The sequence below is a fragment of the Hyperolius riggenbachi genome, chromosome 9 (genome assembly GCF_040937935.1).
Source record: "Hyperolius riggenbachi isolate aHypRig1 chromosome 9, aHypRig1.pri, whole genome shotgun sequence".
In the NCBI taxonomy this organism is placed as follows: domain Eukaryota; kingdom Metazoa; phylum Chordata; class Amphibia; order Anura; family Hyperoliidae; genus Hyperolius; species Hyperolius riggenbachi.
Window position 1 is genome coordinate 256,677,274 of NC_090654.1, and position 125,327 is coordinate 256,802,600.

The following is a 125,327-nucleotide window of genomic DNA, read 5'->3' on the forward strand; positions in this document are numbered from 1 at the left end:
TGCATTTCGCATTAGTGTCCAGATCGGGGGCCAGAACATCCCGATCTCCCCAGATTGTGTCCTTCTACTGAAATTGTAGAGGTACTGGGTGACGGCTTTCTCCTGTTCTAGCAGGCGAGAGAACATGACCAGGGTCGAATTCCAGCGAGTTGGGCTATCACATATCAAGCGTCTCACAGGCAAGTTGTTTCTCAGATGAATGTCCGCGAAGCGTGCCATGGCCGTGTAAGACCGCCTGAAATGCCTACACAACTTCCTGGCCTGCTTCAGGACGTCCTCTAAGCCTGGGTACTTTGACACAAATCTTTGAATGACTAGATTCAGCACATGTGCCATGCAGGGTTAGTGTTGGGCGAACAGTGTTCGCCACTGTTCGGGTTCTGCAGAACATCACCCTGTTCGGGTGATGTCCGAGTTCGGCCGAACACCTGATGGTGTTCGGCCAAACCGTTCGGCCACATGGCCGAACTAAGAGCGCATGGCCGAACGTTCCCCCGAACGTTCGGCTAGTGCTGTGATTGGCCGAACGGGTCACGTGGTTCGGACCCGAACACGCTCTGATTGGCCGAACTGTCACGTGGTTCGGGTAAATAAATACCCGAACCACGTCATATTTCCGCCATTTGTCTGTGGGTTTAGCTTTGGGTAGGCAGGCAGGGTAGTTCGCGCTCCAGCCACGCTAGCCAGGGTCCCCCCAGTCATTGTGTCGCTGCTGGGAATAGTAGTACACCGCTCGCTCAGCATTCTGTTTACTGCCACTCTGTGTACCTCGCTCAGCCACACTATATAGCATTCTGTTTACTGTTCTGTGTCTGCTGGGAATAGTAGTACACCGCTCGCTCAGCCACACTATCTAGCATTCTGTTTACTGCCACTCTGTGTACCTCGCTCAGCCACACTATATAGCATTCTGTTTACTGTTCTGTGTCTGCTGGGAATAGTAGTACACTGCTCGCTCAGCCACACTATATAGCATTCTGTTTACTGCCACTCTGTGTACCTCGCTCAGCCACACTATATAGCATTCTGTTTACTGTTCTGTGTCTGCTGGGAATAGTAGTACACCGCTCGCTCAGCCACACTATATAGCATTCTGTTTACTGCCACTCTGTGTACCTCGCTCAGCCACACTATATAGCATTCTGTTTACTGTTCTGTGTCTGCTGGGAATAGTAGTACACCGCTCGCTCAGCCACACTATATAGCATTCTGTTTACTGCCACTCTGTGTACCTCGCTCAGCCACACTATATAGCATTCTGTTTACTGCCACTCTGTGTCTGCTGGTAATAGTAGTACACCGCTCACCCGCCACTGTATAGCATTGTGCTCTGTGTCGCTGCTGGGAATAGTGGTACACCGCTCACCCGCCACTGTATAGCATTGTGCTCTGTGTTGCTGCTGGGAATAGTGGTACACCGCTCACCTGCCACTGTATAGCATTGTGCTCTGTGTCGCTGCTGGGAATAGTGGTACACCGCTCACCCGCCACTGTATAGCATTGTGCTCTGTGTCGCTGCTGGGAATAGTGGTACACCGCTCAGCCACACTATATAGCATTCTGTTTACTGTTCTGTGTCTGCTGGGAATAGTAGTACACCGCTCGCTCAGCCACACTATATAGCATTCTGTTTACTGCCACTCTGTGTACCTCGCTCTGCCACACTATATAGCATTCTGTTTACTGCCACTCTGTGTCTGCTGGGAATAGTAGTACACCGCTCACCCGCCACTGTATAGCATTGTGCTCTGTGTCGCTGCTGGGAATAGTGGTACACCGCTCACCCGCCACTGTATAGCATTGTGCTCTGTGTCGCTGCTGGGAATAGTGGTACACCGCTCACCCGCCACTGTATAGCATTGTGCTCTGTGTCGCTGCTGGGAATAGTGGTACACTGCTCACCCGCCACTGTATAGCATTGTGCTCTGTGTCGCTGCTGGGAATAGTGGTACACCGCTCACCCGCCACTGTATAGCATTGTGCTCTGTGTCGCTGCTGGGAATAGTGGTACACCGCTCAGCCACACTATATAGCATTCTGTTTACTGTTCTGTGTCTGCTGGGAATAGTAGTACACCGCTCGCTCAGCCACACTATATAGCATTCTGTTTACTGCCACTCTGTGTACCTCGCTCAGCCACACTATATAGCATTCTGTTTACTGCCACTCTGTGTCTGCTGGGAATAGTAGTACACCGCTCACCCGCCACTGTATAGCATTGTGCTCTGTGTCGCTGCTGGGAATAGTGGTACACCGCTCACCCGCCACTGTATAGCATTGTGCTCTGTGTCGCTGCTGGGAATAGTGGTACACCGCTCACCCGCCACTGTATAGCATTGTGCTCTGTGTCGCTGCTGGGAATAGTGGTACTGTATAGCATTTCTGTACTGCCACTGTACTGCTGCCAGTCAGCGTGTACTTTAAGGATAAGTGAAATGAGGAAGAAATCCGGTGAAAGAGGGAGGGGCAAGGGAAGAGGTGTTTCCCCTGATGGTTCACGTACAGGCCACAGGGGAGCACCCAAGAAAACCCACTCAATACCGCCATGTTGTCCAGGACAACAACCCTCACAAATCCAAAAGAACAGGACCAGATAATTACTTGGATGACCTCTCAAGCGTCCAGCAGTGGGTTAAGCAGCACCAGCACATCACGCACGAGGTCCGAGTCCTCAGCCAGTTACAAGGAGCTAGTGGGCACAAAGCTGACACAACCGGCAGCGACACCACGCACACAACTGCCAGATAACCAGTCCGATGAATTACCTCAGGACACAATGGGGTATTCGCAGGAGCTATTCCCAGCCCAACAAACTTCCACCTTTCAAAGGTCAATGGAGGAACAGCCAGAAATGTTGTGCCCGGATTCACAACCATTAACTGTGGGAAATGCACCGCGCACTGAAATACAAGGCGAGTCCGAGGAGGACTTGGAAACCCAAATCCCAGAGCAAGTTGGGCAGGAGGGGTTGCAATTGCAGGAGGTCGGCCGACAAGATCTGGAAGACGATGTTGGAGTGAGCTGCGCAGAGGTTGTTCTGGGGAGCTCTACTCCACGGCGGCGGCCCCCCACAATGACATATGACGAGTTTCAGGAGATGGAAGAGGAGGGTATGGACAATGTGGACAGAGACCCAGATTTTGTTTGTGAACATCGCCGTCGTAGCAGCAGCACAGATGAGTCTGTTGAAGAACCCACTGCTGCACGAGTTCGCCTTGTGCCACAAGGTAGGCGGCGCGCAATTTCAGGCACCACAAGCGTGGAAGTTCAAGTGAGAGGCAAAAGAGGAGCAAACAGAAATCGCCAGCAAGGCAGGTGCTCCAAAGTCTGGGCTTTCTTTGAAGACTGCACTGAGGCTGTTACCATGGCGATTTGCAAGGTGTGCAAGACCCGCCTGAGCAGGGGGAAAAGTATTAACAACCTCTCTACCACCAGCATGAGCCGCCACATGCTATCCAAACATCCCACTCTGTGGGCAAACGCGGCAGGACAGGGTACCAGCAACACTGCCTCCCTTGGGGTCACCAGACTCACCACCAGACCCGCCTCAGCAGCAGCAGTAGCCCAGCCATTGCGTGGTTCACAACATTCACAAACATCAGACGACACTGACACTGTCACTTTCCGGAGTAGTGCTCTTGAGGTCTCCCAGTGTTCATCAAACACAACAACCAACAGCCCTTCCGTGTGCAGCGCTACGGTTCAGTTGTCTGTGTCGGAGATGTTTGAGCGCAAGAGGAAATTGCCAGCAAATGACCCCCGGGCCGTGGCAGTAACAGCCAGCATAGCCAAGCTTCTGGCCTGCGAAATGCTGCCATATCGAGTGGTGGAGACAAACAGCTTCAAGGGCATGATGTCAGTGGCCATCCCACGTTACGTGGTTCCCAGCCGCTACCACTTTGCGCGCTCTGCAGTGCCTGAGTTGCATGAGCACGTGGTCAGCAAAATAACCCGAAGCTTGAAGAATGCCGTTGCCTGCAAGGTTCACCTCACCACTGACACCTGGACGAGTGCGTTCGGCCAGGGTCGATACATCTCCCTTACCGCGCACTGGGTGAACCTTGTGGAGCCTGGCAGCGATTCCTCACCTGCTACGGCGCGGGTGTTGCCCACGCCGCAAACAGCTGCACCGCCGTCCCTCCCACTGGATAACAACAGCAGCACCTACCTCTCTGACTCCTTCTCCTCCAACGCATCTCAAAGCTGTACCTCATCCGGAAACGCTAACCCATTAGCAGTAGGATCGTGGAAGCAGTGCAGCACAGCTGTTGGCATGGGTCAGCAAGCGTTGCTGAAGCTGATCTGCCTTGGGGATAAGCAGCACACAGGGGAGGAAATTTGGAGGGGAATAAAGGAACAGACGGATTTGTGGCTGGCACCGCTGGACCTGAAACCGGGCATGGTTGTGTGTGATAATGGGAGTAATCTCATTCGCGCTTTAAAGTTGGCTAAGCTGACATACATCCCTTGCCTGGCGCACGTGATGAACCTAGTAGTTCAGCGGTTCCTGAGGACATACCCAGGCGTGGCCGATCTTCTGTTGAAGGTGCGACGAGTGGCCAAACATTGCAGAAATTCCAGTACTGCTTCGGGGGCACTCGCCAAGATGCAGGAGCGCTTCAATCTCCCCCACCATCGCTTGCTGTGTGATGTCCCTACGCGCTGGAATTCTACGCTGCACATGCTAGCCCGCATTTGCGAGCAGAAGAGTGCAGTGGTCCAGTACATGACGGCGCAGTACCGAGGCGCATCCGGACAGCTGCCAAGCTTCTGTGGATCCGATTGGGCCAACATGTTGGACCTCTGCCAAGTCCTCCAAAATTTTGAGCAATCCACGTTGCTTGTGAGCAGTGACAACTCTTCAGTCAGCATTACCATACCACTGCTGTGTTTACTGAAGAGGTCGATGTTGAAAATCAAGGAAACAGCTGTCATGATGCAACTGGGGGAATCTGAGGGAGAAAACGATCAGCGTGATGGTACCAACATCAGGCCATCCGCCTCAGGAAACGCTGGCCCCAGCAGTTATGACGAAGAAGAGGAGGAGGAACAGCTGGAGTTGGAGCAGGAATTTCCTGCCACCACTGACGAGGGCCAGAGCGGTGCACGTTGGACTTCCACAATTCAGCGCGAATGGTCAGCAGAAGCAGACCAGGAAGAAGGTGACGACTATGATGCATCACAACAACTATCACAACGCTCACAAGAGGATGATGAGGATTCTGGCAGGACTCTGGCACACATGGCTCAATTCATGCTAGACTGCATTGAACGCGACCCACGCATTGTGCGCATTCTGGACAACACCAATTACTGGGTTTATACCCTTCTGGATCCACGGTACAAACACAATGTTCCAAAACTGCTTGAAGAAAGAGTCAGACAGGTCAAAATGGAAGAATACCAGCAGGCCCTTGTGGAGACTTTAGAGAGGAGATTGACATCCTCCCCCTCCTCTAGCCAGTTGTACGCCGACAGACTGACTTCCGCAAACCCAGGACGACCAGGAGGGCAGCAAACAAGACAAGCCGCAGCTAGTGCCCAAAAGGGAATGTTATCGGCAGTGTCCTTGGAGTGGGAAAATTTTATGACACCCATGCAGCAGCAGCCCACAGAACAGCAAGCGTGCAGATCCACCTCCAACACCGATCGCCTGGAGAAGATGGTCAAGGACTACATGTCAGATGGCGTAGCTGTGTTGAACAATCCATCTGCACCCTTCAACTATTGGGTATCGAAGCTAGACACCTGGCACGAACTGGCAATGTACGCAATAGAGGTGCTGGCTTGCCCGGCAGCCAGCGTTATGTCGGAACGCTGTTTCAGTGCTGCCGGAGGCATCGTCACAGATCGGCGTATCCGCCTCTCCACAGAAAATGCAGACCGTCTGACTCAAATTAAAATGAATCAATCCTGGATTGGAAACGACTACGCAACACTCCTGGACCCCAACCAAGTAACATGAACAATTACCATTTGTGATGGGTTAGCGTTTCCGGTCCCTGTTTATTGAACCTCTCATCTTTATTACATTTATGACTGCATGGCGGCAAAAAGCATTGCTATATCCGCACGCTATTTGTCCTCATGCAAGGCTTGGGATGTTGTGTCTCAAAAAGCGTGGCCTTCTCCTCCTGCGGCTCCTCCTGTTCCCTCACGTGTGCTGCTGCTACTGCTGGGTTAGCGTTTCCGGTCCCTTTTCCTGGAACCTCTTCTCTGTATTACATTTATGACTGCATGGCGACAAAAAGCATGTTACCTGTGCAAAGAAACATGACATTTTCCACATTTAAAAGACAGTTTTTCCTTTGAAACTTTACAATCAATTTTCTCAAAAACTATAAGCTTTTTTTCAAATATTTTTTTTCCTCTTGTACCCACTCCCAAGGTGCACATACCCTGCAAATTTGGGGTATGTAGCATGTAAGGAAGCTTTACAAAGCACGAAAGTTTGGGTCCCCATTGACTTCCATTATGTTCGGAGTTCGGCGCGAACACCCGAACATCGCGGCGATGTTCGGCGAACGTTCGCGAACCCGAACATCTAGGTGTTCGCCCAACACTATGCAGGGTACATGTGTCAGCTTTCCCAAATTCAAAGTGCAAAGGAGATTGCTGCCGTTGTCACACACCACGATACAATGTGTTTAGGAGGGATAGAACAGGGAAAAAAGGTGGAGGGGTTTGTCTCTTTGTTAAGAATTCTTTTACAGCTGTCCTCAACGATGAGATGGAGGAAGATTGCGAAGATGTGGAGTCCGTTTGGGTAAATATTCATGGTGGAAATAAAAGTTGCCAATTGCTTATTGGGGTATGCTACAGACCACCTCTTATTAATGAAGCTGCAGAACTGCGATTACTACAGCAGATTGAAAAAGCTGCAAGTAAAAACGAGGTCATAATTATGGGCGACTTCAACTTTCCAGACATTGACTGGGGTATTGAGGCTACCCATTCTGGTAAAAGCAGCAGATTTCTGACAGCACTACAGGACAATTACTTGACTCAAATGGTAACGGAACCAACTAGGGGGAATGCGTTACTGGATCTGATCATTTCTAATAGACCAGATAATGTATCAAATGTGCAGGTTCAAGAACATTTGGGAAATAGTGATCACAACATGATAACGTTTGATCTGGTGACTGATAGGCCACGGGGCAGCGGGACCACTAAAACTATGAATTTTAGAAAAGCAAAGTTCAATCAAATTAGGCAGGCACTAAGTTTGGTGAACTGGGATAATGTACTACAAGGGGACGACACTGAAGGGAAATGGCAAGCTTTTAAACGTATTCTCAATCAATATTGTAGTATGTATATCCCATATGGAAACAAAATGTCTAGGAATAAAAAAAGGCCTCTATGGATGAATAGAAAGGTTAGGGATAAAATGAAGAGGAAAAAGAATGCCTATAAGGTCCTAAAACAGGAGGGGACTGAGGCTGCACTAAGCAATTATAAGGAGTGCAATAAAAATTGTAAAAAAGAAATTAGGCTGGCAAAGATCGAAGCTGAAAATCAAATCGCTAGGGATATCAAATCTAACCCAAAAAAGTTTTACAAGTACATCAACTCTAAAAAAAGAAAGGTTGACTGTATAGGAATCCTAAAGGATGAGGGTGGGAACTCGATGGTGGACGACCAAGGTAAGGCAGAGTTATTAAATGCTTTCTTTGCTTCAGTCTTCACAAAGGAAACAGCACTGTTGCAAATTACAGAGGCAGAAGAGTCTCAATCTTCTAACTGTAATATTAAATACTTAACGCAGGAAGAAGTAAAGGCAAGACTAAATAAATTAAAAATAGACAAGGCACCTGGCCCGGATGGCATGCATCCTCGGGTCCTAAGAGAATTAAGTTCAGTTATAGCTAAGCCCCTTTATCTTATCTTTTGTGACTCTCTTGCAACTAGCAGAGTCCCAATGGATTGGCGTACAGCCCACGTTTTCCCATTATTTAAGAAGGGCAAAAAATCTGATCCAGGAAATTATAGACCTGTAAGCTTAACATCAGTTGTATGCAAACTATTTGAGGGGTTACTAAGAGATACTATACATGACTTCATAGTAGAAAATAATCTTATTTCTCAGCATCAACATGGGTTTACTAAAGACAGGTCCTGTTTGACTAACATGCTCAGCTTTTATGAGGTAGTAAATGCTAATATGGATATTGGGAATGCTGTAGATGTGATATACTTGGACTTTGCAAAGGCCTTCGACACTGTTCCCCACAGAAGTCTGGTGCAAAAGTTGAGGATGCAAGGACTGGGGAAGAGTTTGTGTGCATGGATAGGGAACTGGCTAATGGACAGAAAACAAAGAGTTGTGGTCAATGGATCGTACTCAAAATGGGAGACTGTTAGCAGTGGGGTCCCACAGGGGTCTGTACTGGGTCCAGTGCTCTTCAATTTATTTATTAATGACCTAGTAGATGCAGTAGTGAGCAATGTTGCTATTTTTGCAGATGATACAAAATTGTGCAGAATCATCAACTCTCAGGAAGATAGTGTCATATTGCAACAGGATCTGGATAGGATGGCTATATGGGCACATACATGGCAGATGAAATTCAATGTTGACAAATGTAAAGTCATGCATTTTGGTCGTACCAATGGTCTAGCACCATACAAAATAAATGGGATACAGTTGGGAACATCAAACTTGGAGAAGGACTTAGGAGTACTCATCGACAACAAGTTAAATAATCGTACTCAATGCCAAGCCGCTGCAGCTAAAGCGAACAAAATTTTGGGATGCATTAAAAGGGAAATAAAAACTCGAGATGCTAGCATAATATTGCCCCTGTTTAACTCTCTAGTAAGGCCACATCTGGAATATGGAATTCAGTTCTGGGCACCACATTACAAAAAAGATATTGCAGTTTTAGAGCAGGTGCAGAGACGAGCTACAAAATTGATACGTGGGATGGAAGGTCTCGCTTACCAAGAAAGGTTAGATAAACTGGGTTTATTTAGTCTAGAGAAAAGACGCCTTAGAGGAGATCTAATTAACATGTATAAATACATTAGAGGGCAATATAATAGCTTGGCGGATGAGCTTTTTGTCCCTAGGCCTTCTCAAAGGACTAGAGGACATGAGCTGCGCATGGAGGAAAAACGTTTTAGCCATTTATTTAGGAAAGGGTTCTTTACAGTAAGAGTGGTTAAGATGTGGAATGCATTGCCACAGGAAGTCGTTATGGCAAACTCTATACCTGCATTTAAAGGGGGCTTAGATGCTTTCCTTGCGTTGAAAGACATCCATGGCTACAATTACTAGGTTATGCCTAATGATGTTGATCCAGGGATTTTATCTGATTGCCATCTGGAGTCGGGAAGGAATTTTTCCCATTTGGGGCTAATTGGACCATGCCTGGTGGGGTTTTTTTCGCCTTCCTCTGGATCAACAGGGGTATGTGGGGGACGGGCTGGAGTTGTACTTTGTACTGGTTGAACTCGATGGACGTATGTCTTTTTTCAGCCAAAATAACTATGTAACTATGTTGCCGATCTCCAGCTGGTGCGGGGTCAGCCACTGATCCACCTATTTGTTAAGAGCAGCCAGGAGAGCTGGTTCAGTGAGACTCTCGGCTTTGAGGCAAGACATGTCTAAGATGGCGTGACACCGTTGTACCTGGCATGCAGCATAGGCCCTGCGGAGCTGGGTCTGTGTAGCTGGAGAGGAGATCGCTGCACCAGTAGAGTTGAACTGCCACTCAGCCAAGGAGGAGGACGACAGCGAAGAGAATGTAGCAGGAGGAGAGGAGGTGGCAGGAGGCCTGCCTGCAAGCCGTGGAGGTGTCACAAGTCGGTCCGCTGCACAGCCACGTACTCCCTGCTTGCCATCAGTCACCAGGTTGACCTAATGGGCTGCGTAAGTAATGTAGCGGCCCTGACCGTGCTTGGCAGACCAGGCATCCGTGGTCAGGTGGACCCTTGACCCAATGCTGTGTGCCAGAGATGACACCACTTGCCTCTCAACTTCACGGTACAGTTTGGGTATCGCCTTTTTAGAGAAATAATTGCGGCCTGGTATCTTCCACTGTGGTGTCCCAATGGCCACAAATTTACGGAAGGCCTCAGAGTCCACCAGCTTGTATGGTAACAGCTGGCGAGCTAACAGTTCTGCCACGCCAGCTGTCAGACGCCGGGCAGGGGGTGACTGGCAGAAATATGCTTCTTCCGCTCAAAGATTTCCTTCACGGACACCTGGCTGCTGTGAGCAGAGGAGTAGGAACCGCTCAAGGGCAGAGGTGGAGTGGAGGAGGGTGGCTGTGAAGGTGCAAGGGAGAAAACGGTTGAAGATGCTGTACCTGAAGGAGGAAGAGGAAAAGGAGGGTGGCTTTTCTTTTGTGTGCTGCTTTTGCTCAGGTGCTATTCCCATTGCAGTTTGTGCCTTTTCTCCATGTGCCTTCGTAAGGCACTTGTCCCTACGTGAGTGTTCGCCTTTCCACGGCTCAATTTTTGGAGGCAGAGACAACAGATGGTATTGCTCTGGTCTGAGGCAGACACATTAAAAAATTTCCAAACCGCTGAGCCCCCCTGGGGTGATGGCACACTATGGTGGCATCAGCAGCTGACGTTGAAGGGCATGTTGGCTGGCTGTACATAGGTGGCGATACATGGCGCCGGACACTGCCACCAGCTGTTTCTGATGACGAGCTCCCCCTGCTTCTTTCAGCAGCTCGTCTCCTCCTACTCCTCTCTGACTCCCCCTCTGAACTGTCCCCCTGTTCATCTCCTCTATTGGGAACATACGTGGGATCCGTATCATCGTCATCATCATAATCATCCTGCCCAGCTTCGCTTGCCTCAGACACCTCCAAAACTGCACCAACAGCAGGTACTTCATCATCTTCACACGTTACTTCCATAGTGTCGCCGCCTAACTCAGACACATGAGGTGATGTAACTTGCTTAGCGCTTTCATCTGGTTGAAACAATAATGGCTGTGAATCAGTTAATTCCCAACCAATTAACTCCTGCGAAGTGTCAAATGCAACAGATGTGGTGCTTGTAGTAGCGCTGGTGGCTGCGGAAGATGAGGTGTTCTGTGTTAAATAGTCAACCTCGTCCCGACAATCTTGGGAGTTGATGGGATGAACCTTCTTCTGAGCACTGTACTTTGGTCGAGGGCTGCATGAAATCACATCAACACGACCTCGCACAGATCTGCGGGGTGGCCTTTCTCTGTGTCTGCCTCTACCTCTGCCTGTTTTGTCTGTTGTGTCCATATCGGGGGGGATGAAGTGAAAGGTATGCACTGACTTGACTAATACAATGTGCAGTTACACAGGTGCAGTTAACAGGTATGCATGGAGTGGTATATCACACTGCGTGCACTCATGTAGGTAGGTGGGTGCACTGAACACAACAGGTAGGTATATGCAGTGATGATGTGGGTGCACTGAACACAACAGGTAGGTATATGCAGTGATGGGTATTACAATGTGCACCTGTCACACACAGACAGGTAGCGGACAGGCACAATGACACTGCATGCACTCAACTCACAAGGGTGGGTGCACTGTGAACAACAGGTAGGTAGGTATATGCAGTAATGGGTATTACAATGTGCACCTGTCACACACAGACAGGTAGCGGACAGGAAGAGTGACACTGCGTGCGCTAACATAGGTTGGTGGGTGCACTGTGAACAACAGGTAGGTAGGTATATGCAGTGATGGGTATTACAATGTGCACTTGTCACACACAGACAGGTAGCGGACAGGCACAGTGACATTGCATGCGCTCAACTCACGTAGGTAGGTGGGTGCACTGTGAACAACAGGTAGGTAGGTATATGCAGTGATGGGTATTACAATGTGCACCTGTCACACAGACAGGTAGCAGACAGGCACAGTGACACTGCGTGCGCTCAACTCACGTAGGTAGGTGGGTGCACTGTGAACAACAGGTAGGTAGCTATATGCAGTACTGGGTATTACAATGTGCACCTGTTACACACAGACAGGTAGCGGACAGGCACAGTGACACTGCCTGCGCTCATCTCAAGTAGGTAGGTTGGTGCACTGTGAACAACAGGTAGGTAGGTATATGCAGTAATGGGTATTACAATGTGCACCTGTCACACACAGACAGATAGCGGACAGGCACAGTGACACTGCGTGCGCTAACGTAGGTTGGTGGGTGCACTGTGGACAACAGGTAGCTAGGTAGGCATATGCAGTACTAGGTATTACAATGTGCACCTGTCACACACAGACAGGTAGTGGACAAGCACAGTACACTACGTGCGCTCAACTCACGTAGGTAGGTGGGTGCACTGTGAACAACAGGTAGGTAGGTATATGCACTGATGGGTATTACAATGTGCACCTGTCACACACAGACAGGTAGTGGACAGGCACAGTGACACTGCGTGCGCTCAACTCATGTAGGTAGGTGGGTGCACTGTGAACAACAGGTAGGTAGGTATATGTAGTACTGGGTATTGCAATGTGCACCTGTCACACACAGACAGGTAGTGGACAGGCACAGTGACACTGCGTGCGCTCAACTCATGTAGGTAGGTGGGTGCACTGTGAACAACAGGTAGGTAGGTATATGTAGTACTGGGTATTGCAATGTGCACCTGTCACACACAGACAGGTAGTGGACAGGCACAGTGACACTGCCTGCGCTCACCTCATGTAGGTAGGTGGGTGCACTGTGAACAACAGGTAGGTAGGTATATTCAGTAATGGGTATTACAATGTGCACTTGTCACACACACAGGTAGTCACTGAATGTGCTGGGCCTGGCATTGGCACACACACAGTATGAATTATCAAGGGTGTCTATGCAACACAAGTGTCAGTGGGACACACAGAAAAAAAAATCACAAGAACAAGATTAGCTCTCAAAAGAGCTGTTGTGGGGTGTTATTTTAGCAATAAGAATCAGCAAGGAGCAAGCTAAGAAGCCTACAAGAACCTAACTAATCTTTCCCTATGAGAGTCTGCAGCAGCAGCAGCAGCTGTCCCTTCTCTATTTACTGCAGGCACACAAGTGAGTATAATGGCTGGTGGTGCCTGCCTTTTATAAGGGGGGAGTGGCTCCAGGAGGGAGTGTAGCCTGATTGGCTACAATGTGCCTGCTGACTGTGATGTAGAGGATCAAAATTGACCCTAATTTATTTTATTTATTTATTTATTGTATTTATAAAGCGCCAGCATATTACGCAGCGCTGCACATTAGTTTAGGTTACAGACAATATTTAGGGGTGACATACAGCAAATGACAATACATGAATACAAGAAAGACCACAGTATGAGTACAAGGTAATGCTTAGTCACTGGAGGGGAGCATGGAGATTAGGCAAGTTAGGTTCACTCAGATGCATAGCATGGGTTCACAGTAATGGAGGTGCATGATCAGGTAGGACACAAAAGGAGGAGGACCCTGCCCAAAGGCTTACAATCTAGAGGGAGAGGTAAGGACATGAAAGGTAGGGGACCAGAGTTCAGCTGCGCGTTTAGAGCACTTGTGAGGGGTAGTAGGCCAGAGTGAAAAGGTGAGTTTTGAGGGCTTTCTTGAAGATGTTGAAGGAGGAGGCTGCCCTAATGGGTGGAGGTAGGGAGTTCCATAGTGTTGGAGCAGCTCTTGAGAAGTCCTGGAGGCGTGCATGGGACTGGGTGATGCGGGGGGGGGGCGGTTAGGCGAAGTTCATTGGAAGAGCTGAGTGAGCGGCTAGGTGTGTACATCTGAGTAAGATCGGAAATGTAGGTTGGACAGGTTTTGTGGACAGATTTGTAGGTCAGACACAGTATCTTGAATCTGATTCTGGACTGGATAGGAAGCCAGTGGAGGGATTCTAGGAGGGGATCTGCCGTGGCGGAGCGATGGGAGCAGTGGATAATTCTGGCTGCTGCATTCATGATGGACTGCAGTGGGGCTGTTTGGGTCATAGGGAGACCAGACAGCAGGGCATTGCAGTAGTCAAGGCGGGAAATTATAAGGGCATGGATGAGGAGTTTGGTGGTGGCAGAGGTCAGGAAAGGGCGAATCTTACAGATGTTACGAAGGTGGAAGTTGCAGGACTTTGTGAGGTTTTGGATGTGGGAAGTGAAGGAGAGTGCGGAGTCCAGGGTGACAACCAGACAGCGGGCTTGAGAGGTAGGGCGAATGGTAGTGTGGTTAACAGGGACATGCACATCTAGGAGGTTCGTCGATGGTCGGGGTGGGAAGATCATAAATTCCGTTTTGTCTAGATTTAGTTTTAGGAACCTAGCGGACATCCAGGAGGAGATGGCTGATAGGCAGGAGGAGACCTTGTCCATGGTAGTGGTGGATATGTCAGGGTGTGGAGGTAGATCTGGGTGTCCTCTGCATACAGATGATAATTAAAACACATGGAGGAGATAACCTTGCCAATGGAGGATGTGTATAGGGTGAACAGTAGGGGGCCAAGGACCGAACCTAGGGGGACTCCCACCGAGAGGTGGTTGGGGGTGGACGAGGACTCATTGAAGGCGGTCGTGAAGGAGCGGTTGGAGAGATAGGATGAAAGCCAGGACAGGGTGAGATCGTGAAGGCCCAAGGACTGGAGGGACTGGAGGAGTAGGGGATGATCTACTATGTCAAAAGCTGCTGAAGGGTCAAGGAGGAGGAGAATGGAGTATTTACCTTCAGCTTTAGCTAAGGCAAGGTCGTTGACCACTTTGGTGAGAGCAGTTTCGGTTGAGGGGGCAGGCCCGAAATCCAGATTGCAGTGGGTCTAGCAGTGAGTTGGCATTGAGGTACTGGGTCAGGCATTTGTGAACCAGACGCTCAAGGAGTTTTGAGGCAAAGGGGAGGAGGGAGATAGGACGGTAGCGAGGGGTCGAGGGAGGGTTTTTTGAGCAGGGGTAGTACAGTGGCCTGCTTGAAGTCTGAGGGGAAGGTGCCTGTGGATAGGGAGAGGTTGAACAGGGTAGTGAGGACTGGGGCCAATTCCGTGAAGTGAGGCTGGAGTAAATCAGAAGGGATGGGGTCAAGGGGGTAGTAGTGGTATGGGAAGTCTGCAGTAGGTGGTTGACTTCCTCGGTGGTAGATGGAGTGAAGGATGTGAGGGGAGGATAGGATGGAGGAGGAGGAGCTGGTTGGGAGGGGGTGGGAGGTGAAGATTGGAGATTGGATATTTCCTGGTGGATGGAGACAATTTTGTTGGTGAAGTGGGTGGCTAAATCTGTGGCAGAGAGGGAGGAAACGGAAGGTGGGGGGGGCGGGTTTAAGCAGGGAGTTGAAAGTGGCAAAAAGACACCTGGGATTGGAAGCTTGTGCTCCGATGAGCTTGGTAAAGTATTTCTGCTTCACATGAGCAAGGGCAGTGTGGAACTGCAGCAGGTTGGTCTTGTACTGTAGGAAATCCTGGTTAAGTCTAGTTTTCCTCCATTTCCGTTCAGTGGCGCATGTTTCCCTCTGGAGGTTGCGAGTATGGGTAGTGCACCAGGGCTGGGGGTTAGGGTGTCGGTTACATAGTTACATAGTTGCATAGTTATTTTGGTTGAAAAAAGACATACGTCCATCGAGTTCAACCAGTATAGTATATTGCGGCGAAATATTGGTGGAGCAGCTTTCTCTAGGGCTGATGAGAGAGTTTGGCGATACTGAGCTGCAGCAAGATTAGGACAGGTTAGGGGGGGGGGGGGGGGGAGAGTGGAGGAGGTCAGCAAGGACACTAGGGTTGAGTTTGCGTCGGTCTCGCTGCCATCGACCAGGTGGGTGGGCGGGTAATTTGGAAGTGCCTTCCGTGAGGAGGTTGAAGGTGATGGTCTGAGGGTGGAAAGGGTGTGATATCAAGGTCTGCAATGGTGGTGGATTTAGTGAATATAAGGTCGAGAGTGTGACCTGCAGTGTGAGTGGGGGTGTTGGCGTGTTGTACTAAACCAAGTGAGTTGGCAATGGTGAGTAGCCGGGTCACAGCGGAGTTCTGGGCTTTATCGATGGGAATATTGAAATCCCCAAGGATGATGGTGGGGAGGTCAGAGGAGAGGATGTGAGGGAGCCAGGAGGCAAGGTCATCGAGAAATTGTGGGGTGGAGCCCGGAGGGCGGTATAAGACCGCAACAATGGCAGAGAGGGGGTGGTAGAGGCGGATGGTGTGGGCCTCGAATGATGTGAATTGTAGAGAGGTAGGTGGGGTGAGGACACGGAAGGTGCAAGATGGGGAGAGGAGCAGACCCACCCCTCCCCCGGTCCTGTTGTCTGGTCTGGGGGTGTGACTGAGGTGAAGCCCCCCGTAGGAGAGGGCAGCCTCTTCTGGAGAGTCAGAGGGGTGAGCCATGTCTCAGTGAGTGCGAGGATGGTGAGGGATTTGGAGAGGAAGAGGTTGTGGACTGCTGTAAGTTTATTGTGGATGGATTTGGCATTCCAGAGACTGCAGGGTAGAGGCAGCATGTGTTTGTGGGTGGGATGGATGGAAATAAGGTTGGAGCGAGGATGGATGTTTAGGTTATTTGTGGACAGAGGGCTGTAAAAGTGTGTGAAGCAGGTCAGCAGGGGATGCTTGTCTGGCAGCAGGCTGTGGCCCAGGATTGGGTAATATATCACCAGCTGCAAGTAAGAGTAGGAGGGAGAGAGTAAGCAAATGTGAATGGGATTTAAATGTTTGTGAGGTTTTTGAGCTGCTGGGGGGAGAGAGAGATTTCAGGAGAGCTAACAGTTCATGAGAAGCTGAGTAAGGTGAGAAAAGCAGAGCAGGTGAAATGAATATGGACAGGGCCGGATTTCTGGAAAGGCCACAAAGGCCATGGCCTAGGGCGATAAAATCAGATAAGATAAGGGCGGCATGACTTGGAGAGAGAAGAGGTCATATGTCAAAATTAATCACCTCTTCTGGTCCCGCAGCGCAGCCAGCCAGCGCCCTGCTCTGCACTAATAGCTGAATTCCAGAGTTCCCCAATTCCAGCAAGTCTCTCTCTCAATCAACATCTGCTGTCACCTCATCTTATGATCAATTCTTCTTATCATGATCATACAAGTTGATGTGAGAAATACCAGGGATTTACATTACAAAGCAGATAGAACTAAGTTCCGCTGAGTTTTAATGCAGGCATTCAAAGACATCAGTGAACCCTGCTAATTTCTTCACTTTCTCCTTTACAGTTGTGACACTCACCCCAGCAGCTGTAAATTACACTTTCTTATCTCTAGTCTACTTAAATTTATGGCTTTAGGGTTTTTTTTTCTTCCTAGCCAGCAGTGGTCTCAGTTAACTCTTTCCTGACTCATTTTCTGTTCCTACCATCTATGAGAGGAATAAAAATGCTGTTTGCTTTACTTTCATTGCTAAACTGTCACTGTCACCTGAGCTGTTACTACCTCTATGCTAGTCTGTATAGTTTGGCATCCTTCTCCTTTCCTGTAGCAGTAAAGCATTGTACCATTTTAGCCACAGCGAAAGCAGAGAGTTTTGAATGAGGATGATACCATTTATTGGCTTAAAAGAAAAAAAGTAATCTTTCTGTGAATAAGCCTTCTTAAGACTTTGTTCCTGTATACTGTCAATATGTTAGAGCTAACCACCATATGTACTTTCAACATTCAAAAGAGATACATAGATTTTTCAAATATAAATAAATATCATTCAGATGCTTTAAAGTGGAGCTGAACTCTTGCACAGGACAGAAGGAAAACATAGAAAACCTACTTTGTATTTTTTAGAGAGCCTGTGTAATTCCCCCTCATCTGTGTCTAATCTGATGTTGTAATTTGATCTCTCCTGTGTCCCCTGACTGCCACAACATCTAAGCTAATTTGAAAGCACAGGATGTTAACAATATGTCTGCTTCCATGAAAGCAGGAAGTAGACACTGCCGATTTATTGCAGGATTTGTATCAGCTGTAACAAAGAAATGTTTTTTTTAAAGGTTATTATGTTATTGTGTATCTTTTGAAGCAGAGAGGAAGTTCTGAGTTCAGGTCCGCTCTAATTACAACCAAACATCCAAAGTGGGTATTGACAGGATGTTTGCTACTTACCTGTTCTCTGTTTCTCTCCATTGAGCTGTCCTGCCACCTGTTTGTGGCTATGACTGCAGCCAGTCGCACAGAGGACAAAGAAGCAGCGCATGCTCTGGCCACTCACGCTCCCTGTCACCTGTTTGTGGCTCTGACTGCAGCCAGTCTCACAGAGGACAAAGAAGCAGCGCATGCTCTGGCCACTCACGCTCCCTGTCACCTGTTTGTGGCGCTGACTGCAGCCAGTCTCACAGAGGACAAAGAAGCAGCGCATGCTCTGGCCACTCGCGCTCCCTGCCACCTGTCTGTAGCTCTGACTGCAGCCAGTCTCACAGAGGACAAAGAAGCAGCACATGCTCTGGCCACTCGCGCTCCCTGCCACCTGTCTGTAGCTCTGACTGCAGCCAGTCTCACAGAGGACAAAGAAGCAGCGCATGCTCTGGCCACTCACGCTCCCTGTCACCTGTTTGTGGCTCTGACTGCAGCCAGTCTCACAGAGGACAAAGAAGCAGCGCATGCTCTGGCCACTTGCGACTTGCGCAAGTTTTCTGCTCCTGCCCAGATGTGCACAGCAACCAACGCCAGTATAGTGTTATGCATTCTTGACAAGAACATATATCAGCGTCATTTCTCAAGTATGCATTCCCAGAACACTATTGGCTGCTTTGCACATTTGGGCAGGAGAACAAATTGCAGGAATTATTGAGCAGACAGAGCATCCTCTGATTCTTGGCTGAATGGGAGGCAGAGCAGCACAACTGAAATGAGCCCATTCAAACCAATGATCGATAGTCAGTGTTGGTCAGAATGTTTTTTGGTAGTGGTTGTGGTGGCGGGGGGGGGGGGGGGCGGTAGATGACAGCAGGCCTAGGGCACTGGAAAGTACAAATCCGGCCCTGAATATGGAGTGTGGTACACTGGGAGGATGCATATTGCAATCAGGGCTGTTTCTTGGGCAGGGCGACTGCCCTGAGCGCAGACCGGCAAGTAGAAGAAGGGGGGCGCAGGCAGAAGGACATACCATAACCGCTAGGGAGCTTGTAACGCGTGGTGCAGCCAAATGGAAGAAGAAAGAAGATTACCAGTGCAATCACCTTCGTTGACCCCTCCTGGGCTGTCTGCGTCAGACGTCAAGTCATCATCACATCACCACTGCGTGATGACACCTGATGTCCTGTAGCGGTACTGCAGGCTGTTGTTGCGCGGCGCCCATAGAGGAGTCGACTTTCCGGGCTCTCTTCGCCTGTGTGATTTCCTGGTCCCTGATTCCTTCTGGCTGAGTGGCTGGTCACTAGTAAGTAGGCAGATCTACTTGTGACCTGTGGCTGTGCAACTGTCCCTAAAGAGTAAGGGTTTGTGAGTCCACGGGGGTGGGGTGTTGGGCGCAATTTTTACACCCTCGCATTGGGTGCAATTTAGCCTATAAACTGCCCTGATTGCAATGCAACTTGTAGATGTTTGCAGACAGGCAGAACATAAGAAAAAGTGCAGTAAATATGGTAATGGTCTCAGATTATAACCAGGAAGTTTCCAACCACTAAACAGTTTATATGAGTATGCAGTTATATGAGTTTATATGAGTATGCAATTAATCTGAGACACAACTATGCGCTTTGAGTCCTATGGGAGAAAAGCGCTTTACAAATGTTATTGTATTGTATTGTATATCATTTGTGCCACTGTTCATAGACTTCTGCAACACATACTGAGATAAAAACACATTGATCCAATGTATTCTGGCTGTGCATTAACAGAAATACGATAAGTACAACTTCAGCAATAGATTTAGATAGGGACAGGGGCGTAACAATAGATCCTGCAAGGGATGCAGCTGCAGGGGGGCCCAGAAGCCATAGGGGGCCCTGTCCTGAGAGACTGACAACTAAGAAAAAGGAGAGAAACAACTTTCTGCTCTCTGCACAATTGTTCTAATGACTGCATCTGCTCAGCCACTGATATCGAATCATACAAATGTTTGTAGACAAAGATTAGTAGACAGTCCCTATTCAGTGTGCAGAGGGGGGGGGGGGGGCATCATCCAAAGTTTTGCAGGGGGGCCCAGTGATTTCTAGTTACGCCCCTGGATAAGGAGATCGCTGTCTGCCGGCATTCAGGATGATCTGATATGAACTGCAGGTGTGAAACGTCTCTGGGAAGCACTGATAAGATGTAGCACACCTGCCATATATCCACAGATATACAGATACAAGCATTGCAGTGCTTGCTGCCATGTGTACTGTACTGTCTATGCATTTACCTGCAATATTTAGACAAAAAGGAAATGAGCAGACATAATTATGCAATAAGTATTTGCAAATAACTACACAAGTGTGTCAAAAAAAAGGGGGGCAAGGTCATCGACCTGACTGCAAGGCTACAAAATTGAAAAGACAAAGAGGCACCCCCTATGGATAATGATTTATCTACCAAATAACTGGTACAAACACCAAGAGTAAATACCAAATCTCTCTTTATTAGGCTAATAAACCTATACCTATGAATATTGACAATTTTTCTTTTCTTTTTTGATTCCTAAATAGGATTATATCAAGTGATCTGCTCTGTAGGATCAACGGCCATAAAGGGCTTGGACCCGTACGACTGACTCACCTCAACAACTTATCTACAGAATATCATTATAATAAGAATTGATAATATAATATTTAAATGTTTTGCTTGTTATCAATTGGCTTTTTATATCCTAATATATTTTAAATTTAGAAATATTCATTAACCCATTCAGGTTCCGTCGTTTTCACGTGAGAAATGTTCACCTCCCATTCATTAGCCTATAACTGTATCACTACTTATCACAATGCACTGATCTATATCTTGTTTTTTCCGCCACCAATTAGGCTTTCTTTGGGGGGTACATTTTGCTAAGAGCCACTTTACTATAAATGCATTTAAACAGGAAGAATAAGAAATAAATGGAAAAATTCATTATTTCTCAGTTTTCAGCCATTATAGTTTTAAAATAATACATGCCCCCATAATTAAAACTCACGTATTGTATTTACCCATATGTCCCGGTTATTACACCGTTAAAATTATGTCCCTATCACAATGTATGGCGACAATATTTTATTTGGAAATAAAGGTGCATTTTTTCCATTTTGCATCTGTCACTATTTACAAGTTTAAAATAAAAAAAATATAGAAATATTTCATCTTTACATTGATATTTAAAAAGTTTAGACCCTTAGGTAAATATTTACATGGTTTTTTTTTTTTATTGTGATGGATTTTTTTTTATAGTAAACATTTTATTTGAGTACTTTTGGGAGGGTGGGAGGTAAACAATAGATTTATAATGTAAATGTGTGTTAATTCTTTTTTTTCTTTTTTTCTTCAGGTGTAGTATTACTTTTTGGCCACAAGATGGCGGCCATGAGTTTGTTTACATGACATCACTCTAAGCGTAGCACGTGCTTAGAGTGACACATCGGGAAGGGAACGGCCAGAAAAGGTGCAGCTTCCGAGAGAAGCTGTCGCTTTTTCAGCGGGGGAGAGGAATCAGTGATCGGGCTCCATAGCCCGATACATTGATTCCTTGGCTACCGAATCCGCGGCCAGGAGTGCGCGTGCACGCGCACGATCGGCCGCGGGAGCGCGCGGTAGCGCGCATGGTTCCTGGACGTAGAAACTACGTCCAGGAACCAAAATAGGTTAATGTGCACCTTGTACATGTTGTGGTTGTAAAACCTAATCTTGTTCCTCCTAGATTCTTCTTTTTGTATTTATTAATTTCTCCTTTGTAATCTTGCATCTGCAAGTATATCTTTGTCCACAAGATGGCGGCATTTTCACTTTTTAGTTTTCTATATCCTGCTATATCTTTTTAGCCACAAGATGGCAATCACACTTTCTTATACTACACACGTACTAAAATACATCATACGCATGGCTGACCCTGACGTGCTGACATCAGACGGCACGCGGGGTCAAGCCTATGATGCGGCCGCGTCTCGGACATCGTATATAATGCGCCAATTTACACGGATAGTTGTCCCTCAGCAGCTTCGGTGGAACTAGTCGGACGGGTGCAGGAGCGCCCACGCAGCCGTCCCCAGCCCTCTATACTCATTTATTTAGGTATGCCCTGCCGACATCTCCTGTTCTTTGCTGATCCTCTTGTTTTCTCTTTTCTCACCAGGCAGTCACTCATTTCACGTTTTCCATTATATACATGTTATCTGTATGCATTTTTTTCACTTACTGTTTGTATCAAACGTGCACGTTATTCTCCTCTATGAGGTCATATTACCACACATTATTGTGTTGCACCTGTTTTATGGACACCTAGCTCAGGAGATTGTATTGAATATTGACCTTCTTGCATATTGATTCATGTGTGCTCTATTCCTACTAGTTTGCAGTGGTGCAGTGTCACTTGTTACTCCGTTGATTGATTTATTATTGTGACGCAGCAATATTGTTACCACTGCATCTTAGGAATTGTACTCATAATTTTTACTCTTGGTACACATATTATATAGAATTTTATGCTATATCTTAGATTGTGCTTAGGGCTTATTGTTATTATCATTTATTATATATGGGGCTCATTTGGGCTGGGCATGGTGTTGCCTTGTATGCATTTACCTGCATCAGTGTTACCTGCCTGTCCCTCCCTAAAAAGCTATTTTACTCGCAGTACGTCAAGTATTGTATACATGGTTGCATTACCCCCGGCCTAGATTGAAGTAATCATTTACCTGAGTAAATACAGAGATTTGGGGTAAAGTGAGTGCATGAGCCGTTTACAAAGATATTGTAACATCAAACCTTTTGTATCAAGACCTACCGGATACAGGGCCGGTTGTAGACTTTTTGCTGCCTGAGGAATACTTGTGAGGATTGGCTGCGAGTGTGTGACAAACAAACTGCTCACCCTCAGCCAGTCGGCCGTGTTCCATTCCCCCTCGGTCAGGACAGCAGTGTGACCTCCTCCCTTCTGCTGTGCATATCAAGAGAAACACTGCTGCTGTCCTGCCTCCAACCTCCTCACTCACTGTCAGAATCCTCACACAGCACAACAAGCTGCTTTTCCCCAATGATGACCTCTTCACTCCGCTCGCTCTTCTCTCACTTTTCCTCCTACTCTGACTGCATGCTGTAAGTGTAAACACACAATAAAAACATGCTGCCTCTGTAATCTCTGCGCCTGATGCACCTTGCTTCATGAGAGAACCGGTTCTGAGTATATATCAATGTTACTAATAAGGATTCCTGTCTAAAGCTACATAGACACCTCTAATTATTGTCGCCTGCCGAGAACAGGACTCGATCCCTCAGGAGAGTCTTCAGTCTGAGTTCTTCACAGACCTATCGCTAGCCTATAGGCTACTGCCATGTTCTGGTGCTATGGAAGGGGTGGAGACAGAGATGGTGCATGGAGTGGGAGTGGAAAGCAGGGAGAACTATAGTATCAGCCTGTGCTTGGATGAGATGGCTGAATCTCTCGCTGGTGCATAGGGGCCACTGTACACACGCTAGATTGCAAGCTGAAGAGTCAAGATGCCATTTAAGGTGCATACAAGGCTTAACCCTTTCCAATCCTATGTTGGACTATGTCGGAGATTGTCCTTTTCCTGTCCTTTTCCAGCATAGGCTCAAAGTCCGACATAGAAAAATATGGCTGCTGCTAGGGGTGCTGTTACCTGCACTTTGATAGCTGCTAGCTCCATCCTTCACTGTTGCACCATGTAATTTAAATATTACATGGGCGCATATGAGCTTGCCACTAGGGGCACCATAGCTGGATGTAGTCCGGCAAGGCGACACCCTATGTGCATCAAAGTGTCTGATAAAGTGTGACACTTTGACACCCTCCGACACCACGCTGCACTGCATAATTACGGAATTATGCTGGCGCGCCTGCAATGGAGGTGGAACTACAGAGCACAAGTTGGCACCGCCTCCCCCCCCCCCTATCCTCCCTGCCCAGATTACCTCATGGTAGCGCTTGACTGCACATGTACAGAAAGCTCCCAGCCATAGGAGCGGGATTCAGGAGACACACAGTCGGGACAGAGAATTCACCATAGCTCCTTCCCAGCTAGGTCAGAGCCCAATGGAAGTGATCCAGAGACACTGAGGGGCCTCAAAGACTGGAAGAAGCCCCAGGTAAGTAAAGATCAACTTTTTTGGATTGGCTCAGGTGTGCTTTCAATTAATATAAATCTTTATTTAAAATGTAAATATAAAAACTAGAGATAATAGAAAGAACCAGTGTGGTGTGTTTTGCTTGTGAATTCTTTGTGATATGTGTGACTAGGGGTGTGGTGGGGACGTAATTAGGGGTGTGGCAGGGGCGTGTCTAAAAGGTATCCCTCTTTGTTATCTGAATAGTTGGGAGGGATGATAATAGACTCGCAGTATGTGTTTACTAAGCGGCAAGGAAAGGAAGCTAGATAGATAAATTGGCCTTTTTAAAGTGGACCTGAACTCTTGCACAGGACAGAAGGAAACATAGAGAAATGCACCCTGTATGTATTTAGAGAGTTTAGCCTGTCTAATTCCCCCTCATCTGAGAATAATCACAAATTGTAATTTAATTCCTCAGCTCTGTCAGCTGTCTGCCACAGCTGAGAGCTAATTGGTAAACACAGGATTTCAACAACATGTCTGCTTCCATGAAAGCAGGAAGAAGACACACTGCAGATTTATTGCAGGATTTGTATCAGCTGTAACAAAGAAATGTTTTTCTTTAAAGGTTGTTACACTGTTGTGTATCTTTCAGAGAGGAGAGGAAGTTCTGAGTTCAGGTTTAAATCAGCTGATGCAGCTTCAACAAAAAAGAGGAAGAAAAATGATGGTTGCAACATTTTATATAGCCATGACTAAAATAAAAATCCACAGAATACCCAGAGAGCTTATGGTGACCCAAAACCTCTAGGAGAGTAATAGGGGCTAAAAGAGCCCGAAAAGCCCTATTACTAAAAAAGCTGGCTAAAAATACCTTCTGTTTTTATCAAGGCAAATTATATCTAAATCTATTCTAATTGTGAAGCTTAAAGAGCAGTGGCTCACCTGCCATAAGGCTGCAGGTGCTCACAGCCCCGGGTGTAGCCATGGCAAGGGGTGCCGCTGTGGTGCTCAGTCACTGTGTTCTTCCACCTTGGACCTTTTCTCGTAGTTTGAGCAACATTCTGGAGAATAGCAGCAGGCAGTGCAGGGGATTGTACTACTTCCTGCACTAGGTTTAGAACCCCTCCCCCTTCCTGTTCTGTGGGCAATGTGTCTCCTTGCTCTCTACACACAGCCTGCAGTGAGTGAATGTGCAGCACAGCAGGGTGAGTAGACATAACGATTGCTGTGCTGCTGGACATTAGCAGGGAGAGGTGGCAGGATGTGTTTAGTGCTTCAGAAGTTGCCTGTCATTTGAGTAAAGTAAAGTTTGAGGACCGTTTACAGTGCAAGAATGGCATCAATTTCATTATCACCCTTGAAAAACCATAGGTGAAAATTGTTTGGCAGTTGTAAGCTCCTCACACATTTTCTTAATTTTAACCTCAGTCACGCAGTGTCGGGCTATGCCAAATTTGGGGACTCTGGCTTTAATACTATGAGAATAACAGCATTTTTGAAGTCAATGAGTGACATCTGATTAGCAGCAGTTTGTGGCTCCACCCACTTGCAGTGATTAGAAAATAGCTATATCTTGATTGGCTGTTCTTAGCTCTGTATGAGTGGCAGTGATTTGAAAATAGCTAAAATTTTATTAGGTTCACATTTTAATTCGGATTATTATCAGGAATAGTTGGCCCAGGTTTGGTGACGGTAGCTTAAACACTGTACATGTGGCAGCAATAAAAAATAGCAACATTTAGATTGGCTCTTTTTTTTTAGCTCCACCCACTTTTGGGCATCCCCCAAAAACTCACATTGTAATTTGGGTTGTCATCAAGAATATTTGGTCCAAGTTTAGTGACTGTACGGTAGCTTTCAAAACTGTACAAGTAGCAGCAACTAGAAAATGTTTCCTGTGAAAGTCAATGGCTAAAAAGGGGTCTGCGGTGGTCTGCCCCAGAGGCAGAGAGGGTGGGATCGCTTATTAAAGCATAAGCAATGCAATTTGCTAAAAGGGAAAGAAATGTGCAAAGTTTGCTGCAGGGGCGTAACTAACAACAACAGCCCATAAGCTAGTAGAAACGAGAAAAAAGACACAGACACCGGGAGCCCAATATCATGTGATACCGTCAATGTAAAGGGAATGTTATATTCAGAGTACAAATATACTCACAAAGGTTGGTTGCAGAGGATGCAACCACTTGTACAAGCATGTGGGGAAATACCGTCCCCACTCAGCCTTTGGGCCATATCCTATTCAAGGTGATAGGTAGCTTGCAGATGCGAGCTACTTATCACCTTGCCATCGCGCAAGGATTACCGGCAAATCCCATTGCCCATATCCTTTGTGCGATGGCCGATCGTTAGGGAGCATTACTCAGGCGAAAGCCTGAGCGATGCTCCCTTTTACCCAGCGATGAGGAGTGAGGTTTACGCTGTGGTGCTGTCCATTCAGCACCACGGCCTCACTCCCCACACATGCGCACTCGCCCGCCGAACATCGCCGCCATCTTCCGCCTCAGCATCTGGGGGTCTCCTTTAATAAGGAGACCCCCAGAGCTCCCCGTCGGGTTGCAGCCCAGTTTAGAAGCCCCCACGCAGCTCTGTTAAGAGCTGCGTGGGGGCTTCTAAACTGTGCGGCGACCCGACGGGGAGCTCTGGGGGTCTCCTTATTAAAGGAGACCACTAGATGCTGCGGCGGCGACGTGCGTTAGCTAGTTTAGACCTGCTTTTTGCAGGTGTAAGCTAACGCTCATGTCTGCCGGGAAGCATCGCTTCCTGGAGACATGATAAGGATAATTGGATTCCGTGTTAAGAACTCGCTGGGCGATTATATCGCCCAAGCGAGTTCTTTTCTGCCTGGGGGGGTCTAAAGTTTAGTAGGATTAGGCGATGCCCCCATCGACTATGTTAAGAACTCGCCAGTGCTTAGCGCTGGCGAGTTCAGCAATAGAATATGGCCCCTTGTGAGAAGATGATGATGTGGTCACAACTCCAAAAAAGAGGTCTCTACCTCACAGAATATGTGGCCAAGAGCTCAGTAATCTCCTACTCAGGAGTTTATTGTATACACTGGGAAAGATGTAGGAGGCCCCCAAGGCGTAACCAATTAGTAGACAATGGTAAGAAAATCTTACTTTAAAGCTGTCACATTCAGTGACTGCAAACGTTTTCAGTGAAAGTATAACTTTTTATTATGCACATCAGACAACGCATTTCATGGCAACACACCGCTTCATCAGGTCAAATTCAAGTGCCTGTAGCAGATTCCTCGGACGATCAGCCCTGTCACTGACAGGCACTCAGGGCTGATCGTCCGAGGAATCTGCTACAGGCATTTGAATTTGACCTGATGAAGCGGTGTGTTGCCCCGAAACGCGTTGTCTGATGTGCATAATAAAAAATTATACTTTAACTGAAAACGTTTGCAGTCACTGAATGTGACAGCTTTAAGGTAAGATTTTCTTACCATTGTCTACTAATTGGTTACACCTTGGGCGGCTCCTACATCTTTCCCAGTGTATACAGTAAACGCCTGAGTAGTAAACTCCTTCCCAACAGCCCATAAGGCCCCCCTGCTAAACTGTCATGGGTCCCTCTGGAATCCAAACTTCTCCCCACTATACCAGATCTCCCTCCGCACACACCTTGCCTGATACACATGCAGAATAGCACAGGGACCACCAGAGGAATATCTACCTGCTCCAGTGATGCTGGTCTCCTCTGTGCATCACAGCTGCACACTTTCGGCTGCCATTCGCTGGCTCACGATCATGTGATTTGCATTGGTCATGTGATCGGGAGCCAGCAAATGGCAGCAGAAAGTGTGTGGCTGTGATGCATGGATACAGTGCCCAGATTTTTCTGGGTCCAACCTGGGAAAAATGGGCGTGGCCATGACATTGTATGGGCGGAGCGTAACCGTAACCCCAAAGCAGCAAATATAGGCAACTATGACCATTAAATAATAAATGCAGCAACAGTTACCCCAGACACCAGAAAATATACGCAATGTGGGCAACATCTCAGCAGAAAATAACGCAATGTGGGCAACATTTCAGCAGAAAATAACGCAATGTGGGCAACATTTCAGCAGAAAATAACGCAATGTGGCCAACATTTCAGCAGAAAATAACGCAATGTGGCCAACATTTCAGCAGTTCAAAAGTTGCTGCTGCGCTCTCCAGACCTGCAAAAGATAAATCTCCACATAGGGCAATATCGTTCAGTTTATATGGATCCCCACTCCATTTATTCCACGTGACTCTCGTGAAGTGCTCTCCCAATGAATACCTTATCCCCCCTTGCTAGGATGCTCACCAGATTCTGACCACCCCAGCGTTCAGGTGGATCTTGCACAGTATATTTAAATTCACTTCACTGGTTTCTGTAAAGAGGAAAGATCTCCACATAGGGTAATACAGTTCATTCACAGTAAATTCCAAACACTGATTCCACCATGTGTTACTCAAAATCACCCTGTGATTGTGTCAATCCAACGTGCTGCAAATCACACTGCTCACCAGATGCAGCCCACCTCTGATCCTAGGTGGAAGTCACGCTTTATGTTATTGCCAGAAAAGCTTCACACTCCTAAATCCGATATTGCCCTATGTGGAGATTTATCTTTTGCAGGTCTGGAGAGCGCAGCAGCAACTTTTGAACTTAATACCCAGTGATTGGACTATCTGCAGCGAGCCCAGGAACTGTTATTTTGGTGATACAATTTGCGGGGAACTGTGGCGCAGTGTTAATTAATTGAACATTTCAGCAGAAAATAACGCAATGTGGGCAACATTTCACCAGAAAACGAGCACAATTTGGGCAACATTTTAGCAGAAAATAACGCAATGTGAGCGACATTTCAGCAGAAAATAACGCAATGTGGGCAACATTTTAGCAGAAAATAACGCAATGTGGCCAACATTTCAGCAGAAAATAACGCAATGTGGGCAACATTTCAGCAGAAAATAACGCAATGTTGCCAACATTTCAGCAGAAAATAACGCAATGTGGCCAACATTTCAGCAGAAAATATTGTAATGTGGGCAACATTTCAGCAGAAAATAACACAATGTGGGCAACATTTCAGCAGAAAATAATGCAGTGGGCAACATTTTAGCAGAAAATAACGCAGTGGGCAACATTTCAGCAGAAAATAACGCAGTGCGCAACATTTCAGCAGAAAATAATGTAATGTGGGCAACATTTCAGCAGAAAATAACACAATGTGGGCAACATTTCAGCAGAAAATAATGCATTGGGCAACATTTTAGCAGAAAATAAAGCAGTGCGCAACATTTTAGCAGAACATAACGCAATGTGGGCAACATTTCAGCAGAAAATAACGCAACGTGGGCAACATTTCAGCAGAAAATAACGCAATGTGGGCAACATTTCAGCAGAAAATAACACAATGTGGGCAACATTTCAGCAGAAAATACCGCAATGTTGGCAACATTTTAGTAGAAAATAACACAATTTGGGCAACATTTCACCTGCAAAAAAAGGAATTTACTCACCTGACAGAAGTCCCCTCTTCCGGCCTCTGGCGCGCAGCTCCCCGTACGATCTTCCTCCTGCAGTCTCCCGCGCTGAATTGAATAGCAGGTGTCACAGGAGCCCTGGTGGTCTGACCGCAAATGGCCTTCCAAACGGTACCAGCGCACGGATCGTGCGAACTCTGGTCGCAGTCAATGCGCAGGAACCGTTGGGACAAACCGCAGCCAAACCAGAAGGGAGCCTGTGAGATATGGGTAATTACAACCTTCACACTATTCCAGGGTATCTGCCACCACCACTGGTAGGGGCCAGTGGACCCGATTTACTGACTGACTGGTCCTGCGAATAAAAACGGTTAAAACACGCTGTATTCTGTCTAGCCAACAACAACAATAGTAGCGTCTCTCCAGAGATCTGAGTTCAGTTTCTGTGCATGCTGAATAGTAGGGTAGCTAGAACAACAACTGACGATAGCGTCGGTTTATTGAAAGCAATATAAATAATTAATATATACAGACAATTATTAAAATCAACAATTATTAAAACAGTAATAGCCAGTATGAAAAATAAAAGGGAGAAAATACTTAGGGTTTGTGGAAATATGTCCTTTTGTGGGAAAATCATCAAGTCCAAGCAAAACGGTTTCAAGTTCGCAAAGTTCTTTGTTCCAGAGATGAACTCCAAGTTCAGCAAGATTTAAAATCCAAACAAAATGGAGGATGTCCTTTGTTTCAATTCAGACAAGATGGCCGCTAGCCTTGTGTCCTCTGGCTAGCACCAGACAGCTCTGTACAGATGGAATGTGGAGGACTGCCTGAGGAGTTACTTCCAAAGACTTTTGAACAATGCCCACCTTTGGGTGGAGCCTCAAGTACAGCCCAGGGGTTGGACAGGGGCGGTGAGCCCCCTGGCTGGGTGCTCTCTGCCCACCAAATATGACATTTGTCATATCTCGGCTTACGCTTTCCTTACACACATGACCATCATATTTTCATATTTCTCAGACTAGGCCAGATCATATGATACCAACCTTGGGCATGTTTGCATGCCCGGTTAAAAAACAGTGGAATCCCCCGAATTCTGGTTATGCCAGTGGCCCCAATTTAATATCAAAATACTCACAAGATCCGGACCAGCAGAATGATATAACTTTCACATTCCTCACCTGAACGGTATTCCTTAAAGGAATACTTAAAGAGAAACTCCAACCAAGAATTGAACTTTTTCCCAATCAGTAGCTGATACCCCATTTTACATGAGAAAGACAATGATTTTCACAAACAGACCATCAGGGGGCGCTGTGTGACTGATTTTGTGCTGAAACCCCTCCCACAAGAGGCTCTGAATACCGCGGTACTGCTGGCAAACTGCCACAATGTAACAATGTTCAGAGACAGGAAATAGCTGTTATTAGCTGTCTGTAACAGACAGAGCAGCTAGAAACAGCTAAATAACCTGCCCACAGTAACAATGTCACCATGTAATAAATGTCAGAATGTGAATCTGGGAGAGGAAAGATTTTACAATGAGCAAACACTGACTAAATCATTTATACATAATTATGGTAAAAAATGAAGCACTTTTTTTACTACATTATTTTCACTGGAGTTCCTCTTTAAGGGAAACAAAAAAAATGACATTTACTCACCCGGGGCATCCCTCAGCCCCCTGAAGCTGGATGGTGCCCTCGCAGCCCCGCTCCGATCGTCCTGTCCCCGCCGGCGGCTACTTCCGGGTTCGGCGACAGCCGCCGACAGGCTGGGAACGTGGCTGATTTTCCGCGTTCCCACTCACTATATGCTGCTATAGCGTAGCTATATACGCTATAGCAGCATATAGCGAGTGGGAATGCGGAAAATCAGCCGCGCTCCCAGCCTGTCGGCGGCTGTCGCCGAACCCGGAAGTAGCCGCCGGCGGGGACAGGACGATCGGAGCGGGGCTGCGAGGGCACCATCCAGCTTAAGGGGGCTGAGGGATGCCCCGGGTGAGTAAATGTCATTTTTTTTGTTTCCCTTAAGTATTCCTTTAAATATGCACAGAACCATATACAACATTCATTTCTTCCTGCTTTTGGCTGCAGCCAGGATGCCCTGTATGAAAGGAACCCTATGGTTCCTGTAATTAGCATCTGAATGTGAAATCAGCTGGGACAAGCTTTCTGAACTCAAGAGTTTGTCCCTGCTCATTAGCATATCAAAAGAGCCATCCTGCAGTTAAGGTGATGCTATCTCTCTGCTGAGAAAAGACTGCAGACTCTCCTACACAATAAATCCCGATTCTATTGATCTGAAGCGCAATCGATTCAGAGAATCGAGTGCGATCGCTTTTTCTTCACGGGCGGTTCCAGGACGCGTCTGCGGCCCCGCAACCATCCGTGACAGCAGGGCTACGGGAAGATGGCGCCCGAAGCCCTGTACTGGAGACACAAATAGTCTCCAGTACAGGGCTTCAGATGCCATCTTCCCGTAGGCCTGCTCTGCCTGCCGGAAGACTATGCAGGCTGGAGTGGGGCTGCGGGCTATGAACTGGTGCGGCATCTATTAGACGCCGCGGCCAGTTCATGCAATAGTACGGTGGCCAGAGTCCCGAGGCCGGGACATCCCACTGCTAAAATCGGGACGTTTCCCAGGACCTCATGCAACCTGGGACAGGGGACCCCGAATCCGGGACCTGTCCCGGGTAAAGCGGGACGTATAGTCACCGTATGCATGGAGGAGACCCAGAGTGCTGGAGCAGGTAAACATTACTCCACTACCTGTCCTACTCTGCATGTGGGTAAGGAGATGGGGAAGGAGTGGCCCCCCACAGCCCATGGGCCCCCCAGCAGTTGCAGGAGCTATTGTTACGCTCCTGCTTGTACCCCTAAAATTGCAGGAGGCGTTGCATGTAGAAAATGGGGAGGGGGGGTTGAAGGAATTACAGACATACATGGGCCTTTTTGGAAATTATTATTACAGATAAAAAATTTGCAATTTTATTTGTTACTCTATTTTCACTACAGTCACACTTTAAAGGGAACCAGAGACGAAGCACCCTTGTGTATTTTACCATATATATCAGTAAGAACATTAGAGAAAACACTTACCATGCTCTCTGTTTAATCCTCACTGCTAAAAGTGTCTGTTATCAGCTGTAATAAGAATCCATTATAGCAGAGCCACAAGGGGGCAGGCTTGGGCTTGAAAAGACAACAGAGAAGACAGACTCAGCTATAATCTTTCCGTAGCAAAGCTAGACTGAGTGCTCAGTCGGGGATTCTTATCAGAGGTGATAACAGTCAGATTAAACAGAGAGGAATGAAACAAAGAGCAGATTAGGTGTTTACTGTCATGTTCCCACTGATTTATAAGGTAAAATACAAGAGGGTGCTTCATCTCTGGTTCTCTTTAAAGTGCACCTATACTGAGAGGGATATCGATGTTATGGTAAAAAAATACCAGTTGCTTGGCAGCCCTGCTGATCTCTTTAGCCACAGTAGTGGCTGATCACACACCTGAAACAAGCATGCAGCTAATCCAGTCTGACTTCAGTCAGAGCACCTGATCTGCATGCTTGTTCAGGGGCTGTGGCTATTAGAGACACAGGATCAGCAGGAGAGTCAGGCAACTGGTATTATTTTAAAAGGAAAAAGCCATACCCTTCTCAGTTTAGGTTCCCTTTAAAGAGACTCTGAAGCGAGTGTAAATTCACATTTTTAACTTTTATTAATGTTAAGCACTATAGCTAGTGCTAAACCGCCGCATCCCCGCGGCAAAACAAGGGGTTTATACCCCCCAAATCCCCTCTGCTAAATCCGGGGAGCGCTTCCTGCTTCAGGCAGAGCTTAGGGCGGTAGCTCTGCCTCTTAGCGCATCAATCCCCGCTGATCGCCGCCTCTCCCCGCCCTTCTCAATCTTCCTTCACTGAGAGGGGCGGGGAGAGGCGGAGATCCGCAGGCAGATTGACGCGCTAAGAGGCAGAGCTGCAGCTCAAAGCTCTGCCTCCCCGAGGAGCAAAATCCAGGACCAAGAAAGTCGTGGTTATTGTACAGGGGATTGGGGGGTATAAACCCCTCGTTTTGCTGCAGGGATGCAGAGTTTTAGCACTATCTATATTGCTTAACATTAATAAAAGTTAAAAACGTGAATTTAGACTCGCTTAAGAGTCTCTTTAAGAAATGAATAATAGAAGAATAAAACATTACCAAACAAAACTAGCAAACTGTAGAAGAGTTAAAGCTTGATCCTGCTAATAGAAATATGATGTGAGAATGCAGCACAACACTACAGTCTTATTCTTCCCTGCCCTGTATTCTCAGAGAGGCCCTAGCGTGACAGAGGCTGTGCTGGGAATGCAAGTTGAGTCGAGTTTCTTCCGGTCTGCCTATAGACGGCCCCTTGTTCTGCTCTAAACAGTCTGGCTGCTGTATTGTTACTGCACTGCAAAACTAATGTCAGTGTGAGCACATAGGTAGCTGCGCTCTCCCCAGTAACCATGACATTGTGGGCCTTCCTCCCCTGGATCATTGCTCTGCTGCTGGGCCTGGCTGTGGTCTGTTTCATCCTATACTGCGGATATATCCACTACCAGCACAAGAAGTATGATCACATTCCTGGACCCCCCAGAGAAAGGTGAGGCTAATGTTTACATGAATAGGATGCTGCTTACGGGTCTGTCACATGTTGTATTTGTTTTGTTCACCTCGTATTAGCATTCTCTCACCCATTCACTGCGACAATTTAGGCCTAGTTCACATGAAAAATCCCTAAGCGTAATCGCAGATGCTTATCGATTTTTGACGCGATCTTCAGTAGCGATGCCCAGCATGTGCCTAGCGATTTTCTATCCCACTTCACAACTGAGGAGTTTTACCCCTTGTGCACCAGAGCAATTTTCACCTTTTTGCTCTCCTTCAATTCATTTATCACTTTATCTCTACTTATCACAATGAAATGAACTATATCTTGTTTTTTTCCATCACCAATTAGGCTTTTTTTGGGTGGTACATTATGCCAAGAATTATTTCATTCTATGTTTTTAATGGGAAAATAAGAAAAAATTGGAAAAAAAATCCCTATTTTTCAGTTTTTGGCCATGATAGTTTTTAAATAATGCATGCTTCCGTAGTTAAAATCCACGTAATTTATTAGCCCATTTGTACTGGTTATTACACCATTTAAATTACCGTATAACCCTATCACAATGTCTGGCGCCAATATTGTATTTGGAAACAAAGGTGCATATTTTCAGTTTTGCATCCATCCCTAATAACAAGCCCATCATTTATAAAGTAACAGTAATATAAAGTAACAGTAATATACCCTCTTGACATACATATTAAAAAAAGTTCAGTCCCTAAGAAAACTATGTATTTTTTCTAATTGTATTTTATTATATTTATTTTTTTTTACAAAAAAAATATGTTGGTAACTATTGGGGAGTGTGGGAGGTAAGGGGTTAATTTAAAATGTAAAAATAGGTCTTTGCATTTAAAAAAATGCTTTTAGATGTAGTTTTACTATTTGGCCACAAGATGGCCTCAGTCATTTTTTTAATGCATCCTGTAAGCAAAATATGTACGCTTACAGGAAGTGTACTGAGGATGGCAAACTTTTATTTTTTAGAATGATCGCGCAGCTTCTTATAGAAGCCACCGATCATTGCTACGGGGACTTAGATCAATGAATGGGAATTGTTTTCCCATTCACTGATCTGTGGGCGAACGGGCAGCGGCATGAACGAGCGCACAAATGAGCGGGAGCGTGCACAGCGGTGGTGGCAGTGGGGGTACGTATATTTACTCCCCTGGGCAATTAAATTAAGTTTAAAGGGGAGTAGATATACTGAACAGAAGCTGTGAAGTGGTCATAGCTCCCAACTGTCCCTCTTTTGGAGGGACAGTGCCTCTTTGGGGACCCTGTCCCTCTGTCTTTCTTTCCTCCTAATTTGTCCTTTATTCAGGACTTTGTCCCTCTTTCTATGTAAATATATATATTTCTCTACTAAAAAATGTGTTTGATTGACTCTAAACTTTATTCCTATCTTTCAACCTCCCTGGCGGTAAGCCCGACCTCAGGTCCCGATCGCCACCGCTCCGCGCCAATTCGCCGCTACCCGCCGCGCCGCCGCCCCCCCAACCCCTTGCGCAGCTTGGCCTATCAGCGCCAGGCAGCGCTGAGGGGTGAATCGGGACTCCCGGTGACGTCACGACGTCGATGACTTCGATAACGATCGTCGCCATGGCGACGGGGGAAACCAACAGGAACTGTTCTGAACGGGATTTCCTGTTTGTGCCGATCGGAGGGGATATGCCACTGCACAGCGGCTATCATGTAGCTAGCGCTGCCCCCTGGCGGTTTTAATAGACTATTACTAATTTTTAAATGTTAATATGAAGGAAAATGAACCTGGATAGAGAGGACCAGTGTGGTTTGAATTATAAAACAACATATTTTTCTTATGAAATCTTTATGGTATGTGTGATTAGGGGTGTGAAAGGGGTGTGATCAGGGCTGTGGCAGGGGCATGGCTTAAGGCCCCGTTTACACTTAACCACTTGCCGACCAGGGCTGTATTGGCTGATCTGTGCTGCGTGGGCTCTCCAGCCCGCAGCACAGATCAGTATTATGCCAGGGCGATCAGACTTCCCCCCCCCCTTTTTTCCCCACTAGGGGGATGTCCTGCCGGGGGGTCGCATCGCCGCCGGCCATCTGCGTTTTGCGGGGGGGTGCTCCTCAAAGCCCCCCTCCGCAGCCATTTCCGCCCTCTGTCTCCTTACCTCCCTCCCTCCCTCTCTCCGTAATGCGCAGGACGGAGTTCCGTCCTGCGCATTGAAGGATAGGCTTCCGCCTATCAGATGCCGGTGATCCCCGGCCAATCAGAGGCCGGGGATCGCCGATCTGCCTTACGGCACTGCTGCGCAGCAGCGCCGTATGATGTAAACAGCGGGGATTTCTTCCCCGCATGTTTACATTTTGCCGGCGAGCCACGATCGGCGGCTCTCCGGCTGTTCACGGAGACACCCTCCGTGAACTGACATGGAAAGGCCGCTCGATCGAGCGGCCGTTTCCATTGTAACCCGCAGACGACCAGTTTACGCCGATCGGCGTTAGCTGGTCGTCAAGAGGTTAATCAGTTGCTCTCAGGGACAACTGATTTTCAAAGTATTGCCCATGATTTCCTATGGCCCCGTTCACACTTTAACTGAAATCTTTTTCACAATGCACTACTATGGAGAAGAAAAAAAAATGTGTACCAACTGATTAAGTGTAAGCCCCGGTTCACATTAGCGTTCCCTGTCCGGATTTTCCTGATCTGATCCGGACCGTATACTGTACAAATGGAACGTACGTTCCGCATAGCAATGCAAAGTCTATGCGGACGTTCACACGTGTCCGTTCCGTACAGTACGGAGCCGAACCGGATCCGGACACTTTTCCAACATGCGCTATTTTTTGGGTCCGGATCTCCGGCCCACACACCCGGACCGGAGCCGGACCTGAGCCTGACAGCACCATCCGGAACACAGAAACCAATGGGAAATGGAAGGCACAGAACACACTGCCTACAAAAACCTGACGTTGTACCCCACTTCCTATGCGTATCCAAGCGGCCATTTCGGATGGGGACACATGGGCCAAGCATGTCTGGAGTGGAGCAGCAGTGACAGACGTGCTGGAGCTGTTTGGCAGAATGTCGGAGGTGGAGGTGAGGCCTACAGCGGAGGAACCTGATTCTACAGGTGCACCAGGTGCACCTTCTGCTGACCCCAACATTTTTTTATTTAAATTTCACTATTTTTTGCCCACGGATCCGGATGGCAGCCTGATGCATGCCTGATACAAACGGACCGGATCTGGATCGGATCCGGATCGGAACCATACAGTTATGATCAGGATCAGGTCCTGATCCGATCAGGATCTGGTCCGTTTACTTGCCAAAACGCAAGTGTGAACAAGGCCTAAACGGGGCCATAGTGACCCTCTTTCTCATCTTAAAAAGTTGGGAAATTAATGTCTAGTGAGTTTGGAGTGTTTGTGTTTAGCAATTTTGTAATTCTTGTGGCTAAACAGGAAGTACTCTTTGACCTGGAAGTGAACAGCTTTTTGGCCAGTGAAAATCACTCTGTTCAACTCCAAAAGGCTGCAGGACTTGCCTATCTGTTTGGGAAAAAAATCCCATGGCTCTGGTGTGAACTAGCACATAGAAAGACATTAGCTAAGCGATTTTCAAAACTCGAGTGTTTTTGAAAGCGCTCAGAAATTATCATGGTGTGAACTAGACTTTATTAGACTATTTTCATACTGTTGTGTTGCACTGGACAATAAATTAGCAAATGTAATGCAATTGTATTATGATGATACGTTCACAACGGCTTGTTAGCAGTACATTGCGGCAGAGTCCGGCAGAAAAACGCAAAACATACTTTTCATGTACTATATGCTTCGCTGTCTGTACCACATTGCCCATGCAATGCATGATGCAACTTTTTCCCTCTGTGGCATTCCAATACTGTTTTTACAGTATATACAATGCAATGCCCCAGTCAGGGCCGTAACTAGACTTGAAGCAACACATTGTAACGCCTCCTTTATATTTGTGTGTAAAGACGGACCAGAGAGGAGAGACACATTCGGCTGTGCATTGTAGGCACTGGCACTACGCTTACCTCCCTCTGCTTCTTCCAAGACAGCATCCTCCCTGCTGGCCTGCAGCATCTGATCCCCAGGATGCCGGGTATGTGCTGCACCGGCGTCCCCTTCACTCACCCGCTCTCAGCAGATTAGTGATGGGATCACCAGCCACATGTGAAGTCCTGCTTCCTCTATGATTACAGCGGCGCCTCATCTGTCTCAGCAGCATGTAACAGGTCACATGAGCAACATTTCTTTCTACTGCATCTACTAGATCATTAATAAATAAATTGAAGCGCACTGGATCCAGTACCGGCCCCCTGTGGGACCCCACTGCTAACAGTCACCCATTTTGAATAAGATCCATTGACCACAACTCTTTGTTTTCTGTCCATTAGCCAGTTCCCTATCCATGAACACAGACTCTTCCCGAGTCCTTGCATCCTCAATGTTTGCACCAGACTTCTGTGGGGAACAGTATTGAAGACCTTAGCAAAGTCCAAGTATATCACATCTACAGCATTCCCAATATCCACATTAGCATTCACTACCTCATAAAAGCTGAGCATGTTAGTCAAACAGGACCTGTCTATAGTAAACCCATGCTGATGCTGAGAAATAAGATTATTTTCTACTATGAAGTCTTGTATAGTATCTCTTAGTAACCCCTCAAATAGTTTGCACACAACTGATGTTAAGCTTACAGGTGTATAATTTCCCGGATCTGATTTTTTACCCATCTTAAATAATGGGCTGTACGTGTTGCACATATGCTGAAAGTATAGTTAATAATTCCAATGTGCGAAGGGAGCGGGCTGGGTGAAATCAGAAGTGCGTTTATTGAACATTTTCTGTAATGAACAAGCACATGTCTTTATCAGTCTGGATTTACAGGATTGTGACAGTATTTAGGGATGAGCGTAATGACCTAATTACGATTTCGCGAAATTTCGCGTAATTAGTGTAATTACGATTATGGCCGTAAGTACATAATCGTAATGAAGAAGGATTTCGCGAAATTTCACGTAAGCGTAATTTTCGCGTAATTTTCGCATTACAATGGTTATTTGTTTATGCCGTAATTTCGCATTAAACGCTACCATAATTTCGCGTTAAACCGTAACGCTCCGTATAATATAAAAAAGCCGCCGACTTTAAGGGTTAATAGCAAAGCCCCCTTAAATGCTAAGAGCCTCAAATTTGGAGAATATATTAAGGAGATCAGGAGGAATAAGAGGAAAAATTTTTTTTTCAAAAAGAGCTTATAGTTTTTGAGAAAATCGATGTTAAAGTTTCAAAGTAAAAATGTATACATTTAAAAACCCGCCGACTTTAACGGTTAATAGCAAAGCCTGCTTAAAGTTTAGGAACACCAAATTCCTAGGGTATATTAAGGGGATCAGTGGGAATAAGAGGAAAATTTTTTTTTTCAAAAAGACCTTATAGTTTTTGAGAAAATCGATTTTTAAGTTTCAAGGTCAAAAATGTCTTTTAAATGCGGAAAATGTCAGTTTTTTTTGCACAGGTAACAATATTGTATTATTTTCATAGATTCCCCCAAGTGGGAAGAGTTTTACTTACTTCGTTCTGAGTGTGGGAAATATAAAAAAAAAAACGACGTGGGGTCCCAGACCTCTTTAACCCCTTGTCCCCCATGCAGGCTGGGATAGCCAGAATGCGGAGCACCGGCCGCGTGGGGCTCCGCACCCTGACTATACCAGCCCGCATGGTCCATGGATTGGGGGGTCTCGGAAGGGGAGGGGCAGCCAAGCTTTCCCCTCCCCCTCCGAGCCCTTGTCCAATCCAAGGACAAGGGGCTCTTCTCCACCTCCGATGGGCGGTGGAGGTGGAGGCCGCGATTTCCTGGGTGGGGGGTTCATGGTGGAATCTGGGAGTCCCCTTTAAAAAGGGGTCCCCCAGATGCCCACCCCCCCTCCCAGGAGAAATGAGTATAGAGGTACTTGTACCTCTTACTCATTTCCTTTAAGAGTTAAAAGTAAATAAACACACAAACACATAGAAAAAGTATTTTAATTGAACAAAAAACATAACCACGAAAAAAGTCCTTTAATATTCTTAATTAACCATTAATACTTACCTGTCCCTTTAAATAAATGATCCCACGCAATATCCTCGGAAATGTTCTATCAGTTACAATGTAACAAAGTTATTACAATGTAACAACTTTGTTACATTGTAACTACGCCGCACCCGACGTCACTCGCCGCCGCCGCCGCGTCTGTGCTGCAGGACCCGAGAGAGCTCTGAGCTATATAGCTCAGAGCTCTGAGAAGCATCTTTGTATTTGGGCTCCATGGAGCCCCATTGGTCCTTAGCAGACTTCTGATTTGAAGGAACCCCATTGGTCATAGAACATTTCCGAGGATATTGCGTGGGATCATTTATTTAAAGGGACAGGTAAGTATTAATGGTTAATTAAGAATATTAAAGGACTTTTTTCGTGGTTATGTTTTTTGTTCAATTAAAATACTTTTTCTATGTGTTTGTGTGTTTATTTACTTTTAACTCTTAATGGAAATGAGTAAGAGGTACAAGTACCTCTATACTCATTTCTCCTGAGAGGGGGGGTGGGCATCTGGGGGACCCTTTTTTAAAGGGGACTCCCAGATTCCACCATGAACCCCCCACCCAGGAAATTGCGGCCTCCACCTCCACCGCCCATCGGAGGTGGAGAAGAGCCCCTTGTCCTTGGATTGGACAAGGGCTCGGAGGGGGAGGGGAAAGCTTGGCTGCCCCTCCCCTTCCGAGACCCCCCAATCCATGGACCATGCGGGCTGGTATAGTCAGGGTGCGGAGCCCCACGCGGCCGGTGCTCCGCATTCTGGCTATCCCAGCCTGCATGGGGGACAAGGGGTTAAAGAGGTCTGGGAGGGGGGACCCCACGTCGTTTTTTTTTTATATTTCCCACACTCAGAACGAAGTAAGTAAAACTCTTCCCACTTGGGGGAATCTATGAAAATAATACAATATTGTTACCTGTGCAAAAAAAACGGACATTTTCCGCATTTAAAAGACATTTTTGACCTTGAAACTTAAAAATCGATTTTCTCAAAAACTATAAGGTCTTTTTGAAAAAAAAATTTTTCCTCTTATTCCCACTGATCCCCTTAATATACCCTAGGAATTTGGTGTTCCTAAACTTTAAGCAGGCTTTGCTATTAACCGTTAAAGTCGGCGGGTTTTTAAATGTATACATTTTTACTTTGAAACTTTAACATCGATTTTCTCAAAAACTATAAGCTCTTTTTGAAAAAAAAATTTTCCTCTTATTCCTCCTGATCTCCTTAATATATTCTCCAAATTTGAGGCTCTTAGCATTTAAGGGGGCTTTGCTATTAACCCTTAAAGTCGGCGGCTTTTTTATATTATACGGAGCGTTACGGTTTAACGCGAAATTACGGTAGCGTTTAATGCGAAATTACGGCATGAACGAAACGCGAAATTTCGCGTTGAAAATTACGCTTACGGTATTTTCAATTACGATTTTAATGGCAATTTCGCTACGCTAATTTCGCATCGTAATCGCAAATTTCGCATGCGTAATTATAGTAATGCGAAATTACGAAAATTTCAGCTCAACTCTAATCCTATTATTACATATGAATACACATCTATATTCATCAATACATTCTCAATAACAAGTATAACTTTCCTATAAGAGACATTAACCATATAACATGTGCAACCGCTCTATGATTACTTAATCGGCATCACAGTAAGCAAACAGTGCATTATAACTCATACAGACACATCAGCTCCCTATAGCAATCACATCCACTATACAGTAGCACCAAGTGACCCATCAGTATATTTCACTCACAAGTGTGTGGGGTTTATGTACACCCACTGCATCACCAGCAGCCTTGGCTGATTACAGGAATGTCATCTGAATCATTTTACCCTGTTTAGAGCCCTTAATATGTGTTTTCTTACCTGTAATGAACAAGCACATGTCTTTATCAGTCTGGAGTTACAGGATTGTGACAGTATATCCTGTCCTCCCAGGAACTAAAGATCGGTGTGTTATGTTCCTCCCTTGCAGTGCTTTGTCATAAGGTCTTAACACTCTGCTGCCATCTAATGGTGATTTACTAAAGGGTCATGAATTGTTTCCTGATATAGCTGGCATTATCTTGGATTGCTGAGACTGGCAATGCTATATATATTAGTTTATTTTTATGGGGTGCCTATTTTTGACATATTTTACATACGCCAATCTACCGGAACACTGCCAGTTGAAAGAGAGTCACTTCTATGTTTTGAAAAGTTACTGACCAGTTTATATTTTCATTTTGTTATTATACATTTTATTAAAAAGAACTCGAAGGAGATTAAAATCCTCCTGGAGACCACTGCCACTGCCCGGGGCCTTCTTTAACCTCCTCAGTGGTATGCCCGACACTGTGTCAGGCTTACCGCTTGCTGGCCTCAGGAGTCCCCCATGCATAATTAATGTGATCCAATGGCTGCAAGACCTTTAGCTAGCACTAGGCTAGCTAGTACAAGTGTCCAGCTTCCCCCCGATTGCCTGTGATCCCCCCCCCCCCCCGATCCCTCTGTTGATACATTACCTGGCCTCAGAGGCGGGACAAGGTCCTTCAGCACCCAAGGCTGAGACAGCAAAGTGCGCCCCTCCATCCCTTCCACCCCAGCCATCACACACTGATTGCTATTAGACTAATAGGTGCCCCAGGGCTCCTAACCTCCCCAACACCTTAATCTCTAGTTATCTGGCTTGCAGTCACTGTCATGTATCCCCTTTTCTTATTTCTTTCTGCTTCAAACACAATTGTGAATGACAGCTGAATGGATTGTGCGCCCCCTCCTACACTGCGCCCTGAGGCTGGAGCCTCTCCAGCCTCTGCCTCGGCCCGGCCCTGCCTGGCCTGGATCCAGCAATCGGCACAGCCTCCACGCACAGCTCCGGTCTCTTTATGGCAAGGATCGGGTTTGCGCATGACGTCATGACGTTGGCGGGGAGACTGCGCCGATTGTTGGAGCCAGGCTGGGTAATGTATAAACGGGGGATCGGCGAGTGTCGGACACCTGTACTAGCTAGCCTAGTGCTAGCTAAAGCTTTTACAGCCATTTGATTAATTAATTAACCGTGTGACACAAACTGGCAAAACCTCCTGAGCGGTGTAACGCTCAGGAGGTTAAGATTACAACCAAACTCCATTTTAGAATGGTCGTGCCTGCGCAGTAGCAAGGAGCCTCTCATGTGCAAGCAGGTTAAGGTTACTGTTCAGACATGGGCATACTTATGCAGGAGCAAACACAGCGGGATGAGCGGCCATGCGAACATATCCAATAAGCTCTTGTTGAATATGTCCCGGGGGTCTCCGCATAGCAAAGATGGGGGCCAGGAGGATGTAGGAAGCCTCTGAAGGATCCAGAGGCTTCTGCCTTCTTAGGTAAGTATATAATTTTTTACTTGAATCCACTTTAAATCAGACCAGTGAGGAGCAGACCTACCATGAAGCCACCTGAAGCACATGATTCAAGCAGCAAAATCGAAGGGGTGGCCAGTTTGGGCCACCTGGCACCTGCCTCCTCTCCACTCTCCCTCCCACTTTCCTGGCACACACACTACCCTCCTCATCCACGCATCCCCGATTCCCCATCCTCAATTGACTGGTGGCACCTGCCGCAACCAATCACGTGGGGGTGCTGGCACCAGATCAGTCAATCACAGCTGCCCGCTGCTCCTTTTGCCAACTGGTCTTGTGGGCGGGACCACGGCACCACCATTGGGCCAATCACTGCAGTCAATCAATAGCAGTGACATCTGAAAGGTCACTACTAGAGATGGCCCGAACCTCTGATTTTCGGTTCGCCAACCGGGTTCGCGAACTTCAGCGAAAGGTTCGGTTCACACGTGTCCCCCAGAGTCGTTTGTCGCAGCAGGAAAGCAGAGCAGGGAGGCTGCAGATATTGCTTCTGCCAGCACCCGCTCTGCAAGAACGGCAGAATTCCCTGCCGCAACGAACGACTCTGGGGGACACGCGTGTCCCACGCCAGCTGCCCATAAGAGAAAGAGAGAGAGGCGGGGGGAGGAGAGAGAGGCAGAGAAAAAGCCGGCGGCTTCATCTGCTACATTGCCGCCGGCTTCATTTCCTGAAATTAGCTAAGTTGTGATAAATTTGCCCGCTGCGCTGCGGCCAGAAGATACATTAATGTTACAGGAATCATTCCATTTCTCACATTGGCCGCAGCGCAGCGGCCACTTCGCACATTGGCCGGCCAGAACCCGAAGTGGCAGGCCAGAACTAGAAGTGGCCAAACTTCGGGTTCTGGCCGTAACATATACATCAATCAGGGAGTGTAATTAGAGTACTGCTTTACACTGACAGACCAAACTCACTGTGTAACGCACCACACACAGCTGTTTGTGTAGTGACGGCCGTGCTGGACTGATGCGCACCATGGCGAGAGTGCAGGCCATGGCGGTTTTCAAGCCCATATGGTCAGGCTGAGGTAGCTGAATGACAGAACAACAGTGACTGAGTGTCCAGCTGATCGAATTTGGTCTGTCCACAATGCAGGGGCCCCAACCGTCCCGTTTTCGCCGGGACCGTCACGGGTTGGGGGAGGGGTCCCGCTGTCCCGGGATAGCCCCCCTTGTGTCCCGGCAGGCAGCAGAGGAGGCAGCGGAGGAAAGAAAAGGATTGAGGCGCCAGCCGTGGCTGTGGTGTGCTGGATGCGGTTCAAGCTTGTCCCCCCTCCCTCCGAATGTGCCCCCCAGTGTCCCCCTGTATGGCGAGATACGAGCGCAGCAGAGCGGCAGTCTTACCATCTTCCTCGCGTACTGGCATCTCTTGCTTCCAACTACTTCCTGTGACATCACAGGAAGCGGAGAAGACGAGATGCCCATATGCGACGAGGAATGGTAAGACTGCCGCTCTGCTGCGCTCGTATCTCGCCATACAGGGGGACACTGGGGGGCACATTCGGAGGGAGGGGGGACAAGCTTGACCCGCATCCCGCACACCACAGCCGCGGCCGGCGCCTCGATCCTTCTTTTTACCTCCACACCCATGGGCACCCTCACCCTTCTCCCCACCATTCAGATAATTGGCTACAATGTGCCTGCTGACTGTGATGTAGAGGGTCAAAGTTGACCCTAATGGTGCACTATGGGGGCGAACCGAACTCCTGGAAAAGTTCGCCTTAATTGGCGAACACAAACCACCGGAAGTTCGCCTGGAACCATTCGCCAGCGAAGCGTTCGGGCTATCTCTAGTCACTACTACTGATTGAAGGCAGTGATTGGCCCAATGACGTTGCAGTGGCGGCGCATCCTCCAAAGTTTGATTCAAGAAGCAGAAAGCCAAGAACTGGCCCTGAGACCAGTTACAGCATTGTACTTAAAATATTTTAAAGCAAACTTGAAGTGAAAATAAACTCAAGAGATCATTAACTGTATGTGTAGTCGCAACAGTATCCAAAGCTTTCAATGTGTCTCATCTATCTATATATCTATATATGTAATAAAGTAAGTGCCTCAACCTTTGAGCAAGAAGAAGAAGTACTTTGCATGAGAAAATTTATGCGTGCTCAAACACCAAGTTTAAGGCCTCTTTTCCACGGACTGTTGAGCTGTGTGCTCAGCAAGCAGTTACCAGGCAGCAGTGAGCAGTTACCAGGCAGCAGTAAGCAGTTACCAGGCAGCAGCAAGCTGTTACCAGGCAGCAGCAAGCTGTTACCAGGCAGTAGTGAGCAGTTGTAAGAGTTTGAGAGGCATTTTACTGCCTATCAACTGTCCGTGGAAAAGAGGCCTACCCTAGCAAGTCTGGCTTTGCAAATCTAGCCTAATTGGCTAATCATGAGGCAATGCTCATGCAAATTTGCTTTTGCATGCCAAACTATGCAGGGTCAAAAAACCAATACCGCAAAGCGGTCGCCCTGCTACATGCCAGTGATGAGCGAAAATGCAAAAATTTGTTTCGACAAATTTTTACCGAATTTTCGCCTAATTTCGTTTTGACCGGCAAATTTTCCATCTAATTTTTTTGCGTTAGTTTTCGCCTAATGCCAGTCATTTTCGCGTTACTTTCGCGTATTATTGCGGACATTTTCCGCATAAGGGCATTAGAGTCCGCATTCAGAGAAGTTTCTTGCGCATTATTGCGGACATTTTTCCGTATAAACATCCGCATAGGCTGAATTTCCATGCGGATTATTGTGGACATTTTTCCGCATAAGGGCATAAGCATCCTGCAATTTGCAGGAACGGATCTTTTGCAGGAACAGATCTTTTGCAGATACTGATCTGTTGCATGTGTACAGCATCTTTGTGTGCAGCATCTTGCAAAGATTTCTATCTGATGGGGAGTTCAGCTCCATAGAATAGACTGTGTAGAGTATGGCTCTCATACTACATGGAAGGGGGCAAAATTGGTCTGTGATCTTTGATTTTCCAAAGACTTTTATCTGATGTGTGTACCCACCTTTATTCTTCTTGCTTCAAGGTTGAGGCACGTACTCTATTACATAGATAGAAGATGCGGCGTATGCTACGACGCGGGTCGGCTAGTATACTTAATATTCTCAATTTAAAGAGAAACTGTAACCAAGAATTGAACTTCATCTCAATCAGTAGCTGATACCCCCTTTCCCATGAGAAATCTTTTCCTTTTCACAAACGGATCATCAGGGGGCTCTGTATGGCTGATATTGTGGTGAAACCCCTCCCACAGTGTGATGTCAGCACCATGGTTTTTTGGCATCACAATGTGGGAACCTTGTGCATTGTGGAAAATAACTGCTGTTTACAGCTGTTTCCAACTGCCAAAAAAAAGCAAGCATCATCTCCTTCCACTGACATCACCTGCCAGCAGTAAAAATGTCACCATGTGATTAATGGCAGAATGTAAATCAGGGAGAGGGAAGATTTTACAATGGGCAAACTCTGACTAATTCATTAATACTGTAACGATCGGTGTAACACAGAGAGAATCTGATTATTGGTGATCTGCAGTATCACCAAAAATACAGATATATACCTGATTATTGATGATCTGCAGAATCACTGATAATACAGATATATCACTAACCTCTGGACACCTGAGTGATATGAGTGTTTGGTACAACAGTAATACTTTGAGGAAAGTCCCTGGAGAGCAGGTACAAAGGCAGTAAGGAATACTGCACTAGAGAACCAAGACCTTCCAGTAGCCTGAGAATCTCCAAGGGGTGGAGTCAGGCTGGGAGTAGGAAGGAGGACCAGAGAGTGAGTGACACCAATGGGTGGATGTCACTGACTGATCTGGGAACTATCTCTAAACTGGGGAGATAGCTCTCGAGGTCGGGCAAGCCAGGTCGGCAACACACAGTCAGATAAAGTACAAAGACAGGAGGCTGATTCGGTAATCCTAAAGCACGCAGGGTTTGGCAACAGAGTATCAGATTAGCGAAGTACCAAATCAGTGATCAGAAGATTGGTCAGGAAAGCAGAAGGTCATAACAGATAATATACAATGCCTAGTCTTGGGTGTGAGCTCCGTGATCATCAACACCCTGGAACTAGTCTGACATATAACAGGATGGTAACAAAAATCCCTAGTCTTGGGTGTGAGCTCCATGATCATCAACACCCTGGAACTAGTCTGAAGTATAACAGAATGGTAAATACAGATTCTGACAAAAGGTCTGAGTGCTTTCACGTAGTGATCGCAACGGCAGACAACCAGAGACTGACCAGCACCCAGTATATATAGCACAGCGCTCTCCAGCGCCTCCCCTAAGTGCTGGACCAATGGGAACTGGTACAAGCGTCAGCTGACCGGCCTGGTCAGCTGATTCCCTTCTGGTTGTCATAAAAGTTCTGCCTCTCAGCGCGCGCGCGCATCCTTCTGAACCTGTGTGGACTATCAGTCCCAGCCACGCCAGACATATGTTGTATACCACCCACCGCGCTGGACGCGGAACCAGCCGCACCGCTATAAGGGCATGCGGCGGTTTCTCCCCGCGTTCGGCCATACTAACAGATGTAGGCCTACGCGTGCAAACCGCTGCGTTGGACGCGGAATCAGCCGCCTTGTTCTGAGCACATGCGGCGGCTTTTCCGCGTTTTCTCACAAATACATAATTATTGTAAAAATGAAGTACTTTTTTATTACATTATTTTCACTGGAGTTCCACTGGAGTTACATTTTTACTCTGGAGTATAGTATAAACAGTGTCCATGTCAGTGTGACAAAAAAATCTGACCCATTCGGCTCTTAACAAAAAGAAATGATTAGGATTTAGGCTTTTCAGTACCCTCTTGTTGTTAAGATTGTTTGCTTAGGTAAATGAAAGCGTTCTTTTTCAAATTACATTTCTGTGGCTTTATTATATATGGTGGATTTTGCCTAGTTACAGTATATAATTTGGGATGGTATACACACAGTGTGCATTAGGTAGCCACAGATATGCTTGTTTCTGGTTTTATTCAGACAATACTGCAGCCAAATAAATCAGCAGGGGCTGCCAGGCAACTAGTATTGTTTAAAGAGAACCCGAGGCGGGTATTTTGAATCTTAAGAGAACACAGAGGCATGTCCTGTGCATAATCACATGCTTCTGGGTCTCACTATATCCACCTCTAGTCCCCCCCCCCTCCCCCGGGGTCTGCTGTGCCCCCTGAAAAAAGCACTAGGCTAGCGACAGTCTCCTTGTCGCTAGCCTTTTATTTACCTGCAGCCTGTCATTCAGTCAGCACTCCCCTGCCTTTGTCCCCACCTCTGTCCCCGCCTCCGTGAGCTTCCTCTAATCGGAAGCTAAGCCGCAACCCAGGAGGTTCCTCCCAGATCGTGGCTTAGCTTCCGATTGGAGGAAGCTCACGGAGGCGGGTAGCGGTGGGGACAGAGGCGAGGGAGCGCTGATTGAATGACAGTCAGCAGGTAAATAGAAGGCTAGTGACAAGGAGATTGTCGCTAGCTGGGCACTTTTTACAGGGGGAACAGCAGACAGACCGGGGGGGGGGGGGGGGGGGGGACTAGAGGCGGCAATAGCAAGACACAGAGGCATGTGATTATGCACAGGACATGCCTCTGTGTCCTCTTAAGATTCAAAATACCTGCCTCAAGTTCTCCTTAAAGAGAAATAAATATGGCAGCCTCCATATTCTTCTCACTGCGGTTGTCCTTTAAAGAACAACTATCAAAGAAACAGTTTTTCTGTAAACCCCAGATATCTATAGAGCTTTTAGCCAGAAATATTAAAATGCTTTTCTGACGTTTCTCAGCTCAGCCTGTGTGAAAAAATAGTTACATTCAGTTGACATAAACAAAGTTAATTTTGTCGGCAACAGGGTGAGGGATAGGCAAAGCTGAACTGTAAACAGGCTGAAAACTGTTTACTGTACACTGCGTAGCTATATTTCTGCTTAATATAATTCTGAACACATTTTACTCACAGTATTTAGAGCCAGTGAATATTGTTTCTGTATGCTGGATACAGTCCTCCATAGACTATAGTAATGCCCACAGTGAACACTGTTCTGTCTAAATGTCATATTTTCTTCTCATAAGATATGAAAATACGAAGAAAAGCCTTTGTATTGCTATTTGCTAGTAAATACTGGGAATATATGTGGCATTCAGAAATTTAGTTAACTTTGATAGTTGTCCTTTAAGTGCAAAAAAAAAGCAAAGCTTTCCCATATTTATGTCTTCACTGGTACCTTTAGGTAATTGTAAACATTCTTTGTAGCCTCCTAAACCTGTCCAGCTGTTTTTTTCCTTTGGTACTGAGTAATTTATATCACTGGTTAGCTTAGCTTGGAGAAAATGTAATAGGTGTTTTTCCCCGGGATAATGTCAGCCAGTACTGTATATGTATGAATGAGGGTGTATTTGAGTCAGGCATGCATGATTTTTAAACCTCAGCGGACTAGGCAGATTTCAGCAACTTCCCACGATGATGAGCGCTCCCTGATCCAACTTTCTGGTGGCAAGTATCACGTGACGGCACACAACAGACGCGATGAGAGTTCAAGAGATTGCGGGAGTCATCAAAGATCTCAAAGATCCGATCCACCATGACGGTCATTATTGCATACAAGTGTTGTAAGCATAATCGCGTGCCTGTATCCACGTCGCAAAAATTACATAGTGTGTATGGGCCTTTACATGCCTAGGACTAGTGCATGACTTCCTGCTATCTATAAAACTGTGATGCATAAATAATCAAATTTTGAATGCGCTTTTTTTGTTTGTTGTTGTCTCAAAGGCTAGGGAGAAAAGGGGGTGGGGGGTTTAGCCTTTTCACAGAAGGAGCCTTTGGTACTGATTGTGGAAGCGAGTTCCATAGACTAGGGGCTGGGCTGTATGGGAGAATGGCACCCAGGCATGTTGTTAGGGGGTGAGACCCGGGGCTTTAGTCCTGAAACTCCGCCCACTGTACCCCGTATGTCAAGGCACAAAGTGCCCATCACAGTGCCCTGGTCCATTACCATGGCGCTGGCAGTGCTCTCTGGAGCTGGCACCCCTTTAATAGGCTTCCAGGAACCGGGCCTTGTCTCTCGCCGTGGCAGATGGCACCAAATGTTTTTAAGTGGATTCTGGGAGTGATTTGTCTTATTTGCAGGGCAGAGGATGCGTGGAGCGGCATATAGTTCCAGTAGATTTACCAACTTTTACAAACTCATATATGAGGAACCATGGTTGGCCATCTTATTTACATAACATAAAATCTGTTCTCCCTTTCAGCTTCATCTTTGGACATTCCCGCATACTGATGAAGCATATGAAGAACAATGGTCTTGTCTATGACTTATTTTTAGATTGGTAAGTTGTGAATTGATCATCTTCCTTCATAGTGGAAATATATGCAGGAAATCAAGGAATCAAGGACTGCATTTAGTGCGAACTGCTCAGATGCATTGTGGACTTTGGAACTGGCGCTTGGATTGCACACACACCACATGGATCTACCAGTTGTTTAAAGGTTTAAAAGATACCTTAACATGACCCGCGCACTACAAAGTAGTGACTTCGCATGCATGCGCACAGCGATCCCGTCTACGGGTGCGTGTTACCAGGCAGCGCATGTACACTGATCACGACCTTCTCTACTCAGAAGTAGCTTCAGGGGGCTATTAAAACTTAACAGAGGATGAGAGAAGAGAACGGTGGAAGCAGTGGGCATGAGGACAGTACGGTACACATGCCTGCTCCCCATTTTTAATTTTTATCCAGCACTAAGGTATCCTTTAAGCATCTCAAAATCTTGAACCACAATTAAAAATGTCATTTGGCCTAATGCAGTAACGTGCAGGAATATTGCCATGCACAGACAGTGCACGTCAATATCTCCCTTACTTTCGCCGCAAGTTACGCTATTGGCACGACACGCGGTACTTTAGCAACGCAAGCATTGCTACAGTAATGAGCATTACTAACGGTAACGCACATCAACAACATGCGTTACCGTAGCAGTGGTCACGCAACCCGAATACCACGGCTTACGCTAAAAGCGAATTCATGGTACTTGCTGCGGAAATAAGGGTAATATTGCACTGTCTGTGCACAGGAATATTACCACGCGTTACTGAACAAGGACGTTGTATACATGGGGCCCCAACAAGAAATTCTTGGGTAAGATTAAGATCAATGGGCAACGCATGCTATAATGAAATGTCCTCCTCATCTGCAGCTGCTTCTCTCTGTCAAGCTCCTCATTGGCTGGCAACTAACCAGAGGATCAATTTCAAACTCTTAACCCTAACCTACAAAGCTCTCCACAATGTCTTTCCCCCGTATATCTCCTCACTAGTATCCAGACCAACCCAATGTTAATAAACGGGCGCTAGGCCAGGACCGTGACCCCCCTCCCCCCGACCCCCTGGAATGCTTGCCCATACTCCAGCGCTTTCCAAAGTACATGCACACAGGGAGATGTTGCCTGGTTGGCAGTTGGAAAAAGCTGTTATTTCCCACAATGCAATGAGGTTCACAGACAGCAAACTGTCCAGTCTGGAAGCAAATACACAGGGACAGGATGCAGAGACACAGGGGTTTTATTATATACAATGTTACATTTGTCAGCGTAATTACTATGTCTACCAATTCTGTATTTTGTACCAGTGCCTATAATTGGTGTATACCATTGTCTGTATTATTATGTACCCCATGTTTGTTTCTTACTCTGTACAGCACCATAGAATATGTCGGTGCTTTTATAAATGAATAATATTAATTGTAATAAATACAAAACCAAGAAAATACTTTTCTTTTCCATTTCTTCCCAGGGCCCAGAAATATGGCCCCGTTATACGGTTTAATTTTCTTCATAGGGCAGCGATTCTAGTTGTCAGTCCAGAAGCAGTAAAGGTAAGACATATTGACTTACAGGAATGTATATATACAGTAGTGTGCAAACATTTTAGGCAGATGTGAAAAATGCTGTAAACAAAAATGCTTTCAAAAATGGAAATGTTTATCATTTATTTTTATCAATTAACAATGCAGTGAATGAATAACCCAGAAATCTACCGTAAGTCAAATCAATATGTGGTTCGACCACCCTTTGTCTTCAAAACAGCATCAATTCTTCTAGATACGCTTCCACACAGTTTTTTTTAAGTAATTTGCCTGCCTGGTAGGTTGTTACAATAATCTTGGAGAATTAACCACAGATCTTCTGTGGCTGTAGGCTTCCACACATCCTTCTGTCTCTTCATGTTGAGATCAGGGCTCTGTGCCATCACTTCCAGGACTTTTTCTTCTTCTACATTACGCTTAGTTCTTAATGACTTTGGCTGTATGTTTCGGGCTGTCCTGCTACAGAATACATTTGAGGACAATCATACCCCTCCCCGATGGTATTGCATGATGGATAAGTATCTGCCTGTAGTTCTCAGCATTGAGAGCACCGTTAATTCTGACCAAATCTCCAACTCCATTTGCAGAAATGCAGCCTCAAACATTCAAGGAACCTCCACCATGTCCTACTGTTGCCTGCAGACACTCATTATTGTACTGCTCTCCAACCCTTCAACGCACAAGCTGCCTTCTGCTACAGCCAAATATTTCAAATTTTGACTCATCCGTCCTGAGCACCTGCTGTCATTTTTCTTCACCCCAGTTCCTATGTTTTTGTGCATACTTGAGTCTCTTAGCTTTCTTTCCATGTTGGAGGTATGGCTTTTTGAGTGCAACTCTTCCATGAAGACCACTTCTGGACAGACTTCTCTGGACAATAGATGGGTATACCTGGACCCCACTGGTTTCTGACATTTTGGGGCTTATGGCACTGTTGGACATTTTCTGATTTTGAAGGGTAATAAGCTTGAGGTGTCTTTCATCTGCTGCTCTAAGTTTCCTTGGCTGACCACCGCGTCTATGATCCTCAACATTGCCTGTTTCTTTGTGCATCTTCAAAAGAGTTCGAACAGCACATCTTGAAACCCCAGTCTGATTTGAAATCTTTGTTTGGGAGAGACCTTGCTGATGCAGCAGTATAACTACCTTTTGTCTTGTTGCTGTGCTCAATCTTGCCATGACATGAACCTGTCTTCCATAACCTCACCTTGGTAGTAGAGTTTGGCTGTTCCTCACCCAGTTATATAAGCCTCCTACACCTCTGTTTCTGTTAGTGACTGTGTTTCAACCTACGTGTGATATTGATGATGATCGTTAGCACCTGTTTGGTATAATTGGTTTGTCATATGCCTGGCTATAATCCTACAACATCCCTGAGTGTGCAAGTGTACCTATAAGAGTTGATGCTGGTTTAAAGGCTGGAAGCAACCAAATATTGATTTGATTTTAATTTCAATCTTGTTCGTTTACTTTGCATTTTGTAAATTGATAACCATAAACAATCATTAGAAATCAGAATCCTTTTATTTCAGCAAGCATGACTGGGTCGTGCCTGGAATTGGACTTGGCACATACAGGGCTTAAATACAGGATGGGACACACAATGTACAGTGGAGACATAATTTCACATATAGAAGTAGCAGTATTACATAGTGTACAAATACAGCAGTTACTGGCAAAAAAAGTTATCCAACCAGGTTCAAAGTTCAAAAGTACGGAATATAAAAAAGCAGAAAGGGAACCTTCGGGGGAGGTAGGGGGCGCGCTGGGGGGATAGGGATAGAGAGATCAGAAATTTGACACCGAGAGGAAGAAGCAGTTCCTGTGACTTGTGGTCCTGGTGGAGCTGGACCGAAACCTCCAACGTAACGGAATCTGACAGAAGAGGCGTGATGGATCGTTGGTGATCGTCAGTGCTCTGGAACGCAGCCTGGAGTTGTAGAGGAGGTCCAGAGGGGGAAGTGATTTCCTGACGGACCTCGGTCTCCACTGATCTTATGACTCTCTGTACTGGCGGAGGACCCAGCATACCAGACTAGGATGAAGGAGCAGAAGACTTAATTGTGGTGGAACAGAAGCTCAACAAAAACTACTGGGCCATACCGAACTTCTTCAGTTGACAGAGTAAGAATAGTCACTGCTAGGCTTTCCTCTGGGTGGAGGCAGTGTTGGCCTTCCAACTCAGGTCATTGGAGATGGTTGTGCCCAGGAGGTGGACACAGGGTACTCTTTTAACTTCCTGCCGTCAGTAGAAGTTATTAATAATTATGAATATTTCTGAAAGCATTCTTTATTTACAACATTTTTTCACACCTGCCTTTAGCGCAGTACTGTATATTGTATGTAAATGATTGTAAACGTATATTCTTTCAAAATTGTACAGTTCTGTGTAATACAGTATGTTAGCACTATAAAATAAAGTTCAAAAATAATAACTTACAAGGACGAGATAGGGTGCTTGGCTAGTCCGCATTCACCTGTAATAACTGCTATCCAGGCTGCCAGAATATTCACAAAAATATATTTGTATATTCAAATATATTAGTATAATAATATAAAGTTATTGTGAGCCATATTTATCTGTAACCATTTATGATAAAAAAAAAACTGGAATTCCAGGTCGTCTTAAGTTTTAGTTAAAGTGAACCAGAGACGAAGCACCCTCATGTATTTTACCATATATATCAGAGGGAACATTAGAGAAAACGCCTACCCTGCTCTCTGTTTCATCTTTCACTGCTCACCCTGCTTGTTATCAGCCCTGATAAAATCCCAGACTGAGCATTCAGTCTGGCTTTGCTCAGGAATCATCATAGCTGAGTCTGTCTTCTCTGATGTCTTTTCAAACCCAAGCATGCCCCCTTCTGGCTCTGCTTTCCTGTTCTGTTTTGTCGCAGCATCACACAGAGCTGTTATGAGATGGGAGGAGCTGCTAATGTACTAAATAATATGCTTTTCTGATGAACTGTGTTTTGCGTGGAGTTTTAGTAAAAATAAAAAACAAAAAAAAAGTCACACCAGAGCGGCGAAAATACCAGGTATAGTATTTATTTTGTAAAATCTATAGGGGGATATGTTAATTTTGTGCCAAAGCGTTTATCTCTGATTTCCTTTAAAAACGACCAGCTAACGCCGATAGGCGTCGGCGGGTCGTTAGTGGTATAGCATGGAAACGGCCGCTCGATTGAGTGGCCTTTCCATGCCAGTTCACGGAGGCTGCCTCCGTGAACAGTGTGCGAGCCGCCGATCGCGGCTCACACGCATAATGTAAACACGCGGGGAAGAAATCCCCGCTGTTTACATCAATACGGCGCTGCTGTGCAGCAGCGCCGTGACGTAGATTGGCATTCCCCGGCCTCTGATTGGCCGGGGATCGCCGGCATCTGATAGGCAGAAGCCTATCCTATCAGGCGCAGGACGGATATCCGTCCTGCGCCACTCAGAGGGGAAGGGAGAGGGAGGTAACGGGCGAGAGGGCGGAGAACGCTGCGGAGGGGGGCTTTGAAGAGCCCCCCCCCCCGCTAAGCAAATGCAGCCGGCGGCGATCAGACCCCCCCCCCAGCAGGACATCCCCCTAGTGGGGAAAAAAGGGGGGTAGTCTGATCGCCCTGCTGCACTCCTGATCGGTGCTGCGGGCTGTAGAGCCCACGCAGCCCACGCAGCACCAATCACTATAGTGAGTATAAAAGTATAAAAGAGTTAGAATCACTTTGAGTCCAACAGGAGAAAAGCGCTACACAAATATAGGAAATATTCTATTGCTGTCTGTTCCTCCTTGGAGAAATATTTACTTGCAGCTGCTACAAACAGCTCTATAACCATTATCAGGGGTGGAGGAGCAGCCCCTGTGACTGTAGGTGGGGGGCTTAAAGGTGTGGGGGGCTCCAACTACTACCCTTCCCTTTCTCTGCTACTTTAGATCAGGTGTTTTTTCGGGGGCTACATGTGTGAAGATCCTGATAGCCTTGCAAGATGGGTTCTTAAAGGGAACCTTAACTCTAAACAAAAAATGAGTTTCACTTTCCTGGGGCATCTACCAGCCCCCTGCAGCCATCCTGTGCCCTCACAGTAACTCACGGGTCCTCCGGCCCCCCCCCCCGCCAGCTAGTTTCGTTTTTGCTGACTGGGAGTCAGCGGGCCGTCATGCGTACCTTTGCACGCATTCAGGCTGGTGCAGGAAACTATCGCAGACATTAACACATACATTTTTACGCATTTCAGCTACAATGCAAAATTTGCGATGTATGTCTTAATGTTGGCGATAGCTTTCTGCACCAGCGGGAATGCGTGCAAAGGTACGCGTGGCAGCTCGCCGACTGCGAGTCGTCAAAAACAAAACTAGCTGGGACCAGAGGAGCCATGAGTCACTGTGAGGGCACAGAACGGCTGCAGGGGGCTGGTAGATGCCCCAGGTAAGTGAAACTCACTTTTTTTTTTTTTTAGAGTTAAGGTTCTTTTTAATGGAAGGGTCCTGAACATGAAGAAGCCCCATCAAAGTTTTGCTGGGGGCCCCATGATTTGTAGTAAAGCTCCTGCACTATATGCAACAAAAATAGTAAAAACAAGAGACCCATGTAGACAAGACAAACATTTATATTGTCCTTTTCTCATGGTGGGCTCAAAGCGCTTGAGCTGCGGCCAATAGGCACACTCAGTAGGCAGTAGCGGTGTTACTTAATAGGTGCTGGCTTACTGAATGAGAAGAGCCAAGTTTGAACCCTGGTCTCCTGTGTTAGAGGCAGAGCCCTTAACCAGTACACTATCCAGCCACACAGGAGTGCAATGGGGGCATGCATGTGGTCGAGGGTTCTAACCCTTCTAAGGTCTATCCAAGACAAAAAGTTTTGAATAGAGTTAAATTTTACATTTTGTTAAAGGACAACTATCATTAATTTTTTTTACATTTTAACAGTAGGCAGTGAAAATCTAACAGATTATCAGGTGTTGGACTAGTGCATCTCAAATGAATATTTACGGACCATTCGCAAACTTTTACGCAAAAGTTTGCAAACGTCCGTGGTGGACCCCATTGACTTTAATGGCAGGCAAATTTCAAAAACATTTAGGGCATATTTGCAGCCACATTTTCTTTTCAAAAGGTGTGAAAACTGTCCAAAAACACAGACAGTGGAATAGCAGAGGGGGCTCAATGGGACAACCCCCCCCCCCAAACCCCCCCCCCCCTCCCAAAACAAATATATTTTACGCAGAGTAAAGGGCAGTCACTCCATTCGTTTTTTTAACACAGTGACACAGCCACACACTACACTATGCTAATCAGGTGGTATGATGTACTATAAGCTAGCTACACACCACAAACAACAACAACAAAATAACAGCAAGATTAGTTCACAAAAGGACTTTTGGGGTCCCTAGTTGGTGAACTACAAGGATCAGAACAACTATGGAAGCAATTACACAGCACTGAATCACACAGAGCTGCAGCTACCGCAAGCGATCTACCTGTTCCTTAAAGTGTACCAGACATGAGTACACTTAAAAGTTTTATACATACCTGGGGCTTCCTCCAGTCCCATCTGCATGGACCGCTCCCACGCTGCCATCCTCAGTCTTCTCCCTCTTTGGTACCAGGTCCCGTAACTTCGGCCAGTCACGGCCAATCATTGAAGCGATGCACAGGCACAGTACTATTCTCTGCTGGAGAGATTGAGGGAGCGCACTGCGCATACGTAAAACTGGCCCGGTACCGAAGATGGAGAAGACTGTGGATGGCGGCGTGGGAGCGATCCGTGCGGATGGGGCTGGAGGAAGTCCCAAGTATGTGTAAAACATTTAATCTATCTCGTCTCTGGTTTCTTCTAATCAGCAGTACAGCTCTCCCTATACTGACTCCAGGCAGAGTGTAAAATGGCTGTCAGGTTTGTTTCTTTTATGGGGGTGGTATGGCCCATGTGGTAAAAATGCTTAATTGGCTGCCCTGTCCCTCCTGACTTAAAGCGGATCCGAGATGAAAAACTAACTATAACAAGTAACTTGTCCATATATCTTATCTAAAGTTTAGATCATTTACACAGCAAATCTAGCTGAAAACAGCTTCAACAGTATATGATTATTTCTTTCCGTGATACACTGAGAGCGGCCATGTTCTGTTTGTCACATTACACACAGGCAAGCTGCTCTGCATCTCCAGCCCTCAGCCTGTGAAAACGCCACTACCCCTTCTCCTCCCCTCTGCCTCTGAAATCTCTGGCTAGTAACACCTCCTCCTCCTACTGCCCAGACTGAGCTCCCATAAACCCTTGCTACATCTGTCTCAAAGTGCCGAGGCACTGGAGAAGCTGTCAGCGAGGCTTGTTTAGTTTATAGGGAATTATAGTATTAAAAAAAAAAGTATTTGGCTTGAGGAATGCCCTATAAACTATATGAAAGTAACACAATTATGCAATGAGTAAAAGTTTATCTCGGATCCACTTTAAGGGCGAAGGTTTGAAATATGGCTCATTGTTAAAGTATGGGGTGAACACGAACTTCGCATGAAGTTTGCGTTAAATACAAACAACTAATGGCGAATGTTTGCTGCGAACTGTCCTCTGACGCTTCTCATAGAAGCCAGCGATTATTCTAACGGGGACTTATATCAATGAATGGGAACGCATTGATCTCCGGGCTGACGGCGGCGGCGAGTGGCGGCAGGGGCAGCCTTTTGGATGCAGCAGCTACGTCCAAAAGGCTTAAAAGGTTAATCATGTTCGTATTTTTTTTTTAGGAATTTCTGATGTCTCCAAAATACACAAAGGATTGGTTTTACGACCGACTCTCTCATATGTTTGGCTCTAGGTACGTACATCTTCAAGAACACTACACAAAAAATGTATATAAAGAAAAATTCCATAAAACAAGACCAGGGGCTATATGCAATTCACTTTTTCTCCTAAGTGATATGCTGACACCTTGTCAATAAAACACATTTTAAAGGGGAACTTAAAAAGCGGAATATAACCCTGCATTTCAACTTTGCTCTAAAACATTATTTACAGTATATTATATGCAACCAGCATTTTTTTTTTTACTAGACCAGCATTGGAAGGGTTACACAGGGCTTTAAAGTCCCTAGAGGTTTCTGCAGACGCATCGGAACTTCAGTTAGATACTTTTGGTTTACAAATATGTATCTTTTAAGTGTTTATTGTGACTCATCTCTCTCACTGAGAAGGAGCTTGGAGGACAGCCAAAGAGTAACTGTTTATCAATAGATACATCTAACTAAATAGAATGTAACTATCTGAACGTCTGCACGGAACTTAAAACCTCTGTGTTTAACCCTTCCAATGCTGGTCTAGTAAAAAAAAAATGCTTTTTGCATATAATATGCTGTAAATAATGTTTTAGAGCAAAGTTGAAATGCAGGGTTATATTCCGCTTTATTAAGTCAGATCAAAAAAGCCAGCTTTAATAGGTAATTAAAGCTGGCTTTTTTGATCTGACTTAAGTCAGGACTTAAGTCTTAAGGCTGGGGCTTCTACTGGATCCCTGCAGCTGCCCTGTGCTAGCGCCAATACTCTAGGATCCTCAAGTTCCCCGCTGCAGCTCAGTTTCGTTTTCACCGACTGAGCCTCTCGCCAGCCACTGCGCCTGCACGGCCCTGGCCGCGCGCATCCTGGTTTGCGCTCCTTTTTCCGGGAGCATCCTGTGCAGGCGCAGTACGAGTAAATCTCTACTGTGCCTGCGCAGGATGCTTCGGGTGATGGGAGCGTGAACAAGGAGTGGCCGGCGCCGGGCGCAATTGAAACTGAGCAGTGGTGGGGGACCAAAGGATCCTCGAGTACCGGCGCAGGCACAGGTACTCTTACTTAAGTTTCCCTTTAAACCAACAACAAGCAAAGGAATACTCAGAATAATTTTGATAGTACTTTTTTTTTAACCTACCTATAGTACGTTTTTCATTTGTAGAGTGCTGAAATCTTATTTTAGTTTCAAAAAATTTTATTTGACAGGAAAGTAATTTGCAAGGAATTAAGTTTCCCCAGTGGGACAAGATAAGGAATGAACAGCTTAGTTAAGAGAAGCATGCAAATATAAAAAATAAAACCATAGGTCACTTGGCATCTACGTTCACAGGATCATATGGAGAGTAAAGACAGTAGGCATGTGTGGATGTGGATCTTAGCAGCTACTAGTCTCAAATAGCTGAAAGGGCTGCCATGCATGATGCTTGAGAAGTTAACTCTTCCTGCTCCCTTTTCACTGCCATTATCCAGGCTAGGTGTGAAATTCATCAGGTGAGACTAATGTTATCTGATTGAACATAGCAGGGAAGGCTCATCCTCCTCCCTGCTGGGAATACACAATACAATTTGATTTACCTGCCAGATCGAGCGCGGTATCGATCCGCCGGGTTGATCGGACAGGTTGGATATTATCAATCGAGCCATCAGAGGCTCGATTGATAAGAACTATCGCGCCGTGTATGACCAGCATAACAGAAGAATCTAATGCTGGGCATAGATGGTTCATATTTCTTTATTAATCGAGCCGCTGATGGCTCGATTGATAATTTCCGACAGGTACGATCACCTCGCGGATCGATTCCCCACTCGAAACCAGCGGGCGGACGCCGGACAGTAGTGGAAATCGAGCGGAAGATAAGAAAGTGCCCGCGGGGACGTGGCGGGAGTCAATCCGGCGGCTAATCGAGCCGCAGAAACGAACCATCTATGCCCAGCATAACAGAAAATTGTATGGTGTATTCCCAGTATTAAGCTTTATGGGTTTGTTTGCTCTAAGCTTGTGGGTAATTAGGTGAGTTCTTATCTGCTTTTTATCTTCTGTTGCTTGCAACCTGTGGATGGAGGGAGGAAATACAGGAAATAGAAGGATTCTGCCTGTAATTAACCCTTAAATGTAAAAAAAAATGAGGTAACATAAAAAGTTTTTTTTTAAATAATAAACCACATTTTTAGTATTCCTTTTTTTTATTTGCCATTGAGATGCCCTCTGAGTTAAAATGATGGTTCCCTTTAAACACAAAGAACACAGGCCCTAAGACCAACACTGTCAGTGCAGGAGAGCCAAGGCTGTCATGTTTTGGTAAATACTTCCATAGTGTCATTGACAATTGCTGATCATTTTTCAGATATGAGTATATCAGTGACTATAGTTTTAGTGAGTTCTAATGATAAAGGGGTTTAAAGGCATTGTCTGGCAATATGCAACTTGGCAGCCTTGGCAACAAGTTGTGGTGGGTATTTCCACCCCATTGGTTTGTCTACCAGAAACAACATAAAGTGGGGGATTTATCTAAAATTGTATAAATGACTGTGGCCTCCAGGCGAAGACTATGTTGCGTGGGAGGTCAGAGTTGCGTTTGGTTTAGGAAGTAGGAATAGAAAGGCCTCACTGGACCTCCACTTGTGCTCTGTCCACCGTTTTGCTGCTTATGAGGGGAGCTTTCAGTGTAAAAGTCTAGACAGCTGGATAAGTTTGAGGGCTGAATGTACACTTAAAAATAGTCTTTTAAGGGAATTTGCGCAGCCCGAGCACAGAGCAATAAAGGATGCTCAGATCAGCGCTTTTCACCCTGAAAAGGTATTTTAAAGTGAAGATGGAAAATTATCTCCCAGGAGAAAAAGTTAATTGCATATGGGCACTGATGTCTGTTGTGTTTGTCATTGTCTCTGTGAAACTACTGTACAGTATATCTGCTTAAAGGGGAACTCCAGCCTAAACAAACATACTGTCATTAAGTTACATTAGTTATGTTAATTAAAATAGATAGGTAATATAATCTCTTACCCACCCTGTTTTAAAAGAACAGGCAAATGTTTGTGATTTCATGGGGGCAGCCATCTTTTTCATGGGGGCAGCCATCTTTTTGGTTGAAAGGAAGTGACAGGGAGCAGTTCCAGCTGTCCTGTGTCCTGATCACCCCTCCCAGCTGCGCACGCTAGGCTTCAAATCTCAAATTTAAAATTTAAAAAAACTAATTTGCACCAAAACAGCAGAACGAGAACAACATCAGAAATCCCATCAGCTGAAAAATGCCCGGGCTGATTTCTTCCGTGCAGCTAAAAACAAGGCTTGGGTAAGAAAAACAAAGTTCTGATGCTGTGAAACTGTTAAAGAAACAGCAAGCCTTTTCAGTGCTGCTGAGTAGTTTTTTAGTCTGGAGGTTCATGGTTCTTCATTCACTATTGTCTCATGTATCTTGGAGTTCTCCAGCAAGTTTCCCAACCTGAAATAATTCAATGGGGATTGCTTACTTTCTTTAAACTTTTAATCATGTCCTAGGTTTATGGGAAAAGGATTGGTGACGGATCGGGATTATGACCATTGGCACAAACAAAGGAGAATAATGGATCCAGCATTTAGCAGAACGTAAGTTTGCCCATCCATTGGGGGTTGAAACTCAATTGAAGATTAACTACTTTGTCCACTGCTACAGTATATCTACGTCATCTGTGGCACCCTCCAAGCCACTATGACGTAGATATACTGATTTAGCTTGCAGCCCTGCTGTGCACGATCGGGTGCGCTTCAGAGCTCACCCCCGGCACTTTCAGCTGCATTACTAATTGATTTCTAGTTGGTAAAAGGGAACATGTTCCCTTGTAGCCAATTAGTCCACCCCCCTCCCATGAACGATCGCTGCAGTAGTGAACTGCAGCGATCCTTCATCTGTCCCTCTCCGTGCAGAAATCATTAAAAAAAAACTCCAGCAAGCAGCCTCACTCACATTACCTCGTTCCTGCGACTATCCTGAAGCCCGAGCCTCCGTTCCCCGCTCTGCCTTCAGCCGCGTATTGCCGACTACCCGGGTCCCGGCTTGATGACGTCAGTATTTAGCCAATAACGACAATGCGCAAAAATTCATAATTTTGTAAAAACCCAATACGTTTTCACATTTTGAAGATTCCATTACCAATGGTACCGATACCGCGATAACAGAAATTGACATTTGCGGGAATCGGAATTTCTGCGGAAACGGAAATCAGCATTTCTGACCATTCCTGCTCTCTGGTGTAATATTGGAGGTAATAGTTTGTGGCCTCCTTTTAGATTTTGTGTGCTTGGGTAGCAATTACACTTACTGTGGACCTGCTGCTTCCTGCTTGAAGTAGAAGTATCTTTTACCAGTACTGACAGTCATGCTGGGTACACACGGTACGATTTTCCATGCGATAGATGGATCCGATTGATAAAATCGCTCATGTCCGATATTACTCCCAATCAATTCTGCCCTCAATTTCTCATAGAAGTGAATGGAAAATATAAGAAAAACGAGCCAACATAAGAGAATCGAGCACAGAATCGAGCGGAAAAAACGATAGGGTCGGAAAATCGCACAGAAAATCGTACCGTGTGTACCCAACATCAGAGGCGTAACTACTGTACAGAGTATATATTGTCTTGTCACTATCTGTCCTTCACAGTGGCTCACAATCTAATACCTACTATAGTCTTATGTCTATGTATGTATTGTGTGGTTTATGTATCGTAGTCTAAGGCCAATTTTATGGGGAAGCCAATTAACCTATCAGTATATTTTTGGGATGTGAGAGGAAACCAGAATGCCCGGAGGAAACCCATGCAGACACAGGGAGAACGTACAAACTCCGTGCAGATAGTACAAGACAAGAAAGGAAGGAGCGTTCGTGTGGTGCGTTACCCTTTTAATAAATCAATTCACACATTAAGATGCACTTACCTTAGTATGTAGTTTAAAAGCGTGTGTCAATCCGCCAGCAGATCATCTCTCAGCTCCTGAGCTTGGCCAGAGTAATAGGAGTGGCGTTCGCCTGGAGGTGCAAGTGGTGGGTGGAGCCTGGTCACGTGCGAGCCATCTGACGTCACTATGCGTTTCGGCGTTTACCACGCCTTCATCAGGTGACATGACGATTGGGTTTTTATAGTTTCCTGCAGACAGATTATCTGATCATTATTGAATAGTTTAGAATGATGTTGGACATGTTTAAACTTTAATTGAAAACTTTGAATAAAGCTTTAAGTTGAAGCTAGTCCAATTAGTTTGAAACTCCATGGGCTGCTTAAAAAAAAAATGAAAACCGGTTTAAACTTTTTTTTTTTTTTTAAGCAACCCAAGGAATTTCAAACTAATTGAACTAGCTTCAACTTTAAACTTTAATTGAAAACTTTGATTAAAAGCTTTAACATGTCCAACTTCATTCAAAACTATCCAATAGTGAATAAGTGGAGTTTTACATTTACTAATTAATCAAGGTAACCGCCCACTCAATCTGTCTGCAGAAAACTATAAAAACTCAGCCGTCATCTCACCCGATGCATGCATGGTAAACGGCGAAACGCGTAATCACGGCAGACGGCTCGCACGTGACCAGGCTCCACCTACCTCTCCTCCCTCCAGGCGAACGCCACTCCTGTTGCTCTGGCCAAGCTCAGGAGCCGAGAGCGAGAGATGATCTGCTGGAGGCTTGACACGCACTTTTAATCTACATACTGATGTAAGTGCATCTTAATGTGTGAATTCATTTATTAAAAGGGTAACACACCATTGGAGCGCGCCTTCCTTTCTTGCCTTTTACACAGTCTACCTGTTTTTGGAGCAGCGCCAAGGAGCAGAAACCAATCTTCTGGCCAGTATAGTGTACCACAACACAGGATATAAGAGTGTGTTTCCATGCAGATAGTACCCTGGCTGGGATTCGAACAGGGGACCCAGCGCTGCAAGGCGAAAGTGCGAACCACTATGCTAACGTGCTGTGCCATAACATATCTCCAAACTGTTACAAGCCACAAGTTCACAGGTTTCTTCTTGTCAGGTCTGCATGTGATGCTGTAATGAAGGTACTTTGAGGAGGTGAAAGCATTGTGTACTGTAGCATAGAGCAGTCAGGGTGTTTCTTAAAGTGCAACTGTCGGGCATAAAATCAAAAATCAATTCTTTATTTTTATCTGGTAAACAAGTAATAAAGATGCTAACCACTTAATCCAAAAGTTAAAATCACTCTTACTTTTCTTGCTGATAAATGATCATTCCCCAGTTTACCTGACTCTTATTTGGTACACACAAAATTTGGTACACAAAAAGGAAGTTGAAGGGCGTGCTGGGTTTTCCTTTTTTGCTTCTCTATTTCCCCTCAGACTTAACTAATGTAGCCTGATTGGCTGAAGTCCCTTTCCCTTCTGTTTTTCCCTCCCACACCTCTGTTCCTCTCTGATTGGCTAATATTTCTCATGCTGAGACAATGCACTTTCTATAGTGAATGGTGGGCAAATCAGGCAGAGGAGAGTAGGGCAGGAAATGACATCAGAGTTGGCTTCAAAATAAACACAGATAAAATGGGAAATGCTAAGAAGGATTTTCTCTTTTTTTACTGTAGGAAAATCACTAAAATCAAAACGTGGTTATGTAAATAGAGCAAGTATTTATCTACTTATATGTGTGTTGTTTTTTTTCTGATATAGTATGGCTGACTGCGTGTTAAACTGTGTTAACCTTACAGCTACCTGATTGGAATGATGGGCACCTTCAATGAGAAGGCCGAGGAGCTGGTGGAGAGACTTGCAGAGAAGGCAGATGGCAAAACTCAAGTTGGAATGCATGACATGCTCAGCAGGGTCACCCTGGACGTCATCTCCAAGGTAATTTGAAGAAATTAATCTAATTTTTCCATCAGGTTGTCAGGAAAGGTCTTCCATTATCAAATGCATCGTCCCAAGTTTAACTTATTGTGTGTGGAGTATTTAACATACAGCAAAGTCCCCGTTATCTGGAACTCGGGCAACTGGAAGTGTCAACTAACCGACATGCCTGAGGTGGACAACGGGGACAATACTTTTTGCCATTTGAAGAGATTTGGGAACAGGAATAGGGAGCCTGGGCACCAAGGCTCCCTATTCCTGTACCTAAGCACCCTAATTTGACCTGAGGAAGCGGTCTGTGCCGCGAAACGCGTTGTCTGAAGTGCTATAGTTAATAAAACCACTTGTTTACTTTATCGAGTGAAGTCTCCTTTCTCAAGGTAGGCTAAATCTCATATATATTGTTAAACGTTTAATGCATATAATACACACTACAAGGGCGCCTCCTACCATCCTCGTGACCAAAGCTAACCGATCCTCCATCCTACACTCGCATTGCTCACATGACACGCTGGCACTTGTACACAGAGGATTGTCAGAAACCCTCTGGGAGCTACTGGAGGTATAGAAGACAGCGCTCGGAGAATCAGTAAGTAGTTTCTAATACAAGGGCGGTGTAAGTTAGTACTATTTTCGGCCAAGCACACATATCCGGCACCAGGCAATCTCCGACCGGAGCACTTTATGTAACACTGTAAATATGTACAAACGTTGCACTCCTTATGCCTGTTAGCACTTTGTACCCCACTCCTTGCTATTTGGAGGTGTCTTGCTTGTGTGTATGTATGGGGCTTGCATATAGAGCAAGTGAGTGGGCTGGCCTGTCATAACCTGGCTGACAAGGGATGAGGCATCCCTAAACACACTGCTACACGCATTTACTGCCACATACACATAGACAAGTGTTCCTGATAGAAATAATTGTGTACTGTGTTAGCTGTGTAGGGCTGGCTATACCTCTGAGTGGCGACACGTATCTGACATCCACCAGAGTTGGATCAGCATATATATTGATGTACACAGTAATTGCCATTTTTGTTCTGCCCTTTGCTTTATTTTAAATAATTTAATTTAATAAACCTTATAGTTTTATATACGTGGCAAATAATACCACGCTACTGGTACATAAAAGGGCAATTTGAGCCAGCATTGACTCACGTGTTGCACGTTGATATTCCCTGTACATTTGTCGGCTTCTGTTGCAATCTCCACATGTGCCAGATATTGGGGACTTTGCTGTATATGGATGCGCCTTTGGAAGATCCAAGTGTTTCGAGCCTGAGCTCAACTTCCACACTGCATATAGGAAACTGAAAATGCCTTGACTAGACTTATGTCCAATATAAGAGGCCTATTTTAAAAACAAAAAACAAATAGGTACTCTGACGGGTGCAACATGTCTCATCTATGAATATTGTACTGTTTGTGCCTCAGGTTGCTTTTGGGATGGAGCTGAACACCATCGATGATGACCAGACTCCCTTTCCTCGGGCCATCTCCTTGGTTATGAGATCTTTAGTGGAAATGAGGAACCCATTTATCAGGGTGAAGTATTTTATAGTTAACTTTTCCAAACTCATGTACCCATATTAGATACTTTCATGCCCCGAGATCAATCTCTGCTTGCAATGTCATAATTTGTTCAAAATTTGAAAACCATGCAGAGGTCTTCAGAGATCTAGAATAACCGAAGAACAAGTATTTCACGGTGGCATGACCTCAAATCCAGGCCTACAGTTGTGTACACAGTAGGACACCTACCATGTCTACAAGCCAACAGTAGACAACTGTGAGGCCCGGTTCACATTAGCGGTGGCCGTCCGGAATCGCCGTGCCGGAGCCGGACCGCTTGCAGAACGGACGGAACGGACGCACGGCAATAGCAATGAAAGCCTATGCGTCCGTTCACATGCGTCCGTTCTGCCGGACCGGAGCCGGACCGGATCCGGACCGGATCCGGACTCCGGCGTCCGTTCCAACATGCGCTATTTTTTGGTCCGGCTCCTCCGGCAGCCGTATCCGGGGCGGAGCCGGACTGCACCATCCGGCCAATACAAAGTAATGAGAACCGGAGAGCGCACAACACACTAGCTACAAAAACCGGACGTTCTACCCCACTTCCTATGCATTTTGGATGGGGACCACATGGAGTTCACAGAGTGGGGCAGCAGCGATTTCATGCTGGAGCTCTAGGCAGCAACATGTCTGATATAAGTCTGATAACGAGGAGGCGAACAACAGAGAATTCAGAGGTATACGAAAAATGCCTGGATCCATGGTCCCAACTGCAGTCTCTGTATCCACGGATGGTCTCCACACGTCCACCTGTCTCCAACAATGACCCCAGACCCTTCTGCTGACCTCCCAGACCCCAGGTATTTACAGGTTGTTATCTCCTTAAGAAACCGGATCCGGACTGCAACCGTGTTCACACCGCACGGAAACCGGATGCAAACGGACCGGATCCGGACTGGATCCGGATAGGAACCGTACGGATCAGGTCCGGTCCGGATACGGTGCGGTCCGGACATCCGGTGCGGATTTGACAAAACCGCAAGTGTGAACGGGGCCTTATAGAGCAAGGTTTTTGTGTCATAGTTTCTGCTCGTTCATATGTACTTTGAATGCATTATAGGTTTTGCTTGTGTATGTATTATTATTATTGATTTATAAAGTACTCTGTGGCGCTGTACTGTTTAACAAAATGTATGTGCCATTTATTGCAGAAATGAGGTAACAGGAAACATCAGTTGGTTGTTTATTTTGTACAACAAACAGCGAGATGAGGTGTTACTTAGCTACCGTAATTGTGAAGTCTTGTATGGATCAAAGTCCACTCACCTTACATATCAAGCCATTCAATACACCCAGGCATTTTATGACCAAGCAAACAATATTCGTCCTGCATATCTGTGACAAGGGGCCCCTGTGTAAGGCAGTGGCTGGCGTAACTAAGGATTGAACATCAATCCAATCAGTAGCTGATACCCCCTTTCCCCATGAGAAATCTTCATCTTTTCTCGAATAGATCATCAGGAGGGTCTGTATGGCTGATATTGTGGTGAACCCCCTGCCACAGTATGATGTCATGGCCAAGGTCCTGACAGTTTCCTGTCTGTGAAGCTCATTGCATCTTGGGAACTAAATAACGGCTTTTTCCAAATGCCAAACAGTAATATCTCAGTCTGTGCATAACACTCACAGTGATGAACATTCCGTACACATCACCTGGCAGAACTAAAGATGTCACCACCAGTGTTACATTTCAGAATGTAAATCAGGGAGAGGAAAGATATTACAATGGGTAACACTGACAAAAAAAATCTATACATTAATATTGTAAAAAATAAGCAATTTTATTCATTATGCTATTTTCACTACAGTAAGCTTATGCTAGGTACACACCACACAATTTTATGGCAGATTTACCTGCCATATCAAATGTAAAAAATGTATCAAAGCACTATAGCTGATCACCAAAGTTTATGCGGAGTGCGCTACCACAAGGTCAGGCAAACCTATCAAAGTCAATGTATATTCGTTTAAGCGCACATCCTATTAGTGTTAACAGTGCTCCGTTCTGCACCGCCGCCTCCCACCACTTCCTGGTTCGTCCAACCTCCGCCCTATCGATTTCGTCACTGCCTCTTGACTTATCTGATGAGTCACTAGGCAGTGACGAAATCGATAGGGCGGAGGTTGGACGAACCAGGAAGTGAACGGCGGGAGGCGGCAGTGCAGAACGGTCCCAGTGGAGGAGTAGGAGATGAGGAGGCCGCAATACTAACAGCGCCCTGCCTGGCAACGGGGGAGAGCCCGCTAAACTCTATGCGTATACAAATGCCTGGATGATGCGAGTTTAATTTTAAAACAAAGTTTTATGAGTTTTTACGGTGTCACGCTATGTAAGCCATTTCTATGAGGTCTAAACAAGGAAAGGGTGAAAAGTGGATGTGACCCAGTGGCTTATGTTTAAAGAGGCACCAGGACCCTGAGGCACCAAGGCTCCTGGAATTGTGCATGGTTGGCCAGTCTAAGGCCACATACAGACATCAGACCATAGTCTTTGGAAAATGAAAGATCACAGACCAATCTTACCACCCTTCCTGTAGTATAAGAGCCATACTCTACACAGTCTTTTCTATGGAGCTGAACTCCACATCAGAAAAAAATCATTGCAAGATGCTGCACACACAGATGCTGTACAGACACAAAAGATCAGTATCTGCAAAAGATCTGTTCCTGCCAAAAATCCATTCCTGCAAATTGCAATGATAGTCTATGAGATCTGCAGATCATCATACACACATGATTTAACTGACATTCATCTGCAGATCAGATCCACCAGGATGGATTTTCAGATCTGCAGATCTGCAGATAAATGTCAGTTAAATCATGTGTGTATGATGATCTGCAGATCTCATAGACTATCATTGCAATTTGCAGGAATGGATTTTTTGGCAGGAACAGATCTTTTGCAGATACTGATCTTTTGTGTCTGTACAGCATCTGTGTGTGCAGCATCTTGCAATGATTTTTTTCTGATGTGGAGTTCAGCTCCATAGAAAAGACTGTGTAGAGTATGGCTCTTATACTACAGGAAGGGTGGTAAGATTGGTCTGTGATCTTTCATTTTCCAAAGACTATGGTCTGATGTCTGTATGTGGCCTAACAGTGGCCAACACATCTGGTGAGTTTGTATGCTGTTGGGTGTCTATGGTGGAGGTGACGCACTGGATCAATAATTATATATATGGACTGTTAGCAATAATAGGATGTGCTCTTAAACGAATATACATTTACCTGCCATAGCGATTATTTCCAACATGTCCGATCTGAATTTTAATAAATTTTAGTTTTTCCAATCGATTTTCATTCACTTTAATGAAAATCGATTGGCAAAAACAATCGAAAAATCAACTGGAAAATCAATTGGAAAAAAACGAAAATCGATTCAAATTCAGATTGGACATGTTGGAAATTATCGAGCTGGCAGGTAAATCTGCCAGAAAATTGTATGGTGTGTACCTAGCATTAGAAGAGGGTATAATTAATTGTATTGCCTAATGCTAGGTACACACCATACAATTTTCTGGCAGATTTACCTGCCAAATCGATTATTTCCAAAATGTCCAATCTGAATTTCGGTACATTTTTCGATTTTCCGATCTTTTTTTTTATTTTTTTAATCATTTTTTTGATCAATGTTCATAGAACTGAACAAAAATCAATCAATCAAAAAAAAAAAAAAACATCCGAAAATCGAAAAATTCATTGAAATTCAGATTGAACATGTTGGAAATAATCGATCTGGCAGGTACATCTTCCAGAAAATTGTATGGTGTGTACCCAGCATTACTAGCATGATTGCCTACAGAAAAAAAAAATGCAAAACGTATACATGATGTGTGCGATCAGAGCATGATATATGTTTTATGTGAAAGCTGTATGAGCAATAAAACAACTCACTCTTGAATAAAACAATTCACTGGAGTTACGATTTTCAGTTAGCGCTAAGTGCACATTTCGTCATGATTTATGGGTGTGATCGGTGTGCACAATTGCATTTTCCGATGTGAAAAGAAAAAAAAAAGCCATGGGAACTTCTTTCAAATGGGAAAACACATTGGAAATTACATAGCACTTGCGTTTGCTATGCGATTTGCATGCCCTTCCATTGACTTGACACAAACGCAAATGGAGGAAAACTGTAGCAGGCTCTTCAATTGTACTACAAAAGAAGGTGCATCGCGATTTCAATTATTTTGCCGGTGTTCTTGAGATTGGCAAACCACATGCACTTGACCAACTCACAGATCTCTGCTGACATAACGACAGCAGAAGAAGTGGGCTGCAGCAGCAGGAAAGTGGGGCAATCAGCGGTAGCGTGCGCCGCAGTAATTGAAATCTACGCCCTGGCAGGCATAACAGGTCTCAAACAGGGCGTAGATTTCAATTAGCAAGGTCTGGAGGCATATACGTTAAAATACCCATATTATAAACTTCAAGGGACCTTGCCAAGTATGTCAAAATTGGCCATACATTGTATATTTATACAGGTGCATGGTTGGGACCTGGGGGCTGAGTCTACTAGAGCCAGCGTTTTACTGTATCAGAGTTTACTAAAACAAGATTCTACTGTACAGCGCTTTTGAAGGTGAACACATGGATTTGGTATGGGAAGGTTTTTTCCTTTGAGAGCTTCTATTTCCAAGAGTACCTTACCTGCTAATTATTTTTTTTACTTTGTGTCTCCATTGTTAGTACTCTTTGGGAAAGCAGAAGTTTATAAAAGATGTCCAGGAAAGCGTCAAATTTCTCAGGAAAATTGGAGAAGAGTGCATCAGGAGACGTCAGAAGGCCATTGAAGAGGGAGAGGACATCCCAGTGGATATACTCACACAGATCCTCAAAGGAGCAGGTACATCAGATAATGACTTTGTGTTATTATATTTGTAAACCTGACTGTAATGATCGCTGCTGCAGCAGCTATTACTGGAAGTAGTAGTGCTGCAGCTCAGGCAGTTCTGATCTATTTCCATGCAAGCTGCATAGCTTTGTCTGTCTTTCCCTGCTGTCAGCTTGTGACTGATTATCATTCACCTGTGTGGGAATCTGCATGTCTGCTCCCATTGGATGACCTCAGTATAAAGATCTGCTTCCTGCAGGGTTTCCTTGGGTTTTCATAGCTTCAGCTTAAGCCTGCCTTGCTGTCGCTTTAGCCCCCGATCGTGTTTCTTGTTATAAAGATACTTTGCTGGTCTTTGCATCATATATTGGTTCATTGCCAATATATATGCATACCAGCACGTTTATTATTTTCCTTGTATTTGTGTTACGTTAATACATCAGTGTCGCTGATGTATACGTACACGAACTGTTTATATCCTGTGTGCAGTTAGTCAGCTTTCCAGCACGTTTTGGTAGGTTGCGCGTACCGTGACCACCCGTGCTGAGGTAGTTACCCTGCTCCTGGTTCTGTTTGTGGATTGCGTTCATCTCTGCGAAGAGATAACGAATCCTTCTGAATCCTGTTCTGTTACTGTTTGTGGATTGCGTTCATCTCTGCGAAGAGATAACGAATCCTTCTGAATCCTGTCCTGTTACCGTTTGTGGATTGCGTTCATCTCTGCGAAGAGTTAACGAATCCTTCTGAATCCTGTCCTGTTACCGTTTGTGGATTGCGTTCATCTCTGCGAAGAGATAGCGAATCCTTCTGAGTCCTGTCCCCTGTATTACTCCAGTCCTAGTCAGCGTTCCTGCTTATGTCATATATCGGTTCATTGCCGATATATACATATGTTAGTCAGAAGTTACAAATAGTTTCATTGATAGCTGTAATTGTAATACGCTAGGAAAACATACTTATTGTATATTTATCTGTGTTACGTTCATCTATCTTAATCCTGCTATTTTCTGACTGTCCTGTCCTGTCTTTGTGAGGCACGCCATCGCCGCATCGCATTGGCTGCCTCATTCCAGTCTGTCTGGTTTTGGACGCTTGCTGTCGCTAAGTAGCCGCTAGCTAGCAAGCGTTCATTCTGTCTACCTGTCCTGATCTCCTCAGTTCTGGTTTGTGCGCTCAGCGCTACTTTGCGCTGAGACGTTATAACGAAAGCATTGTTTGTGGCTGTCAGATCTGCACCGGCTCTGTGCGCCACAATCTCCTATTGGAGTCAGTCCTCCCCTCCACTATACTAGGGATAGCCTGTTTCCTGGTGCTAGTGTGTGTACCTCCTCCACGCCAGCTCATGCGTTGCATGCTGACTGTGGAGAATACACCACCAAGCCTAACATTATGAAAACCCCATTACCAATCCCCATTGTGGGGGGGATTCCCAGAAAGTATGACACTGTTAATTATGGTTCCTGTTCCTTTAAGAAATTTGAAGAACTTAGCTCTGAAACAGAAAATTAGTTTTTCTCTGAATGTGCCAGGTTCCTGACCAATCCTGATCTCCAAGCGACTCCTGTTTCAACCTGGGCACTCCAACTAAGTTATATTTTGTTTAAAGGGGAATTATTCCAGTGGGCATTTGATGTTCTCAATCATTCCGATTTGAAAGATAGACCGCTGGAATTTCTAGCGTTTGTGATCCATAACTGGTTGCGCATAGATCCATTGCCTTTTCCTCTTAATGAACTCCTGGCAGCAGGCCAATCAGCTGCTCCTTCAATTGCTTGCAAGAATGAGCAGCAAGCAGAAAGTGTTACTGATAATTTTCCTGCAGCTTTGAATAAATCACCAAAAACCGCAAGGTCAAAGGCAAAACGCAAACGTTCTAAGAAACGTGTCCAATCTGCAGAATCGTTATCCTTAGCGACTGAGACCTATAATGAGATTCTGCCATTAACAGATAATGAAATGCAATTGTCTTTCAGGGGAGTTAAATGGACTTATGAAACTACTAATGAACTTTCCTCCCTGGCTAGGGAAAAAAAAGATTTTTGTTTAAAAGAATTATCTGAGTATGATTATGATGAGATATTACAGAGTATTGAACAAATCAACTTATTTGTGAACCAAGGGAAGTTTGCATACACTACAGTTCAACACTTGCTACAGGTATTGGAGATTCTTAAGAATAAGGAATCTGCCAATCACCTGCTAATTAACCCTATACATGTGCCTGCCACAATCATATCTGCAGACTGTGATCAGCCTAAATGTTTCGCTGTTAAGTATGCATGGGATCCTCCATTCGAGAGGGGAGAGATGGAAGCCCTGGTCTGTGAATGGAAGAATGATTCAAGTTCATTTTGTCAATTTTACAGTGCAAAAAGTGAAATGGTATTGAATGCATGCATTAAGTCAGCCTATAACCTAATAGAGGCTGGTGTGTGTAGGTATGACCAGTGGTGCTCAAATACCCCTTTTAAAAATTCGAATTTGGTCGAATTCGAATAGTAAATTATTCGAGGTCAGTCGAATATTCGAGTCGAATATTTTTTACTATTCGATTCGACCTCGGACTTCGAGCTCACTATTCGAGTCGGTATTCGAGCTCACTATTCGAGCTGACTATTCGAATTGGCCCAAAATAGCTTCCAACACTTGTTTTGAGGGTGAATGATGCAAGAAACATCTTTTTTTCCAAGTAACAACAGCAAGTGATTATGTGGGGATGTTCCTTTAAAAAAAAATGTGGAAAGAGAAGTTGTGTCCTTAATTTGGTTCAGTAGTGTAGTGTTACTGTATATACTTGTTCTTCTTCTTCTTTATCTTTCTTAATCTTCTTCTAGATCTTCTTCTTCTTCTTCTTCTTCTTCTTCATCATCTTCTTCTTCTTCTTCATCTTCATCTTCTTCATCTTCTTCTTCATCTTCTTCTTCTTCTTCTTCATCTTCTTCTTCTTCTTCATCTTCTTCATCTTCTTCATCTTCATCTTCTTCATCTTCATCTTCTTCATCTTCATCTTCTTCTTCATCTTCTTCATCTTCTTCATCTTCTTCATCTTCTTCTTCTTCTTCTTCATCTTCTTCTTCTTCTTCTTCATCTTCTTCATCTTCTTCTTCTTCTTCTTCATCTTCTTCATCATCTTCTTCTTCTTCTTCATCTTCATCTTCTTCATCTTCTTCTTCATCTTCTTCATCTTCTTCTTCATCTTCTTCTTCTTCATCTTCTTCTTCTTCATCTTCTTCTTCTTCTTCTTCATCTTCTTCATCATCTTCTTCTTCTTCTTCATCTTCATCTTCTTCATCTTCTTCTTCATCTTCTTCTTCTTCATCTTCTTCTTCTTCTTCATCTTCATCTTCTTCATCTTCATCTTCTTCTTCTTCATCTTCTTCTTCATCTTCTTCTTCATCTTCTCCTTCTCCTTCTTTTTCAATATCGTCTTCTTCTTCTTCTTCACGTATTTCTCTTTTCAAATTTTTTTTTAAAGAAATGCAGCTATTTTTGAGCGTAACAAATAGCTGGTGGGCGCACGCATGTTGGAAGCGCCATTGTATGTGCTCCCTGGCAGTGGAAACACAAAGACAGCAGGAGGTAAATTCAGCAGCAGGAGGAGGAGGATGAGTGTGTGGCAGCAGGCAGTCAATGAGGCAGGCAGCTCGCCGTGACATAATAGCCCTGGTACCTAGCGGTGATACCAGGGCTGTAAATAAACACAACAGGAGGTCCCAGACAGCGGTCGTGCAGCCCACATTGTGTCCAATACACAACTGGGACAACACAGTTTTCAACCCGGGCACCTCAGAAAAATTAAACCTTTTTTTTTTTTTATTGGTTTTTTTTGGTTTTGGTTTTACAACCAATATAGCTATTGTTTTGACGTAATAGCTGGTGGCAGAGTGGCAGCAGAAGGTAATTCTGTGTACCCTGGCAGTGGGAAACACAGACAGACAGCAGCAGCAGGAGGAATGGAGGAGCAGTGTGAGCAGCTATTGTTGTGACGTAATAGCTGGTGGCAGAGTGGCAGCAGACGGTAATTCTGTGTACCCTGGCAGTGGGAAACACAGACAGACAGCAGCAGCAGGAGGAATGGAGGAGCAGTGTGAGTGTGGCAGCAGGTAGGCAGCGTGACATAATAGCCCTGGTACCTAGCGGTGATACCAGGGCTGTAAATAAACACAACAGGAGGTCCCAGACAGCGGTCGTGCAGCCCACATTGTGTCCAATACACAACTGGGACAACACAGTTTTCAACCCGGGCACCTCAGAAAAATTAAACCTTTTTTTTTTTTTATTGGTTTTTTTTGGTTTTGGTTTTACAACCAATATAGCTATTGTTTTGACGTAATAGCTGGTGGCAGAGTGGCAGCAGAAGGTAATTCTGTGTACCCTGGCAGTGGGAAACACAGACAGACAGCAGCAGCAGGAGGAATGGAGGAGCAGTGTGAGCAGCTATTGTTGTGACGTAATAGCTGGTGGCAGAGTGGCAGCAGACGGTAATTCTGTGTACCCTGGCAGTGGGAAACACAGACAGACAGCAGCAGCAGGAGGAATGGAGGAGCAGTGTGAGTGTGGCAGCAGGTAGGCAGCGTGACATAATAGCCCTGGTACCTAGCGGTGATACCAGGGCTGTAAATAAACACAACAGGAGGTCCCAGACAGCGGTCGTGCAGCCCACATTGTGTCCAATACACAACTGGGACAACACAGTTTTCAACCCGGGCACCTCAGAAAAATTAAACCTTTTTTTTTTTTTATTGGTTTTTTTTGGTTTTGGTTTTACAACCAATATAGCTATTGTTTTGACGTAATAGCTGGTGGCAGAGTGGCAGCAGAAGGTAATTCTGTGTACCCTGGCAGTGGGAAACACAGACAGACAGCAGCAGCAGGAGGAATGGAGGAGCAGTGTGAGCAGCTATTGTTGTGACGTAATAGCTGGTGGCAGAGTGGCAGCAGACGGTAATTCTGTGTACCCTGGCAGTGGGAAACACAGACAGACAGCAGCAGCAGGAGGAATGGAGGAGCAGTGTGAGTGTGGCAGCAGGTAGGCAGCGTGACATAATAGCCCTGGTACCTAGCGGTGATACCAGGGCTGTAAATAAACACAACAGGAGGTCCCAGACAGCGGTCGTGCAGCCCACATTGTGTCCAATACACAACTGGGACAACACAGTTTTCAACCCGGGCACCTCAGAAAAATTAAACCTTTTTTTTTTTTTATTGGTTTTTTTTGGTTTTGGTTTTACAACCAATATAGCTATTGTTTTGACGTAATAGCTGGTGGCAGAGTGGCAGCAGAAGGTAATTCTGTGTACCCTGGCAGTGGGAAACACAGACAGACAGCAGCAGCAGGAGGAATGGAGGAGCAGTGTGAGCAGCTATTGTTGTGACGTAATAGCTGGTGGCAGAGTGGCAGCAGACGGTAATTCTGTGTACCCTGGCAGTGGGAAACACAGACAGACAGCAGAAGGGCAGTACACAGCAGCAGCCCACTGTAGGTGTGAAATGTGTGGCTGCAGGCGACGTAATAGTCAAAGTGAACCAGGCTGGCTTAGTGAGCAGGAGCCAGGAGGTGGTAAAGGGTGGTAAGGCACATTAACGATGGTACTAAGTTCCGGCAGCCAGTTCATGTCCCCCTCTCGCCGACAACAGGGGCCAGGAACTCGCCTTCCACCCACGCCTGGTTCATCTTGAGAAACGTCAGTCTGTCCACAGACTTGTGAGACAGACGTGAGCGTTTCTCGGTGACCACGCCACCAGCTGCACTGAAGCAGCGCTCGGACAGCACGCTGGAAGGGGGGCAGGACAGCACTTCCAGGGCGTACTGCGCCAGCTCGCTCCAGATCTCCATGCGCTTGACCCAATACTCCATGGGATCAACAGGGGCATCGCTGTCAAGCCCGCTGTAGGACCCCATGTAGTCAGCCACCATGCGGGTCAGGCGCTGGCTGTGACCGGAGGAGGATGCTGCTGCATGCATCTCCTCTCTAGTCACTGCTGCCGGAGCCTCTACAGTCCTGTAGAGCTCGTGGCTGAGAGACAGCAGGTCTGTGGGGCGCTTGCTGCTGCTGGATGCAGGCACCTGCTGCTGCCTCTGTGCTGGCTGCTGGACAGTGGGGGTGGAAGGCTGGGGGAAGGCTTCCTCCAAGCGCTCAACAAGGGCCTGCTGCAAGCTCCTTATTTGTTGCGCTGGGTCTCCTCCTGCAGGCGGCAGGAACTGGCTCAACTTCCCCTTGAGGCGTGGGTCCAACATCATGCTGATCCAGATGTCCTCCCTCTGCTTCATCTGGATCACCCTGGGGTCCCTGCGCAGGCACGTCAGCATGTGCGCTGCCATTGGGAAGAGGCGGGCCACGTCTGCTGGCACATCGACGTCAGTGCTGTCCTCCTCATCCTCCTCCTCTGCTGCCTCATCCTCTCTCCACCCCCGCACCAACTCAGCTGCACTGCGCTGATCCCCCTCATCAGCAGCCAGGTCAGGGACCTCCACCAAGTCCTCCTCCTCCTCCCCCTCAGAGGTGGACTGTGCAGCTGCTTGCCGCTCCTGCTGGTCCAAGGCTGCCGCTCCCTGTGCCAGCAAAGCATCGAGTGCCCTGTTCAGCAGAGAAACCAGGGGCACCCACTCGCAGACCATAGCATGGTCCCTGCTCACCATGTTTGTGGCCTGCAGGAAGGGAGCCAGCACTAAGCACACCTGCTGCATGTGCCTCCAGTCATCATCGGGGACGATGGACGGGATGTTGCTGGTCTTGTCCCTTCTCTGAGCTGCGGAAACAGTGGCCAGGGCAAGGTAGTGGTTGACAGCGTGCTTCTGTTCAACCAGACGCTCCAACATCGCCAGGGTGGAGTTCCAGCGAGTCGGAACGTCAATGATCAGCCGATGGCGTGGCAGATCCAGCTCCTTTTGCACGTCTTCCAGGCTCGCACAGGCTGCAGCCGAGCGCCGGAAGTGACGCACAACGTTCCTTGCCGTTTCCAGCAGCTCGTCCATCCCCTGGTAGGTGCGCAGGAACTTCTGCACCACCAGGTTCAGCACGTGGGCAAGACAGGGGATGTGGGTCAGGTTTCCCCTGTCTATGGCAGCAACCAGATTGGCCCCATTGTCGGACACCACCTCTCCGACTCTGAGGCCTCTGGGGGTCAGCCAAATCCGCTCCTGCTCCTGGAGTTTGGCCAACACGTGGGCTGCCGTCAGCTTGGTCTTGCCAAGGCTGACCAAGTGCAGCAGCGCTTGGCAGTGGCGGGCCTTCACACTGCTGCTGAGGCGGGGGGTTTGGCCAGGTGTGGCGGAGGATGGCAGAGGATCGGAGGAACCCGCTGCAGTTCCCCTGACCCTGCGGGGTGGCACCACCCACTGTGTTGCTGCTGCTGCTGTGCCCGCTGCTGCTCTCCCATCCTCACCCCCTTCCACCAAGCTGACCCAGTGGACAGTGAAGGACAGGTAGCGGCCTGTCCCGAAGCGGCTGCTCCAGGAGTCCATGGTGACGTGGACCCTTTCACCAACCGCGTGCTCCAGCCCTCGCTCCACATTGGCCATCACAAAGCGGTGCAGTGCAGGAATGGCCTTGCGGGCGAAGAAGTGTCTGCTGGGGAGCTGCCAGTCTGGGGCTGCACAAGCAAGCAGCGCCCGCATGTCGCTCCCCTCCTGCACGAGCGTGTACGGCAGGAGTTGGGAGCACATGGCCCGTGCCAGCAAGCCGTTCAGCTGCCGCACGCGACGGCTGCTGGGAGGCAGAGCCCTAACCACCCCCTGGAAGGACTCGCTCAAAAGGCTCTGGCGTGCCTTTTTGCTGGCACGGGAATCAGCAGACGGAGCAGAGGAGGCCACTGAGGACTGGCTGCCAGAACAGGCCTCAGTGTCGGCGGCAGGAGTTGCAGAGGGGGGAGGAGCAGGGCGTTTCCGCACTCCTGCTGGTGCTGCTGGAGGAGCAGGAGGGCGGGTGGCTGCTGTTGCTGCTGCTGCTGCTGAAGGCTGTGCAGTGATGGGATTGGTGCCACTGCCAGCACCAGATGCCTTCAGCCTCTGGAACTCCTCATGCTGGTGGAAGTGTTTCGCAGAAAGGTGGTTGATCAGCGAGCTGGTGCTGAACTTCAAGGGGTCTGCACCTCTGCTCAACTTCCGCTGACAGTGGTTGCAAGTGGCGTACTTGCTGTACACTGTGGGCATGGTGAAAAACCGCCAGATTGGTGACAAAAACATCCCCCTACGGCATGGAAGCGCTGCTGCCTGTTTCCCTGTGGTGGTTGGGGGGGGGGGGGGGTCTTGGGTGCGGCTGGTGGTGGTACTGGCTGATGCTGCTGCTGCTGCTGCTGAGCCTGAGACACCAGCAGGCTGTGGGACGCTGCCAATGCTTGCAATGATGCGCCTCCTTGCAAGGCCCACAACCGCATCCTCCTCCTCCTCCTCAGAGCTGCTGAGGACGACATCCTCTGGATGTGTTGGCACCCAGTCTCTGTCTGTCACCGGGTCATCATCATCATGCCCCTCCTGAAACATGTCCTGCTCTGATGATGACCCCCCAAACTCCTCTGCTGATGCATGGATGGGACGCTTGACTGTCGCCACAGTCTTGCTGTCCAATCCCTCCTCCCCCAAAGTGCCCATCAGCATCTCCTCCTCCAAATCGCCAACAACAGCATTCAATTGACTCATCATGCCTGGGGTCAAAAGAGTGCTGAATGAGAGGTCGGCGACTGACGGTGAACTGGCCTCCTCCCCAGACCCTGCTGGGCGGCTGCTGCGAACAGGGGTGGTGGTGGTGGTGGTGGTGAGGGTGGAGGCCTCGGATGCAGAGCTGATGGCGGGCTGCTCATCCTCCGTCATGAGTTGCACCACAGTGTCTGCATCCTTTTCCTCAATGGGACGTTTCCGACCCGGCTGGAGGAAAATGGGAGCAGGTGCTACACGCTGCTGCTGCTGTGTCTCTGCAGCGTGAGTTGCAGATGCTCCTCCTGGGCGGCGCCCAAGGCGTCCACGGCCAGTGGCTATGGGAGGAATGTTAGCCACTGACGCTGCTGCTGCTGCTGCGGAACTGTGCATGGTGGCGCGCCCGCGGCCGCGGCTTGCCACAATGCTGCTCCCTCTCTTCCTGATTCCCTTGCTGCCCTTCCCCTTGCCCAAACCGCGCTGGCTGCCACTTCCAGACATCTTCAATGTTTTGGGCGTATAGACAAAAGTTTTGTAAAAGGGCGGGTGAAAAGTGGGGTACTTTAATGGAGTGGGTTGGTTGGTGAGGTGACTGAGTGAGTGTCCCCTAGTACAGTAAGTAAGTATTAACAGTCAGGAAGTACAACTAGCAGTTACAATAATCAGTAGTAGTAATCACAAGTAAATTTAGTGTGTGTACACTCAGACAGTGAGTGCACGCACGCAGGAGCTAGTAGCCTATGGACACAGTGACTGAGTGTCCTAGACTCCTAGTACGGTAAGAGTAAGTAAGTAGTAACAGTAAGTAGAACTAACTAATAACAATAATCAATCAGCGATCAGAAGGAAATGGAGTGTGGGTGGTGTGTGTGTACACTCAGACAGTGAGTGCACGCACGCAGGAGCTAGTAGCCTATGGACACAGTGACTGAGTGTCCTAGACTCCTAGTACAGTAAGAGTAAGTAAGTAGTAACAGTAAGTAGTAGAACTAACTAATAACAATAATCAATCAGCGATCAGAAGGAAATGGAGTGTGGGTGGTGTGTGTACACTCAGACAGTGAGTGCACGCACGCAGGAGCTAGTAGCCTATGGACACAGTGACTGAGTGTCCTAGACTCCTAGTACAGTAAGTAGTAACAGTAAGTAGTAGAACTAACTAATAACAATAATCAATCAGCGATCAGAAGGAAATGGAGTGTGGGTGGTGTGTGTACACTCAGACAGTGAGTGCACGCACGCAGGAGCTAGTAGCCTATGGACACAGTGACTGAGTGTCCTAGACTCCTAGTACAGTAAGAGTAAGTAAGTAGTAACAGTAAGTAGAACTAACTAATAACAATAATCAATCAGCGATCAGAAGGAAATGGAGTGTGGGTGGTGTGTGTACACTCAGACAGTGAGTGCACGCACGCAGGAGCTAGTAGCCTATGGACACAGTGACTGGGTGTCCTAGACTCCTAGTACAGTAAGAGTAAGTAAGTAGTAACAGTAAGTAGTAGAACTAACTAATAACAATAATCAATCAGCGATCAGAAGGAAATGGAGTGTGGGTGGTGTGTGTACACTCAGACAGTGAGTGCACGCACGCAGGAGCTAGTAGCCTATGGACACAGTGACTGAGTGTCCTAGACTCCTAGTACAGTAAGTAGTAACAGTAAGTAGTAGAACTAACTAATAACAATAATCAATCAGCGATCAGAAGGAAATGGAGTGTGGGTGGTGTGTGTACACTCAGACAGTGAGTGCACGCACGCAGGAGCTAGTAGCCTATGGACACAGTGACTGAGTGTCCTAGACTCCTAGTACAGTAAGAGTAAGTAAGTAGTAACAGTAAGTAGAACTAACTAATAACAATAATCAATCAGCGATCAGAAGGAAATGGAGTGTGGGTGGTGTGTGTACACTCAGACAGTGAGTGCACGCACGCAGGAGCTAGTAGCCTATGGACACAGTGACTGGGTGTCCTAGACTCCTAGTACAGTAAGAGTAAGTAAGTAGTAACAGTAAGTAGTAGAACTAACTAATAACAATAATCAATCAGCGATCAGAAGGAAATGGAGTGTGGGTGGTGTGTGTACACTCAGACAGTGAGTGCACGCACGCAGGAGCTAGTAGCCTATGGACACAGTGACTGAGTGTCCTAGACTCCTAGTACAGTAAGTAGTAACAGTAAGTAGTAGAACTAACTAATAACAATAATCAATCAGCGATCAGAAGGAAATGGAGTGTGGGTGGTGTGTGTACACTCAGACAGTGAGTGCACGCACGCAGGAGCTAGTAGCCTATGGACACAGTGACTGAGTGTCCTAGACTCCTAGTACAGTAAGAGTAAGTAAGTAGTAACAGTAAGTAGAACTAACTAATAACAATAATCAATCAGCGATCAGAAGGAAATGGAGTGTGGGTGTGTGTACACTCAGACAGTGAGTGCACGCACGCAGGAGCTAGTAGCCTATGAACACAGTGACTGAGTGTCCTAGACTCCTAGTACAGTAAGAGTAAGTAGTAACAGTAAGTAGAACTAACTAATTACAATAATCAATCAGCGATCAGAAGGAAATAGAGTGTGTGTTGTGTGTGTACACTCAGACAGTGAGTGCGCACACGCAGGAGCTAGTAGCCTATATGAACAGTGACAGTGAGTGTCCCTACGGGTACAGTAAGAGTAAGTAGTAAGTAAGTACAACTAACAATAATCAATCAGTAATCAGAAGGAAATAGAGTGTGTGTACACACAGACAGTGAGTGAGTGCACACACGCAGGAGCTAGCTAGTAGCCTATAAACAGTGACAGTCAGTGAGTGTCCTACTCCTAGTACAGTATAACTACAATACTATTAGTAAAGGACAGCAGAAATACTGGTATAGATGATGAGAGAAATAAACAGAGGACAGCTGCCCACAGAGGCAAGGCCCCCCTGAGGCCTAAACCTGTAAGCTTGCAGCAGCTGCCTGTCTCTAATGTAACACACAAGCTACTAACTAAAATACAATGTCTATCTAAATAACAACAATACAGGTGTATATGGCAGGTGTAGGTGAGCAAAAACGCTAGGTAAATGAACACAATAGAGCACTTGCTAAGCCAAAGCACAAAGGAGCAGATCTCTCTCTGTACAAGTCTCAGGCAAGCATGGAAAACCCGAACATGGCGGCCGCTATTTATAGGGTAGGGGCTGGCCAGGGTCCCCCTCTGTGATTGGCTGCCGTCAGAGGGCCTGGGAGCCCTCTGATTGGCTCTAAGCACATCAATCTGGGCTATGACGCTATTCGAGCTCGGTACCGAGCTCGAATAGCGCCGGTTTGCTCGAATAGCTCGAATAGTGAATGGGCTATTCGAGTGTTCTCGAATAGCCCATTCGAATAGCTACAGCTATTCGGAGCTCGAATACCGAGCTCGAATAGCTGAAAAAGAGCTCGAATATTCGAGCTACTCGAATATTCGAGCTCTGCTGAGCACCACTAGGTATGACTGTGTGGCTCCCTTGATTGATGTGTGGGAACTGATTTTGGATGATTTTTATGTGACTCCGAATTCGCAAATTTGGCGTTCTGACCCGCCTGCTTCAGCACCTTTGGCTGATTCAGCAGGTGATTCGGAGCTCTTTTTGTGTGAAATTGAAGTTCCTGCAATTCCACCCTGTACCATGGATAACTCAGTGTTACTTCCCAGTAAAACAGAAGCCACTGATACATTCTTAAACTTGCCCTGCGCAAATTTCTCAGCAGAGAATCCAGAGGTCCTGCTGACTTCCGAGTCCAGCCTAGCCAGTACTCATGACTCTTTGTTTAGTGAAACAGACACCAGAAAAATCTTGCCTGTCTCTGCAAACACTTCTGCAGAAATTACCTGTGTTAATAAAGTTCAACTCCTGTCTGATCCAGCAGATGCCAATAGATGCACTACATCAGTTTCCGAGTCCCAGCAATCCTGTCTAGTAAACTCAGAACCCCAGCATCTGAATTTTCCAATTTTACAAATGAATGGTGATTCAGATGCGCAAACATTGTGTCTTGATCTTCCTGTTTCTACACCTCGCTCTAGTTTCGTAAATAGCTCAGAGCATCTGCTATGTGAACCTGAAATCGCAGAATTATTACCTTGTTCAGAAAATTTTCCAATAAATTTGCCCTGTACCATGAATTGTGCAGTAGATCTCTCCAATGAAACTCAGGTCACAGAATCATTATGCTGTCCAGCAGGTGCTTCCATGGTTTTGCCCTGCAATATGGACTGTTCAGTGATCCTGTCCAGTGAAGCTGTGGTCGCAGAGTCTTATGCTTCCCCCAGTACTTTGGATACTTTAAACCCTCTAGCAAAGGAGGCTGAAGCACTGCTTACCTCAGTTGGTGTTGCAGTAATATTCACTTGTCTAGCAGCTGTTTTGGAATTACAGTCTGCTCTAATAAAACTTGATGAATTTCTGCCCAGCAAAGCAGAAGCCATTGAAATATTGTCCTCGTCAGCAAGTGTGTGAGATACCTTGCCCTGTACACAGTCTGATTTAACCAATGTTGAGTCCCTCTCCAGTGTTGTAACAGCCGAGGAACTCCAGCCCTGTCCTCTGAATGTTTCAGAAGTCTTGCCCTGTAACATGGATAATTCTGATTCTCTGGTCAAAATAATAGAAATCTCAGAATTTCAGTCCGGTCTGATGAGTGTTCCTGAAACCCAGCCCTGTATCCTGAAAGATTCTGGTTCTCTGGCCGCTGTGGCAGAGGTTCCAGAGTCCCCTTCCTGTCCAGGGAATTCCTCAGTTTTGCCTAGTCCAGTGGGGGCTGCTGCAACACTGACTTGTTCTGCAGCGCCTCATGAGCTCCAATCCAGTGTATTAAATGAGTCTCTGCCCAGTCCAGAGGTAGTTGTGGAGTCCCTATCTGGTTCAGTGCATACATCAGAAGATTTGTCCTGTCTTGTTAGTGCCCCTGAATCTGATTTGTTACTGACTTTGCTGGAATCAGCGACATCTAAGTCTGATCCAGCATTCTCGTGTAAAAGTCCAGTAGTTGCGAAGTTTAGTCATGATGATTTTTTTTTGGCCAGTCCTGGTTTTGGTCCTGTCTTGGCTGACCCTGAGGCTCACAGTTCCTTGACATGCCCAGAGGTTTCTCTTGTGCCGGTGTGCCCAGATGTTCTTTGTGTGCCAGAATGCCCAAGTGTGTCTAAGGTGTTAGCGTGCTCTGATGCTTCCTTAGTGGGAACACGTTCTGATGTTGCCAGTCTGCCTGCATGCCCAGAGATGGTTCTGGTCCCTGAAAGCCCTGATATTGATGTTTGTCCTTGTGGCCCTGACTTGGGAATTGCCCTAGGTTCCATAGGGGTTCTTGATAGTTCTCCATGTGAGCCTAAGGGGCATTCTGACCTATGGGGATCTCTTTGGAGCTTCAAGGTGTTCTGGGAGGTCTCTGAGAAAACTTGTCCTGGTGCCTTGGACTGGTTCAACAGTGGGTTTTGTGTTGGTAAAGACAGTACCGGTGGGCATTGCAAAGGCTTTGGCGTTTCTGAACGGTTCCTGGAAGGCGGTGGGTATCGCTCAGGGAATTTCGGAGGGCTTTCTTCTGGAAATCATGGTTCTGATGGGTGTCACATTGGGGCTTGTAGTACTGATGGGCATGGTTCTGTAGGTTCTGGTTCTGATGGGTCCAGTCTTGTGGGGACTGATTCTGGAATTCGGTCTTGCCGGGCTGTCCCGGTCATCATGAATTTTCAGTCGGACTGTTTTGTTGGGAATTTCGGTTTTGAAAAGCGTCTGGAATCCGCTTTTAAAGGCGGGGGTACTGTAATGATCGCTGCTGCAGCAGCTATTACTGGAAGTAGTAGTGCTGCAGCTCAGGCAGTTCTGATCTATTTCCATGCAAGCTGCATAGCTTTGTCTGTCTTTCCCTGCTGTCAGCTTGTGACTGATTATCATTCACCTGTGTGGGAATCTGCATGTCTGCTCCCATTGGATGACCTCAGTATAAAGATCTGCTTCCTGCAGGGTTTCCTTGGGTTTTCATAGCTTCAGCTTAAGCCTGCCTTGCTGTCGCTTTAGCCCCCGATCGTGTTTCTTGTTATAAAGATACTTTGCTGGTCTTTGCATCATATATTGGTTCATTGCCAATATATATGCATACCAGCACGTTTATTATTTTCCTTGTATTTGTGTTACGTTAATACATCAGTGTCGCTGATGTATACGTACACGAACTGTTTATATCCTGTGTGCAGTTAGTCAGCTTTCCAGCACGTTTTGGTAGGTTGCGCGTACCGTGACCACCCGTGCCGAGGTAGTTACCCTGCTCCTGGTTCTGTTTGTGGATTGCGTTCATCTCTGCGAAGAGATAACGAATCCTTCTGAATCCTGTTCTGTTACTGTTTGTGGATTGCGTTCATCTCTGCGAAGAGATAACGAATCCTTCTGAATCCTGTCCTGTTACCGTTTGTGGATTGCGTTCATCTCTGCGAAGAGATAACGAATCCTTCTGAATCCTGTCCTGTTACCGTTTGTGGATTGCGTTCATCTCTGCGAAGAGATAGCGAATCCTTCTGAGTCCTGTCCCCTGTATTACTCCAGTCCTAGTCAGCGTTCCTGCTTATGTCATATATCGGTTCATTGCCGATATATACATATGTTAGTCAGAAGTTACAAATAGTTTCATTGATAGCTGTAATTGTAATACGCTAGGAAAACATACTTATTGTATATTTATCTGTGTTACGTTCATCTATCTTAATCCTGCTATTTTCTGACTGTCCTGTCCTGTCTTTGTGAGGCACGCCATCGCCGCATCGCATTGGCTGCCTCATTCCAGTCTGTCTGGTTTTGGACGCTTGATGTCGCTAAGTAGCCGCTAGCTAGCAAGCGTTCATTCTGTCTACCTGTCCTGATCTCCTCAGTTCTGGTTTGTGCGCTCAGCGCTACTTTGCGCTGAGACGTTATAACGAAAGCATTGTTTGTGGCTGTCAGATCTGCACCGGCTCTGTGCGCCACAATCTCCTATTGGAGTCAGTCCTCCCCTCCACTATACTAGGGATAGCCTGTTTCCTGGTGCTAGTGTGTGTACCTCCTCCACGCCAGCTCATGCGTTGCATGCTGACTGTGGAGAATACACCACCAAGCGTAACACTGACAGGATGGATTCAGTTGTTCTGGATAGAGTAGGGCAGACTGCAGTCCCATAATGGGCCTTTACTGCTCCCTTGTCATTAAGCGGCACATGGAGTTCAGCTGTCATGTAACCAAACTCATGATCACAGTGCACAGGGAAAAAAGCATGGGGACATCTACTGGAAAAAAGCCCCTGAGGAAACAGTAACTGTGAAACTGGTCGGGTGAGGCGGACATTTGGCTGGACGGTGTCCTGTATTTTATAACGCTGTAATTCGCTGTGGGTCCCTGTTGCAAGGACCCTGATGTGAGTCATTTTTTTTTATTATTATTTTTAATTGAATTTGCTATTAAATTAACATTGATACGCTTAGATGAGTATATCATTATTTTTGCATGCCTGATCTGGGGAATTGTCTTATGTGAAAGTTTATTAACCACTGTGGACACCTGTATTGGGAGAGGAGGCCAGCTGGGAAGATACCGGCCGCTGACCTATCATGCTATGTTGCAGACCCTGTAATTAAGGTCTGTAACAATTTGGTAAGCGCGTTAAGAAGGTATATTACTGTTACTTTTTAAATTATGGGCTTGTAACTAGTGATAGATGCAAAACTATAAAAATGCATCTTTATTTCCAAATAAAATATTGGCGCCATACATTGTACTAGGGAAAAATTTTAAACGTTGCAATAACCAGGACAAATGGGCAAATAAAATGTGTGGGCTTTAATTAAATGTATTATTTTAAAACTATAATGGCTGAGACATAATGAATTTTTTCCATTGTTTTCTTATTTTTCCTGTCAAAACAAAATTAGAATACAATAATTCTTAGCAAAAAGTACCCCCCAAAGGAAGCCTAATTGGTGGCGAAAAAACATGATATAGATTGTTTTGTTGTGATAAGTAGTAATAAAATAATATAGGCAAATACACGGAAGGAGCGCTGATGGGTGTATATTGCTCTGGTTTATTTAAAGGGGAAAAACCCTTGGAGTTGAAGTGGTTAAAGTGGACCTGAACTCAGAACTTCTCTCTGTTCTAAAAGATACATAACAGCATACTAACCTTTAAACAAAAAACATGTATTTGTTACAGCTGATACAAATCCTAAAATGCATTTGCACAGTTTCTACTTCCTGATTATTGGAAGCAGACACATATATTAGTTTACAGCCTGTGATTTCAAATGGGCTTATCTGCTTATCTGCCACAGGCAGTCATGTGACACAGGGGAGGATCAAATTACAACTTGTGATTAGACACAAATGAGGGGGAATTAAACAGGATAAACTTTCTAAATACATTCAGGGTGCAAGTTTCTATGTTTTCCTTCTGTCCTGTGCAAGAGTTCAGGTCCACTTTAAAATGAGTGATTGGCAACGTGGTGATATTTAGAAAAGTGACATTATTTCTGTAGAAACGACAGAACCATTCTAGTTATCTGTAGATTGCTACTTTTATAAATAGGTGCTGTAATGTGCAGTGGTTAGCAATAATTAGTTTCAGCATTACCGATAACAGATGTAATGTGGAATAAAATTGTGCTTGCAGCAGATCAGTCCCTTGTGCTGTGATACCAGTTCCCAAGCTATATTATCCTTCCTCTCTCCACAGCTCAGGAGGAAGACTGCGATATGGAGGACTTGCTGGACAATTTTGTTACATTCTTTATTGCAGGTGGGTAACACTAGAAAATGAAAAAGATTTTGGTAAACACAACACAGGACTTTATGTTTGATAAACAACAGCCATTAGCTTAGGGTCAGCTCCAGGGCCGGCCCGCTCATGAGGCGGGGTGAAACTTTTGCCTCAGGCAGCAAATTTCCAGGGGCGGCACCCGCCCGTCCGTGGGTGCGGGGAGCCGGCCGCCGAGCTGGAGGGGTAGCTGGCAGGACGGGGGTATTGGGCCTAGCGGCGGGGAGGGGGGTCGGACCCCCCCTCCCTCGCCTGGGTCCCCCGATCTGCGCTCCCCTCCAGCCTTAAATAGAAGCAGCCGCTATTTGTAATAGGCACGGGCGGGGAGGACTCACCTCTTCCTCGTTCCAGCGTGCGCTCCACTGACGTCACTTCCTGCAACGCTGCAGGAAGTGACGTCAGTGGAGCGCACGCTGGAACGAGGTGAGTCCTCCCCGCCCGTGCCTCTTACAAATAGCGGCTGCTTCTATTTAAGGCTGGAGGGGAGCGCAGATCGGGGGACCCAGGCGAGGGTGGCGGTGACAATTTTTTCAAAATTTGCCTCAGGCGGCAAAAAGTCTAGGGCCGGCCCTGGTCAGCTCATAACAAAAATGCAATAAAAGAAAACATTTGGATACTTACTTTGGGATTTGGAAGCGTCTGGATCCTCCAGGCTTCCCCTGTCCTCCTCTGCTAGGCCAATCCAGCGCTGAGACCCCGAAGCTCACAGGCTCGTGGTTGCACTATGCTTGCGCAGTAGCACAAACCCTCTAGGGTTTCAGCAAAAAAAGCTGAGCTTGATCAGGTCCGTGCTACTGCGCAAGTGCGCATTCAAGGGCAAAGGCTTGTTTACGGTCTTTCAGGGAATGCAGAGCTGGAACATCCTAGTGGAGGAGGACGAAGGAAATCTGCTTCCCTCTATTAATGAGGATCTGTATCGAAAAAAATGCCCCTGGAGCGTACTCACCTTGGAAGGGATCCTATCGAGGCTTACCCCATCCTTTTCTGTCCCACGAACGGTTTGGATGTAAATATTTACCTTCGCAGCTACTTTCCCCAGTTGGGGCCACTCTACTGCACAGTCGCAAGTCTTCTGCGCCTGTGGCTGTGCAGTAGAGCGGACCCGATTGAGATCGGCTATTTCTGCCTATTATCAAGTGGAGAGCTGCAACAGCGCCCCCGCTGGAACAGGGAAAGGTAAATATTGCACACCCTGACAAATTGTCGGCTGTGCATTCCGTGGGCCAGAGCGAGACTGCCGTGGGCCGGAGGAGGACAGGGGAAGTCTCATTAGGATCCAGAGGCTTCCCTCTACCAAGGTGAGTACCCACCAGGGGCATTTTTTTTACAGAGTCTCTTTAAGATGAGTACCCTTTAGGGCACTTTTTTCCCTACAGTCACACTTTAAAACAAACCTTAACAGAAAGTAATATGGACCATGATTTAATTGAGTTTTCTCAGAGGAGATGTTTTGGTTTCTTATCTGAAGTAAAGCAGATTACCTTAATACTACAACCCAGGTATTTGCTTCAGACCAGGGAGTCGACCAGTCACACCCGTATCCACCTAAGGTGCTGCAACAGTCCAAATAAAAATTCACGACTGGGTCTCGACCTGGATTTTAGGCCTGATTGGCCAATTTTATTATATGTACCACAGTGCAAAACAGCACAACGTTTCGACCAACAGGTCTTTATCAAGCACTTGATAAAGACCTGTTGGTCGAAACGTTGTGCTGTTTTGCACTGTGGTACATATAATAAAATTGGCCAATCAGGCCTAAAATCCAGGTCGAGACCCAGTCGTGAATTTTTATTTGGTTTCTTATCTGCACAATGGCACCCAGGCCTGGATTTACATCACAGGAGCCTATAGGCACAGATGTCCTGGCTCCCTAGACTCTTCCCTTTATGAACCTACAAGCACCCGCTGAACCACAGCCTAAGTGTGCTGGCTGACTCAGCTGTGCCTTATTCCTTAGTTCCCATGCCCATCATCATAGGTAGCTACAGCTGCCCCTTAGTGTTAGGTAGTCAGAGCAATCCTCAGTAAGTAGCTAGAGGCAGGGCCGGGCCGAGGCAGAGGCTGGAGAGGCTCCAGCCTCAGGGCGCAGTGTAGGAGGGGACGCACAATTCATTCAGTTGTCATTCCCAATTGTGTTTGAAGCAGAAAGAAATAGGAAAAGGGGATACATGGCAGTGACTGCAAGTCAGATAACGAGAGATTAAGGTATTAGGGAGGTTGGGGGCCCTGGGGCGCCTCTTAGTCTAGCAGCAATCAGTGTGTGACGGCTGGGGGGGAGGGATGGAGGGGCGCACTTTGGTGTCTCAGCCTTGGGTGCTGAAGGACCTTGTCCCAGCTCTGGCTAGAGGTACCCCCAAGTATTAAGTGGCTACAGGTGCCATTTAGTATTAGGTAGCTAGCAGGGCCGGGCCGAAGCAGAGGCAAGAGAGGATCCAGCCTCGGGGTGCAGTGTAGGAGGGGGCACACAACTCACTCAGCTATCATTCATATACAGTGTCTAAAGCAGAGAAAAATAAGAAAGTGGGATACATGGCAGTGACTGCAAGCCAGATAACTAGAGAATAAGGTGTTGGGGGGAGGTTGGGGGCCCTGGGGCGGCTCTTAGTCTAATAGCAATCAGTATTTGATGGCTGGGGTGGGAGGGATGGAGGCGCGCACTTTGGTGTCTCAGCCTTGGGTGTTGGAGGACCTTTTCCCAGCTCTGGTAGCCAGAGCTACCCTCGTTATATGTGGCTAGAGGTGCCCCCAGCTGAAGGGAAATCTGGTCAGTGAAATGCTGAGACTCTGGTGAATATCCTCCCATTCACACTACGCTATGGACTCTGCATAGCTAAGGTAGGAGGGAGACACTTATGGAGGGGAGTGAGTCACCATTCCTTCATCAGGCGCATGTAAGCATGTGTCTTATGTTAAATCCAGCCATGATGGCACCTTACAAGTGAAAACCTGCAAAAAAAAAAAAAAAAAAAAAAAAAAAAAGGTTATTTCTGCGAAGTGTGGTAAGCAGATGAAAAGGATAATGCCATTTCTGTCTGCATTCTCCTATACATACAAAGACCTACTGCTTAACAGATTTTTTTAGAGACATTGAAAATAGTGTATACTGGTGGATCCATCTGAAAATGGCGCCTGCGAATAATGGCGCACGGTGTTCCCGCTAATCCGTTTGCCGCTTATTGCTATTTAACGTTAAAGCCTTATCGTTATTTAGCTCTGTTTATTTTATTGAAAATTAGCGTTAACACACAGAACCCTCTCTGTACATATCCCTAACCCCTAGACCCCCCCTGGAGGTGCCTAACCCTAACCGCTTCCCTGGTGGTGCCTAACCCTAAGACCCCCCTGGTGGTGCCTAACCGTAACCACCCCCCTGGTGGTGCCTTACCCTAACCACCCCCCTGGCGGTGCCTAACCCTAAGACCTCCCTGGTGGTGCCTAACCCTAACCACCCCCCTGGTGGTGCCTAACCCTAAGACCCCCCCTGGTGGTGCCTAACCTTAACCACCCCTGGTGGTGCCTAACCTTAACCACCCCCCTGGTGGTGCCTAACCCTAAGACCCCCCTGGTGGTGCGTAACCCTAACCACCCCCCTGGTGGTGCCTAACCCTAAGACCCCCCTGCTGGTGCCTAACCCTAACCACCCCCCTGGTGGTGCCTAACCCTAAGCACTTTCCTGGTGGTGCCTAACCCTAAGACCTCCCTGGTGGTGCCTAACCCTAAGACCTCTCTGGTGGTGCCTAACCCTAAATCTTTCCTGGTGGTGCCTAACCCTAACCTTGACAGTGTTACATTAAATCCATTCACCGTTTTGAAGTTAAATAACTTCTGCAGTTTGGCTCATGTAGGGCGCTATTGATAAATAACGTTACTGTGCGCAATAACGTCTGCTGTTTGGCATATGAACGGCACTATTGATAAATAACGTTACTGTGTGCCGTTTTTTCTTCTTTTTTTCCTGTGCGCCATTATTATGCAGTACTAACAACGATAAATAGCGATAAGCGTATCTTTTTAATGCGGCGCCATTTTTATGCATAGACGCTGTGCGCCATTATTCACTGATCCGATACTGGTACCCTAAACTAATCCAAAAGCCAGGTGCTACTGCTAACCTGGGACTAAAGGAACGTACACACTGCTGACTGATGTCACCCATCGTGGATCAGAATCCGATCCCTCAGGGGACATCGCTGGGCCAGGCTGAACAGATGAGAAAGTCAGCTGTATAGCTGACAACACACTCTGTTACTATGCGGAGGGAAGATGGAGCGGCGGAAGACGGGGAATCGGCATGCACAGTGCACAATGTAGCTTGATGATTATTGTCTGAGGGGGTTGCTATCTGCCGCCTCAGACGACTTTGGTCATGCGTGAATACGTATTACCCACTTAAATAACGACCGCCTAACACCGACAGGCGTCGGCAGGTCGTAAGTGGTATTACACGGAAACATTTCCATGTCAGTTCACGGAGGGTGTCTCCGTGAACAGCCTGCGAGCCGCCGATCGCGGTTCGCACGCGAAATGTAAACATGCAGGGAAGAAATCCCCGCTGTTTACATCATACGGCGCTGCTGCTCAGCAGCACCGTAAAGCAAATCGGCGATCTCTGGCCTCTGATTGGCCGGGGATCGCCGGCATCTGATAGGCTGAAGCCTATCCTAGGAGGCGCAGGACGGAGCTCCGTCCTGCACATTACACAGTGTAAGGGAGAGGGAGGTAAGGAGAGGGAGGGCAGAAATCGATGCGGAGGGGGGCTTTTAGGAGCCCCCCCCCCGCAAAACGCAGATAGCCGGCGGTGATCAGACCCCCCCAGCAGGACATCCCCCTAGTGGGGGAAAAAGGGGGGGGGGGAAGTCTGATCGCCCTGGCTGAAACCTGATCTGTGCTGTGGGCTGGAGAGCCCACGCAGCACAGATCACAGCAAAATCCCCTGGTCCTTAAAGAGAACCAGAGATGAAGCAACCTCATGTATTTTACCTTATAAATCAGTGGGAACATGACAGTAAACACCTAATCTGCTCTTTGTTACATTGTTCTCTGTTTAATTTGCCTGTTATCACCTCTAAGATAAGAATCCCGACTAAGCAGTCGGTCTGGCTTTGCTACAGAATAATTATAGCTGAGACTGTGTTCTTTGCTGTCTTCAAGTCCAAGCCTGCCCCCTGCTGGCTTTGCTCAGGAATCATTATAGCTGAGTCATTATAGCAAAGCCAGACTCAATGCTCAGTCCGGGATTCTTATCTCAGCTAGATAACAGACACTTTTAGCAGTGAGGATGGAACAGAGAGCATGGTAAATGTTTTCTCTAATGTTCCCACTGATTTCTATGGTAAAATACATAAGGGTGCTTCGTCTCTGGTTCACTTTAAAGAGAACCCGAGGTGGGTTTGAAGAATGTTATCTGCATACAGAGGCTGGATCTGCCTATACAGCCCAGCTTCTGTTGCTATCCCAAACCCCCCTAAGGTCCCCCTGCACTCTGCAATCCCTCATAAATCACAGCCACGCTGCTGACAAACAACTTGTCAGAGCTGGCTGTGTTTATCTCTATAGTGTCAGTCTGCTGCTCTCCCCGCCTCCTGCAGAACTCCAGTCCTCGCCTGCATCCCTTCCCTCCCTGCTGATTGGAGGGAAGGGACGGGGGCAGGGACCGGAGCTATGCAGGAGGCGGGGGAGCAGCTGAGACTGACACTACAGATGTAAACACAGCCTCACAGCACGGCTGTTATTTATGAGGGATTGCAGAGAGCAAGGGGACCTTAGGGGGGGTTTGGGATAGCAACAGAGGCTGGGCTGTATAGGCAGATCCAGCCTCTGTATGCAGATAACATTCTTTAAACACACCTCGGGTTCTCTTTAAGTGGCACATGAAAATGCTAATACAAGTGAAGCTCATGGCAACCAATCAGGTTTTAGCTTTCAGATATGGCACGTGATCTTGATGCTGATCTTTAGCTGAGTTTTAGCTCCAGTTCTCGGAAAACAACCTGATTTACTGGTAACTGTTATACTTGCCTGGACTTGATATTTAAACAGGCTTATGTTCTTTGCAGGGCAAGAGACAACAGCCAACCAGTTATCATTCACTGTGATAGAACTGGCACGGAGTCCGGACATTATGAAAAAGTGAGGAGTGTAATATGTAAGATATTGACGTAAAGATTTATCAGCTTTGAAGTGTGCCTGCTATGGGTGAGTTTCTCTGACAAAAACAATTCCACACATACATTTCCCCCACTTATCCATCTGCTCATCGGGTTTGATCTCGGCCTGTTTCTGGATTGTCTGTGTCCTGGCTGCCCTCACCCTGGCTTGTTACTGGACCTTGAACAAACTTCCCCTGTACCTCTTCTGATTCTGAATACACTCCGCCAGACCGTGTAGCCCAAGCCGCCTTATTTTTTTTTACTAACTCCCGTCTCTGCTTGTTTTTGGACCTTGTCCTGTGGCTTCTTTCCTACACCTCCATACTGTGGTGATGCCTTTTCTCTCAACCACTGTTATGGTAAAGGTGTTGCGACCAGTTGGGCAGCAACATCCGACCACCCTTGCAGAATGCTCTGGTAAAAACCTGTGGTCGCTTAGACTGGACTTGCCTTGAGAGTCGCCCTTGTCTCAGTGGGGAATTCAGCAGGTTGACCACTACTACCATACATACACTACACGATTGTGAGCCCCTCTGAGCAGAGTCGGATTATCCACCAGGCAACAGAGGCAGTTGCTTTGATCTAGTAAAAGGTCAGGGGCCCTGTTGCCCCCCCCCCCCCAAAATAAAAGATTAATTGCCCCTGTTCATGTAACTCTTTATTATCCGTTAAAAACAAAGTCTGCAGGAATGCTCTCTGTAGCATAGATACAACATATCCAGTGTTTCTCCCTCTCATGGATACCCCTCCCCCCTCTCTTTAGCTTGTAAAGCTGTCAGACACAGACTGGGGGCTGGAATGACTAATGTTATCTGTGTGATCTCTGGTCAGCATTAAAACAGCAGAAGCTGCTTGCTAGCCAGGAAGGATACAGGTACATCTGTAGTTAACTTTTCTTCCATGAGAGCATCATCATCATATAGACAAACTGTTCTGCTGAAGAGCCTTTGGCTGGGAGCACACTTGTCTGTCAGTTTTCAGTGCATGCTTTTCTGCATGCGTTTTTTTTTTTTTTTTTTTTTTTTTTTTTACACATCATGGGCTCGATTCACAAAGCGGTGCTAACCCAGTAAAAGACTTTAGGTGTGATAACCATTGCACCACGCTGGTGAAAACCCAGTTTAGGCGTGATAAGTTTAGGCGTGATAAGTTTAGGCGTGATAAGTTTAGATAAGTTTAGATCGCGCGCAAAGTCCCGCACGCAAAGCAGCGCCATTAAACTCTATGCGATGTGCACCAGACTTTGCTAGCGCAAAACTTTTGATCAGCTGTGCACTGCGGTGCTAACCCAGTTGGTGCTATAGTTATCACTCCTAAACTTATCACACCTAAACTTATCATGCCTAAACTTATCACGCCTAAACTGAGTTTAGGCATGATAAAGGGCTTTTCACCAGCGTGCTAAAATTAGCACCGCTTTGTGAACCAAGCCCCATGTGTATCTGTATGTTGGAAAACGCAGGCATTTTTTCACAGAAGATACTTTAATTGATATAGAAAATCCACACTATGCTTCACTGCTGTCAGGTTTTTTCTGGATAGGAAAAACACCTTGAAGTGTGCACTGCCCTGCCATTGGTTTACATTGGTTCTCAGTTTTCCTGGGCAGAAAACACAGACAAGTGTGCTCCCGGTCTAGAGTTGTGTTTGTGATGTATACAGTTGGTTCCGGTCATTGCTGAGCTAATTAGCCTTAGGTCTAATTCACACTACAAGCGTTTTTCTAAGCGCCTTGTGATTTTAAAAGCTCTAGCTAATGTTATCCTATGTGTGGGTGCACACTGGAGCGATGTGATTTTGTAGAAATCCCCCATAGCATTGAGTTAGCAAGAGCTTTTAAAATCTCTAGCGTTTAAAAAGCTCTTGTAGTGTGAATCAGCCCTAAAGGAAAACTAAACTGAGAAGGAGATGGATTTTTCTTTTTAAAATAATACCAGTCGCCTGACTCTCCTGCTGATCCTGTGTCTCTAATACTTTTAGGGTACGTTTCCACTTGTGCGGCACGATTTGCTCGCGGAAAACGTGTCAACGAATTCGCATACGGTTGCGGATTCGTTGACGTTTTCATGCGGATTTTCACGCGGAATCGTTCGCGATTTTAACCATGTCAATGCCGCCAAGCATTGACATGGGTTTTTTAACGAAATCGCGCGCGGAAACGCCGGGAAAACCGCAAGACTCAAGTGCTTGCGGTTTTCCTATTTAGTTACATGACCGACGATTCGTGTGCGGGTGTGCGGCGTGCGAATTCTGACGGCTCTGCTGTGCAGATTTTTTCTGCAGAGCGAGCCGCACAGAATTCCTGACAAGTGGAAACGGCGCCATCCACTAGTATTGTTTGAGCGAATCTGCATGCAGGAAACGCATGCAGATTCGCTCTAGTGGAAACGAGCCCTTAGCCACAGCCCCTCAACAAGCATGCAGATCAGGTGCGCTGACTGAAGTCAGACTGGATTAGCTGCATGCTTGTTTCAGATGTGTGATTCAGCCACTATTGCAGCCAAAGAGATCAGCAGGACTGCCAGGCAGCTGGTATTGTTTAAAAGGAAAAATCCATATCCTTCTCAGTTTAGGTTCCCTTTAAGAGGAAACATCCATATCCCTCTCAGTTAACCTCCTTGCCGGTTATCCCGAGCTCAGCTCGGGGTAACCTGCGCAGGAGGATTTCTCAGGCCCCGCTGGGCCGATTTGCATAATTTTTTTGTCCTACACGCAGCTAGCACTTTGCCGCGCCGAGCAGCCCCCCCCACGCCAGACCCCTGCGCAGCCTGGCCAATCAGTGCCAGGCAGCGCTGATGGGCGGATCGGGATTCCTTGTGACGTCCCAACGTCCGTGACATCGGTAACGTCATCCCGCCCCGTCGCCATGGCGACCGGGGAAGCCCTGCAGGAGATCCCGTTCTGAACGGGATTTCCTGCTTACTCTGATCGGCGAAGGCGATTGGAGTGGGTGGAGGGATGCCGCCGCTCAGCGGCTATCATGTAGCGAGCCCTGGGCTCGCTACATGATTTAAAAAAAATAAAAAATAAGTGCTGCGCTGCCTCCTTGCCGGATTAATTAGACTGGCAAGGAGGTTAAGGTTCCCTATAAGGGGTCCATACACTGGTCGATTTCAGCCATCGAAATAGAAATAGATGCAGCAGCATAGAAATCGGCCAATAGATCGATTTCCAGACAATTTTGATCTATTTGCTTGATCGGTCCAGATGGAAAATCGGCTGCTGGCAGACGATTGAAGGCCCATAGAGTTACATTAGATTGAATAGTGCAACAATGCATTTCGATCGATTTTCAATACATTTCATTATGAAATCTATTGGAAATCTGTTCCAGGTGTGTGGCACACATCAGATAGATATGTTTGTCTAAACTATTTATGTGGTTTTGTGTAATTTGCTAGTATTTAAATAAGGCTTTGTTCACATTGGCAAACGCGGACGGCTGTATGTTTCGGAACGCAGCGCGTACGAACGCACGCCATCCGCGTTTGTATGCGCTGCGTGGCTGATCCCATGAATGGGACAGCCGCGCGTTTTGGAAAAAAATGCGTGCAGCATGCGTTCCCGGACCGCACAGGTCCGGAACGCATGTAGTGTGAACATCAGACAGTGCAGTCTATGCACTGTCTGATGTCGTGCGTATCGGCCTCCTGCACTCGTTCCCGAAACACAGATGGGAACATGTGCAGTGTGGACGGGGCCTTAATTGTGTTTTTGCATGCAGAGGACCTTTTGTACTTTCGCTACACATCAGATAGATTCCTGTCAGATTCGCCTGCCAGGGATCTATCTGATGGTCGAATCGTTCTGGCATTACCTGGCAAAAATGATGCAATTCACAGAGTGTGAGCAGAGAGGCGCAAAGTGTCTATTACCTGCCGCATCCTCAGTGTAGATTGTCCTCAGTGCTTCTTAAGGTGGCCACTAATGATCCAATCTTTTTCATCCAATCTTACCATTTCTATGTAATATAAGGTAACTGCCTGAAGTATCAATTCAGTATATTCACTCAATTTACCCTTATACTACATAGATTTGATAAGATTGGATGAAAAAGATTGGATCATTAGTGGCCACCATTAGTGTCTGTTCTCCATGGCGACAGCTAGGGTCTCTTATCATGTGACCCACCAGTGAGACACTGGCTGGAAGAAATTTATATCTGGTTACTTCTACTGGGGGGTGTCTGGCTAGCCATACTGAGGGGGTATCTGACTACCTATACTGTGGAAATAGTGGGCTTGCCGGTGGTGGGGGGGCGGGTGGTGCATCTGACTACCTGTAAATGGGGGAACATCTGGCTACTACCTATAGTAGGGGGACATCTGACTACCTATACTGCAGGAACATCTGGTCACCTACAGTATACTGCGGGGATAACCTTTCAACAGGGTGGCTGAGGAGGAGGGAGGGGGGGGGGGGGGGCTAAATTTGTTGCTCTGCTTGGTGCTCTGTGTGGTCTTAATCCGGCTCTTCCTCTGAGGGACAGTTGAGTGACAAGTCAATATATACTCTGTATAGTGCTGCATAACGTCTGCGCTATATAAATACTAAATAATAATACTCTAACATTGACCTTGCTATGCCTCTGTAAGTATTTAAGGTCTTGCAATTCATTTTTGAATGCTGTTTTCCCTTGCTAATAATAACATACATGACTGATTATTGGAAACAGTGTCATTTTTAGTTAGCCAAATTAGCCAATGAATGGTATCATCCTGATTTAAAACTTCTTGGAAACAGTGTAAAAGAGTTAACTGGACTTGTTTTACTATCCCTGCTTTTTCAACACTGGTAAGCTGTTTGCATCCTCTTCTGTTTCAAGACTACCCCATTTTATCCTTGCAGCTCTAATGCAAATAATCTGTTTCTCTGCTTGTCGCCAGCCTCATTCACATAGGTGAGTCAGCCAGCAGGCTAGAGACAGTGTGTACATTAAAGAACATGTGACACCCATGCTAACCTAGAAATAAAAAACACATATATAAGTAGATAAATACTAGTTCTACGTACATAACAGATGTATTGCACTGTCCACGTTATGACGCCTGTGAACTTTATAAAGGAAAAGCAGAGAATTCTATTCTAGGCAGTTTCCATCTTTGTTACCTTTGGCCTCCTGACATTTCCTCCCTCACTTTGATTCTCCTCTTGCTAATTGTGTATTCATTACCCGCCCTCCTCCCAGAGTCTTCAGGCACTCCCACTGAGGTCTATACTAGGAAGTGCACTGTCTTATGTCATTAGAAGGAGGGGGACATAAAGGGAAGAGGAGGAATATATTATAGATAAAAAGATCCCCAGCATGAAACTTTTTTGGCAATGGCACTTAAAGGGCCAGTGCTCCTAAGGCATGTGATAACTCCAAATCATAACAGCAGAAAAGGTTGTGAAAGCTTTCTTAATACTCTCAGACCAGTTGCTATAGATATATATAGATTATAGATATATAGATTGTATAGATTACAAACATTATTCCTTTGGTAATAATGTTATTTTTATGTAAATAAAAACAATATTTGTTAATGCAGATATGGAAAGGAGAGGGGAACAGGAGTGGGGGTAAGGGAGTGGGGCTAAAGGAATTATGTTGAGAAAAAAATGAGGGAAAGAGATTGGGGCGTGGGGAAAGGATGGGGGAATGGGAGGAGCTCAGGGGATATGCAGAACGGGGAGGCTGGGGAAGGGTGGGGGCAGGGAAAAGGATTGGAAAGGGGGGTTAGGGAATGGGAAAAAGATGGGGGGAAGGAATTGGCTATGGAAGTTTCAGTTTGGATGGATTGTTGTTCCACATAATGGCTACAGCATAGGAATGTATAAGTAGTATTTCTAATTTACCTTATTAGAAAATACAATTTAAATTTTTAAAAAATTCTAATCGCTTTTAAATATCACATCTATATAATTTATTACTGATATATCTATATAAGTTCTAATTTCTTTTAGTATACGGACAGTGGGACATATTGGTACTGAATGATATGGCTGTATCTTAAGAATACGGTAGTGTGATTTAAATAATGCAAGTACAATACATTTTTTAAATTAGGGCCTCATTTTAAATGTATGCCCACATGCACAAACTTGCACTAAATAAACTAATGAGATAATGAATTGTATGTTTCGCAGCAACAGCAGTAGCAATATATAGAATTTCCCGGGGACGTGTCATTACGGCCCTGGGGCAGTTCGGCGTGGGGCGAGCAAAATGACAGCTCTCCCTGCTGCCACTAAACTCCCCGGCGGCGTTCAATACTATTCCCCCTCTAAGTTGTAGCAACTTGGAGGAAGGTATAATTTGAGGTCTGGTGACCGCCGGAGCCCCAAAATGCCATTACGCGCCCCGCGCATCATAGCATCGCTGCTATGACGGCGCCCAGCTTCGTTGCTTTCCTCAAGGCGCTGACATGAACCGCTTCCGAATCTCCCTGCAGTCTCATATTCCTAGTTTTAATTTTAGATGTTAAAGGACAACTGAATTGAGGGGGATATGGTGACTACCATATGTATTTCCTTTTAAACAGTTCCAGTTGCCTGGTATCACTCCTGGTCTTTTTGCCTGCAGTAGTGTCTGAATCACACCCCTGGAACAAGCATGCAGCAAAACTTCTCAGATTTGACAAAAAAAATGTCAGAGATACCTGATCTGCTGCATGCTTATCCAGGGTCTGTGGCTAAATGTATTAGAGGCAGAGGATCAGCAGGATAGCCAGGCAACTGGTAATGCTTAAAGAAAACCTGTAATACAAAAAATCCCTCGGAGGATACTTACCTCGGGAGGGGGAAGCCTCTGGATCCTAATTAGGCTTCTCCCGCTCTCCACTGTCCCTCCGTTTAGCCTGCCAGGGCCCCCGAAGTGCGGCGATGAAAATATTTACCTCTCCGCAATCCAGCGCAGGCGTACTAGCAGCTTTTCATTCGGCTAAGTTTAAATAGCCAAACCCAAATGGCCAAACGCAAGCACGAGTCCTTTTGCGCCTGTACAGTAGAGCGGATACGATAGGGTTCGGCTATTTCCGCCTAGCCTGAATGAAGAGCCGCTACTGCGCATGCGCTGGATCCCGGAGAGGTAAATATATCAAGCCTTGTCAGACTTGTCGAGGGAGGATTCGGGGGGAGCAAGCAATGGATTCCCTACAGCTACAGGGATGGGGTAAGCCTCAATTGGATCCTGAGGCTTTCCCCTCCCAAGGTAAGTATTTTTTCTACAGAGTCTCTTTTAAAGCCTTCATCACATCACGGCTGGACTACTGCAATGCCCTTTATGCTGGCCTCCCCAAAAAGGACCTGCGTCGCCTGCAATTAGTGCAGAATGCTGCTGCCAGATTGCTAACAAACCAGACTCGCCACTGTCACATTACACCAATCCTTCGCTCACTGCACTGGCTACCAGTAGAATGGAGAATACTCTTCAAGATTGGACTGCTGGCATTCAAATCCCTGCACAATCTGGGCCCTGGATACATGAAGGACCTGCTGAAGCTGCACCACACCTCTCACAACCTTAGATCAGCTAGTTCTATAAACTCTCAAAAAATCTGGAGATAGAGCCTTCTGTCATGCTGCCCCTTCTCTTTGGAACTCCCTGCCACACCCAGTAAAGACAGCACCATCCCTGGAGCTATTCAAATCCAGACTGAAAAGCCACCTGTTTAGCCTGGCATTTCCGGACTTATAAAATTCTTCCTCTGTACCACGATGGTCTGAGCCATGCTTATGCGCTTTGAGTCCTTTGGGAGAAAAGCGCTCTACAAATGTTATTTGTTGTTGTTGTTGTTGTTGTAAAGGAAATAATGATGGCAGCTTCCATATCCCTCTCACTTCAGTTGTCCTTTAAATTTTAATTCTAAATCAGAACAGTGTCCATTTCATCGTAATGTATAAGCCGGATATTTGATATGCCAATAAAAAGAAATAATGAGCGTTAAAACATCCCAGCTGTCTTTTGTTATCAGCAGAGTTTGCTCTTCCAGGTAAAACTAATTTGCTTCTGTTTACTCTCAGGAGAGCTGTGACTGCATTTGACTTGCTGTTCAACAGCTTCATTTGCATACAGATAACACTGCTCTATTAACTCCTTCAATGTGAAAAAATTGCTGTATAAATAAAAGGTGGAAACAAGCAGCAGGGTTAGTGCTATGCTGTATGTATCCATGTTCTAAGCTCACCATGTCACTTCAGGTATGCTTTAGGTATAAGTTCATTACCACTTTAACTATTTTAAATAAGCAACCAACCTCTGTTAACCTTTCAGGGCTCAGGCTGAGGTGGATGAAGTTATTGGTTCCAAAAGAGACATTGAGTATGATGATCTTGGAAAACTGCAGTATTTATCTCAGGTAACCACAACTACGTTACATTTCACATAGATAGCTCTCACTAAACGTGTAATATTGGCCTTTCTCATGCGTAGCTGACATCAAAAGATCTTCACTTCTCAGAATCCTCAGTACAGCTATCAACACACAACTTCAATTAGGTAGACCGTTTCTCAGTGTAAGTCACACCTAGTAAAAGCCAGTGGAAATTAGTCACTTATTAATGGACATTATTCTCAAAATGTTAACATGTATTGTATGTTGAATGTTTCAGCTTCACAGAGTGTTTACTGTGCACTATTTGGTTGATCATATTGCATCATATTTCCTTATTTGCATCATATTGATGCTCAGTTCAAGGGCTGCAATTGTGAAGTGTAAAGAGCAGCCAAGACAGTGTGAGGTAGAATCTGGTTCATTCCACTCTCAGGGGAAAGATTTAACTACCATTAGAAATTTCCAGCACTATGTTCTTATCTGGAGACTATGTGCATACAGATAAAACTGATTTGCCTTCTACAGTATTTACTTTTCTGGAGACCAGCCCTGGCATAGATAAAAGCCCCACTAGTGTATTATCTCTAAAGCCTAATCTAGACGGAGCGATCCAGCGGCTCGATTAGCCGCCGGATCGCCTCTTCGGCATCCCTGCGCGTACCCGCCCTGTCCCTGCTCGTCCACGCGTGCGTCGGATTCGATACCCGCTCGTCCCCGCCGGCGCCGCTTATCTTCTGCTCGATTCCCCGCTATTGTCCGCTAGCAGGGAATCGAGCGGCGGCGAGATCGGACCTGTTGGATCTTATCAATCGAGCTCGATTGATACGTTACATCGGCACGTGTGTACCTAGCTTTACAGTGCAAAACAAACAGTAAACACAGACAAACTCTTAAAGGCAGCCATACACTGGTCGATTGCCACCAGATCGACCAGCAGATAGATCCCTCTGTGATCGAATCTGATCAAAGAGGGATCTATTGGCTGCCTACACTGCAAACAGATTTTGAATCGATTTTACTATGAAACCGATTCACAATTTGTGGAGCTGCCGCTGCCGCCACCCCCTGCATGCATTACCTGATCCAGCCGGCACGAGTCCCCTGGTCTCCGCTGTCTCTACTCCACTCTGGGCTCCAGCTTCACTTTACTTCTTGCCGGGGGAAGTTTAAACAGTAGAGAGCGCTCTACTGTTTAAACTTCCCCCGATAGGAAGTAAGTGAAGCCAGCCAGAGCCCAGCACGGAGAAGGGACTGCGGGGACACGTGCCGGTGGAACAGGTAATGTATTGCCGCTAGCGTCGGTCGTCGGACATTCGAACGCCGCTATCGACGCACTCCCGACCCGCCGGCAATCGAGCGTGATTTTCCGCGCGGACAGACCGACGGGATCGATCTTTTTTCGGGCAGAAATCGGTCGAACGGTCAGCGTTTGCGCATCGATTTAACAGCAGATTCGATCACAGTGAACAAATGTGCTGTCAATCGGCGTTAAATAGGGCAAGTGTATGGGCACCTTACGAAGGATAGGTACTTCATGTACCCATATTTATCTCAACATGTCACATTTCAGTTCGGTATACTTTAAACTGAAAACCGATGAGGAGGCAGGACATTGGGTATAACTCTACAATCAGAGGTGAAGATGTATTGGAAACAGGCCAAAGAGGCAGGCAAGACAGTACATGGTCAGACAGAAAGTCAGGGCTGCTGGGTAGGCAAACCTGACCAACATCAGAGAGAAGGTCAGAGCTGGTAGCAGGCAAGCCCACCGTGAGAGAGAAGGCCAGGTCTGGTGGCAGGAAAACAGACCAATATCAGAGGGAAAGTCAGGACTGGTGGTACACCAACTGACCAACATCAGAGAGAAGGTAATGCCAGGTGGCAGGCAAACCTGACAAATATCAGAGAGAAGTTTAGAGCTGGTAGCAGGCAAGCCCACCATGAGAGAGAAGGCCAGGTCTGGTGGCAGGAAAACAGACCAATATCAGAGGGAAAGTCAGGACTGGTGGTACACTAACTGACCAACATCAGAGAGAAGGTAGTGACAGGTGGCAGGCAAACCTGACCAACATCAGAGAGAAGGTCAGAGCTGGTGGCAGGCAAACCCACCAACATCAGAGACAAGGTCAGGGCTGGTGGCAGGCAAACCCACCAACATCAGAGAGAAGGTCAGGGCTGATGGCAGGCAAACCCATCAACATCAGAGAGAATGTCAGGGCTGGTGGCAGGCAAGCCCATCAACATGAGAGAGAAGGTCAGGGCTGGTGGCAGGCAAACCCACCAACATCAGAGAGAAGGTCAGGGCTGATGGCAGGCAAACCCATCAACATCAGAGAGCATGTCAGGGCTGGTGGCAGGCAAACCCACCAACATCAGAGAGAATGCAAAGTCACAAACATCAGAGAGAATGTCAGGGCTGATGGCAGGCAAACTGACCAAACTCAGAGGGAAAGTCAGAGCTGGTGGAATGCAAACCCACCATCAGAGAGAAGAACAGGGCTGGAGGCAGGCAGAGAAATAGAAGAACTAATGATAAGCTGAAGTCAAGAACAGTAAAGAATGGACAGTCTGCAGGGACCTAAGCACTCCTTCAAGAGTTTGTACAAACCTTAGGAACACAACATGAAAGTTGGTTATTTTGACTAACTGCAAACTCACTTAATGTAAAACACTGATTCGTTAATATTTTTTTTCCATCTAGATCTTAAAAGAAAGTCTGAGATTGTACCCCACGGCACCTGGTACATCACGCGCACTGGAAGAGGAAATGGTCATATCGGGGATGACGATTCCCGCTAATGTGACCGTGATGGTAAGAGCTGGACCTGAACCAGGTGGTTTGTTTCAAGATAATTGTTTTTCAAATAAGAAAACTGCTATACATAACAGCACACTATACATTGAGTAGCTGCATAAAGTAAGCAGCTATGGGCCAGATGCAGTACATTTCATTAGTGTTTTTAAGGTGAAAACTTACATCAAGGATTCCATCACTGGGGCACAGGTTTGTACATCAGTGCTGTGCTCAAGGAGGGTAGGCTACCTACCAATTTAACCTCTGTCGTCCCAAGAAGCTGTCTGAGGTGAGCTGACCTGAATAGAGAATTCTTGCTTTCCAAGCCTACTTAAAGAGGAACTTTAAAGAGACTCCGTAACAAAAATTGCATCCTGTTTTTTATCATCCTACAAGTTCAAAAAGCTATTCTAATGTGTTCTGGCTTACTGCAGCACTTTCTGCTATCACAGTCTCTGTAATAAATCAACTTATCTCTCTCTTGTCAGACTTGTCAGGCCTGTGTCTGGAAGGCTGCCAAGTTCTTCAGTGTTGTGGTTCTGCTATGAACTCCCCCTTCCAGGCCCCTCTATGCACACTGCCTGTGTGTTATTTAGATTAGAGCAGCTTCTCTCTTCTCTCATCTTTTACAAGCTGGTTAAATCGTCCTCTGAGCTGGCTGGGCTTTCACATAGTGAGGAATTACAGACAAGGGCAAAGCTGTTTGCAGGAAGAAAAGAGCAGCCTGAAACTTCAGTGCATGAGAGATGCATGAGAGATGCAGGGGGAAAAAAACACACAAATGATCTCTTGAGATTCAAAAGGAAGGCTGTATATAGCCTGCTTGTGTATGGATGTATTTTCTATGTGTGGACATACTGTACATCAACCTACTTCCTGTTTTGGTGGCCATTTTGTTTGTTTATAAACAAACTTTTTAAAACTGTTTTTAACCACTTTTAATGCGGCGAGGAGCGGCGAAATTGTGACAGAGGGTAATAGGAGATGTCCCCTAACGCACTGGTATGTTTACTTTTGTGTGATTTTAACAATACAGATTCTCTTTAACTTCATTCCAATAAGTAGCCGATGACCTCTTTCCCATGAGAAATCTTTAGCTTTTCTCGAATAGATCATCCGGGGGCTCTGTATGGCTGATAGTGTGGTGAAACCCCTCCCACAGTTTGATGTCGGGGCCATGGCCCTGACAATTTACTGTCTGTGAACCTCGTTGCATCGTGGGAAATAACACCCGTTTCCAGCTGCCAAGCAAGCAGTATCTACCTATGTGCATATAACTCTCAGTAAACTAACATTCCGCAGAGATCACCTGGCAGAAATAAAGATGCCGCCACCTGTGATAAATTTCAGAATGTAAATCTGGGTGAGGAAAGATTTTACAATAGGCAAACGCCCAGTAAATAATTTCAAATTGGATATTGTAAAAAATAAGCAATTTTATCTATTACATTATTTTTACTATAGTTCCTCTTTAATGCACACCTGACCTGAGCCAAAGTTATTTAAAGAGACTCTGAAGCCTCTTTAAAAATCAGTTTTTAGCTCTTATTTATCTTCAGGATCTAAGCCCGACCTAAAACGCCGCTATCCCGCGGCTGAATGAGGGTTTTATCACCCTCAAATCCCCAGGGCAAAAATCCACGACTTTTTTGGTCGTGGATTTTGCTGCCCAGAGAGGCAGAGCTTACCGCTGTAGCTCTGCCTCCATTTGCGTCAATCCACCGTGGATCTCCGACTCTCCCCAGCCCCTCTCAGTGAAAGAAGACTGAGAGAGCGGGGAGAGGCGGCGATCAGTGGGGATTGATGCGAGGAGAGGCAGAGCTGCTGCAGAAAGCTCTGCCTCCTCCAGGAAATGCTCCCCTGTTTTTGCCCTGGGGATTTGAGGGTGATAAAACCCTTGTTCAGCCGCGGGATAGAGGGTTCAGAGTATCTTTAAGGTAAGCACAAAGGTATGTTCATGCTGGATCCACATACCTTGGCGCATTGCATGTTCCTCTTCTAGTTACATAGTCCCGCCTTAAAAAATGTGACTTTTGGCTAAAGTCAAATTTTCAGACAGGAAGAGGTGGGCTTGCTGTGATGTTCCCTCCTATCACCTGCCCATTCCTTTATCATCCCCACCTTATTCAATTTCCTCAAAGGAACCTAAACTGAGGGGGATATGGAGGATACCAGAATGATCAGCAGGATTGCCAAGCACTGATATTGATTAAAATGAAATAAATGTGGCAACCTCCATATACCACTTGCTTCAGGTTCCCTTTAAGAGGAGAGACGGAGGGTGAAGGGTGATGGGAGGGAACTGTACAGCAAGCCTGCCTCTTCCTGTCTCAAAATTTGACTTTAGCCACAAGTCACATTTTTTCAAGGAACGTTTATGGGACTGGTGGTCGCCAAAAAGGGGTGTGGTCACATAATAAATGTGGGCGTGGTTATGGGTGGAGCCAACTGTATATGAAGGTTAGCAGGCTCACGCTCACCCACCCTCCCTCAGTATGTACCTTCCAGCATGTTCCAAGACAAATTCAGCAATCATGAGCCCGCCCCATCAAGACAAATTCAGCAATCATGAGGCCCCCAACATAACCAAATCAGCAATCATGAGGTCCCAACAAGACAAATTCAGCAATCATGAGGCCCCCAACAAGACAAATTTAGCAATCATGAGGCCCCCAACAAGACAAATTCAGCAATCATGAGGCCCCCAACAAGACAAATTCAGCGATCTTGAGGCCCCCAACAAATCATGAGGCCCCCAACAAGACAAATTCAGCAGTCATGAGTCACATAAATAGACAGCATTTCACATAAATAGGTAGAATGCCCCCTTAATATGGTAGACACCTCTCACCTGGCAGCAGTTCTCCAAAATACACTCAATCTGACGTGGTTCCCCAAAAATAGGTAGCCCCAGGTCTATAGTTGTCCCCAGAATAGGTGGCCAGCAGTATAGATGTCCCCAGAATAGGTGGCCAGCGGTATAGATGTCCCCAGAACAGGTAGCCAGGGGTAGAGATGTCCACAGAACAGGTAGCCAGGGGTATATGTGCCCAGTATATGTAGGCAGGGGTATGTGTGCCCAGTATATGTAGCCAGAGGTATATGTGCCCAGTATATGTAGCCAGGGGTATATATGCCCAGTATATGTAGCCAGGAGAATAATATGTGCCCAGTATATATAGTCCGGCGTATATGTGCCCAGTATATGTAGCCAGGGGTATATATGCCCAGTATATGTAGCCAGGGGTATATATGCCCAGTATATGTAACCAGGGGTATATATGCCCAGAATATGTAGCCAGGGGTATATATGCCCAGTATATGTAGCCAGGGGTATATATGCCCAGTATATGTAGTCAGGAGGTATATATGCCCAGTATATGTAGGCAGTGGTATATATGCCCAGTATATGTAGGCAGGGGTATATATGCCCAGTATATGTAGCCAGGGGGTATATATGCCCAGTATATGTAGCCAGGGGGTATATATGCCCAGTATATGTAGCCAGGGGTATATATGCCCAGTATATGTAGTCAGGGGGTATATATGCCCAATATATGTAGCCAGGGGTATATATGCCCAGTATATGTAGCCAGTGGTATATATGCCCAGTATATGTAGCCAGGGGGTATATATGCCCAGTATATGTAGCCAGGGGTATATATGCCCAGTATATGTAGCCAGGGGTATATATGCCCAGTATATGTAGCCAGGGGTATATATGCCCAGTATATGTAGCCAGGGGTATATATGCCCAGTATATGTAGCCAGGGGTATATATGCCCAGTATATGTAGCCAGGGGTATATATGCCCAGTATATGTAGCCAGGGGTATATATGCCCAGTATATGTAGCCAGGGGGTATATATGCCCAGTATATGTAGTCAGGGGGTATATATGCCCAGTATATGTAGCCAGGGGTATATATGCCCAGTATATGTAGCCAGGGGTATATATGCCCAGTATATGTAGCCAGGGGGTATATATGCCCAGTCCATGTAGCCAGGGGGTATATATGCCCAGTATATTTAGCCAGGGGTATATATGCCCAGTATATGTAGCCAGGGGTATATATGCCCAGTATATGTAGCCAGGGGTATATATGCCCAGTATATGTAGCCAGGGGGTATATATGCCCAGTCCATGTAGCCAGGCGGTATATATGCCCAGTATATGTAGCCAGGGGGTATATATGCCCAGTATATGTAGCCAGGGGTATATATGCCCAGTATATGTAGCCAGGGGTATATATGCCCAGTATATGTAGCCAGGGGTATATATGCCCAGTATATGTAGCCAGGGGTATATATGCCCAGTATATGTAGCCAGGGGTATATATGCCCAGTATATGTAACCAGGGGTATATATGCCCAGTATATGTAGCCAGGGGGTATATATGCCCAGTATATGTAGCCAGGGGGTATATATGCCCAGTATATGTAGCCGGGGGTATATATGCCCAGTGTATGTAGTCAGGGGGTATATATGCCAAGTATATGTAGCCAGGGGTATATATGCCCAGTATATGTAGCCAGGGGTATATATGCCCAGTATATGTAGCCAGGGGGTATATATGCCCAGTCCATGTAGCCAGGGGGTATATGTGCCCAGTATATGTAGCCAGGGGGTATATATGCCCAGTATATGTAGCCAGGGGTATATATGCCCAGTATATGTAGCCAAGGGGTATATATGCCCAGTCCATGTAGCCAGGGGGTATATATGCCCAGTATATGTAGCCAGGGGGTATATATGCCCAGTATATGTAGCCAGGGGGTATATATGCCCAGTATATGTAGCCAGGGGGTATATATGCCCAGTCCATGTAGCCAGGGGGTATATATGCCCAGTATATGTAGCCAGGGGGTATATATGCCCAGTATATGTAGCCAGGGGTATATATGCCCAGTATATGTAGCCAGGGGGTATATATGCCCAGTATATGTAGCCAGAGGGTATATATGCCCAGTATATGTAGCCAGGGGTATATATGCCCAGTATATGTAGCCAGGGGGTATATATGCCCAGTATATGTAGCCAGCCAGGTGTCCCCCTCCCTGGCTCCCCAGCAGGAGGGGAGCAGCGCAGAGAAGAGGGAAAGCTGCTCTCCCTCCCTCGCTGTCTCCTCCATTAATGTCCAGGTGCTGGCAGCGGCGGGCGGAACTTATCTCCGTCTCGTCGCAGCGCGGATGGATCTGCCGCTACTCTGGTCTAGTCCAGACCAGAGCAGTGGCTGCGGGACCCGAACTGCCGGCCGGTGCTGGAGCGAGACGGAGGTAAGTCCCGCCCGCTGCGCCAGACACCCGGACAATAACGGAGGGGACAGCGAGGGAGGGAGAGCCCTAAGGTGAGAGAAGGGGGGGGGGTGGCCCCCTTCTCCACCGTCCGCATAGCTCTCCCTCTTCTCTTCTCTGCGCTGCTCCCCTCCGCAGAGAAAAAAAAATAAAATCAGCTCAGCTGGGCGCCCTTAGGGACCCGGTGCCCGGGGGCACTTGACCTACCCCGACCCCTCCCTAGCTCCGCGCCTGCTGGTGGTAACAAGGAGAGGAATGGACAAGGCACATTGTGTGTACCCAGCATGAACCTTAAATTAGGTAGCTTTGCTTCAGGTCAAGTATCCTTTAAAAGTGCAGAGTTTCTAAATATTTGGCTGGTCACAATGGCAACATTAAAATTGTATGATGATCTCTAGCTAAAGCACTGTCCAGGCTACATTATCTGAGAATGAATTCACAGTTCTCTATTTGTTCTCTTTGCAGTTTAATTCTTATGTCATGCAGAGGATGGAGGAGTTTTTCCCGGACCCTCTTGTCTTCAACCCAGACCGATTCCACCCTGATGCCCCCAAGTAAGTTTTATTTTTGGAAAAACAGAAGCAAGAAGAAACAAGTTAAGGGGATTCCCCTGAGCTGGCATTCTTACAATATACCTTAGCCCAAAAAGGAATTTAAAAACGGGGCTCTCGTGATGTCCACGGCTCCTCCCGTTCTCCTTTGTCGCCCTCCTACTTCTGGGTCGGAAGGGTCGGAACACTGCACATGCACTGCCCGGCAATGCGCGTCCTTGATGGCATGCCCGGGATGCTCTGCGCATGCACACTATGTAGTTGTGACGTAGTGCGTATGCGCAGAGTGCTCCCAGCTACGGTCGCGTGATCAAGGATGGTCGTCACCATGCAGCGCCTGCACAGTGTTCCCCGACCCTCCTGGCCCAGAAGTAAGTTCGGAGGGACATTGCATGAAAATGGCGGGCGAATGTAAAATGGGGGGAGCGGTGGGCATTAGGAGAGCCCACAGCCCACTACACATGCCTGCTCCCCCCGTTTTTACATTTCTTTATGGGCTAAGGTATTCTTTAAGGTTAGAATATGTCCACTAATGCTATCAAAATGTTGCATTCTTTATGGATATAATTGCAATCAGATAAATTGCATCAAAAACACCAAATCCATAATGATATTGGCCCAAATTCCCAATCAGGGCAGAATCCAGGCAGCAGATCAGAATAAGTCACTGTGTGGGTTGATGGGCATGCTCTATTACAGCAGCCACTAAACCCATGTGCTGCAGCTCCATGCATTCTACGTAATGTAAATTCATATTGTCCATGTATGGCCATCATGGTGATCCACGGGTGACCCACAAATGCTCTTTGTACAGGTCTGACAATCTTAGTGCAAGTTGATCCAAGTTCATGGCAGTCTATCCCAATCGTAGATGACTGCACTCAATGACCCTTACTCAATAAACTTTTTCTCCTTAGAGCTACATTAATCCATGCCATGCACTGATGATGACCAACCAGTCTGAAACAGTCTGTATGCATGTTGGATTATTGTGACTCTGTTATAGTAACAAGCTGACTCATCATAGCATTCCAGCGGATCTGGAGGTGCGGCTAGCTTACAGAGACAACAAGGGATGATTTAAATATTCAGCAGTGATGCATTGTGGGAGACATCATATGTTCACTCCAACCTGAATTATCGCAAATACATTCTGTGGTATTTGCAAACGTTTGTTTTTCTTTTTCTCCTGAGTTTAACCACTTAACATCTCAGTCGTTTTCAGCTTATGCATCCGAGCAATGTTCACCTCCCATTCATTAGCCTATAACTTTATCACTACTTATCACAATGAACTGATCTATAGCTTGTTTTTTCCGCCACCAATTAGGCTTTCTTTGGGGGGTACATTTTGCTAAGAGCCACTTTACTGTAAATGCATTTTAACAGGAAGAATAAGAAAAAAAATGAAAAAATTCATTATTTGTCAGTTTTCGGCCATTATAGTTTTAAAATAATACATGCCTCCATAATTAAAACCCACGTATTGTTATTGCCCATTTGTCACGGTATTTCACCATTTAAATTATGTCCCTATCACAATGTATCGCGACAATATTTTATTTGGAAATAAAAGAGCATTTTTTCCGTTTTGCATACATCACTATTTACAAGCTTATAAAAAAAAATAGAGAGAAATATTTCATCTTTACATAGATATTTAAAAAGTTTAGACCCTTAGGTAAATATTTATGTGTTTTTGTTTTTTTTATAGTAATGTTTTTTTTGTTTTTTTTTATTAAACATTTTATGTGGGCATTTTTGGGAGGGTGGGTTTTAAAAGTGTTTTATTTGGGGAAATATTGGTGTATTGTAATGTTTTGGGGCATTTACATGTAGTTTTACTTTTTGGCCACAAGATGGCAATCTCGATTTTTTTTACATGACGTCACTCTAAGCATACAATGTACGCTTAGAGGGACACAGCTTCAGAAAGAGCGAAGCTTCCGAGAGAAGCTGTCGCTTTTTCAGCGGGGGAGAGGAATCAATGATCGGGCTCCCCAGCCCGATACATTGATTCCGTGGCTACCGACTCCGCGGCCGGGAGTGCGCGTGCACGCGCGCGATCGGCCGTGGGAGCGCGCGGGAGCGCGCCTGTCCTCCTTGATGTTTTTATACGTCAAGGAGGACAAAGTGGTTAAAATAACTTTTCAGCACTCTGCAATTGAAAAAGTAACAAAAGTAACAAAAAGTTGGTGAAAAAAGTACTGTTAAAATTATTTTGAGTATTTTCTTGCTTGCTGGTTCCATAGAAGACATTTGATTGATAATGTAAAATATCACCTAGGAGAGAAAGTGAATTGAGTAAGGACCAATGTGTCAAATCTAACTGAAATTCTTCATTCCATTCTTCTGATTCACACCGCCTCCCTCTGGTGCTTCTCCAAAAGCTGCAGCCCACCTTTTAGAGTAGCGCAATGTAGCAGTTTTGGCGACTACATTTGTTATTTATATGCCCCACCCCTTAGTGCCATGTGTGTGTGTGTGTGTGTGTGTGGGGGGGGGGGGGGGGGGCATGTCTTGTGGGGGAGGCAGCTACACATTCACTACCTATGGAAAATGTCAATAGTTAGTGATGAGCAATGCAGGGCAGTTCTAAACTAGTCAGTAACAAGAGAAAGTAGACAAATGTGGGACACCCTTGATTAATATAATCAAACAATATGAAAACTATAAACCTGAAAAAATAGCTTGTTTTAGACACCAAGGCTGCATAGCTGCAGCTTTACTGTTATCCAAAGTCTTCTTCCCACACCTTATTCAATTCACTTTTTCTCCTAGGACATTTTTTAAAATCTTTTCTTTAAAGGAAAGCAGAGCTGTTCTACATAAAACGTTTTATACATACCTGGGGCTTCCTCCAGCCCCATACGCACGGATGGCTCCCACGCCGGCGTCCTCAGTCTTCCTGCAGCTCCGATACCGGGTCCCCACACTTCCGTCAGTCGGGCCAGTCTACGCAGGAGAAGTGCGCCCTCTACGTATCTCTCCAGCAGCTGCTGGAGAGATACGCAAACAACGCACTTCACTTATGTCAGACTGGCTCCGAGTGACGGAAGTACGGGGACCCGGTACCAAAGCTGGAAGACTGAGGATGGCGGCGTGGGAGCCATCCGTGCGTATGGGGCTGGAGGAAGCCTCAGGCATGTATAAAACGTTTTATGTAGAACAGCTCTGGTACACTTTAAAATAACTTTTCTCACAACTTTTCTCACTTTGCAATCAAAAAAGTACCATAAAGCAGGTGGAAAAGTACTTTCAAAATTATTTTGAGTATTTTTCTCCTTGCTGATGGTTTAAAAGGCATTTTCTTGACAAGGTGTGTAAATATGATCTAGGAGAAAACTCAGGAGAAAAGGAAATTGCATATGGGACCATATCTCCCAGGATATCCCCTAAAAAGTGTGTATTAGAAAGACACATATCGCTTCAGGGCCCTTTCACACCAGACCCCACCGCCGTGCAATGAAAGTCTATCTAGACTTTCATATTGTGATGATATGACGCGACGCAACAGAAGTGACGTCTTCGCCATCCCCGATAGAGGTCAAGAACTACGTTACCGCGTGGCTTCTGCGTCGAGTTGCGGTGATCTGCGTCGGCCCGGAAGTCATGTTAGTCCATGGCAACGTGTGGATTTTTTAAAATTACCGGCGCAAGGTCACGGCGTGCATGCGCGGAAGCGTATTTTAACAATATGCTTCCACATACCCAAGCAGGAAGTGACGGCAAGTGCGCGTCACTTCCTACTTGGCCGGTGGCCACAAAGGGCAATAGCACAGTGTTCCCTGAAGGTCTTTTTTTGGCGGTGCGATGCAGTGTATCAGGCACAACGCACCACATCGCTAACATTGGATTGCAGTCTGAAACCGGCCTTAAAGCAGTAGGATCAGCCATACTATGCCAGGGAAAAAAAACACATATATAAGTAGATAAATACCTGATCTACTTACATAACACATGTATTATACTGTCCACGCTTTGATTTCAGTGAATGTTATATAGTAAATGAAGAGAATTCTGTTCCTGGTGGGGGCCATGTCTTTTGCCCACAGTTAAGGCTAACTCGTGATGTCATTTCTGCCCTTTACTTTTTTTCTTGTCTCCTCCAATCGCTGAGTTGCGTCAGCCTTGCTTGTAAACACAAGTGAGTAGGGGATTAGGTTTCAGATAAGCAGCTGGCAGGGAAATAAAGGAAAGAGGAGGAATACATTATAGATAAAAAGAACCCCCAGCATGCAATTCTTTGGCACCGACTACTAAAGGGCCAGTGCTCCTTAAAGGGGTTCTTCCGCGAATGAGGAAAAAAAATCAAAATGGTTTATGCATGTTCTATTAAAAATCCTTCTAAAATAGTGTGAAAATTTTTTCAAAAAAATGAATGGTTTCACCAATACAACATGTAATGTATACAGTGACGGCTGACGGGACTGTGAGGCTAATCCATTTGTTAGGGGTGTTTTTTTTGTTACTTTCACTTCATAAGCTGCTCCCTACCTAGTTTTCATTGCTGTAATGCAGGGCTATGATGAAGTGCTGTGCAATGGCAGTTACAGCTATTAAAATAACGGCTGTGCTGCTCTGTAGTTTCTGCTTGTACTTCCTCACAGAGCTGACCCCCCTCCCCCCGCCTCTCCCTGTAGGCAGAGGTCGGGCAGCTCTTCGGAGCAAATCACGTGTTTACCTCGTTGCCGGGCAACCAGACTTCAGCGTCTGTGCAGAGGACTTCCTATCCATTGCACGGCAAGTTAGCTGCCTGAGCTACAGTTCAGTACAGTACAGTACAGAGAGGGGGGGGAGGGGGGTCAGCTCTGTAAGGAAGTACAAGCAGAAACTACAGAGCAGCACAGCCGTTATTCAGCTGTAACTGCCATTGCACAGCACTTCATCATAGCCCTGCATTACAGCAATGAAAACTAGGTAGGGAGCAGCTTGTGAAATGACAGTAACAAAAAAACCACCCCTAACAAATGGATTAGCCTCACAGTCACCTCAGCCGTCACTGTATACATTACATGTTGTATTGGTGAAACCATTCATTTTTTTAAAAAACTTTTCACACTATTTTAGAAGGATTTTTAATAGATTATGCATAAACCATTTTGATTTTTTTTCCTCATTCGCGGAAGAACCCCTTTAAGTATGTGATAACTCCAAATCATAACAGCAGAAAAAGTTTTGAATGCAGGATTAGCATCTTTATCACTTAATACAGGGGTCCCCAACCTTTTTGAGCCCGGGGCCCACTATCCCGACCAAAATTTTCCCCGGGGCCCCTGGGGGGGGGGGGGGTGTGGTGTTGAGTGGGCGTGGCTAGTGTCGGCGGCAGCAGCCCCCCCCCCTTTTTTCCCAGATTCTACAGTATAGCAAGTACAGTTTCCACAGTATAGCAAGTCCAGTTACCACAGTATAGCAAGTACAGTTACCCCAGTATAGCAAGTACAGTTACCACAGTATAGCCAGTATAGTTACCCCAGTATAGCAAGTACAGTTACCACAGTATAGCAAGTACAGTTAGCCTAGTATAGCACGTACAGTTAGCCTAGTATAGCAAGTACAGTTACCACAGTATAGCAAGTACAGTTATCCCAGTATAGCAAGTACAGTTACCACACTAAACCAAGTACAGTTAGCCTAGTATAGCAAGTACAGTTACCCCAGTATAGCCAGTAGTTACCCCAGTATAGCAAGTACAGTTAGCCTAGTATAGCAAGTATAGCTACCCCAGTATAGCCAGTAGTTACCCCAGTATAGCAAGTACAGTTAGCCTAGTATAGCACGTATAGCTACCCCAGTATAGCAAGTACAGTTACCACAGTATAGCAAGTACAGTTAGCCTAGTATAGCAAGTATAGTTACCCCAGTATAGCAAGTACAGTTACCACACTATAGCAAGTACAGTTAGCCCAGTATAGCAAGTATAGTTAGCCCAGTATAGCCAGTAGTTACCCCAGTATAGCCAGTAGTTAGCCCAGTATAGCAAGTATAGTTAGCCCAGAATAGCAAGTATAGTTAGCCCAGTATAGCAAGTATAGTTAGCCCAGAATAGCAAGTATAGTTAGCCCAGTATAGCAGGTATAGTTAGCCCAGTATAGCAGGTATAGTTAGCCCAGTATAGCAGGTATAGTTAGCCCAGTATAGCAGGTATAGTTAGCCCAGAATAGCAGGTATAGTTAGCCCAGTATAGCAGGTATAGTTAGCCCAGAATAGCAAGTATAGTTAGCCCAGAATAGCAAGTATAGTTAGCCCAGTATAGCAAGTATAGTTAGCCCAGAATAGCAAGTATAGTTAGCCCAGTATAGCAGGTATAGTTAGCCCAGTATAGCAGGTATAGTTAGCCCAGTATAGCAGGTATAGTTAGCCCAGTATAGCAGGTATAGTTAGCCCAGTATAGCAGGTATAGTTAGCCCAGAATAGCAAGTATAGTTAGCCCAGAATAGCAAGTATAGTTAGCCCAGTATCGCTGCCCCAGTGTCGCCAGTACAGTTAGCCCAGTGTAGCCTCTCCTCTCTTCCCCCCGCGCGGCCGCCGCTCCTGTTACCTTACGAGCGGGCAGTCGCTTCCTTATGTTCCCCATAGCTCCTCTCCTCTTGCAGCACCTCGTATTACAGCAGCGCTTCCCGCGCGGCTGCTGTAGGAAGGGTAGGAAATAGGGCAGCGGCTTCCTGTAGCGGCGATCGCCGTTACCATGGGAACGCTGCCCCGCCTCCTTCCCTCCTTACAGCAGTCGCACAGCAAGCGCTGCTGTAATACGAGATGCGAGAGGGGCCATGGGGAATATAAGGAAGAAAGCGGCCGCCGCTCATAAGGTATCAGGAACGGCGGCCGCTGGGGGGAGAGGGAGAAAGGCCAGATCCGCCGCGGCCCCCCAGAAATCTGCCAACGGACCCCCAGGGGGCCGCGGCCCCCAGGTTGGGGACCTCTGACTTAATACACTCAGACCAGTTGCTGTTGAAATTTGATTTTTATGGTGACGATACCGCTTTAACGTAATTAAATGCAATTAAAGTGATTATATGATTTATGATATTATGTTTTATAGATGTAATTCGTTTTATATCTGTTCTCCTAACCAGGCCATACTTCTCCTATTTCCCGTTTTCCCTTGGCCCACGATCTTGCATTGGACAGGTCTTTTCACAGGTAGGTTATACATGGGTTTGGCCTTTGGATGTTGTTTTAAATAGACATTTACTACTTTGTTTGGGTTGGAAGGCCTGACACATTCATGTATGAGGTTACACTGGTATCCAATTAGTGAGAGTTCATTGATGCAAAAAGTACCGCAGGGTTTATAAATGAGTATTACAAGGACAGTCGTAGTAATCTGAAACTCTGCTCCTAAAGCATAACTGTACTTATGCACATACTGTAAATATGGCTACCTGTATACCCACCAAATAGCATAAAAAACAAAAGTAGGCCTAGTCCTGTGTAGGATGTCTGGACACAGAGACGTGGCTCCTGCAGCCTAGTGCCCCTTCCCCATTGTGTAATCAATAGTTCTGTCATCAGCTATCTACCTAAATGGATGTTGGAGGACAAATTAATTTATTTCAAGGGTTATTTATCTTTATCTATACAACTTTTACTTTTTTCAGCTTCAACTCCCACCTTTCCCCTTCCTCCTGCCCTCCATAACCAACTTAAAAGGAACCTGAAGTGAAAAAATAGATACTTAGATGATGCAGTGGCTTCCCAGATCCTCTTAGTGCCCTCCAATCCAGCTTTAGGACCCTTTGTACTTGCTCATGCTCCCATCCAAGTGCGGCTGTGCCTGCTGGAGTAGAGACCACACATGCCCAGTAGCACCAGCTCCCTTTCCCTATATTCATCAGGACCACTGATAGTGCAAGCAGTGAGATCACATCTGCGCTTTCGTCTGGGTCCAAGTTGGCTTCTGCAGGTGGGATATTCACCACTCATTGAAGGGGAAGCATGGCTGTCACACCTAAGGACCTCACCTTTGTATATCTATCAGCAGGGTGAAGTGGCAACATGTTTTGGGGGGATACTGTGTGGTGGGAGGGGGGGGGGGGTTAGTATTGGCCAACTGGTGCCACAACAGACAGAGGTGCTTAGGCTTCATCAACAGAATGGTTGGCACATGAGATCTTGAAGAAAACTCCTCAGATGTGTGTATGACATGGCTTAGAAAGGTGGAAAATGTGCAATCTAAGGGGGAAGGAGGGGGGGGGGGAACTAGTTTAACCCTCTTAAAAAATTAGGCTGTAGATCAGGAACAAATTAAACTGATCATGCTTCTTCTTCACTCTACAGATGGAGGCCAAGGTGGTGATGGCCAAACTCCTGCAGAGATTTGCCTTTGAGCTGGTGGAAGGACAAAGCTTTGGCATATATGACACAGGCTCTCTACGGCCCATGGGTGGAGCGATGTGCAGACTGAGGCCTCGGGCTAATTCTGGAACTGCAGAGATATAGGGTCTGGTTTACTAAAGCCAGAGACCTTGGCAGTGAGCAGCAATCCAGGAAAACTCTACCTCACTCAAGTCTGAAAGATCTAATGCCTGTGAGTGGCCATGAGCGGAGCCGTTAATTGAAGCGCAAGTTGAAATGGGCGCGGCTATTCCGCCAATGCATTTATCGGCTATATCAGTCTGTCTGGGCGCAGGCTGTATAAAGTGGGCGCATTTAACGGCTATCGGGCTTTAATGTGTGTGGGTTTTTTTTGTTTTGTTTTTTTGCGGCTATGGCTCTCGCCTGTTCCTTCCTGAGCTGTGGCTGCGGCTATGGCTTTGTGGCTATTTTAAATGTATGCAATTCAGGCGCGGCTATTCCAATAATGCAATTATCTACTATACCTCCGTTTCACAGTGCAGGTCATGGCTATGCCTGCAATCGGCATGTCTTCATTCATGTTACAGCGCTTATATACTGCTTCCAATCCACATTAAGATCCTGCCTGTGTCTGCAGCTAACACATGTATTCCTTAAAATCTTGTCTGTGCCTGAGGTTATATAGTGTGACCGATGTACAATGCACCAGTATATCAAAGTAACAATATCTGTTTATTTGATTCACGCCAATTTTGCTATTGTACAAGTGCCTCCGCTAACCTCTATAAACCTTATTGCCGTTATTCTACAAATGTTCTATTATTCACCATTACCCACAATTAACCATAATTATTGCCGCTATTCTACAACTGTGTTCAAACCTAACACAGGAAGTGCTCAATTATAACTATCTATCTATGTATTGTATCTCTATTTTTTTCTATTTATAGTGTAACCTGCTATTTATTGACCTTCCTGCTATTTTTGCATTGTTACATTTAGCGGCTTTATTCTCCGCTATCATCAGGCTAATAAAAAAGAAGCTATATTAAGAAAGCAGCTAGCACACTCTAATTAGCTGCCAGGGGAACACAAAAGCTCAGTTCTGCACTTCAAAAGGTTAGTAAAAACAACAGTGATTCCCGGACACAATAGTTCAAGGGCTGGCTGGTTGAAGCTGAATGAGTTCGGAGGGCTTCTGAAAGCTGAGCCCGTCAGTGTCCAGCCTTCTCCTGCTTGCAGCTAAGGTAATAGTAAACATATGTAGCGCTTGAATATCTTGTTAAGAGCATTATGTTATATGTATCACTATGTGTTTACTATCAACTGTAAGCAGGAGTGATAGCTGTACACTGACGGGCTCGGCTACCGGTATCAGCAGCCCTCCAAACTCACTCAGCTTGAACCAGCCAGACTGAACTATTTTGAATTCCCCCCGACTTGTAAAATAGAAAGAGCTGTTCACAGCTCTGAGCATCAGGGAATCATTGTTATCTTTGTTGTTTATATAATGACCAGCAGCTATGATGAGGTGAGGTCTAATTGTTTTTTGTGTAGCAGTTGTTAATAAGTGATTGATCAAAGTGTACCGGTAATTGCCTCACACTTTATCCAAGTCTGTTTCTGTAAAATAGACTTGGATAAGCTACTCACTCAGATTTATGCCCCATTCCTGTAAGTATGTAAGCCGCAGTGTGAAATAAAACGCCAATGATGTGCTCTGTTGTAGCGCTTGAATATTATGTGTGTATCCTTATATGTTCCCAAAATATTGTGATTGTGTAGCGGTTGTTTGGTATAATTAAAGTGATTGGTATAATGTTGAACTCTATGTAAAGCTGTTGCCCATCTAATTGAAGAAAAAGTATAAAGCAGTGACGCTAAAATGCCATTATCCGTGTTATTTTTCCTGCATTCAGTAATTAATAGCTGCTTAATGCAAGCCCACACACAAGTTTAACCCTTATTACTCAATACATTATCCAATGGTCATCTCAGTGTAAACATGAGATATTCCAATGCAACATACATAGCAAGTTATTTACCTAGATTTCACGCTGCGGCTCACAGGCTTCAAGCAAATGCAGTCTGATGTGAGTTAATGCTAATGTATATGCAGATTATGTGTTTTAATAGCTTTTTTCACTTATTGATTTAAATGCAAGCACACACACAAGTTTAACACCTAATACCTGAGAAATCATCCACACCCATTTTCTCAGTGTCATAAATCTAGCTACAATATTATCCACATTAATGTTAAAAGTCGCAATAGCTGAATTTACGGCTATCACAGACTTTGCTGTCTTGTGTCTAATGCTGCCTGTAAATAGAAACAAACATAACTCTAAACTGTTAAACAAGCACTACAAACCGCTACACAAAAACAATAATGTTATGAATAAACCGCTAAAACAAACATAACTATAAATTGTTAAACAAGCACTACAATTGTGTAATCCAGCCGAAATATAAATTAGACGATATTCGCGCCCATTTCAATTTGCGGCTGTTTTAAATGTACGCGCCATGAGATCACACATTGTCATCACACCAGCCACCCAGGTCTACCATGATCCACTGCACATATGACTGGAAAACAGCAGCAAATGCATTTCATTTAGAAGTTCTTTTTTTAACACACTGGACCTGATCCAATTCACTTTTTCTGCTAAGTTTTCTCCTAGGAGATCATTTTTTATCTTTTATTTAAATTAACGTTTGTACTCTGCAATTGAAAAGTACCAAAAAGTAGGTGAAGTACTGTCAAAATTATTCTAAATATTTTCTTGTTTGCTGGTGGCTTAAAAGGCTTTTCATTTAGAATGTGAAAATACCACGTATGAGAAAACCTATAGAGAAAAAAGGAATTGGACAAGCACCAATTTTTTCTTCAATTCTCCAAGGAGATAATTATTCATCTTCTCTTTAAAATAACTTTTCAGCACTCTGCAATTGAAAAGTACCAAAAAGTAGGTGGAAAAGTACTGTCAAAATTACTCTTGATATTTTCTCGCTTGGGCCCATATACAATTCACTTTTCTCCTTAGTTTTCTCTGAGGAGATATTTTCGCACCTCGCCAATAAAATGCGTTTTAGGCGGGGTGCACACATGGCTGTGCGTGAAAGGTTGAGCTTTAGGTCGTGTGCGTTTGTTTTGTGTGTGTGTGTTTACTGCATTTTTACAGCGTTTTTAGTGTGTTTGCGTTAGCGGTTTTCCGCAGATGTGTTATTCAAGCGGTTTATGCATTTGCATTTCGCATATACAAAACGCATATGCGTTTGTATGAGTTTTTCATGCGTTTTTCAGTTGCGTTTTATGAAAATCACTAGGAAGAAAACAAGAAGCGGAAATCCATCACAAAACAATAATAATAATAAAAAAAACGCATATAAAAACGCATGAAAAACCCATACAAAATGCTATACATTGCGTTACTATTGACTTTCATTATTTGCGTTTTTGATGCGTTTTTGAATACTATGCAACAAAACCAGAGTTTGTAAAAACGCATGTTTGAAAATGCATAAAAAACATATATGCGTTTTTCCTGCGGCCCGTAGACTTCCATTAGCGGCAAAAACCCAGTGTTCTCTGCAACGCTACAGCTTCTGCTAAGCGTGTTCCTAGTCCTAAACCACCAGCAAGCTAGAAAATACTCAAAATACTTTTGATAGTACTTTTTAACCTTCTTTTGGGTACATTTTTTATTGCGAAATGATAAAAAGTTATTTTAAACAGAAGATAAAAAATTATCGCCTGGGAGATAACTCAGGTGGAAAAAGTAATTGCATAGGGGTCCTGCTGTTGGCTTAAAAGGTTGATTATTTGTTAAGATTTGAAAATATCACCTAGGAGAATATTGCCTCTAGGGACATAATCATATCTCATTATTTTAAAGCTTTAACGTTAACCTGAGAAGAGAATAAAGAAAGATTAGATACTTACCCGGGGCTTCCTCCAGCCCCATAAGCACCGCTGAGTTCCTCTCCATCCTCCGGAGTACCTCAGTTTTCCGGCTATCGGTCCCCGTAATCTGG

At 46.0% G+C, this 125,327-nt stretch overlaps 1 protein-coding gene across 4 annotated transcripts; it reads left to right on the forward strand.

Annotated features, from left to right (window-relative positions):
• The first annotated feature begins 33,956 nt into the window (after positions 1-33,956).
• On the forward strand, positions 33,957-121,655 carry LOC137533153 (cholesterol 24-hydroxylase-like). Of its 4 annotated transcripts, XM_068254365.1 has the most exons (15): positions 33,957-34,133; positions 50,852-50,929; positions 52,393-52,474; positions 59,193-59,263; positions 62,714-62,800; positions 65,908-66,046; positions 67,481-67,591; positions 72,311-72,467; positions 89,802-89,864; positions 95,942-96,014; positions 104,289-104,373; positions 107,051-107,161; positions 112,903-112,991; positions 120,065-120,131; positions 121,269-121,655. In XM_068254365.1, the coding sequence occupies exons 1-15, from the start codon at positions 33,997-33,999 to the stop codon at positions 121,428-121,430; spliced, it is 1,512 nt and encodes a 503-aa protein (XP_068110466.1). In that variant the 5' UTR covers positions 33,957-33,996; the 3' UTR covers positions 121,431-121,655. The 4 variants fall into 4 exon arrangements, with proteins under 4 accessions (XP_068110466.1, XP_068110468.1, XP_068110467.1 ...); XM_068254367.1 differs by lacking the exons at positions 33,957-34,133; positions 50,852-50,929 and adding an exon at positions 52,091-52,184; XM_068254366.1 differs by lacking the exons at positions 33,957-34,133; positions 50,852-50,929 and adding an exon at positions 52,092-52,190.
• Positions 121,656-125,327: the final 3,672 nt, after the last annotated feature.

Excerpts from the sequence above, each read along its gene's own strand:
- LOC137533153 (XM_068254365.1), top strand. The coding sequence starts at position 33,997 with ATGACATTGTGGGCCTTCCTCCCCTGGATCATTGCTCTGCTGCTGGGC. Across the intron at positions 34,134-50,851 it reads CCTGGACCCCCCAGAGAAAG|CTTCATCTTTGGACATTCCC; the intron begins GTGAGGCTAATG and ends TCTCCCTTTCAG. Across the intron at positions 107,162-112,902 it reads CCGCTAATGTGACCGTGATG|TTTAATTCTTATGTCATGCA; the intron begins GTAAGAGCTGGA and ends TTCTCTTTGCAG.